The 143,601-nt window shown below is 60.5% G+C and overlaps 1 protein-coding gene across 2 annotated transcripts; it reads right to left on the bottom strand.

Annotated features, from left to right (window-relative positions):
• Nucleotides 1-31,320: 31,320 nt before the first annotated feature.
• ADGRB1 (adhesion G protein-coupled receptor B1) lies at nt 31,321-136,305 on the bottom strand. Of its 2 annotated transcripts, none has more exons than XM_064384663.1 (31): nt 135,855-136,305; nt 121,336-122,332; nt 110,173-110,334; nt 108,895-109,005; nt 108,313-108,477; nt 107,451-107,615; nt 106,025-106,189; nt 105,228-105,392; nt 104,907-105,008; nt 103,294-103,400; nt 102,943-103,137; nt 101,424-101,492; nt 100,704-100,812; nt 96,699-96,842; nt 96,104-96,179; nt 95,800-95,902; nt 94,433-94,476; nt 74,692-74,836; nt 65,942-66,045; nt 61,033-61,135; nt 59,862-60,012; nt 59,268-59,337; nt 57,692-57,758; nt 55,424-55,509; nt 42,939-43,110; nt 39,343-39,438; nt 37,156-37,195; nt 33,917-34,623; nt 32,828-32,863; nt 32,571-32,678; nt 31,321-32,100 (listed from the first exon to the last, which is right to left on the bottom strand). In XM_064384663.1, exons 2-31 carry the CDS (start codon nt 122,111-122,113, stop codon nt 31,903-31,905), a joined length of 4,743 nt encoding a protein of 1,580 aa, XP_064240733.1. In that variant the 5' UTR covers nt 122,114-122,332; nt 135,855-136,305; the 3' UTR covers nt 31,321-31,902. The 2 variants fall into 2 exon arrangements, with proteins under 2 accessions (XP_064240733.1, XP_064240732.1); XM_064384662.1 differs by lacking the exon at nt 135,855-136,305 and adding an exon at nt 36,328-36,462 and having other exon boundaries at nt 121,336-122,113.
• Between the last annotated feature and the right edge of the window lie 7,296 nt (nt 136,306-143,601).

Genomic DNA, 143,601 nt, shown 5'->3' with positions numbered 1-143,601 from the left:
CCTAACCCCGACCGCAGAACATCCCCTACGCTTTCTCACAAACATGTCGGCGAGGCTAGGAGAACCGGCTGAATGTGTCACAGTGGTTCTGACCCTGTCCCCTGTGGGCCTCTCCCAGTCCATATAAGCTCCCAACCGTGCCACCTCTGACTGGCAAGCCAGAGTCTCACCCTGTGTGCAGTCCACACCCACATCCAGCATGGGAAGTCACATCAGCCTGTGCCTGTGCCTGTGCCCGTTGGGAGCCCATTTCAGCCAGGCCGTTCATGCCAGGACCACGGGCTGTGCAAACAAGTCCAGAACCTTTTGTTTCTCCCAGCAAGCTGTAGACGCATCTCACACCCATGGTCAAGTCCAGGGTCCTGCAGACCTGCCTGAAGAGCTTCTATGTGCTTCCCCCGATGGAGGTGCCGAGGAGCAGCCCCCCTCTGCAGGAGCCGCACCAGGACTTCACGGTGATGCCCTGTTCCTGTGGCTGTCCTCCTGGTCTCTCCAGGTGGTAGGGTCTGGGGCTGGGCCGGTTGTCAAGGCTTTGCCTCCTGCAGGTGAGGGGCAGAGGAAGGGCTCTGGCACTGGGCGCGTCAACTGCAACTACCCAGCAGCTGTGCTGACTAGTCCCTGGCAGTGGCCCACCCCCTCTTGACCCCTCTTAGAGCTGGCAACAGCTGGGGGGCTGGTGCCAGACCTGAAGAGGGCCCAGTGGGGCACTGCACCCACCACCACCTGAGCCCTGGGAGCCAGAGGCAGACATCCCAGGGGTGTCAGAGATGGGCCACGAGGGCGTGACCCTGAGCAGGGGTCCCTTGGTTTACACAGATTTATTGAAGTATTGCTGACATACAAAACACTGCCCGTGTTCAACAGACACATTCATATGTTTCCAAGTGTGAGCATGAAACCATCATGAAGCGAAATCTATCACCCTCAAAGCTTCCCTGTGCCCCTTTGGCTCCCTCCTCTTTACCCTTCTCCCCTGAAGGATTCCTCCTCCTCACCCCCCTCCCCTGCAGGATTCCTCCTCCCCACCCCACTCCCCTGCAGTATTCCTCCTCCCCATCCCTCACCCCTGCAAGATCCCTCCTCCTCACCCCTCACTTCTGCAGGACTCCTCCTCCCCACCCCTCTCCTCTACAGGATTCCTCCTCCTCACCCCTCACCCCTGCAGGATTCCTCCTCCCCACCCCTCTCCCCTGCAGGATCCCTCCTCCTCACCCCTCACTTCTGTAGGATTCCTCCTCCCCACCCCCTCCCCTACAGGATCCCTCTCCTCACCCCTCTCCCCTACAGGATCCCTCCTCCTCACCCCTCACTTCTGCAGGATTCCTCCTCCTCACCCCTCTCCCATACAGGATCCCTCCTCCTCACCCCTCTCCCCTGCAGGATCCCTCCTCCTCACCTCTCACTTCTGCAGGATTCCTCCTCCTCACCCCTCTCCCATACAGGATTCCTCCTCCCCACCCCTCTTCCCTGCAGGATCCCTCCTCCCCACCCCTCACTTCTGCAGGATTCCTCCTCCTCACCCATCTCCCCTACAGGATCCCTCCTCCTCACCCCTCTCCCCTGCAGGATTCCTCCTCCTCACCCCTCTCCCCTGCAGGATCCCTCCTCCTCACCCCTCACTTCTGCAGGATTCCTCCTCCCCACCCCTCTTCCCTGCAGGATTCCTCCTCCCCACCCCTCTCCCCTACAGGATCCCTCTCCTCACCCCTCTCCCCTGCAGGATTCCTCCTCCTCACCCCTCTCCCCTGCAGGATTCCTCCTCCTCACCCCTCTCCCCTACAGGATTCCTCCTCCTCACCCCTCTCCCCTGCAGGATCTCTGCTCCTCACTCCTCACCCCTGCAGGATCTCTGCTCCTCACCCCTCACCCATGCAGGATCCCTCCTTCTCAGCCCTCATCCTCGTTACCCCCACTGTCATCTGTGGGGTTCCTTCTCACTTGTCTTCGCTGAAAACACTGTTGGGCGTCTACAGCTGTGGACTGCTCTGTGGTTCAGGGCTCCACGTGGATGGGCTCAGATGGGACACACTTATCTTTGTCTGGCTCTGCCTCACCGTGATGACTTTGGGGTCATCCCCGTAGCTTTCAGCGTTCCTTTTTATCGCTAAGTGGAATTTCATTTGTGGACATTCCACCATTTGTTCACAGCTCATTAGACGATGGCATTTGGATTGTTTCCAGCTTTGGGCCTTTATAAAGCTGTTGTGAACCTCTGTGTACAGGTCTTTCTTTAGACATGTTTTTTAACTTGGGGAGCATACCTAAGAGTGGGATAGCGGGTCCTGTGGCAGGTGTGTTAGGAAATCACCAAACCATTTCCAAAGAGGCTGTACCGAGCAGCACGTGGGCATTCTGGCTGCTCTGTGGCCTCGCGAAGGCCTGGCCTGGCTGGTCTTTGAAATGCTGGCGTCTAACACGCATGTCAGGACGGCTCACTGGGTTCAGCTTCCATTTCCCTCCCGGCTGATGGTGCTGAGTGCTGTCCCAGCACCTGTGTGTCAGCCTGGAGCGTCTCTGGTGAGGCATCTGCTCAAACCTCATGCCTAATTTTAAAATTGAGTTATTCACTTGATTATTACATAGTTTTTAGAGTTATGTTCTTGATGTGAGCCCTTTATCAGATGCATGATTTGAAAATATTTGCTTCCAGTTTGCAGCTTGCCTTTTTATTCTCTTAACTATGTCTTTGAAGAGCAGAAGTTCTTAATTTTAAGGAAACTCATCTATCTTTCTGTACGGGGTGTGTTTTTGGTGTTGCATCAAGGGAGTCTCTGTTTTACCCAGGGTCACAAAGATTTTCTCCTCTGTTCTCTTCTGGAGGTTTTACAGTCCTCAGCTTGACACCCAGGTCCATGCCTTAGTCAGTTTTGCCTACTATCATAACGTCCCACAGACTGGGCATTGTCAACGACAGACATAACGTCCCACAGACTGGGCATTGTCAACGACAGACATAACGTCCCACAGACTGGGCATTGTCAACGACAGACATAACGTCCCATAGACTGGGCATTATCAACGACAGACATAACGTCCCACAGACTGGGCATTGTCAACGACAGACATAACGTCCCACAGACTGGGCATTGTCAACGACAGACATAACGTCCCACAGGCTGGGCATTATCAACGACAGACATAACGTCCCACAGACTGGGCATTATCAACGACAGACATAACGTCCCACAGACTGGGCATTGTCAACGACAGACATAACGTCCCACAGACTGGGCATTGTCAACGACAGACATAACGTCCCACAGACTGGGCATTGTCAACGACAGACATAACGTCCCACAGACTGGGCATTGTCAACGACAGACATAACGTCCCACAGACTGGGCATTGTCAACGACAGACATAACGTCCCACAGACTGGGCATTGTCAACGACAGACATAACGTCCCACAGACTGGGCATTGTCAACGACAGACATAACGTCCCACAGACTGGGCATTGTCAACGACAGACATAACGTCCCACAGACTGGGCATTATCAACGACAGACATAACGTCCCACAGACTGGGCATTGTCAACGACAGACATAACGTCCCACAGACTGGGCATTATCAACGACAGACATAACGTCCCACAGACTGGGCATTATCAACGACAGACATAACGTCCCACAGACTGGGCATTGTCAACGACAGACATAACGTCCCACAGACTGGGCATTGTCAACGACAGACATAACGTCCCACAGACTGGGCATTATCAACGACAGACATAACGTCCCACAGACTGGGCATTGTCAACGACAGACATAACGTCCCACAGACTGGGCATTATCAACGACAGACATAACGTCCCACAGACTGGGCATTATCAACGACAGACATAACGTCCCACAGACTGGGCATTATCAACGACAGACATAACGTCCCACAGACTGGGCATTATCAACGACAGACATAACGTCCCACAGACTGGGCATTGTCAACGACAGACATAACGTCCCACAGACTGGGCATTGTCAACGACAGACATAACGTCCCACAGACTGGGCATTGTCAACGACAGACATAACGTCTCACAGACTGGGCATTGTCAACGACAGACATAACGTCCCACAGGCTGGGCATTATCAACGACAGACATAACGTCCCACAGACTGGGCATTGTCAACGACAGACATAACGTCCCACAGACTGGGCATTATCAACAACAGACATAACGTCCCACAGACTGGGCATTGTCAACGACAGACATAACGTCCTACAGACTGGGCATTATCAACAACAGACACGTATCTCTCACAGTTCTGGAGGCTGGAAGTCTGAGGTCAGGGCACCAGCATGGTCAGGTTTGGTGAGGATCCTTCTCCAAGCTGTGGTTGCCAACTTCTTGCATTCCCCCAAGGAAGGAAAAGGGCTACAGAGCTCCTTGGGGCCCCTTTCGTGAGGGCACCGATCCCACCAATGAGGGCCGCACTGTCATGGTCTCACCACCTCCCAGATCCCACTTCTGACACCATCATACTGCAGGTAGGAGTTCAGCATGGGAACCTGGGGGTGGACACAAAGACTCAGTCTATGATCCCCCCTGCTCTGTTGTGAATTATTCCGTAAGGAGTATTATATGGAGTACACATGGATACTCAGTTGTTCCAGAGCCACTTGTTGGAAAGATCATCCTTTCTTGGCTCAACTACCGTTGTAGCTTTGTCAAAAATCAACTGGGCGTGTATCCATGGTTCTAGTTCTAATCTCTTTATTCTGTCCCGCGGGTCTATTTGTCTGTCTTTATGCCAATATCACATTGTCTTGAGGACCAAGGTGTCTTAGTCTATTTTCTGTTGCTATAACAGAATACCTGAGACCGGGTAATTTATAAAGAAAAAGGGTCCATGTAGCACATGGCTCTGGAGGCTGACAGTCCACGTCAGGTGGCCTTGTCTGGCAGAGGCCTTGCACGCATCACAACGTGGCTGCGGACGTCCCACAGTGGGAACGGGTGTGAGAGTGGCAGGTGGCTGTGCGTGAACAAAACACAGGGTCGACCTTGCTCCGTAGTAGCCTGCTCTGGGGGTGGCTAACCAGCCGGGTGAGGGTGAGAACCCACGCCTTCTGGGAGATGGCATTAATCCCTGTATGACGGAGGGTCCCTCATGGCCCGAATGCCTCTTACAGGTCCAACTACCTCTCAACACCACGAGACTGGGGACTGAGCAGCAGCATGAGTCTTGGTGGGGACAGACCAGCTGTTGGCCTCTGGTATGGTTTCATCTGTGTCCACACCCAAACCTCATGTTGAAATGTCACCCCCATTGCTGGAGGTGGGGTCGGGTGGGAGGTGATCAGGTCATGGGGGCAGATTCTAATGTTTTAGCACCATCCCTCTAGAGCTGCTCTGGTGAGTGACTTCTCACAAGATCTGATTGTTTAAGAACAGCCAGGATAGCACCTCCCGCCTCTCTCTTCCTCCTGATGTGGGCCTGTAGGATGCTCTTGGTCCCTGCTTGCCTTCTGCCATGGCTGTGAGATTCCTGAAGCCTCCCCAGAAGCAGAAGCTGCCTCCTGTACAGCCTGCAGCACCGTGAGCCAATCAAATCCCTTAGCAGAATAAATTCCCAGTCTCGGTTATTTCTTTATAGTAATGTGAGAAATGACTAACTCTCTGTCCAGTGGAGGCTGAGAGAGGAGAGGGCAGGGGCCGAGTGCCTGCTGGAGCCTTGGCCACCGTTGGGTCTGGGGAAAGCGGCTCTCCACCACCTCTTTGATGACTCTCCTTTTCCGTGGCTCTTGGGTACATGGTCGACGCACACTCTCGAACTGGTTTAGATGCTGACTTTTGTTCCCAGATGATCACTTCTTGTTTTTGCCTCTCCAACTAGACTGGAATATTCTCATGGTGAGGACGCGGGCCTGGTTCCCACCACATACCAGCCTCGCGGCGGGGTGCACAGCATGTGCTAGGAAATATCCGTCCGGGGAGAGAGTGATTCATGGACTGTCCCTGAACAAGGCCACTGTACTCCCCGCACGGGCACCTCCTTGGCAAGCGCTGTCTCCACTGAACTTTGGGACGCTTTGGCCTTAGGTGGCAGTGGGGGAGACTGTGGCACTGTGACACACAGGAGCAGCCGCAGTTCATGCCTTTGCAGAGGATTGGAGGGAATGCTGTGGTCATTCCTACATTCCGCAAGGATTTTTGCAGTACCAAATGACATTCACTCTCTGTTAATTCATTCCACAATCTCTGAGCAATCCCCAGTGCTGAGTGGCACACGGGATTCCCACCCACCAGGCTGGCAAGCCCTGGGCAGCAGGCCTGCAGGGTCTGCAGGGGCTTTGGACCTATTGTGAATATCTGAGGAAATCAGCCAAAAAGTGTTCCCAGGGAGAATAAACAGGGTGAAAAGGAAAGAGAGTGTAGGCCACCCCAAGGGACAGTGGCATCAAAGGGACAGCAAAGGACAAAGGGCAGCACCAGCGGCGCGGAGGGTGGGAAGCAGGAGGAAAGTGAGGGGCAGGGTCTGAGAGCCGAGGCGGCGCACCACAGTGCTCGCCGGGCTGTCTCCGGCTGGCTGCTCTGCGGCCCCCACGGCTCCCCCGTGGTCTGCAGGCAGTTCCCACCACCCACCGTGGTTACCACCTGCAGAGAGCAGCAGCTGCGGGCACTGCCCATCCTCACACACTAGGGCTGCCCCACAGTAGACAAGGTGACTGGCCTGAGGGCCTGCGGTGTGGAGGGTCTGGCTCTCCTCCCGCTTTTGCAGGTGCCATGTGAGGGACAGATGAGCACATGAGCCGTGAGGGCCGTGGAGCTGGCAGGCTGACCTGCGGCTGTGCAACAGGCCGTGGCCATCTCCCCTGTTACCTGCTGCTTCAGAGCTTCATCTCAGAGGACAAGGCTTCCTTCCTCCTGGAGGTGAGAGCAGGGAGGGAAGGCAGAGGCAGGCGCACAGCGGGGGACCCCCATCCTCCCCGTGAACCCAGGGCTGGCCTGGGATCATCACTTAGGGAAGTGCTAGGAGGGCCAGGCTGTCAGGCTGACGCTCTACCACTGACCCTGCAAGTGCTGAGCTGGGTATTTCACCAGAGCCACGTACCCGGTGGAGGAGAGGAGTGACTCACCGCCCTCCCCTGCGGTGCTGCCCTGTGCGCTCTCACCCTTGCAGATGCTCGGAGCCCCATTCGGTGCAGGGTGTGGCACAGGTCGGCACTGGGACGCAGGGATCGCGATGCACAGTCCAGGGGGTGAGACAGACAACAGGGACTCCAGGCAAAAAGGTGCTCTGCTCTCCCAGACTGTGGGGTGGGGGCACGGTGTCCAGGAAGGCTTCCTGGAGGAGGGGACGATGGGCTGTGCCTGAAGAGTGGTTGTTATCAGCCAGGTGGGAGGGTGCCAGAGAAGGGATGTGTGCCTGTCCTAGAAGCAGAGAGAGCAGACAGTCTGTCTGCTCCGGAAACCATGAGGCCAGGTCGAGGATGGGGACGTCCGCTCTGTGTCCTGGCAGAGACCCCAGCTGGACAGCCGGCATGGCTGGATACCTTCCTGGCTCCTTTGCAGCCAGCTGCCATGCGATCCCATGTTCTACCACCTGACCTCCTGGCTGACGCCGAGGCGCCTTGCTGAGCTCGCCTTGTTCTAGGAGGGCTTGTTTGTACATTCTGTGGGCTTTGCTTTGCAGATAATTATGTCATCTATAAAAAAAGGTCTCTTCCTTTCTTTTTCTTTCTTTCTCTTTCTTTCTTTCTCTTTCTCTCTTTCTTCCTTTCTTTTCTTTCTTCTTTCATCTTTGTGTTTTTATTTATTTTCGGACCGTATTTCCCTGGTGGAACCGCCAGGACTGTCAGGAAGTGTGATGGGGGCAGCCGTCTTGCCTGGGCCCTGCTCTGGGAGGAAGGCTTCAGCTTTTCACCACTGGGTGTGATGTTAACAGCACTTTGGTGTTTTTTTTTCTGTTGTTGTTTGTAGATGCTCTTTGTAAAGTCAAAGTAATGTCCCTCTACTCCTAACTTGCTGAGAGTTTTAACCACGAATAGCTGTTGGGTTTTGTCAGAGGCTTTTTCCGCGTGGATGGATATGATCACGTGGCGTTTCTTTCTCGCGTGGGGCCGCTGGGTTGCGCTGGCTGGCTTTCAAATGTCAGGCCAGGCTTGCACCCCGGGAATGAATCCCATGTGTCAGTGTGCGTAATGCCTCTTAAACACTGTCGGATTTGCATCACTAACGTTCTGTGAGGAATTTGTGCATCTGAGTTCCTAGATATTCTGGTCTGTGGTTTTGTTTTCGTTTGTTGTGCCTTTTTTGGGGGTATTCTTTCTGGCTTTGCCCTCAGAGTCGTACTGGCCTCATAAAATGGATTAAGAAGTGGTCCCTCGTCTTCTATTCCCGGTAATAAATCATTTAAAATTGTCATTAATTCTTTAAATGGTGGAATTCTCCAGTGAAACCATCTGGCCTAGAGATTTCTTTTCGGGAAACTTAATTCATGCATTCAGTTTCCTCGGTGATTATAGGGATAGTCAGATGATCTCTTTAACCTTGGGTGAAGTGTTAGTCATTTGCAGTTTTCAGGGACTCGGTCCATTTCTTCTAAGCTGTTGAATTTGTGAGCAGGAAGTTGAACATCACGCTCCCTTATCATCCTGCCCGTAGCTGCGGAGTCTGCAGGGCTGTCTTTTATTTCGTTCTTGACACTGGTGATTTGCGTTTTCCGTCTTTTAATTTTTGTGAGTCTTTCTAGATGTTTATCAATTTTATTGATTTTTCTGAAGAGCTAGTGTTTCGTTTCACTGATTTTCTTGGTTGTTTTTCTGCTTTAAGCTTCACTGATTTTTGCTTTTATCTTTCTGTTTTTCCTTCTGCTCGTTCGGGGTTTATTTTGTTCTCCTCCATCCAGTTTATCGAAATAGAAACTTGGGTGATTGACCTGAGGTCTTTCCTCATGCCTCGCATAAGTCCCTTGTGCTGTCAACCGCCCCCCAGCATGGCTAGAGCTGTGTGATTTTTATTCAGTGTCGTGTATTTTACTTTTTTTAGGTTTTTAAATTTTTTGAGACCAACTTTCGCTCTTGTTACCCAGGCTGGAGTGCAATGGCGCGATCTTGGCTCACTGCAACCTCCACTTCCTGGGTTCAAGTGATTCTCCTGCGTCAGCCTCCCAAGTAGCTGGGATTACAGGTGCCCACCACCACACCCAGCTAATTTTTTTATTTTTGTATTTTTAGTAGTGACATGGTTTCACCATGTTGGCCAGGCTGATCTCGAATTCCAGACCTCAGATGATTCACCCGCCTCGGCCTCCCAAAGTGCTGGGATTACAGGCGTGAGCCACCGCGCCCGACCAGCGTTGTGTATTTTTAAACTGTTGAGGCTTCTTCTTTGACCCATGGGTGATTCAGAACCGTGTTGTTCAGTCCCCGTATATTTGGAGATTTTCCCGTTGTCATTCTGCTATTGATCTTTACGTTGGTTGCATTGTGGCCAGAGAATACTTCGTAAGATTTCAATTCCTTTAAATGTGTTGAGCTTCATGGCTCAGGATATGGTTTGTCTCAGTGAGTGACCCCCGCTGCCGGAAGTGATGTGTCTTCTGCTGCTGTGGGCGGGGCAGCCTACGTGCGCCACTGGGGTCCTCACGGCTGGCTGTCCAGAGCTTGCATGCACTTACCGGTCTACCGTTTCCTGCGGGGAGATGACGTCACCGCTGTCACGCTGGACTTGACTGTTCTTGTCCCAGCACTCCTGGTTCTGTTGTGTGTGTTTGGAGGCCCTGTCACTTGGGGCGTCTGAATCTAGGATGGCTGCGCCCCCCCCATTCGCACGTGATATCCCTCTTTTCTCTAGTAATTTACTCTCTCTGAATTCCACTTCATCAGGTGTAAATGAAGCCGTGTTTAAAAGGTAATGCTCGCTCGTACACCCTTTCCCATCCTTTCACTTTAACTCACTGTGTCATTGGATGCGAAGTGAGTTTCTGGTGAACCATCCATCAACAGTATTTTAATGGGTTGGTCTGTTTTCTTTCTTTTTTTTATTGAGATAGGGTCTTACTCTGTCACCCAGGCTAGAGTACAGTGGCACTGTCATGGCTCACTGTAGCCTCAGTCTCCCAGGGTCAATTGATCCTCCCACTTCAGCCTCCTCCTGAGTAGCTGGGACTATAGGCACGTGTCACCACAGCTGGCTAATTTTTGTACCTTTTGTAGAGATGGGGTCTTGCTATGTTGTCCAGGCTGGTCTCAAACTCCTGGGCTCAAGCAATCTGCCGGTCTTTGCCTCCCAAAGTGCTGGGATTGCTGGGATGAGGGGCGTGAGCCACTGCGCCTGGCCTGGTCTTCTTTTCTTTTTTAATTTCACTGCCAGTCTGTTCTGCATTTAGACCATTTGCACTTAATGTAATTATTGGTATGTTCGCACTCACAGCTGTCATTGAATTATTTGTTTCATGCCCTCTGGTTCTTGTTCCTCTCTTCCGTTTTTCTTACCTTCTTGCACATTACTTGCACTTTTTCTTAGGATTCTCTGTGGTTTATTTGCAGCATTTGCGACTATCTCTCTTCATGTACTCTGTCACAGTACTTGCTCTGGGCAAGTTTACACTCATTGCTCCAGGCGTTACACCCCCCACCCTCTCTCTGCCTATGTCCCAGACTTATCACAGCCTACTGGGAGCTGTGTCTCACACCAGTCCCGTGAACCGGCCCACTTTTAAATATCACTGTCTCAGGCATCACACAGTCCCTGCTCTCACCCGTTTCTGCCCTCACCCGCCCCTGCCCTCACCCGTTCCTTCCATCACCCGTCCCTGCCATCACCCGTCCCTGCCATCACCCGTTCCTGCTCTCACCCGTCTCTGCTCTCACCCATCCCTGCCCTCACCCGTCCCTGCCCTCGCCCGTCCCTGCCCTCGCCCGTCCCTGCCCTCACCCGCCCCTGCCCTCACCCGTCCCTGCCATCACCCGTCCCTGCCCTCACCCGTTCCTGCTCTCACCCGTCTCTGCTCTCACCCATCCCTGCCCTCACCCATCCCTGCTCTCACCCGTCCCTGCCCTCACTCGTTCCTGCTCTCACCCGTCTCTGCTCTCACCCGTCCCTGCTCTCACCCGTTCCTGCTCTCACCCATCCCTGCGCTCACCTGTCACTGCTCTCACCCGTCCCTGCCCTCACCTGTCCCTGCTCTTACCTGTCTCTGCTCTCACCCATCCCTGCCCTCACCCGTCCCTGCTCTCACCCGTCCCTGCCCTCACCCGTCCCTGCCCTCACCCGTTCCTGCTCTCACCTGTCTCTGCTCTCACCCATCCCTGCTCTCACCCGTCCTTGCCCTCACTCGTTCCTGCTCTCACCCATCCCTGCTCTCACCTGTCCCTGCCATCACCCATCCCTGCTCTCACCCATCTCTGCCCTCACCCATCCCTGCTTTCACCCGTCCCTGCCCTCACCCGTCCCTGCCCTCACCCATCCCTGCTCTCACCCGTCTCTGCCCTCACCCGTCCCTGCCATCACCCGCCCCTGCCCTCACCCATCCCTGCTCTTACCCATTCCTGCCATCACCTGTCCCTGCCCTTACCCGTCCCTGCCATCACCCATCCCTGCCATCACCCGCCCCTGCCCTCACCCGTCCCTGCCCTCACCTGTCCCTGCTGTCACCTGTGGCCACTCCTCAGCCTGCATGGGAGCCACAGCTCAGAATGCACCAAAGACCTTGCACCCATGGATCCCTCTCACAGCCCATGAGGCAGTGGGGCCACCCACCCCTGTCTCCCTAGACGGACCCTTCCCCTGTGGAAGGCCCTGGCTGCCAACCTCCAGCTGGCCCACAAGGTGGTCACCCTGCTCTACACGAAGCTGAAGCTGTGGCCCCCCCCAGGAACTCATCAGCCCCAATCCCCAGGCCCAGCTCATCTCCCTGCTGGTGTGTCGCACCCGTGCCCCTGTCACACCCACTTCACCCTGCATCCCCACCCCAGTCCCCCCTCTGCAATGGTATTGTCATTTGGGGCCTGCAGGATGCCAGGAAGACCCTCGCCAGTGCCACCGAGTGCCCACTGCCCCGGGTCCTCCTCGCAGCCTGTGGCTGCACCTGCGGGGGGCTGTTGTCACCTGTGGAGGTGGGCACCATGTTACTGCTCACCATGATGCCTGCCCCTGCCCCCTCACAGGGACATGCCAGGCACCTGGCATGTTGGCTGAGTCAGCTTTGGCCGCTGTCAGCAGCCCTCTGTCCCCATCCTGCCAGGAGGGAAGGTCAAGCCTCCAATGTCATAACAAGCAGCTCCCGGACCACACAGGGGTCAGCAGAGGCCCGGGCTGCCCTTGGGGACTCAGTCATGGGCAGTCACGCAGTGTGTGGCCCCGTGGTCATCAGAACAATGAGGTCCTGGGGCTGGGCTTTGTGGGAGGCCAGAGGGAGGCCTGGGGAGTGGCGAGGGCAGGCGCAGGGCAAGGGCGGGTGCAGGGCAAGGGTAGCAGTGGCCTGGTGGGCTCAAGGGGCAACTTGGGCCTGACTTCATGGAGCCCGGGGCCATGGCCAGCACCTAAGCCCCCTGCAAGAGGCGGAGGAAGGCTCCACTTAGGAGTCACTCCCTTAGCTCTGCCCTTTACTAAGAGGACTCTGGCTGGGCGTGGTGGCCCACGCCTGTCATCCCAGCACTTTGGGAGGCCAAGACGGGTGGATCACCTGAGGTCAGGAGTTTGAGACTAGCCTGGCCAACGTAGTGAAGCCCCATCTCTACTAAAAATACAAAAATTAGCCTGGTGTGGTGGTGCATGCTTGTAATCCCAGCTACTCAGGAGGCTGAGGCAGGGGAGTCACTTGAACCTGGGAGGCAGAAGTTGCGGTGAGCTGAGATCGCGCTCTGCACTCCAGCCTGGGCAACAGAGCGAGACTCTGTCTCAAAAAAAGACAAAATAAATTAAAATAAAGAGGACTTGGGGGTGAGGGGAGGGGCCGCGGGAGGGGCCATGGGAGGCTGCATGGCGTCCACGGACAGAAGAGGCAGGGCTCATTGGCCACTGGACTGAGGAGAGACCGTTCAGGGGAAGAGGAAGGGCAGGCTCAGTGGCCATTCTCAACCCGACCCTGCAGAAGGGCCTTGGGGGTCCATCCTGTCAGCTGCTACTGGACACCAGAAACCAGGGGCCGGGACAGGCCAGCAAGACTGGGGTGGTCTCCACCAAGAGCTGGTGGTCTAAGCAGAAGCCCCTAGCCACTGGGAAGGGCACCTGGAGAGCTGGGGTGAGGACCAGGCCAAAGGTCGCCAGCTGGAGAAGCTGAGCCAGGGCGAGGGAGGCTGGCAGTGTGTGGGCCAGGAGGGGCTTGGAGCTCAGGCAGAGCCAGAAGATGAGGGTCCCGCATGGGCACTCCTGGTCCTGCCTCTCACCACGGCCCGCCTCTCCCGACCCTGCTACAGGGCTACTGCAGGAACAGGAAGCAGGAGCTAGCCCAGGTCCAGCCAGAGGGCTCTTGACGCTGACGCCAGGCTGGGGCCAACCCTGAGCCATGGGGGCTGGGGGCACAGAGGCCATGTGCTGCCGCCCCAGCTCTTATTCTCACGGGTCCTCACCTGGGCCTTGTTCTGAATTACATCAGAGAGACTGATGTAATTCTTATACCTTACATAAAAGCTAGCTCAAACTAGATCTAAACGTAAAACGCAAACCTGTAACACTCTTAGAATAAGAGAAAAATCTTTGTGACCTGGCGAAGAGGTCTTACATAGCACCAAAAGCTCAATCAGTGGGAAAAACAACTTTGTTCTGCGAAAGACATTCTGGAAGGCATTAGAAGAAGAGCTACGGCAACAGCCAGCCAGGAATTCTCGAACCATTGTCGGTGAGAATGCGAACCGGCGTGGCTGCCCTGAGAAGTCGTGTGTCATTTTCTTAGAGTTAAACATACACTCGCCATATGCCCCAGCAGTTCCACTCCCGGGCATGTGTCCCAGACATGAAGATATGTCTATACAAACTCAAGCGTAAACGTTTATATCAGCTTTCTTCGTAGTGGTCAAAAGCTGGAAACAACGCAAGCGTCCTTCCGTGGGAGAACAGGTGACCTGGGGCACACCCACGCAGCAGAATTCTGCTCAAGAATCAGAAGGAAGTGGGCCGGCCACGGTGGCTCATGGCTGGAATCCCAGCGCTGTGGGAGGCCAAGGCAGGAGGACGCAAGCCCCGGGGTTCAAGACCAGCCTGGGCAACATAGCCAGACCAAGTCTCAAACAACAAACAAAACAAACCCCCCAAATACAGACTGGGCAGAGTGGCTCATCCCTATGATCCCAGCACTTTAGGAGGCTGAGGTGGGAGGACTGCTTGGGCCCAGGAGTTTGAGACCAGCCTGGGCAATACAGTGAGACCTTGCCTCTACAAAAACCTTAAAGAATTAGTTGGGCAGGGTGGTATGTGTCTATAGTCCCAGCTACTCAGGAGGCCCAAATGGGAGAACCACTTGTGCCTGGGAGACTGAGGCTTCAGTGAGCTGTGATTGCACCACTGCACTGCAGCCTGGGCAACAGAGCCAGACCCTGTCTCAAAAAAAAAAAAAAAAAAAAAAAGGGAGGATTGGTGCCTTTGAGGATGGGATGGATCTGAGCAGCGTTATTGCAAGGTGGGGGGGCGGTCCCAAGAAGCTGCATCCCGCGTGATTCCACAGACACGGCACTCTGGAAAAGGGAAAAGTTCGGTCGTGTGCCGCGTCTCTGCCTGTTAGCCGGTGATGGACCCCACGTACAACACTGGTCTCGTCAGACTGTGATGGAGCTGAACGTTTCTGCCACCTGCCGACACCCGAGCGGTCATTTCCCCCTGTGCGGCGACGCTGGGGTAACAGACCTACTGCGCTGCCAGCCTCATAGAAGCCGAGCTCATCCAGTTATATACATTGCACAATACTTAATCATCAGCGGCCGCGTTACCGGTTTCTGTGTTTACTGCACGATACTTTTGTGATTTCAGAGTGTACTCCTTCTACGCATAAAGAAAAAAGTGAACTGCAAAACAGCCCCAGGCAGGGCCTTCAGGAGGAGTCCAGACGAAGGTATTCCCGCACTAGGAGGGGACAGCTCCATGCACACGGCCGCCCCGAGGACCTTCTGGTGCGACAGGACATGAGGGCGGAAGGCAGTGAGGGGCGATTCCACCCTGTGTGGGCCTGGGCTGCTGTGTGTGTGTACGCTGGTTTTTAAGAAAAAAAGTTTAAAAAATAAAAAAGTAAAACTAAATTTTAAAATAGAATAAAGCTTATAGGATAAGGACATAAAGAAGGAAAATACTTTTGTACAGCTGTACCTGTTTGTGTTTTAAGCTAAATGTTATTAATCTAAAAGTCAAAGTTATAAAAATTAAAAAGTTTATAAAGTAAAAAAGTTACAGTAAGATATTGAAGAATGAAACTATTTTTAACACATTCAGCAAAGCCTACATGTACAGCGTTTGCAAAGGCTCCTGTAGTGCACAGGGACGTCCGAGGGCTTCCCATGCACTCGCAGGAGTAACTGCCCGTCCTGCCAGCTCCACGTAGGGCATCCAAGTGCCCTACACAGATGGACCGTTTCTAATCTTTTATACTGTATTTTCGCTGTACCTTTTCTATGTTTATATCTACAGATTCTGTGGGGTGTTTTTTGTTTTTATGAGATTGGGTCTCACTATGTTGCCCAAGCTGGTCTTGAACTCCTAGGCTCCAGTGATCCTCCCAAGTAGCTGAGACCACGGTGCAACCACGGCACCCAGTTTGGACACACAGATTCCTGCCATTGTGTACAGTTGCCCACAGTACTCAGTGCAGTCACAGGCGGACCAGGTTAGTAGCCCAGGGCAACAGGCTTTAGCATATGGCCAGGCATGTAGGCTCTGCCATCTAGACTGGTGTGGGTAGACTCTGTGATGTTCGTGTAAGGACACGTTTCTCAGAATGCATCCTCCTGAAGCGACTCATGACTGTACAAGGATGAAGAACAGAGCAGTGGTTGGCCCGGGCGGAGGAGGGACCTCCTGAGGGGATGTTGGGGCTGGCGGCAGCGCCCCACTCACGGTGACAGTTGCACGGGTCTGACAGAGCCGTGCACTGTCTGATTGTGGCAGTGGCTGACAATGTGTACATACAGCCAAACCCACCCAACACTTAAGTGGATGAATCTTAGTATATTTCAGTCATACCTCCAAGTTAAAGCAAAAACGAAGAATTCAAGTGCACACGCCAGTATCAGCCGCCAGGCATGGAGAATGCCATTACATATGGCTCCGTCTCAGCTGTGGTATATGTTTGGCTGTATTTTATATTAAAATAAACCATGTCAAGAAAAAAAGAACAGGCGAGATGCACACATAGCAACCCAGATGGATCTTTTTTAAAAAGTGCTTACGGAGAAAAGTCAAAAGCAGATTGAGATCTATAACAATATAGTTCAAATAAAAAGACACCCTGATAATTGTGCCATGGTTACGTAAGCTGTTAACGGCAGGGAAGCTTGTGGGGCAGAGCAATGCTTTCTATATAATCTTTGCGACTTTCTGTTGCCTAAAATTATTATCAAATAAAAGGAACACTTGCAAAAAAAAAAAAAAGAGAGAGAGACACGTTAACTAAATTAGAGTGGTTGCTTATCGGTTGGGGGCACATTATGGAGATTCAAGAGAATAAATAAGCAAGAACGGGCTTCCCATGGTCCGGCATGACGCCCGGCCGTGAGTGGGCTTAACTCAGCCTTCTCCACGTGGACCACGGAGATACGGTCAACAGGTGTTCGCCAGCAGGACTGAAAGCCAGTGCTCCAGGAAAAAGCAAAGCATGAAATCTGAAGGAATGGTGACAAAGAAACGGCTAAACAGCTGAGTCCATATAACCAGGGCAGTCTACTGCCGATGGTAACCATGTCTCATTCACAGGGTTATACGCACCGAGCTGAAACGATGGACAAAGCCACCATGGAAGCCCAGAAAGAATGGCTGGAGTCTTCTGAGGTCCTGGTACTGTTTGAAAGGGCGTTCACATCCCGATGCATTTTAGACCTGGTTAAATAATGGGCAAAATGTCAAAGGTAAGCTGAAAAGGAATAGAAGGAATCTGTGAGAGTTCCATATGCACAGAAGGTAAAACTGCGTTAAAAATAAATACTTTAGGCCAGGCACGGTGGCTCACGCCTGCAACCCCAGCACGCTGGGAGGCCGAGGAAGGAGGATCGCTTGAGCCCAGGAATTTGAGGCTGCAGTGAGCTATGATTGTGCCACTGCGTTCCAGCACTCCAGCTTGGGTAACAGAGTGACATACTGTCTCTAAAATAAAGAAAGAAAGAATTATTTTCAAAATGCAGTAACTGAAAAATCAAGAAAGGAGTTTTGTGGTTTTTTTTTTTTTCGAGAGAGACAGGATCTCACTTTGTTGATTTGTCTGGTCTCACACTTCCGGCCTCAAGTAACCCTCCCACCTCAGGCTCCCAAAGTGCTGAGACTACAGGTCTGAGCCGCCATGACCAGGTGAGAAAGGAGATTTTTTTCAAGCATAGTAAAAGTAGGGCGTTGACGGCCCTGAGACAGAGTACCAGATGCAAACACAGCAGCCACCACCCGAAGACGGGGAGCAAAAGGTTAAAAGCCACATTCTCCGACTGCATTTTAAAAGTCCAGTTGTACACTCTCACGTGAGACATACCTAGAATTTGAGAATATACCCACAAACAGGTTATGTAACAAAGGACGATGAGGGCATTTATATTAATAGCAAATGAGATAGACTTTAAGGAAAAAAAAATTATAGAAAGAGACGGTTACTTCAAAATGATAAAAATTCAAATCTCCAGGAACATACAATAATTCTGAACTCGTACTCCTCAAAACATACAAAGCAAAATTTGGTAGAATTACAAAGAAAAAAAGAAACAGTCTACTATCATAGTGGGAAATTTCAGTACTTTTTTCCAGTTCTTGACAGGTCAAGTAGATTCAAAATAATTGTTTTTTCCAGTTCTTGACAGGTCAAGTAGATTCAAAATAATTGAAAGTTATAAGCAACAGGAAATCCAGACTGAAGCTCTTTCTTACTCCCTACTCACATTCTCCATCCAGCACAGGACGCTTCTGTGGCCAGCCATGGGGGTGCTTGCCACACACCCAGTGACTCTGCAGTGGACACCTGTTGGGTGTCCTCAATTCAATTCCGACCCCGTCCACCTGGAGGTGGCATCAGATCCCGCAGGTCGAGGGCTCAGTCCCACGACATGGCCCCACTTCCGATGCCAATTGCAAGCCCGGGTGTGGCCTGTGCTTCTGACCCACCTGCCATGACTCTGGGTTCCCACGGCCCCCTCCCAGTTTTGATGACTTGCTGGAGCAACTCACAGGATGCAGGGACGCACCAAGCTGAGTTTACCCATTTCTGAACCAGGCTGTGACGAAGGTGCGGAGGCACAGCACGGGGAGGAGACCCACGGGGCAGGCACCCGGAGGGCGCGGAGCCCCCAGGTCCTCCCGGCGCTGCCTCCAGGCACCTGCGTGTGTTCAGCTATCTGGGAGCTCCCTGAACCCTGTCCTTTTGAGGTTTTATGGAAGCTTTATTAGATATGCATGATTGATTACATCATTGGCCACTGGTGATCAACACAACCTTCAGCCTCTCGCCCTGCCTGGAGGTGGGGGGTGGAGCTGCAAGTCCCAATCCTCTAATCCTTCTTGGTCTTTCCAGTGGCCAGCCCCACCTTGAAGCTACTTCAGGGCCACCAGTCATCTCATTAACATACAAAAGACACGCTTGTCACTCTGAAGATTGCAAGACACTCAGGAGCTGTATGTCAGGAAACGCGGATGAAGACTAAATATATATTTCACAATATCACAGTGAGGTGGGAGGCAGGCCTCAGATAGTGGACCAAATTGAGGACTAGCTAAAAGAGGGACAGGGAAGGAAGACCTTTCCAGAACCCACGCCCACCCGTGTGCCTGTCGGTTTACCATTGCCATGGCAACCCAGAACTCAGTGCCCCTTTCCCCGGCAGTGGCCCGCCCACCTGGAATTTACCACTCTTTTTCTTGAAATTTCTGCATAATCTGCCCCTTAATTATAACTACGACTGCGAAAGTGCCTTTGAGCTGCTTTTCTGGGCTCACTGCCTGTGGGGTAGCCCTGCTCTGCGAGGGGCCCTCTGCTGCTGCTGTACACGGCCAGTTCAGTCAAAGTTGCTTCTAATACCACCGGCTTGCCTTCAGATTATTGGCTGAACAAAGCCAAGATCCCGCCCAGGCTAAGCCGCACTTCTGGAGGCTCACCTGCCCTGCATCAGCAAGGATACAGAGGATTTGAGCAGTATAACCCACCAGCTTGGTTTAACTAACACACACATGACCACGCACTCAGCAATTGTAAGAGGTATGAAATATTTATAAAAATTGGTCACACACTATGCAACAAAGCAGTTCACATATAGATTATATTTTATGACAACACAATTACGTTAGAAATCACAAAAGTATAGAGCTCTTAAATCCCATGGTTTGGCACTTTAAAAACACAAATAAAACAACAGCCAAGAAAGCAATCATAACGGACATTTAAAAACCAGCGCAACTGACGGGTAATGGAAACAGTAACTAGGAACCTTTCAGAGAGTTGCTAAAGCCGCACGGTAGAGACCTGCAGCCTAAAGTGCTTCTATTAGACAGTAACAAAGGCCAAACGTTCACGTGCTCAGCATTCAGCATAAAACGTTATTTTCATTCCTAATAAACCCAAAGAAGAAAGGAGGAGGTAATAAAGGTCGGAGCAGGAATGAATGAACCAGGGGTGGGGGGATTACACGGGGGAGCCACAAAGGCAAACGTTTGTTCATTGAAGCGAACGATGACACAAGCAAGTTGAATAACATAAAAGAGAGAAGGCACAATTCACGCCGTGTTAGAGCTAACAAAAGGGTCCCCACTACAGACGCATCAGAAATCAGAGCGTGTTAGGAGCAGTGTGATTCCAACACGCTTGAAAACTTAGTTGAAACAGCTGGATTTCAGAAGAGCAGAATGCACTGGAAGTGACTCAAAAAGAAATAAAAAGGCTGAATAGCTCTGTAGTTAGTTGCTGATGAGAGGGACTCTTAAGGAGATACGCTGGAGAGTGTAGAGAGAGGGAGAGGCCTGCTGTAAAAGACCGCGTTAGGAGCTGATGGGGAGGGAGGCAGCTGGGGCTGGAGGTGCTGGACCCAGCGGAAACAGCACAGCCTCTCCACTGTGAGCTCGGGGAACATGAGAGGGCCGGGGCACATGGAGCCAGTGCGGCTTTGAGGAAGCTTTGGGTGCCTCCCACCTGAGATCCGTGTCAGGGCCCGGCCTGCACTCAAAATTCATTTGGCCAGCACTTAAAATAGGCCCAGACAATTAATACGTCAACATGAGGTCTTCCTTCTTGTTTGGTTTTTGGAAATGGAAATTGCTCTATTTTTTCCCTGAGAATACTCTAGCATTACAAATACCTACTGCACAGATGCCCAGTGTAGACCAAAAATAAAATTCTAAGCCCTTCAACCAACTGAGCGGACCCTCCTCTTAGCCAAGGGGATTCCAAAGAAACCTAGAAAAACGAGTTCGGGTTATGATGAGAAGGAGGGACCAGACATGCCTCATGATACTCTCCTCTCTTTGGAATTCAGGCACAGAACTCATCAGCATTCACATTAAACAGAAATCTTAAGACAGACCAAACAGACTCTTTGTAGAAATAAGACACCAAATTCCAACCTGACTGTAGTATAGCATCACATGACAATAGGTCCTGGAAGAAATCAAAGGATTTTACCCCAAAGTATATTTCCTCGACATATTTGAAATGGCCCTGCAAGGCTGTCTCTGGTGGGGTAAATTTACATTCCGTAGAGAATTCTCTTCCCTCTCCAGGTCTTTTTCTGACCTTGAAGACATTAGCTGAGAGTCTGGCCTGGCATCTTTTAAAGGTAAAATAGGAAACATTTGTCATCTACTGCCTCTGAGAGCGGCCACCTAAGAGACTTCATCTGCATAATAGCTTTGGTCTGCACAGCCCCTTGTCGTAACCTAAACACTCCTTTCTGTTGGTTCCAGGTCTGCAGATAATACCTCTTTCAACCAACTGTGAATCCGAAGATCTTTAAATCCACCTATGACCTGGAAGCTTCTGTTTCAGGGTGTCACACCTTTCCAGAACCAGTGCATAGGTCATGTGTATTGATTGACGTCTTAAGTCTCCCTAAAATGTATAAAATCAGGCCGTATGCCAGGACCTTGGGCACCTGTCCTCAGGACGTCCTGAGGCTGTGTCATGGGTCCTAACCCTTAACCTTGGCAAAATAAACCTCTGAGCTGTTGGAGACCTGTCTCAGAGACGTTTTGACCAGATGCCTAAGTGCACTGCCACCACAGCCTGGACGCCTGGGTTCGAATCTCACCACCGGCTTAGTTCTGTGACTCTGGGCAAGTCACCTACTCACTCTGTGCCTCAGTTTCCTCTTCTGTGCTGGGTGGTTGTTACCAAGGCGTGCATCACTGTCCCTCATCCCCTTCATCAGAGCCATGGGTAAGGGTACAAACCATTCTGTGCTTTATCTGGTCTACACTGGGGTCCCCTTCTCTGGGAACTTCCACTAGGAGTCCGTGAGCCTCCAGCATGGTCTCTGCAAGCTTGGCGCCTACGCGGGACGTGCTGCATCGAGACCCGTGGGCCATGGAGACCAATGGCACCCAGGAGATGCGAGCAGCCGCTGCTTCCACACGTGACTCCGCACGCGGCTGTCGGTCCCCAACCTGGCCCCGCGGCCCCTGCACGTGGTTGTCGGTCCCCAGCCTGGCCCCGCGGCCCCCGCACGTGGCTGTCGGTCCCCAGCCTGGCCCCGAGGCTGCTGCACGTGGCTGTCGTTCCTCAGCCTGGCCCCGCGGCCCCCGCATGTGGCTGTCGGTCCCCAGCCTGGCCCCGTGGCCTCTGCACGTGGCTGTCAGTCCCCAGCCTGGCCCCGCGGCCTGGCCTCCGCCTTGCCTCTCCTCACCAGGCCTGCTCATCTCAATCTGCCCCCCTCTCCCCCAACGGCTGCCTGTTCCTGGCGCATTGCAGACACGCACCCCGAGGCAGGGGCAGGTGTCTGTGGCTCCTTCCCAGGATACTCTGTGGCCTCTTTCCCAGGGGCCCTCCCAGACTTCTCAGCTGTCAGATGCTGACAAAAGCCTCCTTGGAGCACACCCCATGTACATGCCAGGTTCGGGGGACCCTTGTCCTGCAGGAAACTGCCTGGCCCCGCCAAAGCCTGCCACAAGGCACGTGGCTTTGGAGAGACTCAGCAGCAGGGAGGGGGCGAGGCCGGGACAGCAGAGGGAGGCAGCACCAAGCTTTGGGGTGGGGAGAGCTTCTGGCAGCCACAGGCGCAGACTGCCTGCAGGATGGCAAGAGTCGGGTGGGGGCAGGACCGGACTCTTCTAGGGTTGGCCAAGCAGTGGTCCAGGCCCCAGCTGTGTGACCCTGGCCACATGCTGTCGTAGTAACGTGTAAGTGACCTGGGGTGGGCCGAGAGACAAATCCCCCATGGCAGCCCTGGGATGGGGCCTGAGCACTGAGCCCTTTCCTCCATGCCAGCAGGAGGGGGTCTCTGGCTACGAGCCTGAATCTCTTGAACCTCCAAGGGGTACAAGCCCCGTCCCACGCTGCCCATGCCACCCATGCCACCAACGCTGCCCATGCCACCAGCCTTGGCTCAGCGACCACTGGTGCCATCAGTAGCCTCCAAGGCTGGCCCTACATGGGTGCCAACTACCACCCACCTCCACCACCTCCAGGCTCAGCCAGGTCCCCTCCTCCAGGAAGCCTTCAAGGGTGGGAGTTCCTGTCCCTGCTCTGTACCCCTCCCTGCCTACTCTCAAGGTCCTGTCACCAGACTATGCCCGCTCCTCGCTCCCTCCAGACCTGTCCCTCCCTCTTCTTCCCTGTCCTGGTGCCCAAGGCACACCCTTGTCCCTCTGGGAGGTTAAGCATGGCCTGGGAGAGGAACTGGGTGGAGTCCATGAGAAGCTTCCCCTCGGGTTCGGCAGGGGCAGGGAAAGATGAGGAAGGACATGGAGGAGAGGCAGAGGGTGGGCAGAGAAGGGGCACCCCACCCCTGTGCACACCACAAGGCAGGAGGGACGGGCTCCTGAAGGCCCCGCACCCGAGCAGCCCTGGAACCCGGGCCTGCAGGCCGCCCCCACCCCGGAACTCCTGGGAAGGGCCGAGGAGGTTGCTGATGGCGGTTCTGCCTGCTCTTCCCCCCCGCCTCTCCTTCCTGGGCGGGGTCCATATGGTGTTCCCAGAAAGCCATATTGAGCCCAGCGACACCTCCTCTGCCTTCCTGGGACAGCTGGGAGCCATCTCTCGTTCCCCCAGAGGCTGGCCTGGAGGGTTCCAGGCTGCCTCCTGGCCTCAGGTGGGGTCCCTGCTTCTCCTGGGGGCCGGGCAGGGGCACTCCCTTTCGTGTCAGTGTTCTCTGCGATTTGGGGAAGAGTCTGAATTTGATTATTCTAAGATTCTGTACCTTTAAATATAAGTTTCTAGGCTAGGAAATGCTTAGCTTTCATAATTATAAATTCCAGGGCCTCTCACGGGAAGGGCTGCCATCCCTCAGTGGCCTCCAGGGGTTTAGAATGAGCCCGGCTTCCCAGGCCTCCCATCCGGCCACTGGCCCTCTGGAGGAGACCCCTTGGCACTGGGGGGGAACGTTCTGGAACACCGCTGACGTGAGTGGTGGTGGTGCAGGCTTCCGGCTCTGCCAAGGCCTTATTTGGAGGAGTTTCCGCTGCGCGTGGGGCGGGTGGCTCTCACGTTCATCAGCTATTCGGAGATGTTCCTCCCTCCCGATTATTTTTAGGACCTGACAGGATACTCCCAAGCCCGCTGCTTCCGACACCTTGAGAAGCGAGGGCCAAGTCACAGACTGCTGGCCCTGGAAGGGCTCTCAGCTGGCACCAGTGGGGAAACTGAGGTCCAGAAAGGGAGGGTCTGAGGCAGGGCCAGGAGCGGGCCTCGGTGGCCAGGCACCCTGGGAGGAGCCTCCCCTGTCTTTGGGTCCCTCCAGGGGCTGCTCTGAGCTGACCCGGCCAGAGGCACAGGATGCCAGACGGGCTGTGGCGTGCCACTCGGGGTCTTCAGAGGGGCCCGCACCATCACTGCGGGGGTCTGAGAGCCCCCGGGCTGCAGGGAGCAGGCTGCAGAGCAGGGCTGTGGTGGAGGCCGCGGCCCCTCTCGCGTCTGCCCTCCCAGGTCTGGGCCTCCAGGCAGGTGCTCAGCCCTCCCCAGGGTCATGCCTCAGAGCCAAGAAGCCTGTGGGGCTCTAGCAGGGCTGGGGAGATGGCGCCGTTCACAAGAGGGCTGCCTGGTCCCTCTGCACCCTGCTCACCTCCCAGGGCAGTGAGCAGCTGGAGGGGTGGGACAGTGCCTGTGTGAGACACCAGCTGCACTGTCACCTCAGGACCCTCCAGGCGCTGTGCTCCGGACATAGCACCTCCAGGCCCAGGCCTCTCCATGCCCTGCACTCCCACTCAGATGCCTCCCCTGCCTCCTGTTTCAGGACAGATCTGGGAGCTGGGTGGGGGGTGGGGTGCAGTGCGGGCAGCAGGGCTGAAAAGGGAACTCCTGACTGATGGAAGGTTCCGGAACAAGTCCTGGAGTAGGACACACACTATGTCATTGCTCCTCTGGAGCCGAACCCCATCGGAAGCAGGGCCTGGGGAGGTGGGTGGGCCCAGCGGGAGGATCTGGCCTTCATCCTGAATGAGACCACGAGAGGGCAGGGGACAGCCCCACTAAATGTTCATGGCGCAGCCCAGACAGTGGGTGGGTGGTCAGGATGGAGGAAGGGGAAGAGGGAGAACGGAAGGGCAGAGTCTGCTGAAGGGAGCAGGGGCCCTCACATTGCAGCACAAGGAATGCAGGTCAGACTCGAGGAAGGACTTCCTGATGGCAAGGTCTAGTACGCTGGATCAGGGCCAGGGAAGTGGGGTGAGAGAGGTGGCTGTGAAGGGCCTTGCCAGAAAGAGCCCCGGCCTGCCTAGAGACAAAGACGCTTTGTGCAGGGGGTGGGGAAGCCTCTTAGGCCTCCTTCCTCTTCTGGCACTGTTTGTGTCGGTGACAGGAAGGGGAATGAGAAGATAGGAGTTAGGTGCGAAGGAGCTTCCTCCACATCCCAGGAGTGTGGGTGCTGACGAGACGCACAGCGCCTGGGTGGCTGCCACTCCTGTCTGCTCCACCTCCAGGTGACTCAGAGACTCTAGTCATTGTCCTTATGTATCCTTTCTTCTATGTACCCATCCATCCATCCCCCATCCGTCCACCCATCCATCCATCCCCCATCCATCCCCCATCCATCCCCCATCCATCCCCCATCCATCCCCATCCATCCCCCATCCATCCATCCCCCATCCATCCCCCATCCATCCACCCATCCATCCATCCCCCATCCATCCATCCCCCATCCATCCCCCATCCATCCCCCATCCATCCATCCCCCATCCATCCCCCATCCATCCACCCATCCATCCATCCCCCATCCATCCATCCCCCATCCATCCCCCATCCATCCATCCCCCATCCATCCCCCATCCATCCCCCATCCATCCGCCCATCCATCCATCCCCCATCCATCCATCCCCCATCCATCCCCCATCCATCCATCCCCCATCCATCCCCCATCCATCCCCCATCCATCCGCCCACCCATCCACCCACCCATCCATCCATCCATCCACCCATCCATCCATCCCCCATCCATCCCCCATCCATCCATCCCCCACCCATCCCCCATCCATTCATCCATCCATCCATCCAACCACCCAGCCATCTGCCCACTCATCCACCCATCCATCCACTCACCCATCCACCCATCCATTCATCTACCCATTCATCCATCCACACGTCCACCTATCCATTCATTCATCACCCATCCATCCATCCCCCATTTATCCATCCATTCATCAATCTATCCATCTATGCACCTACCCAACTTTTCACCCATCCATCCACCCATCCATCCTTCAGACACTTCCAGTTTATAGGGGTGAGGAACAGATTAAGCTGGTAAGATAATTTCCAAACCTATAAGCACCATCATCACAACGGAAATTGTGATGGCTGCTGTGTTGGACATCGATAGCACCCACAATCACTCTTCACCACCATCACCACCACCACCACCGTCATTACCTCTGTCACCACCACCATCACCATCACCACAACCACCACCATTACCTCTGTCACCATCACCACCACCATGATCATTACCTCTGTCACCATCACCATCACCATGATCATTACCTCTGTCACCATCACCATCACCACCACCATGATCATTACCTCTGTCACCATCACCACCATTACCTCTGTCACTATCACCATCACCACAACCACCACCATTACCTCTGTCACCATCATCACCACCACCATCATTACATCTGTCACCATCACCACCACCATTATTACCTCTGTCACCATCACCACCACCACCATTACCCCTGTCACCATCACCACCACCATTACCTCTGTCACCATCACCACCACCACCATTACCCCTGTCACTATCACCACCACCATCATTACCTCTGTCACCATCACCATCACCACCATTACCCCTGTCACCATCACCACCACCATTACCTCTGTCACCACCACCACCATCATTACCTCTGTCACCATCACCACCACCACCATTACCCCTGTCACCACCACCACTGCCATCATTACCTCTGTCACCATCACCACCATCATTACCTCTGTCACTATCACCATCACAACCACCACCATTACCTCTGTCACCATCATCACCACCACCATTACCCCTGTCACCATCACCACCATCATTACCTCTGTCACCATCACCACCACCACCATTACCCCTGTCACCATCACCACCACCATTACCTCTGTCACCACCACCACCATCATTACCTCTGTCACCATCACCATCACCACCATTACCCCTGTCACTATCACCACCACCATCATTACATCTGTCACCATCACCACCACCATTACCACTGTCACTATCACCACCACCATCATTACCTCTGTCACCATCACCATCACCACCATTACCCCTGTCACCATCACCACCACCATTACCCCTGTCACTATCACCACCACCATCATTACCTCTGTCACCATCACCATCACCACCATTACCCCTGTCACCATCACCACCACCACCATTACCCCATCACTATCACCATCACCATCATTACTTCTGTCACCATCACCATCACCACCATTACCCCTGTCACTATCACCACCACCATTACCCCTGTCACCATCACCACCACCATTACCTCTGTCACCACCACCACCATCATTACCTCTGTCACCATCACCACCACCACTATTACCCCTGTCACCACCACCACCGCCATCATTACCCCTGTCACCATCACCACCATCATTACCTCTGTCACTATCACCATCACAACCACCACCATTACCTCTGTCACCATCATCATCACCACCACCACCATTACCTCTGTCACCATCACCACCACCACCATTACCCCTGTCACCACCACCACCGCCATCATTACCTCTGTCACCATCACCACCATCATTACCTCTGTCACTATCACCATCACAACCACCACCATTACCTCTGTCACCATCATCATCACCACCACCACCATTACCTCTGTCACCACCACCACCACCATCATTACATCTGTCACCACCACCACCACCATTACCTCTGTCACCACCACCACCACCATCATTACATCTGTCACCATCACCACCACCATTACCTCTGTCACCATCACCATCACCACCATTACCTCTGTCACCATCATCACCACCACCACCATTACCTCTGTCACCACCACCACCACCATCATTACCTCTGTCACCATCACCACCACCACCATTACCCGTCACCATCACCACCACCATTACCTCTGTCACCACCACCACCACCACCATTACCCCTGTCACCATCACCACCACCATCATTACCTCTGTCACCACCACCACCATTACCCCTGTCACCATCACCACCACCATTACCCCTGTCACCACCACCACCACCATTACCTCTGTCACCATCATCACCACCACCATTACCCCTGTCACCATCACCATTACCCCTGTCACCATCACCACCACCACCATTACCTCTGTCACCATCACCACCACCACCACCATTACCTCTGTCACCACCACCACCATCATTACCTCTGTCACCATCACCACCACCACCATCTTAATCATTATCACCGTCACCATCACCATGATCATCCCAAGCATCATTGCCGTCAGCACTGCTACCACCATTACCATCATCATCGTTACAATCACCAATATTTCCAGCCCCACATCTGTCCACAAAACTGTCACCACCACCTTTGACCACCACAGTGCTCCGGCTAATCACAGTGACCTCCGCCAGTGGCAGCCCCACAGTTCTTCCTAGGGAACTGCCACCTGATGGTGGCAGGTGGAGTGTGGCAGAGAAGGTGTTCTCAGCCTCACCAGTGACAAGTTGCTGAGGAGGACGGCACTTGTACAAGGAGGCCAAGACAATAGAGTGAGCACAGGCCCAGGAAGACCTTTCTGGTGAAGTGGTCAGCCCTGGACTCCACAGGAAAGAAGTGGCTTTGGATGGAGGAAGTGGCAGATGGATGTGCCACTGCTGCCCTCCAGAAGACAACCCACTGTGGGGAGGGTCAGAGAATTTGAGGTGGGAGAGCTGGGTTCTAGGGGCAGCCTCGCTCTTGCTGCCTGTGGGACACTAGCCATCCTGAGTCTGGGTGTCCTCACCTGCAGACACAATCATGGTCCCTGCCTTGCTCAGTGTTGAGGGCACATCACTCTGAGCAGCTGGATGAAGCAGAGAGGGAAAGCAGCAGAAGTCTGGGAAGAGGCCCTTGTTCCAGCTTGGAGCATCTCCATGGCCTCTGGCCCAAAGCACTGCCCAGCACAGGGCTCCCCACAACAAGGTGCCTGGGGCAGACCCAAGAGAGCTGGAGGTTTGCTGACTCTCCTGGGATGCAGCTTCCTGCTCGGAAAAAGCAGTTGCTGTGACATGTTGCTGTGAGAGGTCATGGAGTACTGAGCAGCTGCGAACACTGGGGCTGGGCAGGACGTGGGATATGGCCTCTCCTGGCACAGACATGGCCTTCTGGGAGGGAAGGACCACAGTGAAGGTGAAACGAGACCTGTCTGAAGACTTAGTCTTGGCCATGGGGACACTGTGCTGAGCCCTGCCCCTGGCCACACTCTGAGCCCTGATTCTGGCTGCTGGCTAAACCCTTATTCCGGTCACAGGCTAATCCCTGCCCCTGGCCACACACTGAGCCGTTTCCCTGGTCACTGTGTGTGTCCGACCCCAGTGGCTCAGGCTGACCTGAGTTGCTCTCGCTCCTGATCACTGTGTGTGTCCAGCCCCAGCGGCTCAGGCTGACCTGAGTTGCTCTCGCTCCTGGTCACTCTGTGTGTCCGGCCCCAGTGGCTCAGGCTGACCTGAGTTGCTCTCGTTCCTGGTCACTGTGTGTGTCCGGCCCCAGTGGCTCAGGCTGACTGAGTTGCTCTCGCTCCTGGTCACTGTGTGTGTCCGACCCCAGCGGCTCACGCCGACCTGAGTTGCTCCCATTGGGTGCAGGGGTGTGTGACTTGGGTCCCTTCTTATTTGTTGTTTTGTTTTGCTGCAGCTTCTCCTGTCACTGGGTGTCAGCGTGGGGCCGGGAGGTCAGGGAGCTGGCCAAGAACCCGCTCTGGCCCCTCCACAAGGACGGGGTGACCTGAGTGGAAGCCCCACCTCCAGAGCCTGCCCCATGCTCTGTGCCGCCTTCTGCAGAGGGGAGCTGGGGGCTCAGCACTTTCTCCAGCTGCTCCCAGGGGCCTCCCAGCTTTCTTCCGTAACTCCAGATGAGGAAGGGACCACGGCCCGCAGCCTCTCATCTGAAACCTTGGTGCCGAGTGGGATCTGTCTGGGTTAAGAAGGATGGTGTGATGTGTCCTAGGAGAGGCATCATAAAACGCATTAGCATCCCTGCCGCAGAGCTAGGCGTGCGTGCACGCAGCGGTTCGAAGGAGCTTTACGTAGCTCGACGAGGTTCTCACCAGGTTGTGCTGCCCGGTCTCGCCAAAACGTTCTGGTCTTCCTGGGTGCTCAGATCTGCGGCCCAGGGACTGTGCTTCTCCACTGCTGGGACCCGGGGACTCCGGGCCACTGTGGACACACCGCCCCACTCCCGGTCATCCACGTGTCCACCCACTCGAAGCAGTCAGCCGTGGTCACGTGTGACCGTCTGTGATTACCACGGTCACAGAAGTCGCGGCACCCACCAAGCACCTTCTCCGCCCCACCCTCTCTGCTGGTGAGGACTCAAGGGTCAGGAGTGACAGCGCACAGTTGAGGCTGCGGGGGGCCGCGGGGGATGCCAGGCTGTCGCCCCCTCTGCAGCATGGCGAATCACTCCTGTCCAGGCCCAAGCTCTGTGCAGCGTTTTCTCCTGGCCTTGGGGCCCTCCAGGGTGGAGCGCACAGTCTGAGGGAGCCCTTCCTTCCCTTCTACCTTCCCGCCAGCCTGGCGGCTTCCCCCAGCCAGGCTCCCTGCAGGGGCTCAGGCTGCCCCCTGCTGGAGACACAGAGGGAGGCAGGACGCGCATCTCAAAGCTCCCAGGGAAGGAGGCGGGTGTGGGAAGGAGGGGTCCCCTTCTGGGCCAGCGGGGAGGGCCTAGGTGTGTTCGCAGGTTCTCCCCATGCTCCCCCCGACAGATGAAACCCAGGCCTGGGGACAGGAAGTGCCCCAGCAATGAAGAGGGGACCGAGAACTGTGCCTACCCCAGGGAAGAGGCAGGAACAGAGGAAGGCAGGTCCCCTGGTGGGCAGGAAGGAGGTGGGGGCACCGAGAGGGAGGCTTCCTCCATCCCTGGGAGTCCCGTCCCCCACAGGCATTTCCACCGTATCAGACTGTTTGAAAGAATCGGTGTGCTCATGCTGTCCCTCCTGAACATGACTCAAGGTACGAGGGGGAGTCCAGCATGCTTGCACCAAGGAGCCCAAGAGCAATATGAGGCTCACGTGCTGAGAAGCTTTGGGAGGGAGCCGGAGGCACCAGCATTTGGGGTTCCCTGAATGTCCCCAGAGCCCCAGGGAGAGGGGACGTCTTGGGAGCCACACCGCTGGCCTAGGAGGCCCAGGGCAAGTCAGGAGCTATAGGGCCCACCTGGCCTCCTGGCCCGGGAATGAGGGGACACCAGGGCCAGGCAGGGAATTTCACCCCAAAAGCCAGGGCTGGGCCAGGGCACCGGGCCACACAGGACTTCACTCCAACACCCAGGGCACCGGGTCCCACGGGAGACTTCAGCAGCCAGGGCTGGGCCAGGGCACGGGGCTGCACAGAAGGGCACACAGACAGGATGTGGGTTTTTAGTTCTTTTTATTGAAGAAAAGAAAAGGAGAGAAAAAATAGATTCCCCCCTGCTTCTTCCTGGAAGGGGCTCAGTCCTGCCCCTGGGGGCCTCGAGGGTGGGAGGGCTGTGCTCTCCACCTGGTCTAGGAGGGGCCTGGGGCCCTGGAAGGGGTTGGGGGCTGGCTGCTTCCCAAGGGATGGGGGTGTTTAAAAAACGGTGCCAGGCCGGCCGGGCCAAGCAGGCTGGTCCTCCGCAGCAGGAGCTCAGGCGGGCATCCTGGGACGCTGGCTGCACCGGGCCTGTCCACGGCCCACAGCTGCCCGCCCACCTGCCCGCCGGGCCTTGCCCGAGGAGGGCAGAGTCTGAGGCACCTTTCCGATGCCCTGTGCCCGCTGGCCGGGCCGCCTCCTGTCCTGCATCTGGCTCTGGTCCCAGCACTGCGGGCCCTGTGCCTGGCCGCTGTCCGAGCGCCCTGAGGCCGGGGTGCGGGCCTGGCCCGCCGCCCGCGAGCGTGTCTGTGCCCGTCTGCGGCAGGAGCGGGCGGAGCGGCGTCCCTCCTCCATGCCCAGTGTGTGGCCGCCGCCCACCCGCTCAGACCTCGGTCTGGAGGTCGATGATGTCCTGGCCCACCAGCGGGATCGTGGCGCCCGACCGCTCCCACTCCACGCTGCGAAGCTCCAGCGGTGACGGCTGCAGAGGCTCCAGCTCCTTCTTCACCCACGTGGGCGTCCCGTGGGCTTTCCGGAGGCTCTCCCAGGGCCGCTTGTTGGGTGTCTGCTGCTTTTCTGGCTGCTGGGTGGCCCGGTGGTGCAGGAGAGATGGGGCCCGGAGGGAGAGCCAGGAGCAGGCAGACACGAATCAGTGAGGAAGGGACGGGAGGTGGGGGACAGGGGACAGGGGAGGCTGGCAGGGGAAGGGCCCAGAACAGAGCGGGGCGGTGGCAGGGGCAGACTCTGCCCAGTCTTGGCAGAGGCTGCAACCCCCACGATCAGGTCAGGCTAAGGGGTCCCTGCAAAGAGGGCAGCCTGGAGGCACCACCCCAATCTGGACCCACGGGCTTAGGAGCAGGCTTGTGACTGCTCAGCTCCAGCATGGCCACGGCCGCCAGAGTCCGGCATGGCAGGGTCAGGCTGGCCGCCAAAGGAATGAATGAATGAATGAATGGCGACTGAGAGGATGAGTGGGCGGAGCCAGGGAAGAAGGGAGACAGTGGCCTGGCCTCAGGGCTCTCCCCGCCCTGCCCCCCTGGCCCTCCAGACCTTGCTCTCCGGGCCCAGCACCTCCTTGTCCTTCTCCACTGCATGCTGCAGCTTCCGGTTCAGGTCCTGGAACATGTCCTGGTGCCGCTTCCGGGTGTGCATGATCTTCTGCAGGGGCCTGGGCGGTGAGTCCTGGGCCAGGAGGAGGCCACAGGCCCCGCCACCCCCACCCCTGGCTCCCGGGGAGCCCCTGGCCGTGTGGGGGGCTCACAGCACGTCCAGCCCCAAGTGTTTGGGGAGGGGACACCAGGACTCACCTCAAAGTCCAGCTCCGCATAGCGTGACTTCCGCCGCTGCAGGGAGAAGGAGTTCGTGACCATTCGCTGAGGGTCCCTAAAATCTCCTGTCAAGTTCACGCCTCTCCCTGCCTGAGACTGAGGACACGAGGGACCCGCTCACCCCACGCCTGTCTTCAGGGACCAGGCCAGACCTGGGGGACATGCCTGGGGGTGCAGTGCCCGCTGCTTCCCATGTAGGCTGCCCCTTCCGTTGAGACACTGAGGACCCGGGTGGGAGGTCAGGACAGAGGGCGGGGCTGCCAGGGCCACAGAGCTAGTCTGTAGCCCCGGCCCCAATGACAGTGGTGGGCTAGAGAGCATGTCCCAGGCCACTCCCATCCTGCATCAGTCTGAGGTCTCTGAGAGCCAGGTGAACCTGCAGAAGCCCTGACCCTCCCACTCTCCCAGCTCAGATGGGCCTGCCTGCCCCCAGGACCGTCCCCCACCCGAGGCAGCTCCCTCAGCCATGCGCTTGGCGTCAGGGGGCAGCACCAGGGCTGGGCTGGGGTGTGCAGCTCTCCTGCCCGGGAGACACTCCCCAGGGTCAAGGAGACCAGAACTCGGGGCCACATGGCTGGATCCCGACAGAGAACTCAGGGAGTCAGGGCAGCATCGCCAGAGGCCAGGAGCCAGGTGGTGGGAGCGTATCCCGTGGGAGGGCTGCCTCTGACACCACATCCTGCGGGTCGAGGGAGCCCGGCTCAGCGGCAGGCTCCAGGCAGACCAAGGCAGGGGCATGCGGCCAGCCTGTCCGGGCTGGATTAGTGACTCTGCTAGGTGCAGGCCCCGCTCCGTAGTCCAGACTGTGGGTCCCCGAACCCCTCTCAAATGCGGTGAGACCACCCTGCCAGGCTTAGAGCGGGGGCCACATGACAGACATACACAGCACTTGCGCTGCAAGCTCACGGTCACAGGGGCCCAGCAGGGTTGGGGGTGGGGTGCCACTGGGAGGCGGAGCCTGGCACAGCCCAGCCCGCTGATGGCCTGGGGTCCCACCCAGCAGGGGCAACCTGGCTGCTGCAGCCCGTCCTCGCTGGCTGGCGTGCGGCCCACCCCTGCCCCCCTCACCTCCAGCGAGCTCACGGACAAGGTGGTGACATTCTCGTTCTTGGTGCTGGGACCTGCACTGGGTCCCGGATGGGCCGCGGGCTCCCCGGGCTCCCCCAGGCTGGGGGGTGCAGGTTCCAGACTGGGTGGCGGGGGCAAGGGCTGCTGCGGAGGCGGGGGTGGTGGGGGCGGGGGCGGTGGGGGCTGGGTAGTGGGTGCCTCGGGGGGCCCGCCGCTGGGGGGCTGGCGTGAGGGCGGGCTTCGGGCGGGGAGGCCAGCGTCGGGCGCCGTGCTGAGGTGGATGAGGCGCGTCTGCGGCATCTGGTCGATGTGGATGCTGTACTTGGCCTCCTCCTTGGGCTTGGGCCGCAGCGTGGCCGTGGCCGTGGGCAGGATCACGTAGCTCGTGTCCAGAGCCTTCTCCTGGGCCCGGCTCAGCTCCGAGTCCAGCTTCTTGAAGATGTCCCCGTCACCGACGAAGGAGGACTTCGGTGCCTTGTCCCTCTTGAGGGTCAGCGAGTGGTTGGGGAAGTCGGGCAGGGGCCCGCCAGGGTAGCGGGGCGAGCCGTGGAGGTGCAGCTTGGACACGTTGGCCGGTAGGCTGTTGAAGTTGGTGGGCGGCCCCTTGGCGTGGGCCAGCTTCAGCTTCTCCTCCTCTGGCAGGGACGGCCGCTTCAGTGTGCCCGTGATGGTGGCGGTGCGGCAGGCCGCGATGTCCTTGTTCAGCACTGCAGGGGCCGCGGGGAGACAGGTGTGGGGGACACAGGTGTGGGAGTGAGGATGGCGGGGGATGGTCCCGGCGGGAGAGGGGCCCCAGTCTGACCTGTGAGGCCACCACCTCCTGGGAGACCCTGGCCAGGTCCCACTGGGTCGCGATCTGAGGGCCGACTGCAGGTGCCACCTACCCGTGCCTGGCACTATGGTCCCCAGGGTTCCTATGTCCTCAGATGAGGCTGCCAGGCAGGGTGGCCCTCTCTGCCATCCCCCAAGAAGACAAATGGTTGTCACCCACACACTGCCCTCCTCAGCGCCAAAAAGAGCAGGCGAGGGCGGCCTCGAGCCCAGAAGCACAGGGACATGGCAGAACGGCCTGTTCTTGTGACACAGCCCAGCCAGTCCTGCAGTGCTCCCAACACCCACGGCCCTGGGCCTGGTGTGATCAGGGGCCGAGTGGGGGTCCCAGCGGTACCGAGTGCAGCTTCGAGGCCCTGGCCTCCCTCGCAGCCCTTCCTGCATCGCTGACCCAGGGCCACGGGCCTCTGCCTGCTCCCCACTCCGTCCTGGGGGCCTCCTGGTCCCTGGAGAGATCCCACACCCGGACACCTCTTGCTTCTGTCTGCTCAGCTGCAGCGGCCCAGCCACCCTGATCTCCAGTTTGCCCCCCGACCTCCTGCCAGTGAATCTAGCCCCCACTTGCTGGCGGAGAGCCCCAAGGTGACCCCGGCCCAGCCGCCTGCCCCCTACCAGAGGGGTGCCTGCCCTCCACACCCCTCCTCTCTCCAAGCCCCAGTCTCCAAACATCCAGACCCCGGGGCCCTTCCTGGGAAGCCTGGCCTGCCCCATGCCCTGCCCCGTGCAGGCTGGCAGATGGGTGCCCCCTGCCACTAGCAGCCCTAGGTGCCTATGTTCACCAGCTGCTCCCTTCAGCCACTTCACCAGTCACACGGGCCCTAGGGTCACCCACACCCCCTGAGCTGTCTAGCCAGGGGTCACTCACTCTGCTAAACACATCCCTCCCATTCCCCTCAGAGCCCATCAGGCCACGCTCCTGGGGCTGTCCTGTCCGCCACCTCCGACGGCAATGCCCTGTGCCCACCTTCAGTCCCACCCCTCCCCTCGTGTCCACCCAAGAGCGGCCCACCATCGTCCCCACCAGCTCCCATGCCCCACCCAGAGGGCCCTGGTGTTCTCAGGACACATGCTCCCAAGGCCGCCCCACCCCACACAGACCCTGAGGCTCCCAACCTCCCACACACCTCCCGCTTTGCCCCACAAGGCAGAACGGGCGCCCGGCACGTGAGGAGTCTGCGCGCCTCCCTCCCATGTGCCCAGCTTGGGGCAGAATAAAAGCCGAGCTCCCCCCAGGCCCAGGACCCGCACTGGCGCCCCGCCCACCTCCCCCTCCGAGGAAGCTCCTGGGCACTCAGCACCAGTTGCTCACGGTGCACCCACTAGCTGCATGCGATCCAGAAGGTGCCGCAGCCAGGGCACGAATGAGAAGGAATCAGAGGCCCAGAGAAGCCCACACACACCAAAGCCACTGAGGTCCCAAGCACTGGGGTCACCTCTAGGGGAGGTTGTGGGGCTGGATAGGGGAAACCTCAAGGGGGCAGAAGGCACTTTCTGTCCAGCTCCCGTTCAGCCCAGCCCTGATGTCACCTCCTCCGGGAAGCCCTCCAGGGGCCCAACTGGCAGCAGCACACACTCCCCACCTGGGGCTGTCCCAGCTCCTCTGCCAGGGCTGTCTCTAGAGAAGGTGCTCCTCAAATATCTAAATGACCAGAGGGAGCACGGTCCATTGGCCTCTCCACAGCCCAGAAAGCCACCGCCTGGCACTGCCTCAGGACCTGGTTCACAGAACAGTGACGGGGACAGAAACAGACCCTTGCAGTCTGATGCTTGGGGCTGGGTGGTGGAGCTTCCTTTATTGGGCAGTCATTCTCTTTTTGCACTTGGTTCCAGGAAGCTCAGCACTGGCCTCAGGCTCCATGGCGGGTCCTTCTCCCTGCCTTCCTCTTGCTGCCCATTGTCCCCCTAGCTTGAAAGCTCCACCCACTTCTGCCCCTGCTGGGACTGGCAATGAGGAAATGAGGGTGGCACAGAACACATGTGCTGGAGGGGGGCAGGCAGGAGGGGGCGGGCAGAATGTGGGTGGGGGAGGGGCAGTAAGGGTGGGGCTGTGCTTCTCGCTGGGGCCAGGACGGAGGGAGAGGAGATGCCAGGTGGGCAGGGGAGGCAGCCAGGGGCTTCACGGGCACCTGAGCAGGAGAGTCCTGGAAGCTTCTGATCGTGCCCCATGGACCCTCCTTTGGCCTCAGGGAGTAGGTGGGGTGAGAGGCACAGGGGCCAAGGCCGCTGCCCCAGCTAGATCCCCAGGGCGGTCCCCTGGGGCCCAGTGGGCCTGACCGTAAGGCTGGGTGTGGGTGGGGGTGGCAGGGGTGGACCGGATGGGTGATGTGGGTGATGCAGAAACAGAGGCATGGCGTGGGGACGTGCAGGGGGCCGGGCCGGCACTGTCCTCTCACCTGTCGGGCGCTCACCTGATCTACAGGCCAGGTCCACGTCCTTCTCAAAGTCGGTCTGCGGGACAGAGATGGCGGGACCCGGTGAGCGACTCCCCTGGAGTGGGGGCGTGTGCGCGTGCGCAGAGCACTCAGGAGGGCCCCCGCCCACACCCACAGCCCAGGGCCCGTGTGGCGACCGCGCCCCCCTACGCACTTGCCTGTGTCCGTGCGTTTGTATCTCTGGGTGGATGTGTGTGAGGGTCAGGAGGCGTACGTGTTTATGGATACATCTCTGTGTAAGTGGGTAAATGCATGTCCCTGTGTTTACGTGTGGATTCGTTTTGTGTTTGTAAACGTGACAGATGAGTCTGAGTGTTCTGTGTATGTGTTTCTGTGGTTGTGCCTGTTTGTGTGATACACACATGCTCTCTCCAAGGCATCCAGGGAGATGCTGACCTACTGCCTCCTCTGGCCTGGTCCCTTCCCCGAGGCCTCAGGAACGGCCTTGGGCCTGCGGCACCAGAACTCTCCCCGTTGGTCCCCGCATCCCTCAAAGGGGGCCCCATGCCAGGGCCTGCCGAGGGAGAGGCAGTCGGGGGTGACTAACATGGAATTCGGGGCCAAGGCTGGCAGCACCTACCACCCTCGAGCAGCCACATGAGGCTGGCAGCTGGGGAGGCAGCAGTGGGTGGCCCAGGCCTGGGGCTGTCCTTCTCCAGGGCCCTGGGGCTCCAGGGGACAGGCCAGCCCTTCACTGAAAACCTGGAGGTTCCTTCCCTGCACATGCAGGAGTCGGGTTGGCTGAAGACAACAAAATCTTCCCTCTGGGGTCAGAGGCCAGGCCAGGAGAAAACCGGGGGACGGGGAAGCCGTGTCCCAAAGTGACAAGGTAGCCGCTGGCGGTACCTGCTCCCTGCCCGATGGAGACGCTGTGGCACAGAGCAGTGAGGGGCCTGCCTGGATGTCACCCAAGAGCCAAGGTGGCCGTCTCTCACCGAAAGACCTCACCCTCACCTGGGGGCGGGACATGCCTTCTACCCAACCCCTGCCTGTGAGCCTCGAGAGTGCCGTAAGGTGGCCGGGCACCCCGAGGACCCAACTCTGTGCCAGCCGTGCAGAGTTCACCGGGGCTCGGCCTAGGCCCAAATGGGTGGCCCGATGGGGCAAGGGTCAGGGAGGACTCCCTGGAGGGGACGTGTGGGAGTGCACGGGGTGGAGGCATGTGTGAAGGACTCGGGCAGGAGCAGGTCCAGCTGAGGACCAGGCCAGGGCTTGGATATTGTCCCGAGGCCTGGAGGGTGGACGGGGGCCTGGCTCTACCCCCTGTGCCAGCCCCAGCTGCTGAGGCAGGTGGGGATGGGGGCAGAGCTGGAGACTAGAAGAAGCCCACCTTGGCCTGGCTGAGCCGCAGGGCACGGACTGCGGAGAAAGAACTGAGGCTGAGGAGCGGAGGTGGAGGTTCCATGAGGGGCTGTGGAGGGTCTTACATAGGAGCCCACCCCTTGGGCCGCCCTCCCAGAACCTGTGCATGTCCTGGGAGCTCTGTGCTGTAGAGGACTGGCCATAGGCACAGGTGGCAGGGCGGGGGGCGGGGGCGGGGAGGCGGTGTGTGCAGAGCACAGGGCTGAAGACACCAGGATGGGCAGGAGGAGGGCAGAGAGCCCAGAGAGAGGGTAGGGAGGACGGCCAGTGGCCACAAGGAAGGGAAGGCTCACCACCCCTGCAGGGGCTGACACCTGGGCAGCACCTGAGAGCGCCAGGGAGGCAGCGGGTGGGACACGCAGGGTGCGAGCAGGGGATGGGCAGGCTGAGTAGGACCTGCAGGTGGCAGCTGAGCAGGACAGTCCTGGGTGGAGGACAGACGGCAATGAGGGTGGGCCTGGGACGTGTAAGGATGAGGCACCTTGAGATGAGGACTGGGATGCTCCGAGGGTGGTGTCCCACCAGACAGGCGCTGCTGCCAGCAGGGTTGAGTGTGGGGTGGACGCCAGCCTCCACTGAGACCCCTAAACTCATCAGCTCAGCTCTTCCCACCTGGAAACCCTAGACCAGGGGTTCCACTCGGCGAGCCTCAGTTTCCCCAACTGCACACTGGGTTCAGAGCTCCTTCCAACAGGGCTGCTGGGGCCTAGGGGAGCTTGGGGCACAGTAAGGTTCTGGAGGCATGGGGTGGGGGGTACAAGGTGGGTGGGGCAGCCTGAGTCCCCAGGCCCCAAGTCCTACCATGAGCTGGGCGTGGCCGTTCTGGAAGGAGCCCCCCGAGTCCCCGTTGCCCTCCTCCTGCCGGTCAACCACACGGCATTTCACAGCGTCCTGGACCTGGGGAGGGAGAGCCGAGCATCTCAGTGGCAGCCACGCCCCACCCTGCACGCCCCAACCCTGCGCCAGGGCCAGATCAGATGAGCAGCATATGGAGGAGGAATGGGCGTCTTGGAAAGGGCAGGGGCCCCTCGGCGGTGGTCTACAGGGTCATGACCCTCTGGGTGGAGAAGGGGAAACGAGACCCCGGAGCGGGGAAGAGCCTACCCCTCTCCTGTCTGGGATTCTCTCTACAGAGCTCAGCCCCTGAGAGCAACTGCAGGTCCTGGGTCAGTCCGCCAGCAAGCACCTGCCCAGACCTGCAAGGCCGAAGATGTCCCAGGCCTGGCCGCGTCTCCGGCAGCCTCAACGTCGCTGCCTCCTCCGAGCAGGTGGAAAGCCTGGCCCTCACTGCCCTGCCCTGGGAGTGTCCACCGGGGGTGTGGGGTGCTGTGCCAGGGACCGAGATCTGCCTCTCCCCACAGCCACCCCACTGGGAGCGACACACTGTCAAGGGGGGTTTCGCCCTTCACGGCCACCCACTCTTCGGGGGGACACTGGTGACGATGGCAGTGGGCTCCATAGGAGGGGCTGTATGGGAAGACCTACTCAGCGGCCAGCACACGGCTTATGGACAGGGAGCTTCAAGGAGGTAAGACCGGTTATCCGGGGACGTCATCCCAGAATGTCCACTGTCTCTCCCGAGGCTGGCAGCCACCTGCTGGCTGCTCTGGGCAGTGCACTGACACTCCACTGGTAACAGCATATAAAGGGAATCCTTGGTTGGGGGTGGGGGTGAAAGCACAAAGGCTTCCTGGAGGAGGTGTCCAAACAGAAGTTGGCAGAGGTGGAAAGAAGATAAGCTGGGGCTCCTGGCTTCCAGGCACCCACCTACCCACCCACTCACCCACGGACCTGCAGCCCCATTCCCTCACCCAGTGCTCTGCTTCATGCTGCTGGGGGCTGAGCACATCCAGCCCAGCACTCCTCTTATCAGGCAGATGGAGACCACGGACCAGAAACAGCAAGAGAACTGTCTATGGCCACACAGCCAGTCAGAGGCAAGGCCAGTCCTGGGAGCCAAGGTCTCGGTGGCCTCTGACCCACGGACACAAGCTAAGGACTACAGGCCGCCACGGCAGGTGTGCCTTCCTGCCATCCTCTCCTCACGGGCCTGCCCCACAAACGCCTGCTGAGCCCCTACTGTGTGCCTGGTCCCGCAGGCGGGTAGGGAAGTGCTCCGTGGGTGTGCAGAGGAGCTGGGGCTCCCCAAGGCCTTCCGGGACCCTCTCCAGGAACGCCCAAGCCAGCCTCAGCCCAGGAGGCCCTGGCTTCATGGCCAGACGAGGGACTGACCTGCCCACCTGCAGGAGTGTCCCAGGTCACTGGGCCGGCCAGGCTGCCTGGCATGGCCTCCACCTGGCCCCGCCTCCTCAGCATGCCATGCAGCCCTGGCCACCACCCCTGAGGCTGAGGGCCTGGGTAGGGCTGGATGCCCCTTGCTACCAGGCCCAGGTGAGAGCCCTCTCTGGGCAAGAACCTGAGGGCCCTGCAGCCCGGAGCCCACACGCAGGGGCTGGGAGCTTGAGGGGGGCTTTGGGCAAGACTGGCCCTGGTGTCCGCTGTGCCCACCTGCCATGGGAGCACACCGGTCCCCTTCTACCCACACCCCATGTGCCGACCATGAGGCTTCTTGCGCATCTGAGGCCCCCAGTGCCAGCCTCTGCTCCAGGCGGCCCTGGCTCTGCCTCCCTAGAGCTCCTCCTCTCCGCTGCCTCCTTTGCAGCTCCCATCGCTGGCCAGTTGGCTGCTGGGGATTCTCCTGATTTTTAGAAATCTCTTCAGTTTCCATCTTTCCTATTTTGTGAGACGTTGCCTCTGTTTTCTTCCTACTGAGCTTGGAGCTGCTCTGGTTTTCATTTCCATGAAGCTCTTTGTTTTGCGGATGTTCCTTTCTCATAGGCTGCTGTTCTTCTTTCATGGAAGCCGGGCGCTGGGGGCCGAGTGTGGCCTTAGACAACCGCCTGGGCTTAAATCCCAGCCATGGTGAGGAGCTCCCATGATGAGCTCCCTGGAGCTGCCCTGTCTGTGGAACGGAGCGGATGGCACCTGCTTTAGGGGCTGCTGTGAGAATCACTAACACTAGTCCATTGCTGGACACGGCCCGGCCCACGTGGTGCTCACCAGGGTGAGCAACCTCTCCCAGGTGAGGATAAGGAGGGGCTGCCTCGGTCCCCACGCTGCCTGGGGTTGGGCTGTTTTCCTCCCTGTGTGGTTGGGTTGAAGCTCCAGCGGGAGCCCTGCTCTCCTCCTCAGGAGCTGCTGGGAGTGTGGGGCACTGCCTGACTGGTGGATGGCAGGTGTGGGAGCTGTTTCACTGGTAGACGTGGGAACTCCGGCTCTTCCTCCTCCTGTCTTTCCTTGCAGTCAGATTGCCTCCAGGGGGGTGTTCGCCCCTCCCCGCAGAGCTGTGGGCCTGGGAGGCCTGGGCTGACACGTGACCCAGCTCAGCACACCTACTGCTCCCACCTGTTTCCAGGCAGCTTCTCCATCTTAAGCTGCACCAGCTGCCCCGGTCCAGAGCCCCTCTGATCACTCTGCCCAGAGAGTGAGGCCCAGGCTGGGGAGGCCAAGCAGGGCAGCCTCATCAGTCCAGAATGCGATGGAAATCGTCACGTAGGGCCTGGGAAACCAGGCCTCCCGTGCCTGAGCCTCCTGTGCCAGCCGGAGATCCCGGGGAGGGGTGGGTCCCACTCCTGCCACCCTCTGCCTGGCTCCCTGCCTCTGGCCGAGGCCTGTCTCCAGTCGGCTGGGGCTGCCCGCCTTGTCCTGCTTCCCAGCCTGCCAGCCTCCCTGCCGTCAGCTTCTCCCGTGTTCTTCGTCCTTGGGAACCTTGTGGTTTTCAACAGTCCCTCTGCCGTCTCTCCAGGAGTATCAGGGAGAGGGAGGTGGCTGCCTGCTCCTGGGCCTCCGCCTTCCTGGCGCTGATGTGGAAGCAGGCGTCCCAGTCCACCGAGGTCACTGTGCATACTTCCCCCATCCCAGCCTTCACAAGATCATCCCCATCGGGCCACCAGCCAGGTGGTAGCTGGGATGTGGTTTGGTGAAAACCTTTTAGTGACACCTTCTGGAAAGGTCCAGAAAATGCCGGAAGCAGGAGTCTCCACTGCCCTGGAAGCTGTCTTCTTCAGCTGCCAGCTCCCTCGATCCTGTAGGCCCCTTGAGGATGGGAGCCCCTCATGCCTGCATCCCCCACGCCGCCAGGACTGAGTGGGTGCAGGGCATCCTTGGGAAGGTGCTGCACTGCCGGGCCGCTCCCAGCGAGAGTGGGATGGACACGCTCACCTGCAGGCCCCGCTCTGTGACCGTGGCGGCCGGCAGATGTGTTGGGGCCATGGATGCTGCGCCTCCCCACAATCTCCCTGCCGAGGTCCTTGGGGAAGGAGGCGGCCCCTCCACAGCCCCAGGACCCAGCAGGAGGGCCCGGCAGGAGCCCGGCCCACGGAGGCCGCCCCACCCACCTCTCTGCGGAGGATGCAGTGCACCATGACGATGACGAAGCCCTCCAGCGAGTCGAAGACGGCGAAGAGGATCTGGAAGAGGGCGGAGCGGCGGTCGGTGACGGCGAGCACGGCCGACATCCAGGTCAGCGCCAGCAGCGGCAGCACCACGCAGGAACTCCACAGGGAGGCCCTGGGGACGGAGGGCGTCAGCGCTGCCGCCCTGCCCTGCCCCGAACCTGCATCTCCAGGCCTTGGTGGGGAACTCCCAGCCCCAAGTCCCCATCTCTGTCTCTGGGGGCCAGGGCCAAGCAGCACATCCTCTCTGGGGTGAATCCCCCACCGCCCAGGCTGCATCTGCGCCCTCTCTCCTCCCCAGGGCTCCCCCTCCTGTCCCACCCTCTGCCCCTCCTCTCTCTGGAGCCCCTCCCCCAGGCTGAAGAGCAGTGCAGTCAACACTGAGGTCCCAGCACCCCTCCCCAAGCCCAAGGGCTCTCAGGGGACCCAGGGGGAAGGTCCTGAGAAGCTGGACAAGGAGGAAGAGATCTTTGGGGAAGACCCAGGTTCCTGACAGTCTAGGAGGTGATGGGGGAGGGGAGGTAGGCTGGAGGGGGCGGGCTGTCTGGTGTGGGGTGGGGCAAGGATGCCGCCCTGGTCCAAGACCCTCAGATAGCCCCAGGCAAGGGGTCCAGGCCCTGAAGGGCAGAGCAAGATGGCCATGGTGGGGAGGGGAAGGTGGAGCCCAGAACTCAGAAACCTGAAGGGAGAGAGAAGCTTGGGGGAATGAGATAGAGGACAGACGGATGGACAAGGCCAGCAGGGGAGGATCAGAGAGACAGAGACAGATGGCGACAGACAGGCCGACGGGTGCTTCCTCCTCTTCCAGGGCCAGCTCTGCCCCGCCTCCTGGGCCCCAGCAGGCACCTGCCTGAGGACCAGTCCTGCTGCCTCTGCCCCAGTGCCACCCTCTTTCCCAGGGGGTCCTCCAGGAGCCCCACCGCAGGCCTCACCCTGCCCCTGGGAGCAGTGAAGGCCTGGGCCTCTCCCCATACCCCCACACTGGGCTCCACGTGTGGCCTCTGAGCCTGTGCTCTCGTCCTCACAGCGGGGACACAGACAGAGCCAGCAGGGCCCCGGCAGTGGTGAGGGCTTGGGAGGTAAGTCCTGTGCCCGCCCGCAGGGACCCCACAGCCTGCAGGACTCTCATCACCACCGGTGGGGGCTGGCGCCAGCTTCCCTCCTGCCCCCATCCTGCACAGGGTCACCATGCAGGCAGGGCAGCTGGGGCTGGAGGACTGAATAGGGAGCAGGGGGCCCAGGCGTGGGGTTGGAGTGCCAGGCAGGAGCTGGTGTGCCAGGGATGGCAGGAGAGATGCTAGAAGAACCTGAAGTCTGCCAGGACAAGGACCCCAAAGCCACACGCCGTGTTCCCCTCCAGCATGGCTCAGCCACCAATGCTGCTCCCAGCCCGAGCTCGGGGCACCTGTGCAGGGCCCAACCCCCAAGGGACACCTCTGTCCCCATCTCCCGGGACCTCTCAGCGGGCACAGTCAGCCACGCCCACCTCTTGGACTCTCCTCCTCTCCCCTACCCGGCCCTCACCCCAGGCCTGGGCCTGCTTTTCTCCAGCAATGCCATCCAGGGTGATCTGCCTGGCCCCAGCCTCAGGCGTTACCACCCAGCCATGGCTGAGACACGGGCAGGCCCAGAGCCTGGAACAGCACCGGACGGCGGCTCCTGGTTCCGCATAGCCAGTGCTCCCCCGCTCACAGGGCACAGTGGCCCTGGCCACACACTGCTCCTCCTGCTCTTGCATATAGGATGGGCGCTAACAGCGTCACGGGACCCCTCTTCCTGTACAACTCGAATCTGCTAGAGGCCCCCAACCTCCCTCGCCCTCCCTGGCCCTGGAGAGCCTGCCCCTGCTCCCCACCCCACCGCGCCTGGGAACTTAGGCGGCCGAGAGGCCTCCCTTGCCCACGAAGGTGCCGCTCCCTCCCTGTCCAGGCTGCAGCAGCAGGCAGGGCCCCCGGCTGTCGCTCACTGCTGTGTCCCTGCACCTGGCACAGAGCCTGTGACCACCATCAATGTTGACATGGCCAAGGAATGACTGACACAGAGCAGGAGCCCTCGGCTTGGGCCTCAGTTTCCCCCATGGCGGTAAGCTGGAGGGTCTCTCCTCCCTTCCAAAGCAGGTTTTCTTTGAGCTGGGACCCTGGATTCCTCACCCGAGTTCTGAGGGCAGAGGTGCAGGCCCGGCCCTCCCTCCCCGTGGAGACGCACTGCCTGCCTCAGTCACCACCGCTGCTGCCCGAAAGGGTGCTGGGTCTCCAGGCCTGACATCTACAGCCCGATCTGCTGCAGCTGGCAGGTGGCCCAGGGCCTGGGGACCAGTCGATGACCCCACAGTGCGGCTCAGCCTCTGCGGCTGGGAAATACTGATGCAGGGAGTGGTGGGAAGGAACCAGAACACCCGGGAGCCGCTGAGGGGAGGCCCAGGAGCGCCCAGCTGCACCGCGCCTGCTCCCGCCTGGGAAATACTGATGCAGGGAGTGGTGGGAAGGAACCAGAACACCCGGGAGCCGCTGAGGGGAGGCCCAGGAGCGCCCAGCTGCACCGCGCCTGCTCCCGCCTGGAGAGGTAGATGCCCGGGGGTGGGGGGAGAGGCTGAGTGACTCCCCAGACAACATTCTCTGGCCCCCACTTCTCTCTGATGGAACGAGATGGGGCGTATCCCACAGCCCCCATCCCATGCCTCGGGTGGCACTCCCCATCCCTGCTGAGATAAAGGGCAACGCTAGCACCAAGGAACTGGCACTTCCGGGGGCCTGGCAGGCCAGTGTGGATGCTGCCCCCGCTCCGGGCTCACCCCTCCCACCCAGGCTAGCCTCGCCCCACCCGCATCTCACAGCGCCAGGGTACAAAGCCCTTTCTCCCACTGCTCCTAAAACTCTGGGCCCCTAGTTCCTGGCTCAGGGAACAAAGCAAGAGGGGATGGGGTATGAGTCTGGGGATCCAGCCCTCACCTTGGGCTGAGAGCAGCAGGGTATGGACAAGATGACCCCTCAGGCTGGGAATGCTAGGCCAACAGGCCCCACCCACCTGAGCCCACAGCGCCCTGCCCTATACACAGGCCCTGAGGCTGCCCAAGGTCAGCAGGGCAGCCCCTGACCCTGAACCTGTCCTTCGCTGTTCCCTTGGCCCTGGCTGCCTCTTGCTCTCAGGCACACATGCACACACAGACACACACACTCACGTACAAACACTCCCATATACACAATGTTCACATGTTCACACACACGCTTGCACACGCCTGGTCATATATACACTCATACATATACACACACGTTCACACACAATAGCATATTGCACTCACACACACATGTACATACAACAGGCTCCACTCATGCATGCATACACGCACACACACCAGGGTGCACTCACACACACATGTACACTCATGTACACACCAAATTCACACACACACCAGGGTGCACTCACACACATGTACACTTATGTACACACACCAAATTCACAAACACACACCAGGGTGCACTCACACACATGTACACTCATGTACACATACCAAATTCACACACACACCAGGGTGCACTCACACACGTACACTCATGTACACACACCAAATTCACACACACACACCAGGGTGCACACACACATGTACACTCATGTACACACACCAAATTCACACACACACCAGGGTGCACTCACACACATGTACACTCATGTACACATACCAAATTCACACACCAGGGTGCACTCACACACACATGTACACTCGTACACATACCAAATTCACACACACACCAGGGTGCACTCACACACATGTACACTCGTACACATACCAAATTCACACACACACCAGTGTGCACTCACACACATGTACACTCATGTACACACACCAAATTCACACACACCATGGTGCACTCACACACACATGTACACTCATGTACACACACCAAATTCACACACACACCAGGGTGCACTCACACACATGTACACTCATGTAAACACACCAAATTCACACACACCACGGTGCACTAACACATGTACACTCGTACACACACCAAATTCACACACACACCAGGGTGCACTCACACACATGTACACTCATGTACACACACCAAATTCACACACACCAGGGTGCACTCACACATGTACACTCATGTACACATACCAAATTCACACACAAACACCAGGGTGCACTCACACACATGTACACTCATGTACACACACCAAATTCACACACACCATGGTGTACTCACACACATGTACACTCATGCACACACACCAAATTCACACACACACACCAGGGTGCACTCACACACATGTACACTCATGTACACACACCAAATTCACACACACACCAGTGTGCACTCACACACATGTACACTCATGTACACACACCAAATTCACACACACTAGGGTGCACTCACACACAAGTACACTCATGTACACACACCAAATTCACACACACACCAGGGTGCACACACACATATACACTCATACACACACCAAATTCACACACACAAGAGGGTGCACTCACATGTACACACATCAAATTCACACACACGTACTCATGTACACACACCAAATTCACACACACCAGGGTGCACACACACTCATGTACACACACCAAATTCACACACACCAGGGTGCACTCACAAACATGTACACTCATGTACACACACCAAATTCACACACACACCAGGGTGCACTCACACACACATGTACCCTCATGTACACACACCGAATTCAGACACACCAGGGTGCACTCACACACATGTACACTCATGTACACATACCAAATTCACACACACACCAGGGTGCACTCACACACGTACACTCATGTACACACACCAAATTCACACACCAGGGTGCACTCACACACATGTACACTCATGTACACACACCAAATTCACACACACACACCAGCGTGCACGCACACACATGTATTCATGTACACACCAAATTCACACACACACCAGGGTGCACTCACACACATGTACACTCATGTACACACACCAAATTCACACACACACCAGGGTGCACTCACACACATGTACACTCATACACATACCAAATCCACACACACACCAGGGTGCACTCACACATGTACACTCATGTACACACACCAAATTCACACACACCAGGGTGCACTCACGCACATGTACACTCATACACATACCAAATTCACAAACACCAGGGTGCACTCACACACATGTACACTCATGTACACACACCAAATTCACACACACACCAGGGTGTACTCACACATGTACACTCATGTACACATACCAAATTCACACATACACCAGGGTGCACACACACATGTACACTCATGTACACACACCAAATTCACACACACACACGGGTGCACACACATGTACTCATGTACACACACCAAATTCACACACACATCAGGGTGCACTCACACACATGTACACTCATGTACACACCAAATTCACACACACACCAAGGTGCACTCACGCACATGTACACTCACATACCAAATACACACACACCAGGGTGCACTTACACATGTACACTCATGTACACACACCAAATTCACACACACACCAGGGTGAACACACACGTACACTCATGTACACACACCAAATTCACACACACACCAGGGTGCACTCACACACATACACATGTACACATACCAAATTCACACACACACCAGGGTGCACTCACACACACACTCTCATGTACACACACCAAATTCACACACACCAGGGTGCACTCACACATGTACTCATGTACACATACCAAATTCACACACACACCAGGGTGCACTCACACATGTACACTCATGTACACCAAATTCACACACACCAGGGTGCACTCACACACATGTACACTCATGTACACCAAATTCACACACCAGGGTGCACTCACACATGTACTCATGTACACACACCAAATTCACACACACACGTACACTGATGTACACACACCAAATTCAAACACACACCAGGGTGCACTCACACATACGTACACTCATGTACACACACCAAATTCACACACACCAGGGTGCACTCACACATGTACACTCATGTACACATACCAAATTCACACACACCAGGGTGCACTCACACACACGTACACTCATGTACACACCAAATTCACACACACACACCAGGGTGCACTCACATGTACACATGTACACCAAATTCACACACACCAGGGTGCACTCACGTACTCATGTACACACACCAAATTCACACACACACCAGGGTGCACTCACACATGTACAGTCATATACATACCAAATTCACACACACACCAGGGTGCACTCACACACATACACTCATGTACACACACCAAATTCACACACACACACCAGGGTGCACTCACACACATACACGTACACATACCAAATTCACACACACCAGGGTACACTCACCCACACATGTACACTCATGTACACACACCAAATTCACACACACCAGGGTGCACTCACACACATGTACACTCATGTACACACACCAAATTCACACACACACCAGGGTGCACTCACACACATGTACTCATGTACACATACCAAATTCACACACACCAGGGTGCACTCACACACACATGTATACTCATGTACACACACCAAATTCACACACACCAGGGTGCACTCACGCACATGTACACTCATACACATACCAAATTCACACACACCAGGCTGCACTCACACATGTACACTCATGTACACACACCAAATTCACACACACACCAGGGTGCACTCATGTACACTCATGTACACACCAAATACACACACCAGGGTGCACTCACACACATGTACTCATGTACACACACCAAATTCACACACACCAGGGTGCACTCACACACATGTACACTCATGTACACACACCAAATTCACACACACTAGGGTTTACTCACACACATGTACACTCATGTACACATACCAAATTCACACACACACCAGGGTGCACTCACACACGTACACTCATACACACACCAAATTCACACACACACACACCAGGGTGCACTCACACATGTACACTCATGTACACATACCAAATACACACACCAGGGTGCACTCACGTACACTCATGTACACACACCAAATTCACACACACACCAGGGTGCACTCACGCACATGTACAGTCATATACATACCAAATTCACACACACCAGGGTGCACTCACACATGTACACTCATGTACACACACCAAATTCACACACACCACGGTGCACTAACACATGTACACTCATGTACACACACCAAATTCACACACACACCAGGGTGCAGACATGTACACTCATGTACACATACCAAATTCACACACACCAGGGTGCACTCACACACATGTACACTCATGTACACATAAATTCACACACCAGTGTGCACTCACACACATGTACACTCATGTACACACACCAAATTCACACACACACCAGGGTGCACTCACACACATGTACACTCGTACACACACCAAATTCACACACCAGGGTGCACTCACACATGTACACTCGTACACATACCAAATTCACACACACACACCAGGGTGCACTCACACATGTACACTCTACACCAAATTCACACACACCAGGGTGCACTCACACATGTACACTCATGTACACCAAATTCACACACACCAGGGTGCACTCACACACGTACTCATGTACACACACCAAATTCACACACACATGTACACTGATGTACACACACCAAATTCACACACACCAGGGTGCACTCACACATGTACACTCATGTACACATACCAAATTCACACACCAGGGTGCACTCACACACACGTACACTCATGTACACACCAAATTCACACACACACCAGGGTGCACTCACATGTACACATGTACACACACCAAATTCACACACACCAGGGTGCACTCACGTACTCATGTACACACACCAAATTCACACACACACCAGGGTGCACTCACACATGTACAGTCATACATACCAAATTCACACACACACCAGTGTGCACTCACACATGTACACTCATGTACACACACCAAATTCACACACACACCAGGGTGCACTCACAGACATACACTCATGTACACACACCAAATTCACACACACCAGGGTGCACTCACACACATACACATGTACACATACCAAATTCACACACACCAGGGTGCACTCACCCACACATGTACACTCATGTACACACACCAAATTCACACACCAGGGTGCACTCACACACATGTACACTCATGTACACACACCAAATTCACACACACACCAGGGTGCACTCACACACATGTACTCATGTATACATACCAAATTCACACACACCAGGGTGCACTCACACACACATGTATACTCATGTACACACACCAAATTCACACACACACCAGGGTGCACTCACACACATGTACACTCATACACAAACCAAATTCACACACACCAGGCTGCACTCACACATGTACACTCATGTACACATACCAAATTCACACACACACCAGGGTGCACTCACATGTACACTCATGTACACACCAAATACACACCAGGGTGCACTCACATGTACTCATGTACACACACCAAATTCACACACACACCAGGGTGCACTCACACACATGTACACTCATGTACACACACCAAATTCACACACACTAGGGTTTACTCACACACATGTACTCATGTACACATACCAAATTCACACACACACCAGGGTGCACTCACACACGTACACTCACACACCAAATTCAAACACACACACACGAGGGTGCACTCACACATGTACACATGTACACACACCAAATTCACACACACCAGGGTGCACTCACACATGTACACTCATGTACACATACCAAATTCACACACACACCAGGGTGCACTCACACATGTACACTCATGTACACACACCAAATACACACACCACGGTGCACTCACACACATGTACACCCATGTACACACACCAAATTCTCACACACCAGGGTGCACTCACACACATGTACACTCATGTACACATACCAAATTCACACACACACACCAGGGTGCACTCACACACACATGTACACTCATGTACAAACACCAAATTCACACACCAGGGTGCACTCACACACATGTACACTCATGTACACACACCAAATTCTCACACACACCAGGGTGCACTCACACACACATGTACACTCATGTACACACCAAATTCACACACACACACACCAGGGTGCACTCACACGTACACTCATGTACATATAAATTCACACACACACCAGGGTGCACTCACACACACATGTACACTCATGTACACATACAAAATCTACACACATACACCAGGGTGCACATGCACACACATGCACACACACACCAGGTTCTGCTCACACACAAACAGCAGGGAGCACTCATACACATGCACACACTTGCACACATACCAGGCTGCACTCACACATGCGTACACAGACGCTGCACTCACACACAAGCACGCTTGCACACAGGCACATCCAGGCACTTTCTCACACATGCACACACACTTGCACACTTCTGGCATCAGAAGTGCAGCAGCAGAGGACTCCACACTTGGCGCACTTCAGGGCACGCCCAAGGGGGTGCTGGGTAGCTGGATGCAAGTGACACTAAAAGGCTGAAATGAAAGCAAGTGCTCTCACATGGGCACACACATGTACACTCTTGGCCATGCTCCCACACGAATGCACACTCAGACACACACACTCATAGGCACACACCTGGTTATACATGTGCATATGTGCACACACACCTGGTGGCACACATGCATAATCATGCTTTCACACTCCTGTTCATGCTCTCTCCGACACGGATGCACATTCATGCACTCACATATGGACACACACACCTGGTTACACTAGCATGCATACATGCACACACACCCAGTGGCACACATGCACACACACATGCTTGCACACCCCGATCCTGCTCTTTCCCACATGGATGCACACTCATGGACACACATATGGACACACACACACCTGGTTACACTCGTGCAAATGCACACAGTGAGTGGCATGCATGCACACACACATCCGGCCATGCTTTCCCATGCATGCTCACATGCACTCACAGGCTCATGCACACTCACAGGTAGGGAGGCTTCCCATCAGGCAGGCCAGGCCCAGTCTCCTCACCCCACCACAGAGTTGCGGGGGTGCCTGGGGCACAGACCCCTGCCCAGGCATCGGCAGTCTGGGGCTCCATGCCAGCAGCACCAGGGGTGGTGGGGGGGTTCTGCTCCAGGACCAACAAACTGCAGCTTGCATCCCACCACACACACGGGCCCTGGAGGGATGGGACTGACCACCGCTCCTTCCCAACTGTGGCCCGGCCACAGCTGCACTCTGCCCGCGCCCAGGCCCGGCCCCACGCCCTGCACCTGCCGTGCCTTGTGCCGCCAGGCCTAGAGCGGGCCTGCGGGGAGGACAGAAGGAGGAGCTGGGGGCAGTGGGTGGGACAGGAGTGGCCTAGAAACCCAGAGTGGACGGCAGAAAAGGAAGAAATGAAAGAGAAACATAAAACAATCAGAAGGGGACTGAGCGCAGAGTCCCACGGGTGGGCCCAGGAGGGAGGTGGCAGCAGAGGCACTAACATGGCGTTACGGGTGGCGTCAGAGGTGGCATCGGCGGCAGAGAGGACTCCACACTCGGCACACTTGAGGGCGCGCCCGAGGGGGTGCCGGGGTGGCTGACTGCAAGTGAAGTTAAGACACTGAAACAAAAGCAAGCGTTCTGCGCCGGGAGCCCAGGCGGGAGGGGCGGGGCCGCAGAGCGAAGCCAGCCACTCTGGAGCCCAGCCTGGGCCCGACGGGGATGGTCCTGGGGCTCTCAGCCGCCTCGCAAACTCAGGCCTGGGGTGTGGGCACTGTGGCGGGCGTGGGGGCAGGCAGCACCGGGTCCCTGTGCAGTGCCCAGCTGAGGGTGGACTCTGCCTCCATCTGCACAAAGCAGGAAACTTCCCAGAGGAAAGCCACTGTGCCTTCCTCCGCCTTCCTCATGGCATGCGTGTGCCCACACGTGTGCCCATGTGTGTGGGCACGTGCACACAGACCAGTGTACTTGGTGCCCTGCCACCCCCACCCCAGCCCCTCCCTGTCTGTGTGGGCAGCGAAACCTACACGGCCACATGGGCAAGCCCAGGAGTGCTCCTGGGCGTGTGTACCTAACGCAGCAGGCCCGCAGCACACACAGGCAATGGGGACAGAGCGCGGGCCGCCTGGGCTTGGCTGTAGCGTGTACCCAAGCCCAGCTCCACCAGCGACTCACCCTCCCTAAACCTCCATTTGCTCAGCGGTAAGAAGTGAACGTAACCACAGAATCTGCCACGGTGCTTATTCCAAGAAGCACACAAAACATCTGCACCCAGTAAGCACCGAGATCGAGGCTGCATCGTAAAAATGGTCAGGTCGAGGCAGGCGGTCTGCCATGCTTACACCCCGAATATAGCCCTGGGGACCTCTTCTGAGTGTGACCGCTGTCTCAGGAGCAGTGTGGGACAGGTGGGGCAAGGCTGTAGAGAAGGCTGCTCCAGCCTCCACTTCCCAGGCCCGGAGACGAAGCATAAGGACTCCCACACCGAATGACAGACCCCAGGGCCACTGCATGCACTCAGCATTGAAGGCCAGCTCGGCTGGTTCCTAACCAGGACCAGAACCCACAGGCACCCAAGGGGAAGGCTTCCTGAAGCTTCTTTCACTGAGGACAGCAGGAGGAGCCAGGAAGAGACAGGAACAGAGAGAGAGAGACAGAGAGATCAAGCATCCAAGCGAGACTGGCACAGAGGGGAGGGGCCCACGCAGACACCAGCTGGGGCTGGACAACACAGAGCAGCAGGCAGAGGTGAGGAGTGGGGGCCGGAGGGGGCGGGAGGACAGAGGGGCTTGTCCACCCTAGTCAGCTCCCCACGCTCTGCAGCTTCCCCTCTGTGCCCAGGGCCCTGACCCTGAAAGGTGGGCACAGCCACACATCCCCAGCGCCTCCGCCCTCCTCCCATGCCCTGCCCAGCGGCTGTGCTGAGAGCAGTCTCTGGGCTTGGACTCCCCGGAGGGAGGAGCATCCGCTCCACCTTTTGCCTGAACGGTCCTCCCCACGATGGAGGTCCCACAAGGACAGGGAGTCTCTGCACAGAGAGGCGACATCCTCCCCCCGGCCGCACAGCAAGGCTCGTGGAGGGGGAGTGGGATGCCAGAGACCCCAGCGCCAGCCTTGGGGGTATCCTCCCGACACCCTGCAAGCCCAGCAGAGGCGGTGTCCCTGCACAATCAGTTTCACAGCTTCTGAGGACTTTACGGGGCCCAGCCTGCCCCAGGTCAGATGGAGGCACTGTGGCAGTGAGATGCAGGGGCTGGCTGAGCCTGAGGGGCCTCTGCACTCGGCACCTCCGTTTCACCACCAGCTCTGGGATCCCTGGCCCTGCAGTCTCGGATTGGGTGTGGCGCGTCCTCCGTCCCCTGGGAGCCCGGGGCTGAGTGGACTCTGGGTCTTGCGCTCCGGGGGGGGGGCGGCGAGGAGCCACATGGCCCCGGTCCTACCCTGCCCGCTCCTTCAGCTTCTTGTCTGTGATGCCGTCTTTGGACACCAGCTTGTTGAACACCAGGATCCCAATGACCATGTTCACCTGCCGGGCAGAGAAAGGTAGGATGTGGGGCGGGGCCGCTGCAGGCCCACAGGCTGACCTTGGCTGGACCGACACTGGCTATGCTGACCACGACCCCCTACCCCACCCGGCGTCACCTCCCGTGCCTCCATGTAGGAACCCCAGTGCCCAATGGGCGCCAGGTGACCTCCAGTCCAGCTGCCCACCGTGCAGAGCCCTCCCGTGTGTCACCGCACCGTCGGCACCTCCGCTGTGGTCCTTGCATCCTTCCACCAGGGAGCTCCCCACCCACAGGGACTGGAGGCCCTTGCCAGCCTGCAGCTGGAACTAAGGAACACCCCGAATCCCGGCTCTCCCAGGGCCACACGACTCCTGCCTCTCTGCTCTGGGCAGGCCGCCTCCTCTCCCTAGACTTCCTTCCTGATCTCCACCTCCTATTCCCATCAGACTAACTGCCCGCCCCGTAAGGGCCCTGGCCGGGCTCCTGCACCCAGGGGGCTCTTCCTGGGCTCTAGCATAAGTCTCCCATGCCTGCCGCTGTCCAGGTCCAGGCTGCCACTCAAGACAACAGCTGCTCCCGGAGCGCCTCCGGTAAGCCACCGGCCCTGAGCATCCTGGGGTCTCCCCGTCTCCTGGACCCCTCTGCTGGGGGGAAGGAGGGGTCTCAGCTCATACTCCCCCACTGCCAGAGGGTCCCTGACCCTCCTCCTGCATTCCCGCTCTGCAGACAGGATCCCAAGGGTCAAGGCCTGACTTCCTCAGGCCGAGGTTCCAGCAGCTGAAGGCTGGAGACCCCAGGACCCCTAGACCAGGCATCCCACGTGCAGAGGACCAGGGTGGTGGACAGTGTCACCCCCAGCCCAGGGCTCCCGACTGCACACCCGGCCTGCCTTCCACAATGGATGCAGAGTGCACGGATGCCCACAGCCCTGGCCAGCCTGATGGGCGGCGGCCTCTTTCCCGGGCAGCCTAGTTTTCTGATGTGGCTGGAGCAGAGAAGAGAGGACGGGCGCCGGCAACAGGACACTGCCTGCGGCAGGCTCTGCCTAGACTGCACCACGTGGCCCCAAGTACAGGAGGGGCCACTGGGGTGCAGGTCCCACAGCCCTCAGAGTCAGCTGCCTTCTCAACACATCCTGGGGAGAGAGGTACGGGGGTGGGGCTCCTGTCTCTGTCCCCTTTCCCCCAACCTCCATCCCCAGGTCCCTGGGGCACCTCCCTGCTGGCACTGAGGCCAGCCCTGGATAGGTACCGCACGCCCGCCCCTCATGCCTCCCACCTGGAGGAAGGAGTAAAGGAGGTGGCATTCCACAGCCCCGATTGTGGGGAGGGGTCTGGGGCTGCCCAGGGATGGCGCCCCACTGCACCTCCAGCCCTCACTAGGCTCCCCAACTGCTCTCTGCAGGGTTAGCTCTCCCTGCCACCAGCCTGTGCCCAAGTCCCACTAGGAGGCGTGTGGTCCTGTGGAGACAGCAGTCAAGCGGCAGGAGTGACCGGACATGGACGGCCCTTCCTGGGGCGAGACAGGAGGGCAGGGAGGGTGGGTGTGAGCCCTGGAGCTCTGCCTGAGAAGAGGGGCAGGGGCTGGCTGAGCAGGCTCAGAGCTGGACCCAGTAGAAACCAGTGACCCCAGACAGGTCCGTCAGGCTGCTGCAGCTCACCTGTGACCTGGGGACGGTGACCCTGCCTGCCACTTGCCACAGTCTTGCCTTCCTCCACATGAAAGTGGGAGGAGAGCGGGAAGGAAAGTCCCAGGACCCACACAGGGAAGGTCCTCACTGCACTCCCAAGGCAGGCAAGAAGCCCCAGCCTCATGTCTGGCGCTCTGGGGCCGGACACCCACAACCCAGGTCCAGCCTGCAGCTGCCGGCTACCTGCATCCTCTGTCTGTCCATCCGTCCCCAGCTTCCTCCCATGCCACTCACTCACCACACCTGCGTGGACCTCCTGGCAGGTACACAGCTGGTGCTCAATCATCAGGCTAGCTGAGACTCACAGGTGTGAAAGCTCACTATCCTGGTCCAGGCCTGCACTGCACGCCGAGGGCAGCTCAGTGGGGCTGTGGGCACCCCACCCCCTGGTGATCAGGGCTCCCTAAGGGACAGCGGGTGCACAGTCCAGGGCAGGAGAGAGCACTGAGGCTCAGGAGGCGGGTGGGGGGCCCAGCTGGGGTCACGGGAGGGGGGCCCGGGCAGGTCGGTACCAGCACGACGGCGGCGGCCGGTCCCACGAAGGCATAGAGCAGTCCCCCCTCCAGGGAGAGCCAGCAGCTGGGGAGGAGACAGGCCATCAGCGCCGCCCGCGTGCAGAGGGTGTGCAGAGGGGCGCTGCCGGCCTCTCAGGAGTAGGGGAGGTGAGCTGGGAAGTGTCAGAAGGAGACTAGCACTCATTAAGTGCCTTCTGCAGGGGCACATCACACCCGCTCGTTAGCCTTAGAAGCCTCAGGAGTCCCCAGGCAGCCGTTGTCACCCCCATTTTACAGATGGGGACCAGAGTGGGGGACCCACCTGCTTAGAGCCTCACAGCAGGAGGACCAGGCTGGCAGGACAAAGGTCACCTGACTGTCCCTCCTTACCCTTCTCTTGGGGTCTCTGGCCGACTCTCCTTCCTGACGTGACGCTCAAATGCTGGACTGGGTCCCAGGCCCACAGGCTCAGAGCCTGCAGCCTCACCTGGTCCTGTGCTCACACATCTGCCCTGGGCCCTCCCCGCCACCCACCCAGGCAGCAGCCCCGCCTTCCCCAGCTCTCTGGACACCACCCATGGCGCCCACAGAAATCGCAAACCCAGTAAGGACAGTTCCCTCTACCCTGAGCAGCTACCCGATGTCGTCTGTCAAACAAACTCCTCTTCATCCTTCAGAACCCCACTTCTATGTCCCCATTCCCTCCTAATCACTCCCTGACTCCAGCAGGCCAGGTATCTGCCCCTGTCGCCTCTGGAGACACTGTTTGGATTTCCCTCTCAGCACTCACCCCTGGGCCCTCAGCCCTGTGCACTCCTTACCGCCACTCTGACGGGGTAGTGCTCCAGGGCCCCGCCACATCCTGTCCCGGGGGCTCCACAGTGAGCCATGAAGGCTCTGACCCTCCCACTCAGTCGGCATCCATCACCTCCTCCTGCCTCGCGCTCACCCCTCCCCCGCTTCCCTGCAGCCACTCCCTCCTCCCAAGTCTCGGTTCCCCTCCCCGACCCCAGTTCTTCTGCCCATCCCGAGCCCCAGACCCTCTCTCCCTACCTTGGCAACCACACTGCCTCTAGGATGACCCCAAACTTTCTGGCTTGGCACTTAAGGCCCCAAGGACCTGGCCCAATTGAACCTTCAGGGCCTTGTGACTGCATCTGTGACATGAGCCCCCGACCCCTGCCCTGCTGGCCACAAGCCTGCTGTGGGGGTGTGCCCAGAGCTCTTGCATCTAAACAGCCCTCCCCTCCACCAGCACTGTGTAGAGGTGGGCTCCCCACTGAGCAGATGGGGAAACTGAGGCTCAGAGTGGCTAATGGACCTGTCCAACCGACAGAGGAGGAGGTCCTGATGGCCCGATTTCTTTCAATGCTGCTGCCCACTGCTCGCTGCCAGGGAGAAGCTGGCTGACCAACGGGGAGGGGCTGCCCAAAGGGGCTCAGCCTCCAGCCCCTGGGGCCCCACCCTCCCTGAGCCTCTGTGAGATGGTCAGCACCACACAGGGGGAGGACACAGCCAGCCCCTGCCTTCCAGGGAGGCGGAAGGCTCTGGGGGTCCCTGTGGCCATTCACCACACCCCCAACCCCCAACTCACTAGTTCATGGTGCTGTACCCTTTGGCCTTGGTGAATCCCACGGAAATGGCCACGACCAGCGCGGGGAGCCCTGGAGAAGGAGCAGAGAAACGGCGTTGACCCCACCCAAGCCTCGGCCAGACTCCATCTTCTCCCAGCCCTGCCTTGGAGGCTGCGGGCCAGGCGGGAACTTCTGAAGCCAACAGAGGACGGGGCTGAGCATGAGATGTGGCAGACGGTGAACAAGGAGAGGGCCCTCGGAGCTGGGTGCAGGGCAGACCAATGAGCAGAGAACACACGGGGTGCCAGGCACATGTGACTCGCAGAAAAACCAGGAATCGTCTTTCTGTGAACGTATATCCCTAACAGTGTACTGGAAATACCTGTGCTAGGAACGTTTTCATTATCTAGACATGAAAGGGAACTGAGTGCCCCAGGCTTTATCTGGCAACTCCATGGATAAATGAGGGCCCAGAGGGAGAAGCCCACCCAAGCGGCCCCCGAGGCCCCAGGGGTCCACAGGCGACGGGGAGAGGAGGGGCTGCCAGGGCAGAACAAGCAGCAGGGCCAGGAGGCAGGATGCCGTCCGGGAGGGTCAGGGAGGCCGCCGCTCACCCCAGCCCAGACAGAGGAAGCGCTTGCGGATGAGGCGGTTCCGGAGGTGGCCCGTCACGGCCATGTAGGACTGCCAGGCCTCGGTGAGCACCCAGCAGAAGGAGGACAGGAAGAAGAAGTGCAGGAAGGCGGCCACCAGCGTGCACACCACCTGCGAGGGGCCAAGGGCGGGGCAGGCTGGGCAGGTGCTCCCTGGCTCCACGCCCTCCCCCACTGAGTGCCCATCTGCAGCTGGAGGCCCAGCACCCAGCACCCGAGCCAGGACCCAACCAGATCCCCACGCAGAAGGCAACGCAGAGGTCCCGGCCCTGGTCCCTGCCCTGAGATGGGCTGTTGACCGTCTAAGCCCCCCTGGGACAAACAGACCCTCCCTCCCTGTCTTCCTCAGCACCATTCGCAGCCACGCCAAATGCCAAGCCAGGGGCCATCTCAAAAGGTCCAGGTGCCTGCCCATGCGTTCAGGAGGGGGTGAGCCCAAGGCCCAGGGAGGGCATGTCACACCCCAAGGACACCCAGCAAGTCACAGACAACCTCACCCACCCCGCAGTCCCCAAGCTTTGCTGCAGCACAGGCAGGCCCTGGGGCCAGGCCTCCTCTGTCTCACTGCAGGCCTTCTGGCTTTATCCTCTCCCCTATGTTTTCAGGGCGGCCCCTTGAGGAAGCAGAGGCCCCCACCCAAAGGCCGCACCTGCCACATTTAGTGGAATGGAGAGTCCGGGGAGGGTAGGCAGGAGCCCACCATGAGCTATCAGCTTTAAGGCTGGCAAGGGTGGGGGTAAGAGGGTGGACCGTGGGAGCCTCTGTCACCACAGTGTCACGTGTCTTTGGTGCCACTCCCCAGTCCTGAGGCAGCATGAGCTGAGGCCGAGTCCACTGCCCACAAGGGCCTGGGTGGGTCTTGAGCAGGCTTATCCTGAAGGGCCAGTTCAACAGAGATGCTGGGACACAGGTTGCCCTTCTCCGCCAGCTGACCAGCCTCCGACAGGCTCCTGCAGCCACAGCAGAGGGCAGGGCACTCCCTGCAGCTGGGGCAGCCTCCTCCTGCAACCCCCACACGCCATCTGCCTGCCTGAGTTTTCCAGGGATCCTACAGCCCAGGCCCCTCCTAGGGTCCGTCCTCACTCCACCCGAGCGTCCTGGGAGGTGCACGGCAGGACGCCAGGCTCCCTACCTTGTTGCGGGTCTGGGTCTGCCCAATGAGGATGAGGGCATTGGAGGAGATGATGGACAGGCAGAAATTGATGAGGATGACAGACCGTTCCGAGCGGATGTACCTGTAGGAGAGTGTGGGGGCCCAGAGTCACCACCCAACAGAACCCCATCTGCACACGGACTGTGGTCCTGTGGCCTGCACCAAGGCCAGGGTCCCACCCCGCTTCCTGCAGTCATTGTCACCAACAGCACCACCACCACCACCACCATCACCACCATCATCATACAATCATTGCCACCATCACCATCATGAATGCAACTGTCACCACTCTCACAATCACTGCCACCACCATCACCACCATCACACAATCATTACCACATCACCATTACCAACACAACCATCACCACCATCACTATCACTACCGCCACCACCAGCACCACACCATCACCATCACCACACCACCATCATCACACAATCATGACCACTATCACCACTACCAATACAACCATCACCATCACAGTCACAATCACTACTACCACACCATCACCACCATCACCATGACACAATCATTACCATCACCATTAACACAACCACCACCACCATCACCATCACCATCACCATCACCACCACACCATCACCACCATCACAAGCACCACACCATCACCATCACACAAACACTACCATCACCAACACAACCATCACCACCATCACAATCACTACCATTACCACCACACCATCACCACCACCAACACCATCCCCACAATCAGCAGCACCAGCACCACCACCATCACTCCCATCATCACCAACATCAGCATCACTATCAACACCACAATCACCAGCACCAGCACCACCATGACCACCATCATCACCACAAACACCACCACCACCAGCACCCTCATCAACACTATCACAACCACCACCACCACCTCCACGACCACAGTCACCATCACCATCACTATCAACACAACCACCAGCACCATCACCATTACCACCATCCTCACCAAACACCACCACCACCATCATCACCACAGTCACCATCACCACCACCATCACCATCACTATCAACACAACCACCAGCACCATCACCATTACCACCATCCTCACCACAAACACCACCACCACCATCACCACCAGTCACCATCACTATCAACACAACCACCAGCACCATCACCATTACCACCATCACCACAAACACCATCACCATCATCACCACCACCATCACTATCAACACAATCACCAGCACCATCACCATTACGACCACCATCACCACAAACACCACCACCACCACCATCACCATTGTTATCAACACAACCACCAGCACCATCACCATTACCACCACCATCTCCACAAACACCACCACCACCAGTACCATCACTATCAACACAATCACCAGCACCATCACCATTACGACCACCATCACCACAAACACCACCACCACCACCATCACCATTGTTATCAACACAACCACCAGCACCATCACCATTACCACCACCATCACCACAAACACCACCACCACCAGTACCATCACTATCAACACAACCACCAGCACCATCACCATTACAACCACCATCACCACAACCACCACCACCATCACCATCGTTATCAACACAACCACCAGCACCATCACCATTACCACCATCACCACAAACACCACCACCATCACCACCACCATCGCCATCACCACCATCACTATCAACACAATCACCAGCACCATCACTATTACCACCACCATCACCACAAACACCACCACCACCACCACCGTCACTATCAACACAATCACCAGCACCATCACCATTACGACCACCATCACCACAAACACCACCACCACCATCACCATCGTTATCAACACAACCACCGGCACCATCACCATTACCACCATCACCACAAACACCATCACCATCACCACCACCATCGCCATCACCACCATCACTATCAACACAATCACCAGCACCATCACTATTACCACCATCATCACCACAAACACCACCAACACTATCACCACCACCACCACCATTACCATCACCATCACCATCGTTATCAACACAACCACCAGCACCATCACCATTACCACCAACACCACAAACACCACCACCACTATCACCACCATCACCACCACTATCAACACAACCACCAGCACCATCACCATACCATCATCACCACAAACACCACCACCATCACCATCACCACCACCATAATCACCACAAACACCACCAACACTATCACCACCACCATCACCATCACTATCAATACAACCACCAGAACCATCACAATTACCACCATCACCACAAACACCACCACCATCACCACCACCACCATCACTATCAACACAATCACCAGCACCATCACCATTACCACCACCATCACCACAAACACCACCACCATCACCATCACTATCAATACAACCACCAGAACCATCACAATTACCACCATCACCACAAACACCACCACCATCACCACCACCACCATCACTATCAACACAATCACCAGCACCATCACCATTACCACCACCATCACCACAAACACCACCACCATCACCATCACTATCAACACAACCACCAGAACCATCACAATTACCACCATCACCACCACCATCACTATCAATATAATCATCAGCACCATCACCATTACCACCACTATCACCACAAACACCACCACCACCGCCATCACTATCAACACAACCACCAGAACCATCACAATTACCATCATCACCACAAACACTACCACCATCACCATCACCACCACCATAATCACCACAAACACCACCAACACTACCACCATCACCATCACTATCAACACAATCACCAGCACCATTACCAACATCACCACAAACACCACCAACACTATCACCACCACCACCATCACCACCACCATCACCATCACTATCAACACAACCACCAGAACCATCACAATTACCACCATCACCACAAACACCACCACCATCACCACCACCACCATCACTATCAACACAATCAGCACCATCACCATTACCACCATCACCACCACCATAATCACCACAAACACCACCACTATCACCACCACCATCACCATCACTATCAACACAACCACCAGCACCATTACCACCATCACCACAAACACCACCAACACTATCACCACCACCACCATCACCACCACCATCACCATCACTATCAACACAACCACCAGAACCATCACAATTACCACCATCACCACAAACACCACCACCATCACTATCAACACAATCACCAGCACCATCACCATTACCACCACCATCACCACAAACACCACCACCACCATCACCATCACTATCAACACAACCACCAGAACCATCACAATTACCACCATCACCACAAACACCACCACCATCACCATCACCACCATCACTATCAACACAATCACCAGTACCATCACCATTACCACCACCATCACCACAAACACCACCACCATCACCATCACTATCAACACAACCACCAGAACCATCACAATTACCACCATCACCACAACCACCACCACCATCACCATCACCACCATCACTATCAACACAATCATCAGCACCATCACCATTACCACCATCACCATCACTATCAACACAACCACCATCACCATCACCATACCATCACCATCACCACCACCACCACCACCACAATTACCATCAGCATCATTATCAACACAATCACCAGCACCATGAGCAGCCCTTAGGGACTGAGGTCCACCCAGGTGGAGAGCAGAGGGCACAGGGCTGAGCCTCAGGGGCTCTGACATGGCCTTGATGGGCTGCATGACCTTGGGCAGGTCACATTCTCTCTCTGGGCTCCCACTTCCTCACGGGGGACTGTAGAACTCTCCCTGTTGGCAGCTCCCGGGGCACAAGGATGGCCAGGAGAGCTCACCGAGGGAGATGCTTTGAAAATTGTAGGCAGAAAACCTCCTCAGAACTCAGCACATCAGAGCTGAGTTCAGAGCCCCTGAACCCCAATCCCCAGATGTTTTGTGAAATTGAGGCCCCGGGGAAAGGCAGGCCCAGGAGAGAGGAAACACCATGGTTCCCCTAGAGCCCAGTGGATGCTGTGCCCTCGGGCAAGACCACGACCCAGTCACTGTCTGCGGGGAAGCTCGGCCACCCTCCCCACCAGCCACATCGACCTCTCGGTGCCCGACCTTGGGCAGCAGCCAAGCAGTCAGTTCCGATTATCGGCTGACATCGTGCTGCCTGGGGAGCTGGACTGTGTGTCCTCTGGACACGTTGGGAGTCCCCGCTCGGCCCCATGGGCAGTGACCTTGAGTTCTTGCTCCCTGTCCCACACTTGTACTCAGTGAGACAGGAGCAGGAATCAGCGAGATGGGACCAAGTGCCTGGAGGCGCATCCACACACTCACAGGCATCAGCGGCCTCTGGGCCTGTGCCTGTCACCTGCCCAGGCTTGTTACTGCTCAAACGCAAGCTCTCCTCCACATCTCTCCACACCTGCCCAGGCCACAGTGTGGCCCCAAACACCCACCCAGCACACTCGGAAGAGATAGCAGCTGAGCTCTGTGGCCTTGGGAAAGGGAGTTTAGGTGGGGAGTGAGCAGAGGCTTTGGGCCCTGAGGCCTGGCTGGGGCTCCGGGGAAGGCTGTGGCCTGGCCTGCTGGTCTGAGGACAGACAGGGCAGTGAGGAAGTGCAGGCAGACGGGGAGGGAACGCAGGCTGGCGCCACTTGGGAACATGTTCAGGGAGGACAGCAGCACCCGGACCCGCCCCTGCATTTGTGCAGCATGGACATGGCTGAGTGTGTGGGGCACCCTTGGAGGGGCCACAGCCCAGCTGGGTCGGTGGCAAAGGCGGAGGTGACTGGGTTGGTGAGAACGAAAGGAGGGAAGGGCACCCAGACCCCTCTCATGACCTCAAGGGGAAGAGGTGTGGGATACAGGTGCCAAGGCCACCCGTGCCCAGCACCTGGGGGGCACCCACCTCCACACAGACACGTAGATGATGACCAGCATGAGCAGGGTGAGTGAGGACACGCCACAGCCCACGATGAGCGTCACGGACGGCAGGGTCGCCTTTTCCATGTTCTGTGAAAACCGGGGAGAGACCTCGGGGAGTGATGCGCCCCGCATGCCCACTCTGCCGACCCGAAGACTGAGGCCCGAGAGGCCTCAGCCCCCGGTCACACCCCCAGCGTCCAGCCCAGCCCCTCCTCCACCTCCCCCGCCCACCTCTGAGAGGAGGGGTTTCCTCTAACAGCCTAGCGGCCCCCACCTCCTGGCCCGCTCCCTGCAGAGGCCCCCAGCCCAGCCCCTCCAGAACTCCCTTTTGGGGCTGCGCCCTGGGAGGATGGGCCCTTCGCCCGTGCCCCAGTCACACGCCAAGCCTGACGGCAGATGAGACTTTGCTGCCATCATGCCACAAACCCCCACCAATTCCAGGCAGGCGCCACCCCTACACTGCAGATGGGGCCAGGGAGGTCCAGGCCCACCGGCTCGCACTGTCCTCTCGTGCCCAGGCTTTGAGACACCCCGGGGGGAGCAGCAGCTTTGGCTCCGGCCCACCCCCATCCGAGATGCCATCCAGCCAGGCGGACACCCCACGCCCACCAGTCCTCCACAGCTCCAACACATCCCCGCCAGCTTCCTTGCATCAAAGCCCGGCTCCTTCTCGGCACTGCAGGTGCCTCTGTGTCATCTTCACAGCCCCTCAGTCCCCTGCAGCCTCTACGCCCAGCCGCCAGCCTGGCACCAGTCACCCACCCCACCTCTAGCCCTGCCCCCTGCAAGCGCCTCTGCAGGTGCGGGGGAGGGGCAGGGAGAGGTTTACCAGTGCACAGGAGGGCGCCTCCGCCTGCTGGGAGGCCGAGTGTGGTAGCTGGGTGTCATCTGGATGCTGGGGTGTCCTGAATAAAGTGGGGCCTTCCTCCTCACCACCTGGGAGGTACTTAGTGGAGGTGGCCACCCCTCCCTAGGGAGGGCCCCCACTCCTCCCTAAATCTTCTACCCTGGGCATCGTCCAAATGCCACACCTGGCTCTCTGCAAAGGCCACCGGGCTGGCCCTGCCCCTGGCCAGCCTCCCTCTCCCGACAAGACTGCCTCTAGCCCCCGAGGCCTCCTCGTTCCCTCAGGACTCTTCCCTAGCGGTGCCCCCAGAAGACCCTTCCCACTTCACATGGCTGCGCCTCTCACCACTGCACTCGGCTCATCCCCTCCTCTAAAGGACCTGGTCCAGCAACAGACCCCACCCTTCCTGATCCCATGCCCCACACAGCCCCTGCACGCCAGGCCGGAGGACAGACCGGAGGTCAGGTGGCTGAAGGGGCGTGCATGGCTGCGGAGGGGACTCAGGCTGGCATCACTTCTCTATGGATGAGTTCACCCTGAGCCACGGCACAGCCCATCATCCAGGTCGTGAGCCAGGCTGAACTGCCGTCCCGGGCCTCACGGGCACACAGCAGGTGGGTGTACGCGTGTAGGGGCGTGAACAAAGGCCCCTGCACATAGAGCTTTAAGATGGCTGGAGGAATTCAGGAGAACGAGCCTGCAGTCCCTCTACAGGCCCTCGAAAGGAGGCAGAGGTGATCAGCCAGTCAGGAAGGTGAGGCCTGGGGAGGAGGGGATGCTTAGGGCACCCCCAACCCTGAAGCTGACGCCTTCCTGGACCCTGCCCCAAGTCTGCTGACCCTGGCATACTACCCTGTCGCCTAAAGCCCCGGGCAGCCCTTCTTGCCCCCGTCACAGGGTGCTCGGCATCCCCTGAGCCTACCCAGTTGCCCTGCAGCCCCACCCACCCCAGCCTGGGCCCCTTTCCCCTCAGCCATGCCTGACAGCGGTCTTCTATGCTCTCCACCAGCAACATACTGCTCCTGCGCCTTGACTGCTCTTCCCTGCACCGCCTCCTCCAGGCAGCCTCCCCTGCCTCCCAGGTCCTGCTGGTGTCCCCCTGATCCAGTTCGGAGCCTCTGCTGTGTGTGGCTGCTATCCCCACGGCTGAGTGTCTTCCATGTCCCTGAGCCCCAGAGGGCCCCGCCCAGCAGGGATGCTCAGTCAACATCATGAGCCAGTTGAATGAAGGTGGGGGAGGCAGAATCCAGAAAAGCAAAGGAGCTGGTTCAAGGTTACCAGATGGCACAGCAGAGGGTCCCGCTCCAACACAAACCGAGGTTTCCGGAGGTTCAGCGTCGTCGCCAGGACTCCTGGCCTCTGCCCTGGCTGGGTAACCTCAGGGCCCCACCTGTCCCGGTCCTGTTCAGTGTGGGCTGCCTCGCTGCCACCTCCCGGGGCCACCCCCATCCTCCCACCCTCCTGGGCCTGCCCGGCTCGCAGCAGTCTGCACTTCGGCCTCCATGAAGCCGGCAGTGGCACCCGAATCAGAGTGTGCCAGTGGAGCCCTGGGGAGTGCCATCCGAAGCCCCGGCCCAGTGAGGGCCTTGGCCATCGAGGATCCCCCACCCCCCACACCCCCTTGCTCCTGCCGCCTCAGCTCCTCCCAACTCCACTCCAGGCCCAAATGAGGCCTGAAGTCACACACTTGAAGCTCTGTCCTAGGGGTGATGCAGGCCACAACCCTGACGTGCACAGACACACACCCCTTGGGCCCACACACGCAGGCACCTGGAGCCACACAGACACACTTGGGGCCCACACAGACACACACACCCAGGGCCACACACACATGGGGCCCACACAGACACATGCACCCAGGGATCACACACACACCCGGGCCCTCCCCCTACACACATGCACACACCCAGGGCCCACACAGACACACACACCCGGGGCCCACACAGACACACACACCCGGGGCCCACACAGACACACGCACCCGGGGCCCACACACGCAGACACCCAGGGCCACACACACACACCTGGGCCCTCCCCCTACACACATGCACACACCCAGGGCCCACACAGACATACACATGCACACACCTGGGGCCCACACAGACACACGCACCCAGGGCCCACACACGCAGGCACCCAGGGGTCTCACACACACACCTGGGCCCTCCCCCCACACACATGCACGCACCCAGGGCCCACACAGACACACGCACCTGGGGCCCACACGGACACATGCACCCAGGACCACACAGACACACACACCTGGGTCCCACACATGCAGGCACCTGGGGCCACACAGACACACTTGGGGCCCACACAGACACACACACACCTGGGGCCCACACACGCAGGCACCTGGGGCCACAAAGACACACCCAGGGCCCACACAGATGCACACACCCGGGGCCACACAGTCACACACACCCGAGGTCACACAAACACACACACCCGGGGCCCTCCCCCTCACACACACACCCAGGGCCCACACAGACACACATACCCAGGGCCCACACACGCAGGCACCCGGGGCCACACACACACCCAGGGCCACACAGACACACACCCCTAGGGCCACACAGATACGACTGGGGCCCACACACACACGCCCGGGGCCCATACACACATGCCCGGGGCCCACACACACAGGCACCCAGGGGCCACACACACACACCCAGGCCGTCCCCCTACACACATGCACACACCCAGGGCCCACACAGACACACACATGGACACACCGGGGGCCAACACGGACACACGCACCTGGGGCCCACACACACAGGCACCTGGGGCCACAAAGACGCACACACCCGGGGCCCACACGGACACACACACCTGGGGCCCACACACACAGGCACCCGGGGCCCACACAGATGCACACACCCGGGACCCACACAGACGCACACACCCGGGGCCCACATGGACACACACACCCACGGCACAGATGCACACATGCGGGTCCGGCACAGACACACGACTGACACCCCCACACCTGGCACTCGCCTCCCAGGCCAGGCTGTTCTGCCTAAGCACACCAGGTGCCACAGCTCCAGCTGTGCCTCCCTGGAACGAGGCTCGCCTTCCCTTCGTGCACAGAAGCCCTGCCCGCCACCAGGGTTTCAAAAGTCGCTGCCTGCACGCACGCAGGCCCCTCGAGCCACCCCAGGTAGCCTTGCTCACCTCCACTGCCCACACTACGCTCTGGGAGGGCAAGCTAGGAACAGCAACGCTGAGCCCCGCAGGAAAGCCTGCTCACACCTCTCCTGCCTGCCACAGCCTGGAGCTCAGGCCTCCCACCGGTGGTCCTCTGGGATTGAAGTCCTATCGCATGCACCTGCCAGCTCTCCCACCGGCCCGCCTGATCCCTCTCCTCCCGCCAGGCTCATCAGCCCCCGGTTAATTCACCAGTGCAGTGCTGAGGCCCAGGGCCAGGAGGCCAGCTGGATAGGGACAGGTGGGAGACAGGGTGACCCCAGTAATATTTCCAAGACACTGGGCTGGCCCAAGACCGGCCTGCCACGAAGGTCACGGGCGGCCGAGTAAGTGGCTCACGCCAGGCCTCTGTGGCCATCTGCTTCCGCCTGCCCTCCTTAGGCCTGGCAGCCGAGAGCCCGCCAGCTCTCCCGCCACCCGCCTGAACCCTCTTCTGCCCGCCTGGCTTCTCAGCCGCTCCCCACGGCCCTTGCTCAGCAGATTGTGTTCCAGGCGACAGAGAAGGGCCGGGCAGTGGCCTGGGCGGGCGCAGGGGTCCCAGAACTGCAGACTCCACTAGGAGGGCTAGGCCGAGACCAGCCTCAACTCACGCCGAGGAGAGGCAGAGCCAGGCAGGACCCCTGCCGGAGACTGGTTCAAGTCAGGCGCAGCCGCCCAGGCCCCCGCACATGCCAGGCCCCTGCCCTGCAGGCGTTCCCTGACCTTCAGGCGCCTGGCTCTCCTCTCAGCGCAGAAGTTGCCACCTCACAGAGGCCCTCCCTGCACACTCGGTCTGAACCAGCCCTTGGCTCTCTGCCCCATCACCTTCACTTAACCCTCTCCAGGGTACCGGTCGCTGCCCCCACCAGTGGCTTTTCCTGGTTGGTGACAGAGTGACTGCCAATTTCCACCCCACAAACTCCTGACTCCCAATCTTCTCCTGAACACTGTATCCACCCTATGCCCCCTAAGGACTAATTTCTACCCACAGCACCTTCGTCCTGTCACCACCCCAACACCATCTATGGCTCCCACATGCCCACAAAACTAATTCCTGACTCTAACCATAGACTAAGCCCTGAACCCATCATACACCGAAGCCTGACCTGGATCATACCCCGAGCCCCAATTTCCATCACACCTTGGTCCCTGAATCCAGCCACAGACTAAACGCTGATCCAAGTATATTCTGACCCTGGATCTCAGTCAGCCCTGATGCTGGTCACATCCTGAGCCCTGAGCCCAATCACACCCTGAGCCTTGATTCCAGTCAGGCTGTGAGTGTTGCCCTTGTGCACACACTGAGCCCTGATTCCGGTCACGTACTGAACCCTGACCCTGGTCACACACTGAGCCCTGATCCTGGTTGCAAATGAACTCTGACCCTGGTCACAACCTTCTAATACAGTCTGAGGCACATCACAGCAACAATACCACCACCAACTGGCTTTTCAGACCGTTTACTACACGCCAGGCTGTGTCAAGTGCCATAAATACATCACCTAGTTCAGTCTCCACCACGCTGAGGCAGGTGGCATCATCCGCCTGACAGGTGTGACTCAGAGCGGTTACTCAACCTTCTGGCCGTCACAGGCCTGCAGCGGCAGAGCTGGCATCTGCACCGACACCCTGGCTCTCACCTCCCCTCGCTCCACCATCCTGCCCGGATCTCATCCCGCCCTGGCTCCCGGGATGCCCACAGACCAGCCTCTACCAGCACCTCAGGCCCTGTCTGGTCAGCAGCCCCTGCAGCCATTCTGAACCCTCAATGCCACAGCCTCTGCCCACTCAGACCAGAGTCCCCACGCCCAAAGTGTCCATCCCACCCCAGCCAGGCCAAGCTGGGCAGCACCCCTCTCTCTCCCTGTTCAGCCCAGCTCGTTGGGGATGCCTCCGCACTGGCCCGCTGGGCTCACGCTCCTCACTCTCACTGGGACCCCTGGGCACCCAGGCCCCACTGCTCTCCCCTCACCTCCCAGCCTCCCACCAGTCCATTCTCGCCGCTGGGCTCTCTGCCTCTCCTGCCGCCTGTGCCCACTTCCCCACAGCTTCGTACCTTCCTCACTCTGTGGTGGCTGCGACTCACCCCACAATTCTTGGCTGGGACCCCACTCCAAACCTAGGCCCCATGCACATCTCCCCACGCCACACTCAGGAGGTGGGGTGGCTGTGGCCACGCACCCAGAGCCCACCCACACCCCTCCTCATTTCCCTCGGGCGGCTGCAGACCTGTGTATGCACACAGCTGCTTCCCACATCAGCCCCCGCACCCCAGCCCAAGGCCCTCAGAGGGACGGGCATGGTGGGCAAAGGAACATGCCAGTGGCAGGCTGCACAACAGCAGTCTCCCTTCCCTCTCGGGCCCTTCCCCCAGCATCCCTCGCCAAGGAGGGAGAGGAAGACCCCAACGGGCTCTGGGGCCAGTGAGCGCCTGCTAAAGGCTGCACCCACCCTGGCTTCTTCCTGGCACTCTGGCTCTCAGCTCACACCCCTGCTGGTGCCCAGAGCCCAAACTGAGCCACAGGTGGTCTGACCTTGTAAGGGAGCCAACCACCCTCCCATCTCACGGATGAGGACACTGAGGCCCCCAGGGTCCAGGCAGCCTGCCCTCGGTGCCGTGGCTCTGAGGACTCTGGCAGCCCATGCCCCAGCCTCAATGCCCTGTTTGGGAGAGGAGGACAGGGCACCCACCATGCCTGCTGGCATCCTGCCCTGTCAACACCAGTGTGGGTGGGCTGGGCTAACTCTAGAAGCCCCAACGACAACAGCAATGGAACCCTCCCCCGACAAAAAAGGTCCAGGAGTGTGCATCTAGCTGCCTCCACCCCTGCCTGCCACCCCGCAGAGCAGCCGCTTCCCCCCACTTGTGCACTGCGGATGTAGGTGGGGGGCTCCTCCTGGAACAGCCCCTCAGCATCAAGCTCCCCCCCGCCCCTCTCTGAACAAGTTCCCTCAGCCAGGCCCACTCCGGAGTTCAGTCTGGTGACCGATTGGGACACTACCCAGCGGGACTGCCCCATTCCTGGGCTCTTTCCGAGCCATCCGTTTCCCTCCTCACAGCCTCCCCTGGGTGGTACACGTCCCCTCCCTTTCCCAGGTGGGGAAATTGAGGCTCAGAGGAGCTTAAGGCAGGGCCGGTCCAGGGTCACAGTGTGTCAGACACAAGCCTGTGTTTCAGCACCCCAACACTGAACTGCTGCAGGCCTGACACTGGGCCGGGAGGAGGGGCAGACGGGGCACACCCCACCCACCGGTTCTCTCCTGCCCACGTCCTCCTCGAGCACCCACAGGAAGAGCGGCACCCAGAGACCAGAGGCTGGGCCCTGTCCTGCCTGGTCCAGCCTCAAAGGGGCCCAGAAAGGCTGCGCATCGAAAGCCACAATGTCCATGGCCTTCTACACAGAGGCCACCTCTTCCAGGGAGCCACTGGAATGGCCCTGCCGACTGCTGCCTGCAGGGCTCTGTCCGCAGAACCAGCAACATCCAGAACCTCGCCTGAGGGGACAGCCCAAGCAGGGGTGCACTGGGGTTGGGGGCCAGACACAGACCCCTGCCCAGCCCACTCACCCAAGACCTTGAGCAAGGCTCTCTCTCTCTGGGCCTCAGTTTCCCTGCCTGTCAACAGAGGATTTTACTGGCAATGGCCTGGAAGGTTCCACCTGGCTCTGGCACTGTGGGAGACCCCATCTGACAATATCACCTGCTCCCCCACTCTCCAGACAACACAGCTGGGAGGCCGGAGTGTCCTCTGAGAGGCCGGACTACCTCCCACATGGAACCCGGGGTCCCACGAGGGCCAGGAATGCCACCTCCAACACACAGGAAGGCCAGGCCCCTCCAACTGCACCCTCCACCCGCCGCTGACCCCCAGGCTTCCACTCGAGGTCTGGGCAGAGGCACGGGGTGAGCACACGGCTCAGGCCCTTTCCTGCTCGGACCGTTGTGGCCTGGTCCTGGGACCCGGCAAAGGGCTGTGGCCCACCTCAGGCCAGGGTGTAGGATGTGCAGCTTGGCCGGCCGGAAGCAAGAGGGCCCACCTGCCCCAGCGGGCTGTGCCCAGCACCCAGGTACCCTGCCAGCAGCTGGCCCTAGGTGCTGTAGCCATAGAAACCGGCAGCCCCCACAAGAATCACAGAACAAAAAGGAGGCCCCGAGGTGCTGAGGCTTGTTGGAGGGGGGTGGATCTGGGCCAGGGCCCCTGCCTGGGGCCACCGCCACCTCCACGGACCAGGCTCTACTTGGGGTGGGTCGAAGGGTTCTGCCAAGGCGGCGGCTCCTCCTCTTCCCTCTCCCTGGCAGGCGGGAGGACCAGGGGAAAGGGTAGCCCCTCCACCGGCGACGCCTCCCAGCCCCCAGCTCAAGACTCAGTCTCTCCTCAGGCCCAGGCTCCTTCCAAGCTCCCTGAGCTCCCGGGCCTCCAAGGCCAGGGGAGATGGGACCCACCCATCAGTCACTTTTCGGGGGTCCCGGCTCCTCCCAGGCCCGTCCCCAACTCCACGCTGCCACCCACTCGGCGCCCACCCACCCTCTCCAGAGGCTTAGGGACCCCGCCGGCCGGGCCAGGCCACGGCGGCTGCGGGGCGCAGCGACCCCTCCGGGACAGGACGGGTGCGGCGCCCCCCCCGCAGGCCCCGGCAGCCCCGCCCGCGCCCCCGCCCCCGCCCGCGCCCCTCCCGCCGGCCCGGCCGGGGTCTCACCGCGTCGGCGCTGAGCTGGGCTAAGATGGCGAAGGTGGAGAGCCGGTCACAGAGGCAGCGCGTCCGGAGGGCGTCGAGGGGCACCGTGCGGCAGCCGCGCCACGACCAGGGCCCGAGCTGCGGGGGGGCGGAGGAGGAGGAGGGTCTGGGGGCGGGCGGGACACGGGAGGGAGACAGGCGGAGCGTCAGCGGCAGCGGGGACGCGGGCGCTCCGGCCCCCGAGTGGCGGCTCTGCGCCCCGGACCTGCACCCGCGGCCGCGCGCCCGCCCGTGCGCCTGCCGCCGCCAGGCCCCGCGGCCCGGGCGCCCATGCCGCGCTCTGCGCCCGCCGCCGCCGCCGAGAGCCGCGGAGCGCAGCCCGAGGGAGAGCCGGGCGGGGGCGCCGAGCGAGCGGGGGCGGGGCGGGGGGCGAGAGCTGGCCCGGGGCCCGGCAGCCGCCCGCCTGCGCCCCCGCCGCCCCCAGCGCCTCCCGGGCCCGCGCCCCCGGCCCGCGCGGGAGGGAGGGGCAGGCCCGCAGGGGCGCGTGGGCGCACGTGGAGCGGGGAGGGCTGGTGCGAGCCGGGTGTGGCCGGGGGGCGCGGGGCGGGCTCGGAGCGCGGCGAGGGGCCGCTCCGGAGCTGTCCGCCCCGCGGCCCAGGGCGCCGGCTGAGAGCTGGTGACCTTGGGCCCGCTCCATCCCCCACCCCCACCTCCCCCGGGCCTCGTCACCCCGGCTGCCTGCGGCTCATCTCCTGGGACAGACACAGCCTTCCCCGCGGGGAGGCCTGCCGCTGGAAACTTCCCTCTGCGGTCTGACCCAGCCGCCCGCTGTCTGCCCCGGTTTCCATCTAAGCACGCATTTAAGCACAGGACTTGTAACTCTGTGCACCGGGACTGACCTGCTCTGCAAACCCCTCCTCCTCCTCTCCACCCCAGCCTCCTCCTGTTCTTCCTCCTCCACCTCCTCCTCCTCTTCCTCCTCCTCCTGCTGCTTTGGAGCCGAATTCCCCCACCTTTCAAGGCAGCCCTCCTGTCCGGAAGCCACCGTCTCCCTCCTTCACAGACCTGGCCCTGGAGCCAGGCCTGCCTTCCTGCCTGCTGGGGCTTGGCTGGCGGAAAGTGCCCAGGGGGTCCTCTCAGGGCTGAGTCCCCAGCCCCACCCAGGGTCCTGGGCCTGCCTGGTGGAGGAGGGGCTCCAGGCCTCCTGAAGAGATGAGCCCCAAGAGCTTGCTGTGCAGCTCTGCAGCTGCGGAGCCCCAGCTGCTGGTCTCCCTCCTACTGTCAGCTGAAAAGCCCTCACCCCTCCCTAAGTAGCTGGGATCCAGCCCCTAACCCCGGACTTCGGGAGAAAAGCCCAAGTGGAGGGTCTGCCTATGGTCTACCCTAGAGCCTTCAAGCTGCTGTTTTACCCTATTCCCACCCAGGGATCAGGGCGGCCAGGCGCCTTGCAGTTTTCAGCTCACCTCTTCCACTCCGCCCCCACTGTACCCACCGGGCTGAGGCTGGGAGCCAGAAGGGACCTGCCCCCTTGCCCTTTGGCGAGGAGCTCTCTCCAGCCTGCGGTCCCCAGAGGAGCCTGGAGATCCGCCCACACGCAGCCCTGACCCTGCTCAAAAAGCCTGGGCGAGCAGCCTCTGATCAGACATCTGGCTTTGAACTGTGCCTCGGCTGTGCCCTAGCTCTGTGACCTTGGAAAGCTACCTACACCACCTCTTGCTTCAGTCTCTTCATCTTTAAAATGGGGGTGGGGCGCCCAGAGGGAAGCACTCAGTCCACTCCCGACAGCGCTAAGCTGCACAACGCCGGGCTCGGAGCACGCATGGGTGGGTCACCAGTACCCACGTCTGAGAGCCCAGAGCAGTCTCTACTGAACTGGGGATGTTGCTCAGGCTCCTTCAGCAGCAGCATATCCTGAAATTCGGGCCCAGTGGAGAAGGGACACGCTGTGAGCGGCCGGGGAGACCCCTGAGCATGCCCTTAGCGTCTACTATTATCTCTTGGGTCTTCTCTGCCTCCTAGGGGAGGACCTGCTCTTGTTTTACAGAGAAGGAAACTGCGGCAGAGATCACAGACAAGGCAAAGCTGGGAGGAGGCCGGGGAGCCGGCGTCGGGGAGCCAGGGTTTAGAAGCCCGAGGCTCACCTATCTCTGGGACCCTCAGAAAAAGGAGGCTGCAGAGGCATGTGGGAGCCCTGGAAGGGACTTGCACCATCAGGCTCCAGAGGACGCCTCTGCCTGAGCCTGCTGCCTCTGCCCGTGTGAACCTCACAGGCTCCAAAGCGCAGCCACCCACCACACGTACCCAGCCACTGGGATGACCGCCGGGGACCCAAGCTGCCCTGCGATGGCCCAGAAGTCGCAGACCTTGGGTAGGGACCCCTTCAGCCTCTCCCTGAGCCAAGTGTAGATCCTGGTAACCACAGATGGAATCCAGGGCCCAGGCAGGCTCTGGGGCTATAGAGGGAACAGGAAAGGGGGTGTGGGGTCCCTGGAAAGTCCTGGAGCTCCAAGTGACACCCTAGATCCTATATGCTGGCCAGAGGGTTTTCCAAGGCCTTACTCAGGTGCACCAGGCACACCCCACTCACCACCCGCCTCCATCCCCCACACTCTCCAGGGCAGAAGCCACTGTCCCCACACTGCAGAGGAACAGGTGGGACAGAAGCCTGAGACCCACCCCGGACACAGAGCCACTAAGCCCTAGCTGGCGGCCGTGCAGCAAGGGAGGCTCAGGTAACTCCCAGGAAACCTGCATTAACTGAGCTTATTTCCTGGCTTAGGATAGGTCTCAGGTTATCCCTGACGGTCCCTTGCAGACCTGCAGTTGAAGTAAAGGTTCAGATGTAGGCCCTGGGTGGGAGAGGAGCAAGCAGCCAGGCACGTAAAAACTGCAGTTCAGGCCTACTGCTGTCTTGCTGTGTGACCTTGGATAATCGCTGCCTCCCTGAGCCTCACATCTCCCACCGAGAGGGCCCATCCGCGTGCCCGGGGTGGGTGTGCAGCTGTGGTCTACGCCTGCCAGCCTCTGACCAGACACCAAGACGGCCACCCCGAAGAGTTCTGCAGATGGCTTCTCTCTGCGCAGCTGGCACTGGGTTCCAGTCCCAGCTCTGCTTCTCATGGTCCAGGCACAGCACTACCTCAGCCCTGTTCTGAGCAAAGGGGCCAGGAACCCAGCTGCCCACCTGCCTGAGGGTTGCTGGGAGGACTTGGAGGGTTCAGGGAGCTTGGCTGGCTAGGGCCAGCAGCCTGGCAGGTTCCCAGCTGCACTGGCCGGTCTGCAGGACACCAGGCCTACAGCTGCCGGCCACTGCCTGGGAGAAGGCTAGCCTGGAAGCCGGTGCCCGGGCCCCAGGGCTCCCACCATGGGTGCTGATTTGCTTATCAGCCTCTGGGGGCAGGAAGAGAGAGGGGCTGCTGCCCACCCACTCTCTGAGAGTCAGGCCAGGGCCTGTCCCTACTGCCTTAGGCCATGGAGAGCCCAAGGAGGCACCTGGCTGTGGTCCAGAGACCCGACTGGTCAGGCTGGCAGCTCTGGAAGGAGGCAGCTCCTGGCCATTCCTTAAGGGCCTGGATCCTGGGGTGGGGCTCACTGGGACCTGCAGGCCTGCAATGCAGATGCCGGGGCCTCAGCCTCTCTACCTCCTCCAACGTCCTCCTGTCTCCAGCGGCCTTGGCAATGTGCGTTGGGGAACAGCCTCCCAACGTGCAGCCCAGGGACAGGGACTCTCTCCTCTCCCTTCCTGCACTTCCACGGTAATGGCTTCTACGCTGTGCTAAGAGCTTTCTGCCAGTTTATCATTTGATTTCTGCAGGAACCCTTAGGTCAGCTTTGTAGATAAAGAAACCAAGGCTCAGAGAGGCAGCGATTGTCCAAAGCCTCACAGCAAGACAGCAGCAGGCCTAGAACCTGGTTTTATCTGCCTGGCTGCATGCCCCTCCCACCCATGGCCTACCCTGACAGAACTGCAGGTCTGCAAGGGACAACCTGAGACCCATCGCAAGCTGGGAAATAAACTCAGTCAATGCACGTTTCCTTGGAGTGACCCGAGCCTCTCCTGCTGTGCTAGACCTCAGCCGAGGACTGGCCTTTAGCAGGACAGATGGGGTGGGCCCTGACCTGAGACCTTCGTGGGCAGCTTAGATACATGTCGCCTTGCGAAAGGTAGCAAAGCCTCAGACCTCCCTCTTTCAACAAAATCTCTAGGAAGCATTCTCTTGTACCAGATCCTGACTTACAACATCGGGAAGTTCCCCAAGATGTCTGACTGAAATCCTTCCTGCTGCAGGGGGCACTGTTCCCATCTCTGCAGACAGGCAAGTCTTCCCCTTCCCTGGCACACAGCAACTTCCCTGCACGTGGGGTACCTTTTGCCACCTCTCGTCTTAAGCTATAGAAACTTGGAATATCTGGGTCACAGAGCGAGGTCCCCTCCTGTGCCCAGGCCTGAGGAATCTGGGTCAGTCACACCTGCTCCCCACCCCCATGGGTCCAGGGTGAGAGCAGGAGCTGGGGCAGTGACACCACCCAGGACCAGCCAAGCAGGGGCCTGGCTAGAGCAGGTCCCCTTCCTGCCCAAAAGGAGTGGGGACCTAGAGGGACCTGGGACCTTCAGATGGGAATCCCAGGGCAGGGCTGTGCCTCCCCGCTAGACAGGGCCCACGACAAGTCCAGCCACTGCCCATCCCTCTGCAGACCACGAGTGACCACCATCATCGGGACTCTTCCCACTCGGCTCCTGCCCAGGTCGCCAAGGACCTCCATGTCCAGAAACCCAAGGGCCAAGTTCCTGTTCTGTTTACTCCACCTCGGGGTGGCCAGGTGCTCAGTCAGCACCCTGTTTGCACATGTGGCCCCGGGGGCACATTCTGGTGCATGACAGTCCTGCAGGCGCCCACGGCTGCACACCAGGGCAGGGCGCACAGCCAGGACACCCGTGCATCAATGAATGGGGAGGGCACGGCCAGCCCACCATTGCTCACCTGGAACCTTGGGTCCCCTCTTCACCTTCCCCACCTCCTCCCGCTAGCTGCCCACCAACAAGTCACACCAGCCCCACAGTGCCCACCCTCCATGGCCACCACTCGTGCCCCTGGCTACTGTGGCCACCGCCCCTTGCCCTGCTCCACTGGCCTCCCAGGGCATCAGTCACTTGAAATATGTCAGGCCACATGGCCCAGCTTAGCACCCTGCAGCAGTTCCCTCTTCACTCACAGCAAAGGCCACAGTGCTCCCAGGGCGCGCAGGGACTGGCCCCAACCTCCCTGACCCAACCTCCCAACTCACCCCTTTGCCACAGTCCTGTCAGGAACCCCGGCTCCCAGCAGCCCCCTCCAAACCAGTGATGGCTGCAGCGCCCCGGCAGTCCCCAGCCCAGGGTGGATCCCCACCTCATGTCGCCCTCAGCACGAGTGCAGGGCCACAACCTTGTCCCCATGTCCCAGGGGAGGGTAGCTCAGAGAAGGTCCCTAGCTGGCTAGCGGGGAAGGGCCTGGGCCCAGCCCTGCTCGGAAAGCCCCCACAGACGCCTCTGCTGGGCCGGGGGCAGGTGGGAGGCCTTGGGAGAGCCCACCGTGGCTCTTCTGCTCTTGGGGCCCCTGCCCTGTCCCCCTCCCAGCAAGTGCCCGGACGATGCTTGTCCAGTCCAGCCCGGCGGGGGATCCAGCAGCCAGGCCGATTCCCACCCTCGGAGCTCAGCTGCCTCTCCTGTGAGGCGCGCCCAGATCCTCACCCCGCACCTGTCCATGGGACGGCAGAGGCACGGTGCCTGGACAGGGCCTACAGGCTCATGGGACACCAGGGGACAGTGATGGGGAGGGCGCACAAGATCCCACCCACCCACCCACCCACCAAGCCAGAGCCTTCACTGCATTCACGATGCCTCCGGCCGGCCCACGAAGCAGGTGCTATTATGGGACTGTGCACCGTCGGGGTCCCCTCGGATTTGATGGGCTAATTCACACTCTAGTGTGAATGACTCACAGGGCGTCCTCCCACATAACAGAAAGAAGCCAGGAGTGGGCACAGCACACTGCAGTGGGGGAGCTCAGGCTCGGGGCAGGGAGTGGAAATGCCGTCTCTGCAGGCAGGGGCTTCGGCTTCCAGGCCTGGCCCTCAAGACCCTGAACCGGCTGGCCTCCCCAGCGCCACTTAAACCAACATGCAGCTCTGCCACACCTGGGTACAAGCCTCTCAGTCACGCTTCGTCCATCAGGAGTGCCTGCCTCCCGCCTCTGCCTACTGACTTCTTGGCCATAGACGAAGACTGGCATTGTGTCCTCCCCCAGGAAGTCTACCTGGATAACCAGACTTCCCCCCTGCCCTTCCACGAGCTCCTGGGCATTGCTCCTGACCCTCAGCCAGACCCTTCTCCTCTGCTGTTCTGGGCTCCCCTCCCTGTGTTCTGCCTTGCCGAGCAGCCAGAGCTCCCCGCGACCTTTATCTGAAAATGGAGAGCCCCACAGTGCCCACATTCCACGGCCACCGCCTGTGCCCCTGGCTGCTGCAGCCGCCTCCCTTGCCTGGTGGCATAGGCCAGCCTGGTGGGAAATCCAGCAAGCACATGCCCTCTGCTGCCTCCAGGCCCCAGTTCTGGTTGGTCCCCTGGCCACAGGTCCTGAGTCCTCTGTGACTCAGTGCCTCCCTCCAGGGTTCCCTGAGCCACTGCCTCCCCCAAGAAGCCTCCTTGACGCCCGCTCTGTGCCTGGGCCCTGTCTGGCTGCTGGTTTGTAAGTATCTCCAGGGCAGGCCTGGGTCAGCTCTGGCCCCTCCCAGCTCAGGGCCTGGGGCAATGCCTGGGATCCTGAGGGGACTCTGGTCACTGTGACCCACCGACCCTGGTGTTTGAACACCTGCTTGACCTGGGTCTCGCTGAACCCAGCTGCCAGATGATGCTGGAGCCTGCTCAGGCCTGGCGCCCTGCCTATGGGGCTGGCTCCTGGGCTTCTCCCGGAGATGCTCAGTCTGAGCCTCCCTCAGCACCAACAGGTCTGTAACCAGGGCCTCCAGGGCTTCTCGTGTTCCTTATGATGCAAGATGCCAGTCTCCTGGCTCCTACCGGGCGCCGCCACACTGAGGCAGGGCTCCTGGCCACGGGCCAGCCCTCCCCAGGATCCAGCAGCTCTTCTCCTGAACTATTTACCCACCTGGGCAGAGGCAGAGAGTCCCCAGGCTGTCTGCCAGGTAGAATGGGGCTCCTGAAGAGGGCAGGGTGCAAGCTGCCCAACCTGGCAGAGAAGTGACCTGGCCCAGGAGGGCTGGGGTCCTGCGGGGCTGCTCAGCCTGCTGCCCCTCCCCAGTACGAGGCTGGCACTCAGAAGCCTGCCCTGAGCCCTCTCCCCTTGTGCAGACCCACCCCTGCTGTACCTGCAGCCCTGCTCTGCCTGGCCTGTCACCCACCCTTGCCAGTGGGGGCTGCTGCCCAGAACCCACACCCTCTTACGCTCCCGCCATTGGCGCCCAGTGAGCAGGTCAAAGGCCAGCACAGTCCCTCACTCTCTCAGCAAGTGCCTCCCTGGTCTGGCCTGTGCCAGGCCCTGTGCTGGGCACTGGGCACCCCCACGAGCACTGCCTGGTTCTAGCAGATCCCAGACCTTCCCCTGACTACAGCCGGCCCAGCCTCGTCTCCTCCCAGACCGCCATGACCTCAGAAGCGACGCCTTGCCTCTCCTGTCCATTTCCCCGCCCACCGGGGCGGCTGTCTGCATGGCTGTTGGGCTCTGGTTCCTTAACTGTGTCACGGGTGGGTCTCGCTTCCCTTGGGGGCCTTGGGCTGCAAATTCACCTAAGAGCTGGGCCTACCACCACCACCACCACCACTTGTCACCACAGCCTCCACCCTCAGAGCTACCAGAGGCCAGTCACTATCACCACCATCTACGATACAACCAGAACCACCATGGTCGCTATCCCCACCATCACCCCATTGTGCTATCAACACCATCATTACCACTGGCCCACCACCAGTACCAACAATACCATCAGCCATCATCACACCATAGTCATTACCTCCAGACACGATCACCGGCATCCCGCCATCAGCAACACCGTCACTACCGCCAACAGCAGCAACACCCGCTCCATCGTCATCAGTGACACAACCATTGCTGCCACGCCTTCACCATCGATGACACCAGCACCATAAATACCACTCTTTGTGCCACCACATCACAACCACCACCACTAGCATCCCCACCATCAGCACCAACACCATATGCTACCAACAATGCCATCCTCACCACCACCAGCCCCAGCATCACCATCTCACTATCACCACCACCCCCACCCCATCATCACCATCACCACCATCATCATCATCACCACCCCATCATCACCATTACCACCCCATCATCACCACCACCCCGTCATCACCACCACCACCCCGTCATCACCACCCCACCACCCCATCATCACCACCACCCTGTCATCACCATCACCACCCCGTCATCACCATCACCACCCCATCATCACCATCACCACCCCATCATCACCATCACCACCCCATCATCACCATCACCACCCCATCATCACCATCACCACCCCATCATCACCATCACCACCCCATCATCACCATCACCACCCCGTCATCACCATCACCACCCCGTCATCACCATCACCACCCCATCATCACCATCACCACCCCATCATCACCATCACCACCCCGTCATCACCACCCCACCACCCCATCATCACCATCACCACCCCATCATCACTACCACCACCATCCCGTCATCAAAACCACACAACCATCACCACCACCAGTCATCATCAAAACCAGTGATGGCTGCATCACTACCACCACCACCACATTAATAGCACAGTCATTACCATCACTGTCTCCACAACCGTCGCCATTACTGTCCCTTTGCAGTCATCACAGTTAGCACTGGTCACCCACGGTCACCAGCATCACCTCCACTGTGAGCACATCACCATGCTCTCATCACCCACACTGCCATTCGCCTCATCAGAACCAGCCCCGTGACTGTCCCTGGGACTGGTAACAACAGTCACCAGCATTCGACAGCAAGCGCTTATCCTGTGCTCACCACGTCCAAGGCACAGCGCGAGCAAATCAGGCTAGCGGGAGAGATGGCCGCCACCACCATTGCTGGCAACAGGTGAAGTCTGAACTCAGGCAGCCACACCATCGCCACTGCCTGTCACACCCGACAGCCCTGCCCTCCAGGAATCTCCCTGCTGACCCAGCTCCCAAAGCTACAGTCACCTCTGGTGACCTCCAGGTCGTTCCACCATCCCTGCTTCCGGGTACCTCTGCACCAAGGCCAAGAGAATGGACACTGACGGCCACTGTGCCATCCCCGCTAACAGGGAAGCTCTTCCTTTTGTCTGCTCCTGTCCTGCCTTCCCACATCCATGGGAACAGTCAAGTCGCCACCTCCCTTCCTGACCTCAGGGTAACACTGAGTGGCCTGGGAAGGGGGGCTTTGATGAAGCCTTTTCTGCTGCCCTAAATGAGCCACTGTGCTCCTGGGTGAGGGACGGAGGGACACAGGCGCTGAGGGGAGGAGGCTCACAGCCTCCCAGGCCCATCCCCATGGCCCGGACCCCTGCAACCGTTCCTCTACCTGCCCTCACCCCCATGAGGCATGGCTGAGAGGGGCTCCCACGGTGGAGGAGTGGCACAGGGGGGCGGAATACAAATGTCCAGCCTGCCTGTCCCAAATCCGAGCAGCGCCAGGCAGAGGCCATGAGACTGGCATCTTGCATCGTGAGGAACATGAGAAGCCCTGGGGGCCTTGGTGGCAGGCCTGTCAGTGCTGAGGAGGCTCAGACCTGGCAGCACAGTGAGAGGCACAGAACCCAGCCCCACAGGCAGGGCATCAGACCTAGGGCCTACCGAGATGGCTGCTGGGAGCCATCTGGGTGCCAAGGAGCCGGGTGGGCATTGAGGGGTCGCTCCACGTGGGCCTGAACCCATAAGCCTGCTGCGACCCCATTCTGAGTGCCAGCTTCTGGTCAAGGTCTGGGCCCATCTGGCTTGTCCAAGCTCCTGGCAGAAGGCCTGGCACCAAGCAGGCACCCAGGAGGTGGCAGCCCTCTCCTTGCACACCCCCGCCACCCCCACAATTCCACCTCTGTCACCTCCAGGGCCAGAGAGCTCACCCTGTCTGCTGCTTGGCAAGGGGCCCCGGAGCCCCGAGCAGCCCCATCTACCCCAGCCGCTCCCAACTCCACTTTCGCCGACACTGAGGCTGCCTCTGGGCCTCTGAGGCTCTTGGGACCTGGCTCCAGCTCCCTCTTAAAAGCCAACGCAAGTTCTCTTCCTCTAGGAAGCCCACTCCCAGAGTTGGCCCCAGATCCCAGCACACAGGGTGGCTGCACCCCAAGTCTCCAGCCCCCAAGGATGGCACTCTGTTCAGTGCCTGCTTGCAGTCCTCTGGGAAGCCATCCTGGACTTCTGGGGTAGGACTGTGCCCACCTGCTGCACAGCCCCGCTCCCATTCCTTAACTCACAGTGGGCCCACCTCACAGACACAGAGGCCAAGACTGGACGAGGTGAACCTCCCCACGGCCACCCCGCCAGTGAGGAGCATGCCAGCGCTGCAGCCCTGCCCCTCCCAACTGCCAATCTACCCTGTGTGCGTGCTGGCCTGCCTGGAGTGGGCACTACCAGCCCACTTGGCACAGCCGGGGTGGGTGGGAGACGGATGGCACTGCCCAGCAGGAATGGGCTGAGCAAAGGTCTGGCGGCCTGTGGCTGGGGCAGGCCCGGGAGCCACATCCAAGCTCCAAGAGAGGGAGAAGGAGATGGCCCCCGAGGAGACAGTGGCACCAGGGGCCTGGCAGGCAGACTGGAGGTTCTGTTATGCCCACCGGTCCCCTCCTCCACTGCAGAAACCCATCCCAGCCATGCCTCATGGGGGCTGCCACAGGCCATGCATCCGGCAGACTTTCTCTAGAAGAAAAAGAACGGAGGCAGGAGGGGCAGTGTAGGCAGGAAAGGCGCAGGCAGGGGCGGTGCAGCTACCCTGGGTCCTCGCTGGTGGCTGGTGGCCTCCAGTTCCCTAGGAAGCTCCCTGGACCAGGAGGAGGGCAGAGACTCTCACTGTAGCGGCCCTGCATCTCCTGTCCCATTGCACAGTTCAGGAAGCTGAGGCCTGGGTGAGTACAACCAGTGTGGCCAGATCCAAGAATTCTGTGCTTGAGGGAGGGGCCGCCCTGGCTGCCAACTCCCACTGTAAGACCTGCAGATCCCCAGCCCTCAGGACACAGGGGCCGAAGCAGGCACCCAGGGCAACTCACAGCCATGTCCTGGGTAGCCCAGCTCCAAACCTCCCTCTTCAGAGGGCCCCCTTCCCACATCTCATGGAGTCGGGAGCAGTGGACTTCCCAGGGCTAGGCATCCCTGGCAGAGGTCCAGTTGGGTATGCGGCACCTTGACAGTGAGCCCTTGCTGCCGGGGTCAGATGTGTTCAAGGAATGAGCACGTGAGCCAATGAAGGCGGACAGGGAGTGACCCATTAAGATGGCGCACACTCGGACTCCCCGAACAAACACCTCCTGAGGGCTGCTGTGGGCCCAGAGCCATGGCAGAGACCCAGGCCTGCCCTCGGCAGACAGAACACAAACACAGATCCCGGGACTCACTGCAGATGGGGGCCGCTGCCAGGAAGAAAGAGACAGGGTGGGGTCACAAGGCAGTGGGTGGAGGGGCCTGGAGCAGGTAAAGAGGGCACCGGGCAGGAACAGATGGGACTCCCAGAGTTCCAGAGCAGACCCTGTGGGAGTAAGAGCGCCCGGGGAAGCTCAGTTGAGAGGCCCCTGGGCCAGGCAGAAGATCTGGGTCCACCCCCAGCTGCGGAGACCTTGGGTGGGCCCAAGGGTCTGTCCTGGACTGGGAGGAGGCTGGCCCACTCCAAGTTCAGGCCATGGGGGTTTGCCCACAGCTGTGATCTCAAGACCAGGTCCATTCCCTCCAGCTCTGAAAACTGCCACGAGCCCCTGCACTGGCGAGGACCCTGAGCCCAGAAAGAACAGGCCCATGCAGGCCTCCACCAGTCCCTGCTGCCTCCACCCAAGGACCAAGCAAGAGGACATTTAGAAAAGGGGCACTCGGGAAAGGACTGGTGCAGGGCCCAGGGCTGCTGCAGGGGTAGAAGCTAAGCAGGGTGGGCTCACCTCTGAGAGTGGCAGTCCACCCCTCCCCCATCCCCAGGCCCCCACCCAAGTCGGGGGAGGCACATCCTCCCTCCTCCCTTCTCCATCATGGTGCAGATACTGAGGCTCTTCCCAGGCCACCAAAGAGGCCTCTGTGTTGGGCGCGTCCCCTCCCCCTGCACCCCTCCCCCAGCCTCCTCTGCCCCCATCGGGAACCGGCCGGCGGCGTGGGAGAGACTGAGCTGGGAATCGGCTGCTGAGAGCGACCCGGGGACCCTGCCAAGTCTTCCTTCCGCTTCCCCCCCCCCCCCCGGCCTGCCCCCTCACTGCCCTCTCCAAGGAAACCAGGAAAGGGGTGGGCGAGGGAGAGGCTCTTAAAGGGACCAGGATGCTCACTTGGGCAGGGGCCCCAGGGAGGACCCAGGGTCTGGGTCCCCAGCCAGGACAGCCAAGCCTGGCAGGGGCCCCACAGGAGGTGGGGCTGGAGGTCCACCCAGGCCAGATGGGAACAACCCACGAGGTGGCCTGGGCCTGCCAGTGAGCACCCTGGGCCTCAGTCTCCTCAGTGGGAAAATCAGTGAATAACAACGTGCAAGCCAAGAAAGCCTGTGTGCCACGGAGTGAGGCAGCTCTCATGGTGCCTGGCCTGGGCTAAGCTTCAGGAAAGGAGCCCAGCAAATGTCCCTCTCACATGTCCGTCCTCCTTCCCCACACGCCTGCCAGGAGGGGACCATGTCCGGCAGAATAAGGGTTCTAGGAGCCCGCAAAGTAGGGACATTCCCAACCCAGTTGAACAGGAGCCTCCTGCAGGACTTCTCAGGACCTTTCTGGTCAATACGGAACTGGGAGCACATGGAACTCTGCCCTTCCTAGAGCTGTGAGGATGGGCTGACTTCTGGCAGAACCTCCAAAAATGCCAGGGGAATGTGGTAAGGGCTTGGCCTGATACTAATGTTCCCGCTCCGGGACTCCACTGAACCACTTTTCAAGTGAAGATGGTGCGTATCACCTCTCAGCATCCTGCTAACTCTGACGTTCATGCTCGGTGAAACTCTAGGTTATTTACTTGTTTTAAAGGAGTTTTAAAAGACTGCAAGATATTTGTAACTTCTCATGTGTGAAACACCCAGGGAGCTGTCCTTTCAGGACCACAGAACCTAACTCCCAATATGTGCTACCAGCCTCCATCAACTTCCTGTCACCCACCAGCCCAGCCTTTCTCCACCCATCATTCACTCATCCACTCATGTATCCAGCCACCCACCCATCCATCCATCCATACCTCCATCCACACAGTCACACATCCACCCACCCATCCATACATTCACCTATTCACCCATCTATTCATCTACAATTTACACATCCAGACAGCCACCCATCTATCCATACCTCCATCCACACATCCAGTCACCCATCCATGCACCCACCCACCTATTCACCCATCCATCCATCTACCATCTATACATCCAACCAGCCGCCCACCCACCCATCCACATCCACACATCCAATCATTCACACACCCACCCACCCACCCATCTGCCCATTCACATATTCACTTATCCATCCATCTACACATCCAGCCAGCAACCCACCCACCCACCTATCCATCCATCCACTCACCCGCCCATCCATCCATCCCATCCGCCCATCCATCCATCCATCCACTCACCCACCCATCCACCTACCCACCTATCCATCCATCCACCCACCCACCTATCCATCCCATCCACCTATCCATCCATCCATCCACCCACCCACTCATGCATTCATCCGCCCACCCATCTACTCATCCATTCATCCATCACCCACTTCTCCCCAATATATATCCAAGTCCTATACCCCAGAACCTATGAATGTGATTGTATTTGGAAATATGGTTTTTGAAGATGTAACTGAGTTAGAGATCTTGACTGATACCACACTGGGTTTAGGGTGGGCTGCAGATCCATGATTGGTGTCCTTATAAGAAGAGGAAAGGACAGAGATACACAAAGTAGAAGGCCAGGAAAAGGCGGCAGCAGAGACTGGAGTGACGTCACCACAAGCCAAAGGACACCAAGGACTGCCTGCAGCCACCAGAAGCTGGAGAGGCACGGAAGACATCTTTCCAGAGTCTTCAGAAGGAGCATGGCCCTACTAACACTTGGATTTCAAAACACTGGCTTCCAGACCTGGGAGAGAATAGACTTCTGTTGTTTTAAACTACCCGGTTTGTGCTGATCTTGGCAGTTTGTTAGGGCAGCTCTGGGAAACGGATTCTCGATCCCTCCAGCCACCTCCCATCTTTTTTCTTCTCTCAGTTACCCATCCTTCCACCCCTGTCTCTGGCCTTCCACGCATGCTGTCATCCACAGTCCAGCCACCCACCCTCTCACTCACCATCCGACACTGATCACTCGCCTAGCCATACGACTGTTCTTCCGCTGCCTCCCATCACCCAGCAACCCACAGCTGCACTCCTGGTGCATGTCTCTGGGAAACAGCCGGCTCCCACAGATTACCCACACCCCCGCTTGTCCACACTGCCTATCAAGAGCCCCCTCGCACATCCATTTCTGCATCCAGCCACGTAATCACTGCTTTGCTCATGAGCCACTGTTGATCAGCACTGGGTCAGCACTCGATTCTAGGGGTACAGACATGGCTTTGACATAGCTGCCACTGTCCCCCCCCCCCCACTCCAGCAGAAACACATGTAGGGGAGGAATATATGGGGGTAGACTACGGTAGGGGCAGTGTCTAAGGCTTGGAACATTTGAAAACTCTGCAAGCCCCCCACCCTGTTCCCCATTTTCCTCCCTAGGATCTCCAGGCCCCAGGCCCTCACCGCCACAAGCCAGGCTGGTGCGGGGGTGTCAGGGAGCAGGAGCCCTTGAGCCATGCTGCCAGGCCACTGTCCAGGATGGGACGAGCCAGGGTGTCTGGGCCTGGGAGGGTGGGGTTTGGTTACAGATCTGGTTGCTGGGGTGCAGGGACACCAGGTGCTCCTAGGGCTCAGGGTTTACAGAGCAGGAGCAGACGTCATGGGTGTGGGTGTTGAGCTATGGGTGCAAGTGTGTGCACACAACCGGGGCCAGGCAGGCAGGTGATCTGTGCTGCAGTGGAAGCCTGTATATCTTTCTAGGTTGAGCGGGTCACATGGCCAATTGCTGTATGTGGCTGGAAGAGGAGGCGGCCCTACAAGCATGTGACACACACCAAGTCATTCCAGCTAAGACAACAGAGCAGGACTCAGCCTGTGACCAGGATCAGGGCTCAGTGTATGACTATAGTCAGGACTATGTGTGACTAGGATCTGGGTTCAATATATGAACTGGACCAAGGCTCACGCTGTGACCAGGATCAGGGCTTAGTATGTGACTAGGATCAGGGCTCAGCCTGTGACCAGGATCAGGGCTCAGTGAGTGAGTAGGATTAGAACTCAGTGTGTGACCAGAGTAAAAACTAGGTTTGAGTTTGAGATCTGGGCTCTCTATGTGACTAGAATCACAGTTCAGTTACGAATAATCGCTATGGCTCTAAGAGTTCACTGCTTTTCAGCTGATGGTGACTGATAGCTGTCACTCCCCTCCCCCTACAAACCACTGCACTCCCCACACACAGAACCCCTCCCCAGATGCATAGGACTCTTTCTTATCCAAGTACACACGGACACAGGTCCATACCAGCCTGGAGCCGGTCCCCTGGTGCCCTGGTGGGAAGAGATCCGGGCCCCCGCCCATGGTCTCCACTTCAAGTCAGTTGGAAAACTCGGCTCCTCTGAAACAGTTCACAGGGCAAGGAGTCAAGGGAGGTGCCATCCAACTCAGAGTGGAGGGGAAGTGAGGGGCAGGAGGAAGGGGACCGAGGTCAGCTCCAATCCCTCCCTGCCAGCCATGGACCACCCACTAGGGCTCCACGCTGCCCAGTTCCAGAGCGGACGGCCTCGATCACTGCGCTGTGCTTTCGGCGGGGACTGCAGGCGTCTCAGGGCCTCAGCTCCGCACAGGCCGCAGGTCCTGGGGCAGGGTCTGGGTAGGGTCAAGGACCCAAGAGGCAACTCGGCACGATGCTGCCAGGCACTGCTTGGGCCACACTGGCGCCACCTCCCATCCTGTCCCAAAGCCCTGGCCCCAAGCACCAAGACTTTAGCACTCAGCACATGCAGCCGGCGACGGGGTGAGTGGAGCGCCTGGCGTGACTGGCGGGTCCTGGGCATTCCCCACACCTGTGACTTTTAGGGCCGACGGAGACCATGCAGACAAGCACCCTGAGGACTTGACCACCATCCTGCCGCCCCTGCCTAAAAGCAGGCGGACGCTGGCCACAGGGTCAGGGAGCCAAGGCTCCCAGGGCAAGGTCTGCCCAAAGCCACACAGCATGTCCTCTTTAGCCACAGCCTGGGTCCCCAGGGCAGTGTCCATGTCCCGGCTCCCTGGTCAGTCCCCTCACAGCCTGCTGCCCTGAAGGACAAAGGAGATGCTTTCCTCACCGCATGTTCTCACTCATAGGCTGGCGCTGAACAATGAGAGCACATGGGCACAGGGAGGGGAGCATCACACACTGGGGTCTGTAGGCAGGTGGAGGGCTAGGGGAGGCACAGCGGATGGTGGGGAGGTTGGGGAGGGATAACATTGGGAGAAATGCCTGATGTAGGTGATGGGGGGATGGAGACAGCAAACCACATGGCATGTGTGTACCTATGCAACAATCCTGCAAGATCTGCACATGCATCCCAGAACTTAAAGCACAATAAAAAAACAGAAAAGCAACTGACTATGCAGGCTTCAGACAGCCTGGGGACTAAGTGTGGGTGGAGCCGTCCACAAGAGGACGCTGGCATTTATGTTGGTAGAGAGGGAAGGCCCCCGAAGCCCACCAGCAGTGGCTGGCTGAGTGGACCAGGGCGCTGCCCCTCCCCACGACCCGCGACAGAGCTGCAGCTCAAAGGGAGGGTTTCTGCACTGTGGGAGGGGCCCGTGCTGGTGGTAGGGCTGGTGCTTTGCGGGGTGAGATGGAACCACCTGCAGCCCCTGCAATTCCAACCCCTGAAAATGCAAAGCCAAGGGGGGCTTTTTTCTTGCATTTTCTTTTTCCACCCTTACAAGAGCTAGAGAGCTGGGTTCCCAGGGCTGCAGGCCACTCAGCTCTCTCCAGCCCAGCTGCCAACCCCAGACCCAGGCAGGAAAAACAGCAGAGTCCCCCATGTGGGGCGCAGAGAAGGCGGGAGGCCCGGCGTGACCCTGCCATCCCACCTTGAGGCCTGTGCACTGCTGCTCCTTCCCCTGCGACGCTCATCTCTAGACATTCACGTGCAGAGCCCAGCTGGCCAGGCCCCTGCCAGAAGCTCCCTTCCCTTGGGAGGCGTGCGAAAGCCCCTCTTCGCCTGCCTCCAGCCCCGGCCGATCTCCCTTCCCAGCCCATGCATGGCCCGCCGTCACAACATTGCTCCATCTGTCCCTGTTCCCCGTCCCTCCTCACTGGGGAGAGGAGGCTGAGGGCTGGGACCTGCCAGAATGGTGCCTGTCAGAGGGCAGTGACCGCTGGAGGAAGGGGTGGGCAGTGGGCAGTGGCGGATAAAGAACAGGCAAACAGAGGAGTGGGAGGATGAGTGTGGGTGATGGGTGGTGAGTGGAGTGTGTGGATGGGTGATGGGTGGTGGGTCGACGGTGATAGGTGGTGGGTGAGGGTGGTGGGCAGTGGGTATAAAGAACAGGTATGGGGAGGAGTGGGAGGATGGGTGGTGGGGGGAGGGTCATGGGTAGGTGGAGAGTCATGACACCCAGCCCCCACTAACTGTCCTCCCCCTGCCTCGGTCTCCCCTGCACCCCTGTCTGCCTCTGCCCGCTGCTTCTGGACAGCTCCCTACTCCTCGTGCCCTCAGCCTCCCTGCCCTTGCTCCAGCTGCCTCCCCCTGAGCCGTCTGCCTCCCTCTCCCTGCCAGACAGCCTTGTTCTCCAATGCCATTCCCTGGCAGAGCCTTCCCTTGCTCCCAGAACACACACTTGTCACTGCACTACCCACCACACAAGGGACCGTGGCCCATGCCACTGGCACCCTGGTGGCCACGCTGACCACACACACTCAGCCAGGAAGGTGGTGCAGGGAGGCCTGGGGCTGGTGATGTCAGAGCAGCCAGAGGGACTGGGGCTGAGGGAGCCAGAGGAGCACCCTTGAAGGAGATGGGGGTGGATCCCACACAGGTCCCACACACCCAGCTCCCTGACCACACCCTCCCCAACGCACTGCAGTCCTTCAGGTTGGAGTCGCATGTCGGGACCTGGCTGCCATTGCTCCATCCATCTCCCACGTTCTGGCCTAGCTCAGCCCTGGGCGCCAGCACTTCCAAGCCTTTACATAGACTCTTCCTCTGACTGGGTGGGATTCTCATCGCTGCCTCTGCCTCGCGGTTTGGGAGGATAGCTCCACTCTGACACATCCGCCAGGGCTCTGAGATGGCACCTCATGGCCCGACTGCTCCATGTAGAACCTTACGTGAGGCATGGAACTTGCTTCATCTGCCCGCAACTCCTTGGTCAGCCGGCACCTGACAAGTGCTTGGCTGGGAACTGGCACAGAACACGTGGCCGCTGAAGACCCCAGGGTCACGCACCCCATCCCATGAGCCTGAAAACCCCAGGGCCACACCCCCATCCCATGAGCCTGAAGACCCCAGGCCACGCCCCCATCCCATGAGCCTGAAAACCCCAGGCCACGCCCCCACCCCATGAGCCTGAAAACCCCAGGGCCACACCCCCACCCCATGAGCCTGAAGACCCCAGGGCCACGCCCCCATCCCATGAGCCTGAAGACCCCAGGGCCACGCCCCCATCCCATGAGCCTGAAGACCCCAGGGCCACGCCCCCATCCCATGAGCCTGAAGACCCCAGGACCACGCCCCCATCCCATGAGCCTGAAAACCCAGGCCACACCCTCACCCCATGAGCCTGAAAACCCCAGGCCACGCCCCCATCCCATGAGCCTGAAGACCCCAGGGCCACGCCCCCATCCCATGAGCCTGAAGACCCCAGGGCCACACCCCCATCCCATGAGCCTGAAGACCCCAGGGCCACACCCCCATCCCATGAGCCTGAAGACCCCAGGGCCACGCCCCCATCCCATGAGCCTGAAGACCCCAGGGCCACGCCCCCATCCCATGAGCCTGAAAACCCCAGGTCACGCCCCCACCCCATGAGCCTGAAGACCCCAGGCCACGCCCCCACTCCATGAGCCTGAAGACCTCAGGCCACGCCCCCATCCCATGAGCCTGAAGTTCCAGCTCCACCCCAGGCCGCCCTGGTCTGCCATGGCGGTTCCTGCAGCCCCTCAGCGCTTGGCACCCACCTGCAGACCCAAATACCAGGATTTCCCCCTGCGGTGGGCATGGGGCTGGGGTGGGGTCAGGCCAGGATGCCTGCCCGTCACCGGGCCTGGGGTTGGACCTCCATGCCCGCTCCTCCTTGAACTGTGGACATCCCTGGGAGGGGGTGGGAGGTGGCCTGGTGCGCTCCAGAGCCAGACAGTGAGTGACAGGTGGTGACAGGGAGTCCCATGCGGATACACAGACAGCTAGGGGCTTGGCAGCCGCAACCTAAAACTTGCACCCCTCCCCCACTGGGTCAGCCTCCCACAAGCCCCACCCCAGACCCCCAAGTGAACTTACACATCCGTCTCATCCCACAGGATGCAGGTCTGGTTGGTGGTGCCCTGGGAGAGGCGGGAGAGGAGTCAGGGCCCTGACCGCCCAAACCAGCCCCGACCCTCGGGTCACCGTGGACCCAGACACAGGTATGCTGCCAGGTGTGCTGCCTGTGAGCGTCCCTTAACAGACTGCATTTTGCAAGGGGAAACTGAGTCAAGAGTGGAGATGGCAGTGGCCTAAGGTCACCTGGGCTTGGCTCAAGCCCCCATCACCTATGTGGCCTTGGGCAGCTCCTGGCCCCTCCCAGAGCCCAGGTCCAGTGGCCGGGCTGGGCAGAGTGGCTGAAGTCTGTCTCCTGGTATGAAGCAGGATGACGGGAAGACCCTTTCCCCAGGGCCTAGTGAGCAGGGGTCAGCCGGGCACCAGTGGCCTCTGTAAGCAGCCTGCGCTGCTCTGGCATTCTGCTAGCGTTCCTGGGACACAGCCTTGCCAGGCATGCCAGGCGCCGGCACTGCCAAGATGGGTCTGTGACAGCAGCGGGGGGGGCCAGTGCTCCTGAGAGTGGTTCTCAGCGGCGGCCTGCTCCGAGCAGCTGTGAGACACAGTCCTCACCCAGCCCTACTGTTCCCACTTGATAAGGGAGGGAACCATGGCCCAGAGAGGTTGAACAACTCTCCCAAGGCCACACAGCTGGAAAGGATGGGGCTGGGTTCCCCCATGGCTTCCTACAGCCCTGGCCTGAAGACCTGGCACTGCCTGGTCCTGGTGTGGTAACCCAGGCAACACATGCCCTAGGGGCCCTGGCTCTCAGCCCCTCCAAAGGGCATCTCGGCCCCTCCTCCCCTGAGGCCCAAAGAAGAGGTCTGGAGAGCTCCAAGGAGCAGATCTGGGACCTGGCTGGGGCCACACAGCAGCCGTGACCTGAAGGCCTGGGCTCCCTGCTGGGGAGTTTAGGGAGGATGCTCTCCTGCTGAAATCCCGGGCCCCTGCAGGCGAGGTCTGGCATCCACCCTGGCGGTGCCGGCAGCGGGCATACTTGCACCCCCAGCTTCTCGGTGGCCAGGTGTTAGGGGGCCAGGCGGCATGGGACAGGCTCCGTTTCTCAGAAGGGGAACAACCAGACCAGTGGGGCTGGAGGGTGGAGCGGCTGTAGCTCAGGTGGGGACTCAGGCACGGATGGAGTTTTAGCACCAGGTCAACCTGCTATGTGACCCTGGGCAACTCACGCACCTCTGAGCCTGTTTCCCACCTATAATTCAGGGGTAAAAGCAGTTCTCGCAGGTTAGAGCTGTTCTGAGGAGGCCCCGAGGCTCAGTGGCTGAGTGCTGGGACAGGACCTGTGCACACGCATTTCTACAGGCACCAGAGCGCACGCGGACGGCACTCACATTGTACATGTGGGCAAACTCGATCTCCAAGGGTGTGCGCAGGGAGCGAGGCGGGGGCTTCACAGTCACGGAGATCACTTTGGAGTTCAGGACGGTGGTGTTCCTGCAAAAGCCGGAGCAGCAGGCGTCGGGGGAGGCCTCCCAGCCCAGGCTCCTCCTGGCCCTTCCCTAGGTGCCCCGGAGGGTCCCTGCATGCCTCGCCACCCTCCCCACCCAGCCCGTCATCCACACTCCCCCAGGCCCCTGACCTCCCCCTTCGCCTCCTGGGTGGTCTTGCCTACCCCACCTGCCCTGCGCTGCCCACCTCTGCAGGGCCAGGAAGCTGCCCAGGTTCCGGTACAGCACGGTGCCTACCACAAACACGGACGCTTCATCGGCCTCTGGAAGAAAGTGCACTGTCACCCCCGGCCTGCTGTCCCCACAGCCAGGGCGAGACTTGGCAGCCTGGCCTGGCTCCGCCGTCGCTGGCCTCTGCCATCCATCCTCGAGGTCATGTCCAGGGGGATGGTGAGGCCCACCCCACCCAAGAACACAGCGCTGCAGCCAGGGAGCTGGGGGGACAGCTTGAATCCCAGGTGGGAAGAGGGAGACCAAGCCGTTCCCTGGGGCTTGTGGGTAGGCAGGACATGGCTCTCTTCCCGGGAACAGGGTCCTGGACCTGTGACTCCCTGTCCCTCCCTGAATCGAGGTAGGTCATGTTGACGCCTCTGCCTGGGCCTCAGGGTTGATCTGAAGGCCCTGGCCTCAAAGAGGGCAAGGAGGGCTTCCTGGAAAAGAGACCCCCCTGGAGAACCGCCTGACTCTGAGGCAGCAGCTAGACTCCAGAAGGGTGGCGACCATCTGACTCTGGGACCCACATCTCCCATGAAGGCCCCTACCCCGCTTCCACGGCCCCTCACCTGCCAGCCCCGTGGAGAAGACACTCTTGGACACAGTGACCCTGTCCTCTGGCACCTTGGCCCAGTCGCCTGTGGCCCGCCAGCCCTTCATGGGGAAGCTGATGTCAGTGGCTCCGCTGGCTGGGAGCTTATGGATGCTGAGGACTGCGGGTAGAGGGGCAAAGGGGCGAAAGAGAGAGAGAGGAGGGAAAGTCACCGATGCGGCGGGGCCTCAGCTGCAGGAGTGGGGTGCAGGCTGGCAGTGCAGGGTGATGCCACAGGGTGCCCATGGCTCAGAGGGAGGCATGTGGGGGCCATCTGCCCCAGCCCCCAGGGTACAGACCCCAATTCCTTGCACCCCGGGCCCTGTGCAGGCTCCACACTCCTGGGGTGAGCCTTGTCCCCAGACCCCGGTGAGGTCCAGGAGCAGGGACAGCAAGGAGCACCAGGCAGGGGCTGGGCTGGGCCTGGTCCTGCTGAGCTGGAGCCTCGGGGATGGGCAGGGGGCCTGCCCCTCTCACACTTCATGGCCCACAAGGTGATCAAGGCAGAGTCTGGGGTCTGTCCTATGTCCATGGAGGAATCCGCAGAGACCAGGCACTGCCTCTGCACCCCCCACTCCCTCCCAGGACAGGGGAGCCCAGCTGCCCTCCGGTTCTGTGAGCTGATCCCACCTCCCCTCCCTCTGTAGAAGGCAGGCGGGTGCGGCCCTGCCTCAGGGCTCAGACAGCAAAGGGCAGCACAGGCTGCCGTGGAAGAGGAGACCCAGTGTTCCCTCCCACTCTGGGAAGGAAGGCGTTGGGGGTGCGGAAGGGCTCTGAGCTCAGGGTGGAGGGTTGTGGGGATGAGGCAGCAGGTTTGGGGGCAACTGGACAGACAGTTTGAGGAAGTGCCACTGGGGTGGAAGCCACTGTTGGCAGGGACCCACCACTCTGGTGGGAACGTGGCCCTGGGGCCATGGCCTCAGCCCTCGCAGGGCCCAGTGGCGCCTCAAGAAGGCAGCCCAAGATGGGGCAGGGACAGGCAGCGGCAGGAGCATCAGTAGCGTCCAATGCAGTGGGGACATGGAGGGCCGAGCACAGGGTTTTGTGCTGTGGATGTCACCGGCAGCCCCAATGGAGGGCAGAGGGCATATGGACTGGGTAGGCACTCGGTGAGGGGGACGCAGGAGGGACCAGCAGAGAACCAGGAGTGAGGACAAAGGAAATGGGCCGGCCACCCATCCATGCTCGAGCGTCTGTCTGCCCCCATCCGCTACCACAGCTTCCAGCAGACAGACGCTGGGGCACGTGAAGGGGTGGGAGGCCGGACACACGGTCACTGAGGGGCGGTGGAGGGCTGGCCACCAGCGCCAGCATGGGCTGTGGCAGGTGTGCCCAGGTAAGGGGCAAGTTTCGAAGTCTTTCATTGGAACAGGATGAAAAGTGGCAGAATTACTGAAATAATCGCGATAAGTCATGTTGATGCTTCTAGTTGAGGCATTTCACTGTGGAAAAATCAGAACTGTCTTTTTTTTCTTGTTAAAGAGGCAGCCTATCACACAGGCTGGAGTGCAGTGCTGTGACGACTCACTGCAGCCTCGACCTCCTGGGCTGAAGCAATCCTTCCGCCTCAGCTTCCCTAGTAGCAGGGGCTACAGGCACACCACCATGGCTGGCTAATTAAAAAAAAAAAATTGCAGAGGCAGGGGCTCACTGTGCTGCCCAGGCTGGTCTCAAACTCCTGGGCTCAAGTGATCCTCCTGCCTCGGCCTCCTAAATTGCTGGGACTACAGGCAGGAGCCACCACGCCTGATTTCAGTCTTTAACGTAAAAGGCTAGTGCTAGTTAGCCCCCAGTGACGTCACCACAGGAATGTCGATCTGTATTGGACGTGGTGCAGTGGGACTTGCTCAAGCACAACAGGCAGGAAGCTATGGTTTCCACCAGCCACGTCTGAATGCTGCCCGCGGCACAGGCCTGGTCGCAGGGAAGTGAGGGCTGCTTCGTTTAAACGTCCTCGGACCGTGTCTGTTTTAGGCCTGGGGATGGGGCACCTCAGGAGTGCCAAGCGGCTTCTGATGAGATTAATACTGAAACGGGTATTTCTGCTGGTGAAGCCACTGGGTCACCAGCCCTGGCCACGGCAGTTCTCTGGGTTTTAGGCTGGCTGGAGGGATGGGAGTTCAGGCCTTCGTAGTCTGTCCACACGCAGCCTCGGTGTCACTGTGGCCTACAGCTCGCCGGTCGGGAGGGTTTATTTATTTCATCTGGTACATACAAGGAGGCGCAATGGGAAGGCACTCTGGCTGGCTTCTAGTTCCTGACTCTCAGTGAGGAAGGGGTGTAGGGGTGGGGTCGGCAGAGCAGCAGGGTCCTGGGAGTGAGTGAGGCTGAGCGCAGGGGAGTGGGCTGCACGGATGCACAGGGCGTCTGGGGCGTGCTACGGCTGGAATGTGTCCTGTGAAAGTTCATGTGCTGGAAACTGAATCCCTAATTCATCTGTTAATGGTACTTGGGGGTGGGGCCTTTGGGAGGTCATGAGCATGGGCCCCCAGGATGGCTTTTGTGGCTTTATGGGCAGAGCTGTGTCTCATGCGCTGCCTCCACCATGCTGAGATGCAGGAGGGCGTGCACTCGGAGCTGGAGCTGTGATCTTGGACTTCCTGGCCTCCAGACCTCACGTCTTTATAGATTACCCCTCAGTGACAGCACCAGGAAATGCAATGAGACAGGGTTATGGAGCGTGGAGGGTCACCGCGGTGCTCAGGGTTTGAAGCGTGTGTGGGCCACTCTGAGGCCCCAGGCCGTGCCGAGCGCTGTGGGAACTGGCCACCAATTATGTCGTGGGCCAGCAGGGCTGAGAGCCCCATCCTACACCCACTCCCCATGCGGCCACACAGACACCCTCCCTCTCTGGGCCACTTGTATCTCACCCAGAATATGAGGTCAGGGAAGGAAGGGGAGCACCCCAGAGCGGGGGTGCTGGGCCAGGACCCAAGGCTAGCCAGCCTGGAGCCATGCAGACGCCACTCACTGTGACCTCCCACAGCACCTGGGCCTGAGTTTTCCCACCTTTAAGAGAAGGGCGGGCCCCACCAGCCTCAGAGGTGCACCCAGCTCTGACCTCTGGAATCCTGAGCTCTGAGAGCAGAAGGCCATGCCAGGACTGAGGACCCCCAGCTTAGGAAACATGGGGATGTTTATCCAGCCCAGGGCAGCTCTGTGCCTGCTGCCACAAGCGCATGAGTGTACGCACCGGACAAGGCCCCAGGGTGTGTGTGCTGCCACAGCTCAGCTGATCCTGGTCATATCACTAGAGGTTAAGCATCCCCACAGGGGAGGTGACACTCTCCCTCCTTGGTGCTCTGTGGATCACAGCTGGGGCCAGCACCCACTCCTGGGTCCTCTACTTCAAGGGAGTCTCTGATCCAGGCAGGGTAAGTTTGGGAAATGTGGCTTCTGAGAGGTGTTTGAGGGCACTGTGGTGACAGTCATTAAATAGAATTCCTGTGCATATTGGTAATGACAGCCACCTTTTACCCGAGGTTCAAGTGCTCACTCGGCCCATCAGTCTCTACCTCTCCATGAGGTGGGCACTGTTACCATCTCATTCTAGAAATGAGGAAACTGACGCGACTGACACCATGGAGCTGGGTGGAGACTAGGCCCCTCTGCCAGGGCACTGTTGAGGCTGAGAAGCAGGGAAGGTGTGGGCTGCACAGCCCGACCTCTAACGCTCCACAGGGAGGGCACCGGGGTGACAGGCAGGGTGAGTCCGGCCCGCAGTGGGTGCACGTGAGGCACTGGCTGGGGAACGGAGCTCCCAGGTCCGTGGCTCCTGGGCTGTGTCCGGTCCCCACCCAGGTCACGTCATCAACCCTCAGGAGACTGAAAACAGAACCCATCTGAGAAGTCGGCTGGGAGGGCCCACACCCACAGAGGCTATCTGGTCACTCCCTCTCTACAGATGAGGACGATGAGGCGGAAGGCCTGGCCAGGGCTGCAGAGCCAGGCCTGGGGGATGGCAGAAGGTGGGCAGGCTTACCCAGGTTGTCTGTCACCTGGTACGCATCTCTCAAGTCCTTCATGCGGAAGCCAATGACGTCCACAAAGTCCTCCACCAGCCGGAACAGCTCCTTAGCGTTGGGGCCCGCCTGGGGGGCAGGGGGTGAGCAGCCCAGGGAGGAAGCCGCAAGCCAGAGCTCGGTGAGCTGAGACCAGCTGCGCCGCCCCTCAGCCCCTGCCTCCTTCTCTTCCCCGTCCCTCCTTTTCTTATCGGCCATTTCCTAACATTTTGAGGAACCGGGGCTGGGATGAGAACACAGATGCCCAGAGGGGCTGCTGCGCCCTGCCCATGGGGGGCCCAGGCTGGGGAAGAGCCTCTGGATACCCACAGCCCCCATGCTGGGTCCCGTCCGGGGGCAGGAGTGGCGGCTGGCTGGAGGTCAGCCTGGGGCAGTGAGCACTGCCCGCTCCCCGCCATGAGGAAGGCTCCATGTCCCAGCCGCCTCGGCATGCCCATGTGCTCAGTTTTTTCCAGAACCTCCTCGCTGAGCCCCATGAAATGAACGACTGTCCTTAGACAAACGAGGAAGCAGACTGGGAACGCTGACTTCCTCAGCACCGCCAACACCAGCAAGAGGCCATCCTGGGATGTGAACCCAGAGCACCCAGCGGGGCCCCACCCAGGCTGGCTGGAGACCAGGAGCCACCAGCTGCCTGCACCCCTCCTGAGGCTGCTGACCGTGGGGGCCCCAGGTCCTACCAGCTGGGCCTCCTCCCACTTTTCCCGGTTCTCCTCCGCCAGCAGGTTGCTAAGGATCTGGACAAAGTTCTGGAAAGAAGAGGAAGAAGGGCCTGTGACAGAGAACAGGGCACACAATCACGGCTCAGTGACCAGGGGCAGGGCTCAGTGTGTGACCAGGATCAGGGCTTAGTGTGACCAGGATCAGGTCTCAGTGTGTGACCAGGATCAGGGCTCAGTGTGACCAGGGTCAGGGCTCAGTGTGTGACCAGGATCAGGTCTCAGTGTGTGACCAGGATCAGGGCTCAGTGTGACCAGGGTCAGGGCTCAGTGTGTGACCAGGATCAGGTCTCAGTGTGTGACCAGGATCAGGGTCTGTGTGACCAGGGTCAGGGCTCAGTGTGTGAGCAGGATCAGGGCTTAGTATGACCAGGATCAGGTCTCAGTATGTGACCAGAATCAGGGCTCAGTATGACCAGGGTCAGGGCTCAGTGTGTGACCAGGATCAGGGCTCAGTGTGTGACCAGAATCAGGGCTCAGTGTGACCAGGGTCAGGGCTCAGTGTGACCAGGATCAGGGCTCAGTGTGTGACCAGGATCAGGGCTCAGTGTGTGACCAGGATCAGGGCTCAGTGTGTGACCAGGGTCAGGGCTCTGTGTGACCAGGATCAGGTCTCAGTGTGTGACCAGGATCAGGGCTCAGTGTGTGACCAGGATCAGGGCTCAGTGTGACCAGGGTCAGGGCTCAGTGTGTGAGCAGGATCAGGTCTCAGTGTGTGACCAGGATCAGGGCTCAGTGTGACCAGGGTCAGGGCTCAGTGTGTGACCAGGGCCAGGGCTCTGTCTGTGACCAGGATCAGGGCTCAGTGTGTGACCAGGATCAGGGCTCAGTGTGTGACCAGGATCAGGGCTCAGTGTGTGACCAGGGTCAGGGCTCTGTGTGACCAGGATCAGGTCTCAGTGTGTGACCAGGATCAGGGCTCAGTGTGTGACCAGGATCAGGGCTCAGTGTGACCAGGGTCAGGGCTCAGTGTGTGAGCAGGATCAGGTCTCAGTGTGTGACCAGGATCAGGGCTCAGTGTGCCCAGGATCAGGGCTCAGTGTGTGACCAGGGCCAGGGCTCTGTCTGTGACCAGGGTCAGGGCTCAGAGTGTGACCAGGATCAGGGCTCAGTGTGACCAGGATCTGGCTCAGTGTGTGACCAGGGTCAGGGCTCAGTGTGACCAGGATCAGGGCTCAGCGTGTGACCAGGGTCAGGGCTCAGCATGTGACCAGGATCAGGGCTCAGCGTGTGACCAGGGTCAGGGCTCAGCATGTGTCAAGGGTCAGGCCTCAGTGTGACCAGGTTCAGGACTCAGCGTGTGACCATTGAGCCCTGACCCTGGTCACTGTGTGATGTGAGATGAAGGTCAGGGTTCAGCCTATGGCACAGGTTAGGGCCTGGGCTGTGGCCAGGGTTGGGGACCCGACTCTGGGGTCCAGGAGGGCTCCCCAGACACCTTCCTGACACCCTCTTCCAGGACCACCCTCGGGGAGCCAACCTGTACGTCCCCAGGGGTGGGGCTGTAGTATGCCCTCCGGAAAATCTCTGTCATGTTCCTCAGGACGTCGATGGTAGACAGCAGGTCCCCACTGTAGCTGGTCCCATCCTGGGAGATCTCCACCAGCGTCTGGATGACCTCCGAAACCCCTTCCCCCGGCAGCCCCCGCTGGGCCTTGGCCAGGTGCTCCCGGGTCTGTGGAAGACGCAGTGGGCGTGTGCCTTCGTCTCTGTGGGACACGTCCAGGCAGCCACCCAGGACCTCCCACACCTAGGGCCCTCTGCAGGGTCCCAGCCCGTGTGCCCAAGGTGGCTGGAGAGGGACTGGGGGACCCCTGGCACTGGGCCTCACCATCATCTGGATGTTTCTGTAGTCAATGGAAACGCAGCGGATGTAGGTAGGGGGCTCCCAATAGGCGATGCCTTCTTCGTCCAGCTCACAGCGTCGCAGGATGAGTCCTGGGGAGACCTCCCCCTTCTCAGGTGGACACCCACTGACTGGCCCAGGAATCCCACCCTCGGCCCTGGCAGCAGACCCTCTGGATGAACCCTCTGGCCCCCAGAAGCAGGGACTCGCCTCTGGCCTTACGCCGAGAGCAGAGCCCATGCAGGGACCTCGTTCTCGTCACACATTTTGAGCCGATAACTGCCCCAGGGACTCAGGACCTGGCGGGAGCTAAGCCTTCAGGGACCCCACTGCATGGGGGTGGAGCTCTAGGCCAAGTGGGGCCTTCAGAGTTCAGCCATGGACTCCTTCAGAGCCCCTTCTAACCAACCCAGAGTCCCGGAGAGAGCAGGAACCCCGGCCCCCGCCTGGCTGCATGCACAGGGCTGCAGGGGCCATGGCCTGGCCCGGAGACATGGGGGCAGGCTTGGGGTGCCACGGGCATTAAGGGAACAACAGCCTTAAACACGGCACGCCCTGTGACGCAGAGCTCACTCCCAGGACATCAGAGAAACGGGGAAAGCTGAGTGTCCACAGGGTGTCAACAGCCACCGGGAACTGTCGAGGCCCCGACACCTGATGAGAGCCGTGGGCCTGGAGGCAGAACCCGGTTCAGAGGAGGCCAAAACCGAGCAGCACCAGGAGACCCAGCCACACACGCAGGACAAAGGCCAGGGGGGCGCGCCACCGTGCCACGTGCACACGGGGCATTCTGTCTCTCAGCATTTGCAATCTGCTACCAAGAACACTCCCTGTTCTGTCATCGGGAAAGTGAGGGAGGAGCGGCAGCCTCAGCTGGCAACACGTGGTCCCCGTCACCGACCCCACACCTCCCCACAGCAGCTCTGAGCAGAGGAACCCCGGCTGCCCTCATCCTGCAGATGAGAACGCTGAGGCTCAGGGAGGTTGAGTCCATTTCTGAATGTCACACAGCAAACAAGGGCAGAGCCAGAGTTTGAGCCTGGGCTCCCAACCTCCCTGCCTGCGGCCTGTCGGACATAAAACACCTGCACTCCTATAAATAGGAGGAGGGGTGAAGGAGGCCGCCCCAGGACAGCCAGCCCCTTCCCCACGAGCCTGCCCTTAGTACAGGAGCCCCTTCCTCAGGAGCCCGCCTGCTTTCCCCATGCCTCCCAGGCACTCCCTGCTTAGGGCTGGCATTCGACAGAGACCTCCTCTTCCTGTCCCTGCAGGCCCAGGGCACATGCATTAACTTCCCTGTGCCTCAGTTTCCCAGCTGTAAGTGGTGGCGACTTCTTGGGCTGCTGAGGCTCCATGGATGTCTTGTGTTAGGGCTGAGCACGGGGCCAGCCCCTAGTGAGTGCGTGCTCAGAACCGCGGCTGCCGCAGAGTTCCTACCCGGTGCCCTGGGCTTGCCGCCCCACTGCCCCGCGCCAGCACATGCAGGCCGTCTGGGCTCCGTGTCTGGGCCGCCTCCCTGTGCCGACAGTGCCTCAGCATTGGCATCATCATGAGGACAGGATGGGAGCCCCACACATCACGTGCTTCCCAGCCCTCACCTGTGGCGTTGCGGGGACACCGGACGGCAGCCACCTCTCCCGCTGGGGTCTCCTTCCAGATCACGGCACCAAAGTTGTCCTCATCACAGATCTCATGGGGCTCTGCCAAGGGGCGCAGCACAGGGGTTCAGGAAGGGGCACTGAGAGCCAGCAGCTGGCTCCGGAAGGCCCAGACCCGCAGGGTGCCTGGAGTGGGCATCACTGTGAGGACAGGATAGGAGCCCCCCCATATGCCATGTGGGTGACAACCGAGACCAAGCCCGCCTGACCACTGCCAGCCCTCCCCAGAGCCCAGTCCAGCCCAGGCGGAAGGGGCCTCACCGGGACACCGCTGGGTGCCGCACTGCCGGTACTCATCATGGGGGCCCTGGCAGGCTGTTCCCCCGAAGAAGGGCCCGGAGCAGACACGCTCCCGTCGCTGACTGCCAGCCCCACATGTGACACTGCAGCTGCCCCACGATGCCCAGGCCTGCCACTTGCCGTCCACTGCAGGGCACGGGTGACCAGGAGGGCGGGGTCCAGGAGCCACAGTGACACGGGGACACAGAGACAGGGACCCACACGGAGCCGTGCGGCAGTGAGACGGAGGGACCCGGGGTGTGAGGCAGGAAGTCAGGAAAGGGAAATTCAGACCAGGAGGAGAGAAACTCGTCATCAGCTGGATACAAAATAAAGCAAACACCCCACATGCAGCCGACCCCACCATCCCCCATGCCCCATTGTGCACCCCACAACCTCATGGCCACCCCACATCCCACTTCCCCCACAGACACCCCAATTCCCACTGTGCACCCCACACTCCACTTCCCCCATGGGCACCGCAATTCTACTATGCACCCCGCTACCCCACAGCCACCCACACTCCACTTCCCCCAAGGACACCCCAAGTCCCTCTGTGCACCCCACTACCCCACGGCCACCCCACACTCCACTTTCTTCCATGGACACCCCACACTCCACTTCCCCCACGGACACCCAGGCCCCACTGTGCACCCCACTCCCTTCTCAGTCACATGTCAGGGCCCACGGTCGCTCCCACCCCACTGTGGGGCCTGTCTACTCCCTAGAGGTTCCTGCTTGTTAGGTGCCCCCCGACCCCCGCCCGGCGCACCCCTGACCTGGGCACTGCTGCAGGAAGCAGTCTCGGGTCTCCACCCAGTGGCCCTGGCACTCAGCGCCCCCGTAGGAAGGCCCGTTGCACTCACGCGTGCGCTGCTGTCGGCCCTGGGAGCAGCTAGCGGAGCAGGCGCTCCAGCTCGACCACTCATTCCAGTTTCCATCCACTGCCCGGCCCGGGGGAGGAAGGGGACACGAAGTGGGCGTGAACACCCAGAACCCCAGTGCCTGGCTTGGGATGTGGGTATGAGCACCCGGGGGGCTACTGCCTCACACCCAGCCTGGGACATCGGTGTGAACACGCTGAGGACCACCACCCACACCCAGCCTGTGACATGGGTGGGAACACCCCGGGGGACACCAGGACCCCACACTCAGCCGGGGACATGGGTGGGAACACCCCAGTGGCCACCACGACCTCACACCCAGCCTGTGACATGGGTGGGAACACCCCGGGGGCCACCAGGACCCCACACCCAGCCTGTGACATGGGTGGGAACACCCCGGGGGCCACCAGGACCCCACACCCAGCCTGTGACATGGGTGGGAACACACTGGAGGCCACCACAACCTCACACCCAGCCTGTGACATGGGTGGGAACACCCCGGGGGCCACCACGACCCCACACCCAGCCTGTGACATGGGTGGGAACACCCCGGGGGCCACCATGACCTCACACCCAGCCTGTGACATGGGTGGGAACACCCTGGGGGCCACCACCCACACCCAGCCTGTGACATGGGTGGGAACACCCCAGGGGTCACCAGGACCCCACACCCAGTCTGTGACATGGGTGGGAACACCCCGGGGGCCACCAGGACCCCACACCCAGCCTGTGACATGGGTGGGAACACCCTGGAGGCCACCACGACCTCACACCCAGCCTGTGACATGGGTGGGAACACCCCGGGGGCCACCACGACCCCACACCCAGCCTTTGACATGGGTGGGAACACCCTGGGGGCCACCATGACCTCACACCCAGCCTGTGACATGGGTGGGAACACCCCAGGGGCCACCAGAACCCCACACCCAGCCTGTGACATGGGTGGGAACACCCTGGGGGCCACCACCCACACCCAGCCTGTGACATGGGTGGGAACACCCCAGGGGCCACCAGGACCCCACACCCAGCCTGTGACATGGGTGGGAACACCCCGGGGGCCACCACGACCTCACACCCAGCCTATGACATGGGTGGGAACACCCCGGGGGCCACCACCCACACCCAGCCTGGAACGTGGCTGGGAATGCCCCAAGATCACACCTCAGCCTCCTTCCTGTACCCGGTCTGAAATTCCAACCTCTGAGCACCCTGAGGTGGGTCTGGAGTGGGCAAAGCTGGGCTCCTGGGTCTGGCCAGCGACCCGCTGTGACCTCCCCTTTCTTCCCTTCCTCCCTGGCCCCGCGCCCTCCCTCTCACCTACCAGGGCACAGGGCGATGTTGCAGAACTTGGTTTGCTTCTCTGGGCCCTCACAGGGGTTGCCCCCAAACTGGGGGGGCCTGCAGGTGCGTGTGCGATCCCGAAAGCCACGGCCACAGGTGCTGGAGCAGAGGCTCCAGGGTGACCATTCATCCCAGGCACCATGCACTGCAGAGAGATGGAAAGCACTGCTGCCCTCTGCTGCCCTCTGCTGCCACCGCCCCTGCTGCCCTGGCCGCCCACTGCCCTGGCCCCCCACTGCCCCGGCCCCCTGCTGCCCCGGCCACCCACTGCCCTGGGCCCCCACTGCCCTGGCCCCCCACTGCCCTGGCCACCCACTGCCCTGGCCACCCACTGCCCTGGCCACCCACTGCCCTGGCCCCACACTGTCCTGGACCCCTGCTGCCCCGGCCGCCCACTGCCCTGGCCCCCCACTGCCCCGGCCCCACACTGCCCCGGCCCCCTGCTGCCCTGGCCACCCACTGCCCTGGCCCCACACTGTCCTGGACCCCCGCTGCCCCGGCCGCCCACTGCCCCGGCCCCCCACTGCCCCGGCCCCACACTGCCCCGGGCCCCCCGCTGCCCTGGCCACCCCGCTGCCCTGGGCCCCCACTGCCCTGGCCCCCCACTGCCCTGGCCCCCCACTGCCCTGGCCCCACACTGTCCTGGCCCCCGCTGCCCCGGCCACCCACTGCCCCGGCCGCCCACTGTCCCGGCCCCCCGCTGTCCCGGCCCCCCGCTGCCCCGGCCCCCCGCTGCCCCGGCCGCCCGCTGCCCCGGCCCCACACTGCCCTGGCCCCCGCCACTGCCCCGGCCCCCCCCGCTGCCCTGGCCCCCCGCTGCCCCAGCCCAAGGCCCCACCCACCTGGGCACACCGCAGAGTTGTTGCACAGCCGCTGCTCGCGCAGGGGCCCGCTGCACTGCGTGCTGTAGGAGGAGGACACGCAGAAGCGCGTGCGGGTCTGCCAGCCCTCGCCGCAGGTGCTGGAGCACACGCTCCACGGGGACCACTCCTCAGCTGCTGGGTCACCTGCAGGCCCCACTATAGTGTCACAGGCCTGCCGCCTATTGGGCTGCAGTCAGACCTCGGCGGAACCCCACAGCGGGAGGGCCGCCCTGCTGGGGAGCAGGCAGAGGGGCTGGGCAGAGTCCCCGGGCCTTCGAAGCAGCCTGATCTCAAGAACTGGCCGTTTCCCCTATAAGGCTGGGAGCTCTGAGGGCCAGCCTGTGCCATCCCTGGTCCTCTGGGGTCTGGCCAGGGACAGGCCTCTTCACCTCACACCAGTTCCCCTAATGCCAGGCAGCCAGGAAACAAGAGTCCTGCACCCAAGGGGTTAGTCCAGTTATGGCACATTATTCAACTTACTATTCATAACTAGCGGTGATTGTTAACTTACAGTATTTTCCCAAAGCCCTAGTCCTGCCCAACCCCCTCCCTGCAGCTCACCGGTCTGGGGGGCCGGGAACCCAAAGTGCTGCAGCTCGTCCCCCAGCTCCTCACGCCGTCGGGCATCTGTGGACCTCAGGGACTGGCTCCGGGAGCTGGTGCGCCCAGCGGCTGCAGGACGGGCTCAGGTCAGCGCAAGAGCAATGCTTTGCCCCTGTCATCTCTCTGTGGCCACAGTGCTCTGAGCCCTCCAGCACTGGGCCACCTGGCCTCACTGGGCAGCTGGGAAGCCAGGGACCAGAGCGTCCAGCATGGCACCAGTCCTCGTCTGGCCACCAGGGGTCCCTTCCTGTGGGTCCTGTCTCCCACGCCCCGTGACCCCTTTCTCACTGCCTCCATCGCCCACAGGCCGGCAGTCACCTGCAGAGCGGCTGCTCTCCCCTGCCTGGCACCCCAACAGCGCCCCTGCCTCCCTCCCACAGCCCAGCCGATGCCCTGGGACCCTCCCCAGGCTCCTAAGAGGAGCTCTTCTCCCCAGAAAAGTTCACCAAGGAAAAAGCAACCCAAATAATGACAGTCGCATTACAACGTGATTTAACTTTATGAAAACAGCTAAAAAATACATGGGGCCATTAGAGAGCCTTATTAGACAAACACATTCTGGAAGCAGCACCCGGCTGGGGCAGGCAAACTGGCTTGACCAGGGCTCCCACAGCCAGCCTTCCGCATGCCCTCCCAAAACCCCAATCCACAGACAGGAAGAAAACCCCATCTAGTCCCACGCAGCCCCAAACACCACCTTCTTCGGGGTCCTAATCACTGCTCCTCTGTCTAAACCCCACCCCAACGGGCCAGTCCCGAGTTTTGGTACCGCTTCTCAGAGCCCAGATCCACTCTATTACCTTTTCCTGCAGGCCCCGCCCGTCCATGGTTCCGCCCCAAGCCCCGCCCAGACCTTGCACCGCCCCTAGGCCCCTCCCTTCGCCGACCCCCTTCTGCTCAAGGCCCCTCCCTAGTGGCCCCGCCCCTACTGACCCCGCCTCTCCAGGGCCCCGCCCCCGCTCCTCCCTCAAAGACACCTCCACGCCAGGGTCCCACCCTCGCACCTCCCTCATAGGCCCTGACTCTACAGAGCTCCGCCCTCGCTCCTCCCTCATAGGTCCCGCCTCTCCAGGGCTCCGTCCCCACCCCGCCCTCACAGGCCCCGCCCCCGCCCCCTCCCTCACAGGCCCCGCCTCTCCAGGGCTCTGGCCCGCCCCGCCCTCACAGGCCCCGCCCCCGCCCCCACAGGCCCCGCCTCTCCAGGGCTCCAGCCCCGCCCTCCCCACCCGCACTCACGGCCGCAGGCTTCGCTGTTGCACTGGCGGCCCTCCTCCAGCACTCCTTCGCAGCTGCCGCCCTCCACGCCCTGCGCTGGCAGGCAGGTGCGCGTCCGCGTCTGCAGGCCTCCCCCGCAGTCTCGCGTGCATTCGCCCCACAGGGACCACAGCTTCCAGCCGCCTGCTGGGAAACCAGATGGCAGGGATCAGGGCAGGGCAGGGGCTCGTGGCCTGGACAGGGTAAGTGGTGGGGTGTGAAGCCAGCCGAGGCCTGCCCGGGGAGGGGCCGCAGTGGCATAGAAGGCCTGGCCGGGGAGGACCTGGGGGTCCGGAGTCTCCCCAGCTCCTGGGTTCCCTCTGGAGAGCTCAGGTCATGCCTGAGCTGGAAGGGTCCCCGTGTGCCAGCTGCAGCCAGGCAGGTTTGCTGCCTGCATGAAGAAGGGGTGACCTCGCCCACCCGGGGCTGTCTCACAGCACAGCATCCTGCTGATGGGCAGACGGTAGAGGGGCCTGGCCACCAAGGCTCTCATTCCCCATGTGCCTGGAAGCCCTCCCCAGGCCCCATCCAGTTTCTGGCCAGGCCCCACTCATCAGAGCCTGTTTCCACACGGGTTCAGTGGAGGGTCACCATCCTCATCACCAGGGCCAAGAACACTCTGGGCCGCCTGGAGGGCCTGTGGTCCTGGAGCACTGGGTAGCCACGGAGGGGTGGCCTCTGTGCGCGAAGCAGGAGAGGGCCACTGCCGTCTGTGGGCCAGAAGGGCGGCAGCACTAGGGGGCCGGGAAGGAGCTGCCGCGTCCAGGCCTCCTGTCCAGCACTGTGGCCTCCACCTTCCATCGGCGGATGCCTGGGCTCACGCACACCCAGTGCACCAGGGTCGGGTGACTTGGAAAGGGCATGCAGCTCCCACCAAGTGCCTGCTCCTGGCCTGGCCAAGGTGGCGAGGAGACAGCTGACACCCCCACGAAGGGACCCACCATGGAGCCAGGGCCACTGCTCCCTGGTGACACTGGGGAGCACTGAGGATCCAGCCGCTCCACCCCGGGTACAGCAAGGAAAGCCCCAGGGGCAGCAATCAGGCCAAGAGCAGGCCACCCCCACCCACCAGAGGGCCCCAGGGCCTCTCGGAGCCTCAGGGAAGGGGCCCCACCTCCCTTGGTGGGAGTGTGGACTGCAGGAGACCCCAGGGGAGCGCCAGCCGCCAGGTTTCCGCGGTGCCCCCACACACACGATGGTCCAGGCTGTGACCTCCCTGGATTCACTCCCATCATTTACAACACGAGGATAATAGCTGACCTCCCAGGACTGACCAGTGGGAAGGCAAACAGCAAAAAAGGATTTGGAGAGGACCGTGCGTGGGCATTGTCCTTTGGGTCAGAGTTGACTCCCGGGGCCCTGCTTTGATTTTCAGCAAACTCAGTGTCCAGGTAACTCGTCTGGCCAGTCCATCCCCCCCATCCTCCTCTTCACAAGCTTCCCCGCGCCTATGCCAGGAATGGCCAGCAGAGGGTGCCAGGGGCAAGGGGATGGGACGAAGGGGACGGGCTTGACTCGCCACAGCTGTGAGCAGAGTGGGCACCTCCTTCTCCCTGCTGGGGTCCAGAGGGTGAGGGGGAGTCTTCCAGGCCCCCACACCTGCTGCAGAACCCTCTCCCTTCACTCACAGCCACCCTCCCGCAGGTACCAGAGAGGAGAGCACCTGGTTGAGAGCGCACAGCAGCTGAGCTGCCTCCTCCTCCACACAGTGCCTGGCCGTGCAGCGCAGGGGGTGTGGGGGACCAAGCACAGCCTCCAGGGCCCGGGGGGGGGTGCGGGGGGGGACCAAGCACAGCCCCCGGGGCGCAGGGGCGGGGCAGGGGGGTGTGGGGGACCAAGCACAGCTCCCGGGGCGCAGGGGCGGGGCAGGGGGTTGTGGGGGACCAAGCACAGCCCCCGGGGCGCAGGGGCGGGGCAGGGGGGTGTGGGGGACCAAGCACAGCCCCCGGGGCGCAGGGGCGGGGCAGGGGGTGTGGGGGACCAAGCACAGCCTCCAGGGCACGGGGGGGGCGGGCAGGGGGGTGTGGGGAACCAAGCACAGCCCCCAGGGCGCAGGGACGGGACAGGGCGGCACCTGCCCACAGCACAGGAACAGGTGGTGGCCCCTTAGTGGCTGCCAAGTCACATGCCCTAACTCAGGACAAGGAGAAGAACCGGGACTTGAAATGGTGGTCAGATTCCAAACTCCCCCCACTGCCAGCCAGGACTGACTGACCGGGGCCCAGGCGCTCCGGGCCTCAGTGGTCTCACCTGCTGAAGGCATCCCACCCCCGACACTGAGGCAACGGTGCAGATGGTCCCTGAGAGGCGGGCCTGGCAACGGGTCAAGGTGGCGTGTCCCGAGGTACCCCTCGCTGTCCCAGCCCAGCCCCCACGCGGAAGCCTGAGTGACGTGGAAACGCGGTGGGTGGGAGAGAGGGTGTCCAAGCCAGGCTCATCGGAGGATGCCACTTGGTTCCCATGGCAACCACTGCAGCGAGCAGCCTTTCAGGATAGACCCAGGTTAGGCCTCAGCTGCCAAAACACCCACTCATTTCAGGGCTGGTTACCTTGGTGACCCAGGTGGTGAGGATGTGGTAGGGGGAGAAGGGGTGGGGGCACATCAGGAGAGGCTGTGGAGGGGGAACAGTGGCCCAAAGGATGGACCACCCTGCCTCTGCAAGCCAAGCCCTGAACCTGCTCACATACTGAGCCCTGACTTTGGACCCGTGCTGAGCCCTGATGCAGGTCACAAGCTGACCCTGGTCGCATACTGAGTCTTGATCTTAGTCAACACACTGATTCCTGACTCTGGTCACATACTGAGCCTTGATCCTCAACACAGACTAACCTCTGATCCTGGGCAGAGGATTCCGTCATATACGGAGCCCTGATCCCAGCCACAGACTGATCCCCCGTCTCGGTCATACTCTTGCTACTAATGAATACTAAGAAAATGGTAGCTGCTATTTTTATTCTTGTTTTGTTTTTGATGTGTGTCCCTTCACGTAGCTGACACTCAGTAACTGTTTGTCCAGTGAATGCATCAATGCCAGAGAGGGAATTAGCCAGGATGGAGCCCGGGGGTCTGCAGTGCAGGGCACAGAGGTGTTGAAGCCACCCTTTGCTGGGTGGCAACAGTGTGTCTGAGCTGGGTGGGCTGTGAGGGGCAGCAGAGGAGCAGTGAGCTGGGTGGGGGGGCGGTGGGCTGCCCCTCCAAGTCCGGAAAGAAGCCGCCTTTCTTCCCCCACTCAATGCAGGCTCTGTCTGGAAGCCTCATTTCCATCTCATTAAGGGGATGAATAGAGCCAATTAACGGCCCCAGGCAGCCTGGCCACCCAGGGAAGAGGGTGCTTGATGAGGGGCCTCCTGATGTCCTTCCCACCCTGGCACCCCAGACTGAAGGCTGTGAGCTCCCCAGATTCCGCACCCCAAGTTGGCTGGGATGGGGGCTCAGGCGGTGTCCCTCCCTCCAGCTGGGCCTCCCCAGCTTCCGGGCTCTCCTCTGGAGGGGAGCTGTGCACTTCCATCCGCCGCCAGCAGAGGTCTCCCGAGTCCAGCAGGTCGGGCAGCACTGGGCTGGAGGGTCAGTTCTGCCATTCCCGCCCTGCTCTGCCAGGGCATCCCAGGCACCCACAGCATGCTCCAGGGACGACCCCACCCCAGCCCAGGCTCCAAGTTAGGGTCTGTCCTGGGGCACCCAGACTCCTCCTCTGAGACCTGGACCAGGCCCCCCTGCAGGGATGTGGAAGGGAGGGCCCTGGAGGGAGGCTGGGGCTCCCTGTGGCCCAACTTAGCCTACCCGCTGCCAGCAGCTCTACAGGAGGGGCCCAAGTGGCCGTCCCCCTTCCTCCAGCCACAGAGGCGGGCACCAGTGGATCTCAGGATGGGGCTAAGAAGCCGAGCCCACCACCTGGCAGGCCATTTCCCAGGTGAGCCCAGAAGAGCGAGGAGCCTCCCCTAAACCTGTCAAGGCGCCATCTCCTTAACGCTCAGCGCACAGGCCCTGCAAGCTGGTACTGTCCTGGCTCCAACTCTCAGGAGGGACTGAGGCTCCCGAGTCCTGTTGCTTCCTTTTTCAGTCAGGCAGGTGCTCCCTGGTCTGAGAACGGTGCCCTGTTTATGAGCCTGAAGGCTCAGGGCCTGTCCGGCTGCCTGGCCGGACCCCGGCTGTGTGCTGCAGCTCCACATCCCTTCTCCATCTTTCTGAGAAGCGGAACCCGACACAGACCCTGACTCTCAGCCTCTCCTGCAGCCAGGCAGGTGTGGGATGGTCCTGGCACAGAGCAGAGGAGGTGCCAGGCTGAGGGCATGGCGGGCCCAGCACATCATTCCTGTGGGGCCCATCCTGCCATCCCCATCTGGAATGGGTGTTGTCTACGATGGGGACTGAGGCCTTCTTGTTTTCTAGATTTTTCTAAATTGGCCCTTGTGCAAAAAGAGTGGCTCCCCTGTTCAAGCCAAAACACCCTGACAGTGGCGGCCTTGGCACCTTCCCAAGCCCCTCGGTGCTCCCCATCACCCTGAGACTACCTGGAGTCCCAACCTCCACTCCAGTCCCAATTCCCCTGCAAATGCCAGCCCAGCCACTGCCTCTCCCTCTGCCATGCTCACCCCAGAGAGGTCTCCAGATGCCTCTTCCCAGGACTCCCAGGGCTCCCGGGGTTCCCGGGGTTGGGGCTGAGCCTGACTCTGTCTCCAAGAGCCTGAGGAGTGAGTGTGGGGTCACTGCACAGGTGGGCCTGTGCTGAGCCTGACTCACCCAGGAGGCAGGGCAGGGACAGGGAGGTCACCCAGTTCCGTGGCCAGTCACAGCCCCTTGGCCAGAAGCACAGCCTCCCACACCCCACACCCCTGCGGGACCCAGGAGCCCAATGGAATGTGTGAGTTCACACTCCACAATCAGCTCCGGCCCAGCCTTCCATACCCGCTCCCTGAAGGCACACGGAGGACACACACAGGGACACACACACACACAGGGACACACAGGCACACACACAGACACACACAGGGACACAAGGACACACACAGAGACACACACATGGATACACACACACAGGGACACAGACACACACGTAGGGACACACAGGGACACACAGACACACACATAGTGACACACAGGAACACAAGGACACATAGGGACACACACAGGGACATAGGGACACACAGGGACACAGATGCAGGGACACGTGGGACACACACAAGGACATGGACACACAGGGACACACAGGGAAACATAGGGATACACACAGATGCACACACAGGGACACAGGAACACACACAGTGACACATAGGGACACACGGACACACAGGGACACATAGGGACACACAGGGACACGGAGACACAGGGACATACATGCAGGGACACGCAGGGGCACATACAAGGATGCAGGGACACATACAAGGACGCAGGGACACATACAAGGACACAGGGACACACACAGGGATACACACAGGGACACACACACAAGGACACACAGGGACACAGAAGGATACACACAGACACACACAGGGACATGCAGGGACACACAGTGACACAGGGACACATGCAGGGACACACAGGGACAGGCAGGGACATGCAGGGACACACAGGGACACATAAGGACACACACACAGGGACACACACAGCGACATGCAAGGACACACACAGGGACACACACACTTGCTCCCAACCCCCAGGACGCTGCTTTTTCATTATCTTCTATGTCATTTCTGCAATAAAATTCTTTAATTAAAACATGAATATTTAAAACAACCCTTGAGAGAAACGGCCCCATGTCACCCAAGGCGGAAAAATGCAGAGGGAGGCAGTGGTGAGGCAGAGATGATGGCCAGAGAGAGCCAGGAGAGCAGGGCCTGGCAGCCTGAGGGGCGGTGGGACGTGCGGTGTCGTGGGGTGGAGGGGAACAGTTGCTTGGCCTGAGGAGTGTTTGCAGAGTCTGACGCGTGACGTGGCCATGTGGCATTTGGACAGGCCGCATGGGGGGCAGGGCTGAAAATGGGCCACAGGCTGGCCTGGGCCGCCTGCTTCTTCCCGCACTTGGCCATGCACTGCCTGCTAGGGACAGGGATGGATGGACAAGCCCGTCCCAGTGTCCCTGGGCCCACAGTGAGGGCACGAAGCTCCCTGGGCACATGGCTCAGCCGGCAGGATCTGGGGGTCGGGCCTGCCTCTGCTCAGCTGTGTATCTTCTGAATGGTCACCTGCCTCTCTGGACCTCATGCCACCCCATCCTTCCCACATGCATGCACACATTCACACATGCACTCACACATTCTCACACATGCACACACTCATTCACACACATACATACACGCACACACACATGCACATGTGCACACATTCACACATAAGCGTGCATGAACACATGCACATTCACACTCACATTCACACTCATGCACACATTCACATATGCACGTGTGCACAATCACATACACGTGCACACATTCACATGTGCATGCACACGTGCAGTCACATTCAAGCACGAGCATATACATTCACACATGCACACACTCATTCACACATACACGTGCACACATACATGCACTTACATTCACCCACATGCACATGCACACACATTCACTCATGCACATGTGCATACATTCACTCATGTACACATGCACACACTCATACACGCACAAGTACACTAACATTCACACACCTGCACACATGCACTCATTCACACATGCACTCACATGCACATTCACACATGCACACCCAGTCACACATACACCCACTCACATTCACACATGTGCACTCATGCACACGTGCATTCACACATGCACATGCATGCACATGTACACACATTTACACACATTCACACATGCACTCTGCACAGGTGTACACATTCACACATGAACACAGGCATTTGTATTCACACATGCACACACACGCAGCTGTGCACACATTCATACACGCACACACGCACTCACATATGCACACATACATTCACACACATGCACTCATTCACACACATTCACACACATTCACACATGCACTCATTCACACATGCATATTCACACATGCACGTGTGCACACATGTGCTCACATTCACACACATGCACGCGTGCACACGCATGTGCTCACACTCACACATGCACACACACGTGCTCACATTCACACACATACACACGTGCACACACATGTGCTCACATTCACACATGCACACACACGTGCTCACATTCACACATGCGCGCACACACACATGCGCCCATATTCACACACATGCATGCATGCGTGCACACACGCACAGCTCTGAGCAGATTGCTGCAGAAGCTCCAGTGGCACCACCCGGTGGTAGCGTTAAGTGGCTCTGCCGTCAGCCTGCCACTTACAAGCTGTGACCCTGGCCGCTGCCTTAGCACATCTGTGCCTGGCTTTCTCCAGCAAGCATTGACTGAGTGCCTGCTGTGCCCCGGTGCTGTCCCACATGCTGGGGGCATGTCAGGGAACCGGCAATGCCCGCTTTGTGCTGCTGACATCCTGGCGTGAACAATCAGAAATGGACACAACGAATGAGGGGAATTATGCAGTGTTGACAGGTGAACACGCGTGCAGACACAGAGGCAGGATAAAGGGTCAGGGAGCGGGGCCGGAGCTGCTGCCATTTTAAACAGGACGCTCGGGGTAGCCTGCACAGAAAGGTCACATCTGCGTGAGGATCAGACGGCGGGAACCCCTTGGGTCTCTGGGGAAGACTGTTCCTGGCAGGGGGATCAGCTGTGCGGAGGAGGCAGAGGGGGCCTCCACAGGAGCTACCTCAAGGGCTGTTGAAACGCGGCTGCTGCCGGCACAAAGTAAACACTCAATAAATGGCGAGTTCTCCTACTGAGCTTGCTTTTGCTCCTGTGGTCCTGGAAGCGTCAGGGCCTTCTGGGCACAGGGCATGGGCACTAGAGACTGAACTCTCTCTGGGCCCAGGTGACCACGTTCCATCCCATCCTGTGCAAGATGACAAGCTCCCTGCTTCACGTTGCTGGCAGCCGAGTCGAGGTGCCCTCCACAGCTGTCCTCCCACAAGGCCAGCGGCCCTGCCCCACAGCCTTTACCTCTGTTCCGTCAGAGTCGCCGCACGGAGCCCAGCCTCGATATGCATGTGGCGCTCACAGCACATGCATAATTACTGCACATCTGCGCACACACACGTACCAGGCACCCACACTTACATGGGGGCACACACACCACACATATGCATGAGCACATATGCAACACACATATGCCATGCAAACACATACACATGCATGAACACACGCACACACAACATACTTGCCTGAATGCATGTGTGAACATACATCTTCCCACTTCCTTCCAAGCGCCGCTTCCAAACATGCCCTTTCTCAGAATCGCCGGCACCCCCTGAGCTGCTGGAACATCCCTGCCTCTCTCTCTGCTCCCTGAGCCCTCTAGAGTCCCCCTGCCTAAGAATACGCTAGGATATCGATATTTCATCGTCAACAGCGCTTCTACTTAGAAACACTTCACCCCAGTTCTCATTCCTCAGGGCAATCTAGGAAAGAAGGTATTTTTACTCTTCCTGTTTTAAAGATGAGGGGCCTGAGGGGATGAGAGAGCTGATAGAATTGGCGCAGGGACACACGGCGAGCCGGGTCAGGCTGGGATTTGAACCCAGGCCCCGGGGCTCTGCATATGTGGCTCACAAGCTATTTTCAAGCATCCGTTGCCCCATGCTGGCCCCGTGCTGGTGCTCCAGGTATCAGAGCTGCCCATTCACATGGCACTGCCAGCTGGCTGCCTCACAGGCAGCTCACGCTCAGATCTGCAGCTCTTCTCCCGTGCAACCCCCAGCCCCACTTCCCCAACTCAGCTGCCATTCTAATTCCTGGTGGGGCACCTGGGAGGGGTTCCCTGCCCATGTACACATCGTTCCATCGGTAAGTCGATCGTCAGCGGCACCCCAGGCCCTCTTCTTCCCTCCTGCTGCTGCTGCATCCTGACCAGGCCAGCGGCAGCCCCTTCCTGAATCCTGCACCAGCGCCAGCCAGTCCCAGGCTTCCCTCGGAGCTGACATCTGCTCCGCACTCACACCTCAATCATCTGGCCCTTCTGCCTAAAGCCCTGCTAAGACCTTTGGGTTCCCAAGATAACACGAGATCTTCCACGGGAGACCCAACCACCTTACACCACAGAGTGCCCGCGCTCAGTAGGTACCCAGCGAGGAGTGGAGCGTGGCGCTCCCTCCAACACCCGCGTCACACGGTGCCCCAGCCTCCCCATGCGTCACATGCGTCTGTCCCGCCAGCTCTTTCCAGCAGGCTCCACGCTGCTCCCAGCACTATTGGGACTGGCAGGGCCGCTGCCCCCGACGCTGCTAACGAGCAGCTCTTCGGTGTTGGGAGTGATCTTGGGCTGGGCCTGATTCCCATCGTATCCGATCGGACGGGAACACCCTGCGAGGGAGTTGGTATTCTGCCGAGGAAGGAACCACGGCTCAGGGAGTGAAGTGACCAGGAGTGGCAGCGCGACACGCGCCGCGGGGTGTGGCAGTGGCCGCTGGGCAAGTCCTGCAGCCTCCCACCTCCAAACCGCCAGCTGCCCCATCTCTGCTCCCTGAAACGGCCCTCTAGACTCTGCTTGCTTCTCTCCCAGTCCCCCTCAGACGCTCGTCCCTGCCAAACCATGGAAGCCATCCTTGCCAAGGCCAGTGACCTCCACCTTGCCCGGTGGGAGGTTGGTCCTCAGCCCCTCCCACGCAGTCGCTGGTGGCACCTGGCGCAGCCGATGTGCCCACCTGTCCCGACACAGGACGACCACTTGTGTTCCCGGGCTCCCCACTGCCCAGGGGTGCTGCCTGCCTCCTCCTCAGGCCACTGGAGGAGTGGGCCAAGCCTCACCCCTGTCCCTCCTGTCCCCTGGCCTCTCTAGCCCCACTCCTGGCCTCACGAGGCTTCTCATCTGCGGTCTGTGGCCCCGGGTTGTGGGTAGAACCAGGCAGCAGCATAACTGGCTTCCTTCGTAGCTCTGCGTGGCCTATTTTATGGCTTTAAACGCAAAATTCTGAGGAGTCCATAGGTCTCACTGGCCCCAGAGTTCAAGGCCCCTGGACACCCCTGAGGGTCCCACTGCCCCAAACACCTGATGTGTGCTGGCGCTGCAAACTCAAACCCTCCAATCCCCCATCCTCCCAGATGCTCCGACCAAAATCCTGGGCCTCCTCCTTTTTCTCACACGTCACCCGTCAGCAGGGGGTCTCCATGTCCCAGGTGTATACGGGACCCAGCTTCTGCACTGAGGCCCACTGTACCCCACGAGGTTCGACCCTGAGGACCCTGTTCCCAGGGAGGATTCCTGTCTCATCAGTAGGAAAAGCCAGTGTCCCAGAAGGCCGGCAGCTCCGCAGGACCGGCCCCTGCCCCTCGGTGCTCGCCAGGCACAAAGCCACTTCCCGCTTCCTGGCATGAGGTTCCCCACATCTCCCAGAGCTTTAAACAAGGTCCCTGGTCCCAGCAGCCTCCCTGACCTGCAGTTACAGTGGCCGTCCTGTGGTGAGGGTTGGCCTGCCCGGTTCTCGTACGAGGCTATCCTCGCTGCCCGCTGCGTGGCTGCTCGTCCTCCTCCCTGTCTCCCCGGAGCCTTCCTCCCTCCCTTAGGCCGCTCCCTGAGAGCAGGGGTCTCCCAGGTTTTCGCTGCTGTGACCCCAGCACCTGCAGCGCGCTGCAGACGCAATCCATCCACCCAGACCATACTCAGCCTGAAGCCTCATCTCCTGACCACACATCTAAAGAGCTCATCTGCCCACCTGTCCACACAGCCCCAGAGACTCCTGCAGCCCCCAGCCCCGGCCCCTGCAGCCTCTGGCCCATTAAAGTCCTGCCAGAGAGAAAGGGCGGGTGCTCTCCGAGCCAGGAGAATGACCCTTTCCCATCCTGGAGGAAATTAGGCCTCACTGTCCATTCCATCCTTCAAAGCTCAGCAAGCACCCACTGTGCCCGGGCTGGTCCTGCACACCTGCAGGGATCCTCTCTTATTCTGTGAACAGGTGGATGGAGCAGGTGCCTAGGAGGGTGCCAGGTGCACACTCCCCAGACAGCGGTGCTGGCCAGGGCAGCCCTGCCAGAGAAGACCCTCACCCACCTCCCCTGTCCACCCACCTCCCCCATCCGCCCACCCCTCGCCCCCATCCGCAGGTGTCCCCACCAGTCACTCACCTGTGGTGCCATGCCCACCGCGGTCCTGGGTCAGGCTGGTCAGGCAGTTTTCAGGGCCACCGGCCAGCGCATCTCTCAAGCAGACATCCCCGTTGGGGGCCAGGGGACCCGCGGCAGGGCCGCCCGCCTCGCCGCCCAGGCAGGCGCAGGGGGTCTGCATGATGCCGCAGGGGTGCGAGCTGCGGCTTCCGGCCAGACACGCATCCAGCCAGCGGCACAGCATCTGGCAGGCGGCATGGCTGGGGCTGCGGTTCCCCACCACCAGGTACTCCACGGAGAAGTCGTCGCCGGGGCCCGCCGGCACGGCCCGGGGCCCGAGGTCGCCGTCCTGGGGCGGCTGCTGGCGCCGCATCTGCAGGAACTGCTTGCTGGCCTGCAGGAAGGCCAGAGGCGCCGAGGAATCGCAGAGCCTCAGCACGTCGTCGAAGCTCTCCACGCCCAGGTAGGTGCGCGTGGACTCGAGGAAGGAGTCGAACTGGTAGGTGCGGACGCGGCCGGGGCCGGCGCAGGGCACGGGCGCCTTGGCCACCTTCATGTAGAGCGTGTAGCGCCGCGGGTCCGGGTTGCGCAGCGTCCAGGAGCAGCGCGAGGCGTTGGCCGGGAACACCGCGGCCGCCGAGAAGTAGCCGAAGAACTTTCCCTGCACTAGCGTGGCGCACGGCTCGGGCACCAGCCCCGTGTCAGCTCCAGCGGCCGCCCGCGCACGGCGCCCCAGCAGCAGCAGCAGCAGCGGGGCGAGGATCCACACGGGGCCGGGGGCGGCGGCCTGGCCCCTCATCCTAGCTCGCGGGGCCGCCGGGGTTCCGCGGGCTGGGCAGGCAGGCGCGGGCCAGGCCTTGACATGCCAGGGTCCGGCGGTGGGCAGGGCCGGCCCGGAGGGGGCAGGGGCGTGGGGCAAGGGTGGGATGGGAGAGGGCCCCGCTTCCGGTGACAGAGAGGGCAGCAACGGCTTCTAAAGTCCAGGGCCCTGGTGCCCGCCTGTGGCCACCAGCAGCAGCTGGAAGAGAAAGAGCAGACGGTCAGAGTGAGCCCCTGGGGACACAAGGCTCTGCGCATGGGGGTGCGCTCCCTCAGAGGAGGCAGCTCAGCCTGCTCCCAGCGAGGGCAGGAGGACTTTGGGCCACAGACACAGGCCCTGGCACCATCCCAGGCACCTGCTCCGTCCACCTGTCTGTCCGCCACCCACCAGCATGATCACCTGCAGGGCAGCGGCCTAGCTAGGGGAACTAGTGCCTCCACTTCCACCCAACCCAGGCCTGAACTGGGAGGGGCGGACACTCCACCTGGGCCTCTCGGGGGTGCCCTTTGGCCAGACAGCCTGGCGTGGCTCCCCAGGGGCCCTGGCCGCTCACCGCGCTCTGCGGGGCTGCCCCTCTGAGAGCGGAGGCTGCGGCTCTCTCAGGCTCTCTCCTGCTGACCTTGGTCCCTCCTCTCTAACCTTCCTCTTCACAGGAAAATTCTGCAAACCCTGAGGTGGGGAAGCAGCCCTGGAGAGCACAGGAGAAAGTTTACTCCGCCATTCCCCAGCCTCCTATCTGGCCCTCAGCCTCTTTTAAAGGCTTGGGGTGCGGGAAGGAAGTGCAGAGCCTCAACAGCAGCTGGAACTTTGGGGTGAGGTGGGGTTCAGATTTGGTGACCCCCAGGACTGCCCTCTGCAGCCTCCAGTGGCATGTGCCCAGCTGGCGCTCCTGGCAGGAAGCTCCCTTCCGGCCCTCCCGTGTGCCCCTCATGCCCTAAAGCCCCAGGTAGAGGGTCTGGGGAGGGACAGAGGGACGGAGCCACCAGGAGCCACGTCACTTCCGCCCTACCTCTGCAAGGCTAGCATTACCTCCCATCACGAATGATGGAAAAACAGATGCAGAGAGATCAGTAATTTACCCCCGTCAGTGAGTGGGTGGGAGAACCCGTACACGAACCCCAGGTTGACCCCAAATTTGTGACACCAGGAGACACCTCCCAGTGCCAGGGGAAGGCCCAGCTTGAGTGACTGTCTACTCACACCGGCACAGGTGGGCAGAGGCGCAGGGAAGGCCCCGGATCGGGAGCTGCCCTGGGCCCAGCGGGCACCCACCTCGCTGTGGACCTTGGCAAGCTCCTCCTACCCACAGACCTCTCTCTCCCCACCACCCCCAAGGCCTCTGGCCGGGCTGCCCATCCCACCCAGCAGCCGAGCCAGTGGGGGAGGGAGGGGAGCGGCAGGCAGTCCCCCTCCCCCAGGCCACCCGGCCTCCCGGTGCGGGTGCCTCCGCTCTGCTGACCGCGCAAGTGCCGGTCGCCCGCCCACGGGACTCGCTGCTTCCTGCTGCCCAGGCCCAGCTGGCCGGCGACACTAGGTCTGTCACTGCTCTGCAGTCCCCTCCTGGCGTCCTTCCTGCACAGCCTTGTAGGCAGAGCAGGGAGCTAGGCCCAGGCAGCCTCGAGGCCTGGCCCTGGCCTGGGCAGAGGCTCTGAGCCCACAGGAACCAGGAGGCTGAGGCTGGACTCAGGTTGTGCCCCGGACTGCAGCGTGGGCCGGGAAAGTCTTGTACCACAGAGCCTCAGTTTCCCCATCTGTAAAGTGGGGTGGGGAATCGTAGCTGGGGGGTGCAGGAAGTGCTCCCCAAAGGAAGCTGGCTGGGGCTTCCGGATCTGGGGACGGACATGGCCCAGCCCAGCCCTCTGTGGTGTCCTTCCTGACAAACATTCCGGGCTCCCAGGAGGGAAGTGTTTTTAAAAAGGGCAAACCTACAATGCCATCTTCCCATCCTGGCACCTCTGCAGCAGACCTGGGAAGACGCTGCCATGCCCCCTGCCTCCTGGAAGCCCTCCTCCAGTCCCGCCCCCAGACACGCTTGGCTGGGTGGGCTTGGACAAGGCATAGAAGAGCCAGGCTGTCCTGGGTGCCCCGCCCATCTCATGGAGCGGGAGCGGTGTGGGCAGGTCCCACAGCCAGGCCTCCCTGGCTGTGACACTACAGTCTCAGGGTGAGCACAGCCCTGGGTGAGTATCGGCATAGTGTAGCAGAGCCTGGCAGAGTGCCAGGCCCATCTGGTGCTGACCCCATGTGGCCTTGACCCCTCCGCAGGCCAGCCAGCTTCACTGCTCCATATGCCCCTGGAAGTGCCAAGGAGGCCCCAGGCAATCCTGTTAGCCCTGACCCTGGGGTTGGTGTCCTCCCCAAAATCACCACCTTCCCCCAGAGGAACCCTCACAGCTCAAGATGCCAGGGCACGCCTCTCCCCTCCTCATCTCAGGCCCTGGCAGCTCCAGCCCACAGCCTTCCCAGGGCGGGGCAGGTTCTGGGGGCCTGCAGTGCCAGGAGTGGGCCTAGAAGCCTGGGTGCACAGCACCGGCCGCCAGGCACAGGGTCATCCCATCTGGAAACGGGCACAGCCTGGCACCTGGAAGGGAAGCACAGCCTCATAAGCCCAGCTGGCCATGACAGGGCTGGTGTCCACAGTGCTGTGTAGACGGTGCAGGCCAGGAGGGGTGTCCGAGGACAGGCTCCAGCTCGTGAGAAAACACAGAGCAGCCCATCCCACGCTCACAGGGAGATGGGACATGTGCCAGGCGCGCTGTTGCTGAGGCACCCTGTTACAGATCCATTTTACAGATGGGCATGCTGAGGTCCACAGAGGGGCCACGGCCGGTACCGGGCACCTGAGCCTGGATTCTAGCCCAGGCCTGCAGGTTGCCACCTGTGCTCTCTGCACAGCATGGCCCGGCACGGCCCCAGAGCAGGTGGACCAGGCCCTACCCACTGTCCCCAGGCCCTTGAGAGCTGAGCCGAGTGGAGGCCTCCTGGCGTCCCCCAGGGCCCTGGCATCACTGGTCACCCTCACTGTCACCAGCTCACTCCACGCCTTGCATCCTCTTATGGGTGTGAGGTCCATCTGTAGGCAAGAGGTGGCAGTGGGGGTCAGAAGCAGGCTGGTGTCCCCATCAGAACGGCCACTTGGAAGGCCTACCCTGGCAGTGCTGGGGGCACCCTGGGGGTGAGGGTGAAGGAGGGGCATGAGGGCCGGAGTGGCCATGGGGAAGGAGGGTGGTCAGGAGGGGGAAGGGGGAGGCCCCAGCCCCGGCCGGGCATGGAGGCTGTGCAGGCCCAGATAGCGAGGAGTGGCAGGTGCCTGCAGGGAGGAAGGGGTAAGGGCCGGGGGCAGGGCAATGCCCAGTGCCCTGGCAGGGACCTGGGGCCTCGGCAGACTGTCTCGGGGCCAGCAGATGGCCCGGAAGTGTCCGTCCCTGGGATTCTTAAGCCTTGAAGCCCTGGGGCTCCACAGGAGGGACCGCAGCGCCATCAGCAAGGTGGTGTGGGGCAGGGGCTCAGGTCACCTCCCGGCTCCCCAGCATCCCCCAGAACATCTGTACTGAGCCACCCCCGCCCAGGCCTTGGGAGAGGCCCTGTTAGCTGGAAGGCCGGCCCAGCTAACATGAATTTGAGACCCACAGAGCTGGCCTGACCCTGCCTTTTCTGGCTGGGCCACTGAGCAATGCAGGGGAGGACCCAGGCTGTTGTCTTGGCTGATGGCCTGAGCCAGCCAGTGGGCACGGGCGCCCCACCTGCCACACTCACCCTGCCCCCAGCAGACCCACCCATCCCTCAGCCAGCTGAGGTCTTCTGCACCCCACCTGCCCACCACCCTTCAACGGGGCTGCTCGGGAGCTTTCTCACACCAAGGCAGGCCCAGGCAGGCAGAGAGCTGGCCAAGGCTGGGGGGCAACCAGGGACTCCCTCCTCAGGCTACTGTCCCCCTATGCCAAGCCCGAGCCGGGAACTGCAGCCCAGGTAACAGCGCTGCAGTGTTGGCCGACAGTCTAGCTGAGACAGGGTGGGGTGTGCAGAGGAGGCTACTGATCCTGCCTGGCCACCAGGGTGGCATCCTGGAGGGGGCAGCACCTGAATGGCCCCCTGAGGATAAGTGAGTCCCTCTGCCTGCCGGGGGCAGGGGCTGGCTGGTGTGGTGTCTGGGCCAGGAGGAAAGTCAATTCGGACAGAGGGTCACAGGAGACTTCCAGTGGGCATGTGGGGACGGCCAGTGGCCCCTGCTGAGACAGGAAGGGAGAAGTAGATGTGCATGTGCGCGTGTGTGCACATGTGTCTGCGTGTGCCCAAGTGCATGTGTGTGTGCACACGTGTGCCTGCATGCATGTGACTGTGCATATGTGAGCATGGACACACACTCACATGTGGCACATTTATACAAGGCCACATGGCAGTGAGAGAGCCTGAGCTCAGAGCTGTGCTTGCTGGGATGTGAGGGCAGGCAGAGCGGGGGCTGGGAGAGGGGGGCATGCCCCAGAGGGTGCGTCTAGCGGAAACCACAGTCACAGCCTCGGACAAAGAGGTCCAGCCCAAGGCTAACAATGGCTCTGCCCTGGGGCAGCTGCCGTGGCACCTGCAGAGCACACCTGTGACCTTGGCTCCCCTGGGCTGGTTCACCCTTCTTCCCTCAGCCATACCAGCTCCCAGGTCCCCTCGGTGAGGAGGATGCCCGGGGGCCCCAGGGGGTGCACTAGACAAGCTCCTAGCCCCTCAAAATCTATGCCCTGTGCTTCTCTGGCAGGTGCCTTGATTTCCCCAGCAGCCTCTGCAGCCTCATCCTCCACAGGCCTGCTCCACGCGGTGGTCAGGGACCCTGAAGGTTGAGGCCTGATGACCCCTGAGCCCACCCCACGCCAGGCCTCCACTATGATGACAGAAACCTCCCGGCCTCCAGGCCACAGCTGACAGAGCAGGAGGGGCTCAGGGGCTGGCCCCCAGTGCTGGCACTGGTTACTCCTGTCTTTGTGTTCACAATTTAATGGCAAATCTGTCATTAACTCTCTTGCAGAGAAGTGGACAACCGTCTTGGTCCTCAAACGACAGGCCACTTCTCCGCTCACTGGTTTCCACATCCGGCCCGGGTGCCGCAGCTCCCACGACCCACTGCCCCCAGTTTCGCAAGAGCAGTGACCAGTTAGCGGCAAAGCCCTCACGGGTTCCTGCCTTTCCCGTCACCTTCTCCAGGGTCAAACTGCCCTTGTCACCAGGAAGAAGTTCCTGGTGTCCAGCCCCCATCCTTCCTGCCACAGAGGAGGCTGGCCAGCTTCTGTGAGGTGGCCTTAGGGCGAGGTGGGGAGTGCTGCCGGTCTCCGGGCAGAGGTGACAGGGTGAGGGCCCCGTCTGCCAGCTGGGGGACCCAGAGAGGTAGGGCAGCAGAAGCCAGCCTCGCTGGGCTGGGGATGAAAAGCTGGGAGCCACAGTGAGGGACAGAGGGCGCCGATGTTCACTACGCACTGACCGCAGGCCAGCAACAGGCCTGAGATGATACACGAGCCCCTCCTTCAATCTCAGGCTTCTGCATGGGGTGGCCGAGGCAGTGACCCCCATCGAAGACACTCAGGTGAGAGGCACGGTGCCCGCCCCCCACCACCATCCCTCACCCGTGCAGACTGCACACACACAGCCCACCCTGCCACCAGGCCTGGGTTCCCATCACACCCTGCACCTCAGTTTCCCCACCATCCAACCCGGGGCGGCGGAGGCTGTCCAAAGCCCTTCTCTCAGGGGCACTGGCGCTTCTCCACGAGGCTCGGCACCCCACGCCCGCTCCGGGGCCAGTCCACACCGGACAGACCCGACCCCGGGCTCAGGCCTCCAGCGTCCCTTCCCCGCCCACCCCAGGCCACCAATGGCATCCCCAGACACCAGCCACAAAAGGCACTCTGTCGTCTTGCCGGCCCTCTGAACAGTGCCTGCCTGTGTGTCCTGAGAAAAGGCTGCACGGGGGAGGGGCGGGGCGGGGTGGGCGCCCTCGGCACCGACTGCCCAGGGGGCTGGGAGGCAGACGGCTGGCCTTCTCCGCTCGGTGCCTAAGGCCCCCACTCAGGCGGCCTGGTCATCGGAAGCAGAGGCAGCACCATCCCCTGCCTGTGAGGTCCTGGCAGGGCCCCTGACATGGGCCCAGGACAACTTATCTGCATGTCTCAGGGGTTCAGAGCCATGAGGATGGGGCCAGAGTGTCAGGAACTAGCCAAGCCAAGGAGGGGGTGCCGAGACAGCCTGCCCCCCGAGGGTGACCCCTGGCTGCCACCTGCCCCACTGCAGCTTGTGCCAACCACATCCCCACGGGCCAACCTGCAGGGTAGCTAGGCCTGCCCTCGGGGAGACCATGTCATACGCTGCCCACAGTGGATGTGGGCCCGTAATTTCCTCCTAAGGGTGGGCAAGGCTGCCAGCAGGGTCGGGTCCTCTGGGGCTGGACCCCCAAGGGCGTGGGAGCCCACCATGTTCACAGGGCTTGCCAGGCCCAGCCCCACCCACCTGCCTGGGCACAGGGGGCCCCAAAGAATCTGCTGGTGGGGAGAGAAAGGCTCTTCTTACAGATATCACTGCTGGGGCTGAGGCAGAAGGGGCCCTGTCCTGTGCCAAGCTCTGCTCAGGCTGGACCCACGCTCTGCCCTGGCACAGACCTTCATTCGACACCCCCGCCACTGGCAGAGGGCAGGGTGATCACAGCCTGCAGCTGCCCAGACCTGGATACAGGTCCAGAGGCACTGACCGACCGCTGGCGACTCAAGGGAAGGCAGGAGCTGTTAGCTCTCGTCCCAGTGCACCATCCCAGAACACCCTGAGCCAGCGTTGGTGGCCAGCTTTCCAGCAGCCCTTGGGCTCCAGGCCCCACTGCACCTGCCCTAGTCTAGGGATCGGCACCCCAAGCCACCTGCGGACCCTAAAGACGCTCCCTGTCCTGAAGCTCCTGGGCCTCTGTCCCTGCCCTGCTGCACTGAGCTCCAGGGCACATCCCGGGGCAGGTCAAGGCCAGAGTGAGGAGGGCTGCTTTGCACAGGAGGGGCCCCCGAGGGCAGGGCTGCCCAGCTAGGCGGTCTCCAGGTGCCCTCTGGGGCTAGGCACGAACATGCATGGGCAGCAGCGGGAGCTCCCAGCAGCAGCATGGGGACCCGAGGAGGAGGCTGCACGCAGCCTCCACACCGGCTGGTCTCCTGGCTTGAGGACCCCTGAGGGGAGGCCGTACCCCGGGAGCAGGCCCCAACCCAGGCCTCCACCTCGCCATGGTGAGCAGGCAGTTGTGTGGCAGTGGAGAGGAACGGCTGCAGCCAGGGCCAGCTTCTAGGAGGAACGAGACAGGGGAGAGAGTAGTGTGTCCCGCAGGCGAGCAGCCGCAGCTCGAGGACGGGCTGGAGGACGCATGGGTGGCAGCACACGCCATACATATGTATGCGTGTGTGCCCGTGGTGAGTGCGAGTGGAAGGTGTGCAGGTGTGTGAGTGTGGGAACAGTGTGTGCTCCATCTGTGAGCACATGTGGCATGTGTGCTGGCAGGCGTGTGTGTAAGGAAGTGTGTGCACGTGAAGGGTATGTGCATGTTCCTTTTGTGAGCGACAAGTGTGTGTGTGCACGCACTGTTCCAGGGCTGTGTGCACATGCATGTGTGCAGGCGTGTGTGAGCAACTGTGTGCAGAGTGAGCTGCCAGCACGCGGGTCTGCACAGATCTTGCAGCTTTGCGAGAGGCGAGGCGGGTCTGTGTGTGCATCTGGGTCTGTGTGTGCATCTGGGTGCGCCGTGGTGGAGAGGAAGACTTCCTGGAGGAGCTGCCTGTGAGGTCTGGGCGGGGCACAGGGACAGGTCCTCTGGGCGGGGGAACAGGGATGGGGCACAGACTGCAGGGGCTCTTCTTCCTCCCTGAATCCTGTTCCTTTTCCCTGGGGCTCTGAAATCCCATTTAAATGCATTCCTCTGGGGCAGCCATCACCCCATGCTGGAAACGGGGCCTCGCCAAGACTTGCCTGGATGGCCCTACCGCTCCCTGGCACTTCACAGGCGCCACCCTGGATGCTCTGGCACTCTCCAGGACAGGCAGGTAGGGCCCCCACCCTCCTGTCACGGAGATGCCAGCGTAGCCTCAGAGAGGTGCTGGCCCAGAGTTGGCCTGCCAGCAGGCAGGAGTGCAATTCCAATCGTGTGCCGCCAGGGACCGGGAGGCTGGGCCAGGATTCATGGTGTCGGCAGTGGGGTGTGGGCTTTGCGAGGCTCCCTCTCCGCCTGGCACCCAGGCCAGTGCCCGGCCTGTGCTATGTTCTCAGCCTCCTGGCCACTCCTCTGCGTTTCTCACTTCAAGGACCTCTCAACCCCGAATCTCAGTCAAGAATCGGCACCCCAAAAATTGGCCCAGGAATGAGTGAGGAGTGGGGGACAGGCACTAGGACACAGGGACTGTCTCATCTCAAGGTCCACCCGTCTCAGCTCCCAGTAATCCCTGGGTCCTCCTGACCTCAGCTGCACTGGGCCCACAGCTCAGTGGACTGGCGGGCTGCGGGGACCGACCTGCTGTATGCTCTTCTCCCAGGAACGCGAGTGGCTGGGGCCCTGACAGGAAGCTGCACACAGGACTTCCCCCATGTCCCTCCGGACCAAGCCCAAGAGGGACGCCTGAGACAGAGCAGAACGCCAGGAGCAGGACCGCCGTGGGGGCCAGTGAAGGACTCAGGAGCCTAAGGTGGGGGCCGAGGTGACAGTGATCGTGCGGAGGGAGGTGCCTGTGAGGGGTGCCGAGGTGCTGCTGAGGAGGGTGGGGTGACGGGGGGAGGGTGTTGGTGCTGGGGATGGAGGTGGGGTCAGACATGAGCGACGGGCAGTGTAGTGCTGGTGGCAGGGTGCAGCTGAGGGGGCCTGGGAGGCAATGGTGGTGGGGGTGACGGGGTGTGGTGAGATGGTCGGGGGCAGTCGGGGTGCTGCCGTCAAAGTGAGGGAGCTGCAGCTGCGAATGAGCAGACTAGGCCCAGGAGAGCTGGGTATGTGCATGTTTGTGAAACCCCTGCAGGGAAGGAGGGGGGAGGGGCAGAGGTCCCCACGGCTCCATCCAGGCACGGCAGCCCTGGACGACAGAGCCAGTAACGGGGGTGCAGGAGGCAAGGGGCCAGGGCTCTGTGGAGGAAGGATAGTCCTTTGGCACTGATCCTAATTTTTGTTGCTTCTGCAATTAAGAGACATGAGTTAATATGGAAAAAGAAAAGAGAGGGAGGGTGGGGCAGGACTGGAGATGTCCAGAGCCCCTCTTCAGCGGCGTGTGCTCTGTCTGCAGGGCAGGGGAGATCCTCGCCTTAACCCCGTGGGGCTCAGATGAGGAAGGAGGCTGGGGCCTGATGAAGGTCACAGAGTGGAATGCAGGGCCAGCACCCCCTGGGTCCTCCTGCCAGTCCCTGTCTGCGGGGGGCCTCCTGCCCATCCCTGGACATGAACATCCAGGCTGTGTCCCCCGGATCATGCAGCCTGTAGATCTAAGCCTCCCCTCCTTCTCCTCTGCACGTGTGGACAGGTACACATCACAGGGCAGGTGCCATGTGCACCATGGTGCAGCTCCCGGTGTGCTTGTGCTGACCCGCATCCTCGCGAGCCCTCAACTGGGCACAGGTTTTCAGGCGGTGGCACCCCAGCGTTCCACGTTTCTTGCCTTTGTGGGGACACGCGTGCCAGCTCTGGGTGTCTGCCGGCGCCTCACAGCGGGGTGTGTGCTGGTCTTGGGTGGTGTCAGGGCTGGCTGCCGCCTGCTGTGATGGATGTGGTGTGTGTCTTGTGCAATGCAGCGGTGGGCATGGCAGCGGCACTCAGCAGGCTGTGCACTCAGCCTCCTGAAGGCCTGTGACTTGTGGCCCACAAGGGCACCTCATCTCTTTGGCATCCCCATCAGGCCAAGCCATCAACCCTGCTCAAGACCCTCCTGTAGCTCCTGAAAGCAGCTCCCAAGACGTGGGCCAGCTCAGGTCTGTCCCCGACCCCTCTGCAGCCCCTGTCCTGCCTCCACCCTCCTCTCCAACTCTGGTCTATTTCTCACATCTGCACTAGGCCCTGCCCCAGGGCCTTTGCACAGCCGGCACTTCCTTCTGCCCGGACCTCTGACCCCTTCATCACCCACCCACCTGCCGTTCCGTGGGACACCTCCGGGGTGATCCCCCCTTCTGGGCATCTGCAGGCTGCCTTCTTGCACTCCCCAGAGCCTCCCTGGCAGAGCTTGTCAGGGGTTCTTTCCTGCATGTTCCCGCCTTAACACTTGAGAGGGGATTGCCCGGGATCACGCCCTCCCTCTTGCCCACTGTCCTGCTCCCAGTGCGAGGGTGTGCACGTGGGCTATCTAGTGAGCGCCACTTCCTGTGTGCACTTGGGCTGTCACAGGGGGATCCCGGGCCTGTGCGTGTTTACCCAGAAGTCACAGCTCTGCCGATGGCGCAGCTGCAGCCAAGGAGGTCAGAGGCTTCCAGAGGACAAAGGGAGGGCGTGGGCTGGCGGCCCGGACGGGTTACAATACCCGCCAGGTTCGGGGTCTTTGCTGGGGGTCGGGTGTCGGGGCTTTCCTCCCAGGGGTCCATCCCTGGCACACAGCGCGGACCCGGGGGCAGCCCCAAGCCAGAGCCGACGGTAATACGGAGTTCGAGGGAATCCTGCCACCCGGGGCCACGCACACACATGTGCGATCTGCATGCCTGCGCACACGTGCCCCAGCCTCCCGGACGGGCGCGCACGTGCATGCGCGGCGCACAGGGAACATGCACGCATACGCGCGCTCGCGCCAGCGCACCGCGCGCGGGGACGGGCCAGGCCGGCGAGCGGGGCTCTGGACGAGACGCGAGGCGCGTCACGGGACCCGGCGGCGGGAGCGGACGGCGCGCGGGCAGGCGCGCGGGCAGGCGGGCGGGGGCGGCCGGGGCGGCCCAAGATGGGGCCGGAGCCGCGGGCCGGGCGCCGAGGAGACGGAAGGGGCGGGCAGGGCCGCGCGAGCGCGAGGCGGGCGCCCTCTCCCGGTAGCCAGCGGCAGCGCGCCGGCCCTCCGCCCTCCGCCCTCCGCCACTGCGGCCCCGCGCCGGCCGCCTGGGCCTGGAGCCCCGCGGCGCCCCGAGAGGACGGGCTCCGGACCCCACGACCCACTCCCGGAGGCGGAGCCGGGCAGGCCAGGGGTAGAGGGTGCGGCGGGAGAATGCCCGGACCCCGGGCGCTGGCTCGGCCCTACCCGGGCCCTTCTCGCCCGGCCCCGCGGCTGTGTCCGCAGGCTCGGAAGGTTCGGGACCCGGGCCGCCCGTACGCCGCAGATCCAGCACGCTGCGGACCCGGCACGCTGGATCTCGGGACGGGAGCGGAGGGTTGGGGCTGGAAAGGATCCGAGAGTAGAGCCCGCGCCCCTATTTCACGGACGCAGCCGCCGAGGTCCGAGAGGGGCCGGAGCTTGTCGGCAAGGGAAGGGCCTTGGAGGGCGCCAGAACTTGGCTGCGCCTCCTCCTTAGCCCGGGATCCGGAGAAGCGTGCCTGGCGCCGAGGCGACGGATCGCCCCCTCTCCGCCCCCGCGCGGGACCCCGGCAGGATCAAGCGCCCTTCCGTGGGATAGGAGGCGGCAAACTCCCGGCTGGATTCCCCCAGCGCAGCGCTCGCCCGCGGAGCCGCGCGCCTCTCTGGCGCATCCCTGGGCTTCGGGGCCGGACCCCAGCCGCCCGGGCTCCCGGGCCAGCCTTCTGCCCCCCAGATCCAGGTGCAACAAGTCTGAAAGCAGCGCCGCGGAGCTGCTAGCGGGCCGAGAGGGCGGGCGTGGGGCGCCGGGCGCGCGAGATTGACTCGGCGGGCTGCCCACACCCCCTTCCAAGGCCCCGACCGTGCGCGGACGGGGGCGCGCCCAGGAACCCCCGCCCCCTGCTTCGCCTGCTTGACCTTGCTGGGTACTCAAAGCCGGACCCGGTGGCACCCCGGCGTGCGGGCGCGGAGTTTCGCTGCCGCCCACGGGAGGCAGCGGCTCGACCTCCCGCGTTGCCTCCGCGGCAGCTGGGGTCGCAGAGAAATGGAAGGCATGAGGGCTCTCGGAGACGTGATAGTCGCCTCTCCCCAGACCCCCCACACCGTACACCACCTCCCTCCCAGATACGAAAAGGGACCCAGCTACCGGTTCTCCCGCCTCCGCCTGAGCGGCCTCTGCTGTTCCCCGCCGCGGCTCTCGCTCCGAGGGGGCGTGTGTTTGTGTCTGGGGAGAGGGGAGAGCACTGAGGGTCTCCTTGGGTTCCCAAGGTGGAGCGGGAGAGCCGACCTCCCAGCCCCTCGCAACACAAAGGCCAAGCGGTCCCCCAGGGCGGGAGGGCAGGCCCCCTCCCCACCCACACGCCTTCCTGCCTTTCAACTATTCCGGAGTAGCAGCCGGGAATCTGCGCCCCAGACCCGGAGGAAGAATGGGGAGGTCGCGGCGCGGACGGGTGCTGAATGAGGGCTGGCTTAGGGCTCTCCGAGCCCCAGCCTGGGTGCCTGCGCTCCAAGAAACTTAGAAGCCCAAAATAAAAGTGGAAAGGGGTAAGGTGCCCCGCGGCCTGGGGCTGGGGTGCCAGGCTAGGCGCTCTCTCCAGGCTGCCGGGGAGTGGCTAAGCCGGAGCCGCCGCGGCCAGGAGGAGGGACCCGGGCTCGGAGCCGCAGCCTCCGACAAGCCCTCCCGGCCGCATCACTTCGCTGCGATTCTCAGCTCCGCCGCCCCCTCCCGAAGCCGGAGGCTCTCTCTTCCCTGCCCAGGGGGCCGCGTGGACCTGGGGAGAGGGCGCCTGGCCGGGTCCAGAGCACCCCGGCCTCCCCAGGAGGGGGCGGGGGCCGTGCTGGTTCCTCGAGGCAGCTCTGCGCGGCTCCCAGCTAGTGCGGCGACGGCGGAGAGCGGGCGGCCTCTGCTCACCGGGGACGCGGACCCGGGAGTGCTCGGCGCCCTGGAGTGCTCGGCGCTGGGAGCGGAGAGGGCAAAGGGCCGGCCCAAAGTTCAAAGCGGCTTATCCGCGCGGCCTGTCCGACCCAGTGAAAAGGTACACACGGAGGGAACAGCGAGGGCGTTCGCGTGGGGGTGGGGGGGCGCAAAAATAGCCCTCCGCCCGAAGTGGGGGAGAGAGAACCTCCGGGAGTCTCCAGCAGCAGTGCCAGGTCTCCCGGCGAGGGCTTCCAGAAGGAGTCTGGGGGTTTCTCCTGCCTGCCCCGGGCTCTGTGCGTGGGGGGAGGACGTCTCGGGCCCCTACAATGTCTGTAGCGGGGCTCTGGACGTGATTAGGAGGAGAGGGACACGCTCGGGGGGCTCTCCCGAGCTTGCTGGGTCTGTGTGCGGCTGTTGGGGGCCACGGGGGGCTCCCTTAGACCCCCGCCAGCGTCTGTGTGTGCGGGGGTACAGCGGGAACGCCCTCCCCAGCCTGCCCTATGCATGTGATGAGGAGGGGTGCCAGGCCGTGTTGTGTGGATGGGGAGGAGGCGAGCAGCGCCGAGGAGCCTCTCCTGCGTCCAGGGTCGCCCCCTCCTCAGCCTGCCCAATGCGGGCGCGCGGGGACCTGCCACATCCCATCCCCGCAGCTGGAGGAGGCAGGGGCTGAGCAGGTAGGGGGTGGGGGTCCAAACTCCCGAGCTCTGAGCACAGAACCTCGGAGCTGCGAAGCCCCAGACGGCGAAGTTAGGAAGTCGGGGCGCCCGCCCCTCCCCGGCCCCCTTCCACCCTCGCTGCGCCCCCACCCGCCGCGCCCCCAGCCCCCCGCCGGAGCCTTCCTTACCTTCCCCAGCAGCAGCGGCCCCGCCGGCGAGGACTCGATCCGGCGAGTTGCAAATCCCCGCGAGCGCCTCGCGTCGCCCGCGGCCGAGCCGGGCGCCCGACCGGAGGGGGGGCTCCTCCAGCCGCCGCCGCCGCCGCCCCCGGCCGGCTCCGGGCCTCGCCGGGACGCCCCCTGGAGCGCACCCGCCGGTGCGCGCAGGCCGCCTCCCCTTCCTCCCTGCCGCAGGAGCCCCCCGGGCGCCCGGAGGGTCCGGATGTCGACGCTGCGGACGACGCTGGGCGCGCGGGCCCGGGCCGGGCCAGGACGCGGCGCGGCCGCCTGTGCTCCGGGCTCAGCGGCTCCGCGCTCGCTCCGCCGGGGCCGCCGCCAACGCCGCGCCCGCCGCCGCCGCCGCTCCCTCTCCGGCCGCCGCCGCCGCCGCTCCGCTCCTCTCGCCTGCCCGGCTCTTCTCGCCTTTTTTCCCCTTCCTGAGGGGGGGGCGAGCCGAGCCGAGCCGGGGGCGGGGCGGCGCGGGGAGGAGGAGGAGGAGGCCGAGGACGAGGAGAAGGAGGAGGAGAGAGGCGAGAGCTGCTTCCCCCCACCCGGCTGCCGGCGCTCCCCAATCTCTCGCTCTCTGAAACTGGATCCCGAATCGGGAGCCAGAGACTGCATTACGGATTACATCAGGCTTTATAGAGCTTCCAGATCACACATTAGAGGGGGAGCGCGAGCGGGGGGCGGGGGCGCGGGGGGAGGGGAGCGAGATAAGGGGGGGCGGATAAATGCACACACGCGCGCACACCTAGGGGAGCCCGGCGCCTGCCCCGTGCAGCAGACAAGCCAGGAGTTGGGTCCCTGCTCTCGGCCTCCTCCAGGAGCAGGGGAGTGGCCCCACTGGCTGGCTGGATGACGGAGGGTGGACGGCAGGACGGACACAGATGAATGGAGAGAAGGAAGTTAGGGGCTGTGCCTAGACAATGCAGGTGCGTGGGTGGATGGACGGTGGACGGATGAGGTAGGTGGGTGTAGATGGAAGTGGGGTGTAAGGATGGATGGACAGATGACTGGGGAGACTGGCTGAGGACGGGTGGAGTGGAAGGATGGAGGGAAGAGCCCCGCGAGGATGCACAGGATAGGTGGGTAAGTGGATGGGCGGCTCCTTGTGGAGGGCTGCTTGGCTAGGGGCTGTGCAGGTGCAAGGACCATGCATGGGTGGAGGTGAGAGTGGACTGGGTGGGGGATGGGCAGGAGAGAGCATGGAGGCATACACTCCTGACCCCATCCAAGAAGGTCAGAGGGTGGGCGCCGGGCAGGGCCAATGCACTGCTCAGGGGGGCTTGTCCAGTTCTTCCTCATGGGGACCCTGTGCTGAGACGCTGAGGGAGTGGCTGGGGAAAGAGCCAGGGGATGGATTTGAAGGTGAGGTCTAACCCACCGCTGACCCTGGGTGGCTGTCCCCAGGCACTTCCTCCCAACGTCACCATCCATTCTCCTTTGACGTGGAGAACCTCCAGCCCCGTATTGGGTTTTGTTCTTCATCGGCTGAGGGCGATGGCCCCTTCGGCTGCCTTGAATCATCCACCGCCCCTCTTCTGCTTCTAGGACCTCTGGCCAGGTACCCAGAGGAAGCCTTCCCAGGAGGAAACCAGGACGTTGGAGGGTTGACCGCGGGGCCATTCTCCACCCAGACGCTTCTGCCTCCGCCCCTTGCTCCCAGCTCACAACTCGTGGTCCAGCCTGAGTGCAAGCCCCCGGTGTGGATGTCACGCACTCTGCACATGGAACCACCTCAGCAGGTCATGCTGCCGATGCTGCCCAGGACCACCGTCTGGCCTGGCTGCTTCTCTCAGCCCGTCAGACAGTCTCCACTGGGTACCACCACTGCCACCACCCCTACTGAATGTCAGCACACACCCCACCCTGGCCTCCCATGGCCCTCAGCAGCACAGTCACCACCATCACAACACAGGTCACCAGAGGAGGAGGGAACTCAAGCCCCCTGAACCCTTGAGCATGGCACACAGCTCGCCGGACACAGTGTCCATATCAGCCCCCTCCACAAGGCCAATCCGTGGCCACGGCTCCTAGAGGTGTCCAGAGGGATTGCCCAGAAGGGGCCCAAAGACCCAGGCCACAGGACGGTCGGAAGGGTGGGGCGGTCCGTTTCCAGGTCCAGCTTCTTGGGCAGCATCACACCTCCTTCTTCCTGGGGAAAAGGCCTTCTTCTCCAAGGCTTTGACAGTATTGTTGGCCAAAGGGCAGGGTGCCTGGGCTGCCTCTGAGGATCCCCTGCCAGGCGGCACCCCCTCCTCCGGGCAGCACCCCCTCCTCCGGGTCCTGGTGCCACTGCTCTGCCTCCTCTCCTTGCTGCACCAGCAGTCATGGCCACCAGGGGGCGGCTGATGTCAGGCCAGGAGGCCAGCAGCTCTGAGTCAGGACTCAGCCTCCCTCCTTGGAGCCAGGAGGGTGGCAGCGATCCCGGTGCCTCCACTGGGGAATCCAGCCCAGGTTCTCAGGGCGATGCTGGGGCCCTCTCCGACGCAGCCTTCGAGGGCAAGGCGGGCTCTCCTCTAGGCCCAGCTTCTCTGCAGGGCCCTTCCTCTCCCTGCATGGGGCCTTCTCTGCTTCCCTCCCTGATTCTCCTCTTAAAAAGTCATCCTCTCAGCCCAGCTCCTGATCCAAGACCCAGAAGGTTCCACCTCCCACCCGCACCCTGGCCCAGCCCTCAGTGCCTCCTGAAGGAGGGAGAAGGTCAGCCGTAAGTCCTGCCCACGGGGACCCAGCTCCCAGCTGGGGCCCTGAAGCAGCCCCACTCACCCTGCTGCAGCCCCACTCACTCTGCTGCAGCCCCATCACCCTGTTGGCACGCGGTGTCTGAACAGCTTTGAAGGTGTCTTCCAGCCCAGACACTCTGAGATTCTAGAACTCTAAACTGGCCACTGGCTTTCGGGAGCCTTGCCTCAGTGTACAGCCTGAACTCGTTCCCCTCACCTGCTCACCCGACCCTCCCACAGCACCGTCTCGCGCCCAGATCAGCTTCCTTTTGGGGGCCTGTCCACAGCCTGAAGAATCCAGGGTGAGCCCAGCACCAGGAGGCTGGAATTGACAGTCCCTGCTGGGGACCACACCCAGCTGGACGCCAGGCCCTAGAACCTCCTCATGCAGCCCAGAGGGACTGTGACCCATGGCACGTGTTCTCCACAGCCACAAACTAATCCCTCAGATGTTCAGCCGTGCCCTGACCCTGACATTGGGCTCACTGACCACTGACCTTGATCAGCTGAACCCAGATCCTGGTCACACACTGACCTTGGTCACACACTGAGCTCAGTCACACACTGAGCCCTGATCCTGTCACACACTGAGCCCTGATCCTGTCACACACTGAGCTCGGTCACACACTGAGCCCTGATCCTGTCACACACTGAGCTCGGTCACACACTGAGCCCTGATCCTGTCACACACTGAGCTCGGTCACACACTGACCTCAGTCACACACTGAGCCCTGATCCTGTCACACACTGACCTCGGTCACACACTGAGCCCTGATCCTGTCACACACTGACTTCAGTCCCACACTGAGCCCTGATCCTGTCACACACTGACCTCGGTCACACACTGAGCCCTGATCCTGTCACACACTGAGCTCGGTCACACACTGAGCCCTGATCCTATCACACACTGACCTCGGTCACACACTGAGCCCTGATCCTGTCACACACTGAGCTCGGTCACACACTGAGCCCTGATCCTGTCACACACTGACCTCAGTCCCACACTGAGCCCTGATCCTGTCACACACTGACCTCGGTCACACACTGAGCCCTGATCCTATCACACACTGACCTTGGTCACACACTGAGCCCTGATCCTGGTCACACACTGAGATCGGTCACACACTGAGCCCTGATCCTGTCACACACTGAGATCGGTCACACACTGACCTTGGTCACACACTGAGCCCTGATTCTGTCACACACTGAGATCGGTCACACACTGACCTTGGTCACACACTGAGCCCTGATCCTGTCACACACTGAGATCGGTCACACACTGACCTTGGTCACACACTGAGCCCTGATTCTTTCACACACTGACCTTGGTCATACACTGAGCCCTGAACCTGTCACACACTGAGCCCTGATCCTGGTCACACACTGAGCCCTGATCCTGTCACACACTGACCTTGGTCACACACTGAGCACTGATCCTGTCACACACTGACCTTGGTCACACACTGAGCCCTGATCCTGTCACACACTGACCTTGGTCACACACTGAGCCCTGAACCTGTCACACACTGAGCCCTGAACCTGTCACACACTGAGTCCTGATCCTGGTCACACACTGAGCCCTGATCCTGTCACACACTGACTTTGGTCACACACTGAGCCCTGATCCTGTCACACACTGACCTTGGTCACACACTGAGCCCTGATCCTGTCACACACCGACCTTGGTCACACACTGAGCCCTGATCCTGTCACACACTGACCTTGGTCACACACTGAGCCCTGATCCTGTCACACACTGACCTTGGTCACACACTGAGCCCTGATTTTGTCACACACTGAGCCCTGATCCTGTCACACACTGACCTTGGTCACACACTGAGCCCTGATCCTGTCACACACTGACCTTGGTCACACACTGAGCCCTGATCCTGTCACACACTGACCTTGGTCACACACTGAGCCCTGATCCTGTCACACACCGACCTTGGTCACACACTGAGCCCTGATTCTGTCACACACTGACCTTGGTCACACACTGAGCCCTGAACCTGTCACACACTGAGCCCTGATCCTGGTCACACACTGAGCCCTGATCCTGTCACACACTGACTTTGGTCACACACTGAGCCCTGATCCTGTCACACACTGACCTTGGTCACACACTGAGCCCTGATCCTGTCACACACTGACCTTGGTCACACACTGAGCCCTGATCCTGTCACACACTGACCTTGGTCACACACTGAGCCCTGATCCTGTCACACACTGAGCCCTGATCCTGGTCACACACTGAGCCCTGATCCTGTCACACACAGCTCGGTCACACATGAGCTTCCATCCTGGTACAGACTGAGCCCTGATCCCATGGCCACTTTTCTCATCTAGAGTTTTGGTCCCAAGGTAAGTGTAGATGCTGAGGTGACCCTGATCAATGGGAGACAGAAACGAGGGTAAGAGGCCTTGGAGTGGGGCAGCAGGAAGTATGCCTCAAAGTCCTGTATTTCCAGTCACTTCACATAGGCCACAGGGGAGCCAGGGCAGTCTAGAATGCAGCTCCCTGACTCCCATCCTGTGGTCCCCTTGAGCTGCCTGCAGGGACCCCCAGGGCAGAATAAGGGCTCTTCGTATCAGTCAGTGCTTCCCACAACTGAGGTTGCATGGGGGTGCAGGAGGAAAGGGACCCCTGGTCCACTCCAGGTACTCAGTGAACTTTGCCAGCCAAAGGCTGAAGGGCCTCTGTGTGAGGGTGACCAGCATGGTGAGTCACTAGCTGATTCATGTTCAGGGGAGTTAACTGTGGGTGCAGCAGGTCTCAGCCTCCCAGTCAGGCCCCTCGGAGCCCCTGCCTGCCACCATGCAGGCCCCCTGAGGCCCTGCCCTCACCCAGCCTGTTCTGGTGCACTCCAGCCCCTCCCTGCCCCCAGCTCAGCCTGAAGGTGTCCCAAACTGTGCAGATGTTAAAGAAGGGTGGGAGAGAGAGAGACTGTTGGAGAGCAAGTGATAGTGAGGGCAGAGGCTCCTGTTAACAAGGTTCTAATGGTGTGGTGCAGCTGACCTCCTCCAGGAAGCCTCCCCAGTCTTCTGGCTGGCAGACACGGCCCCTTCCTGTATCCCAGGGATACCCATCAGTCAGCAAAGGCAAACATGGCCAGGGCCCTCCGTGGTTCCCCTGCCCAGAGGCCCCAGCTCCTGCCCAGGCTTAGAGGAAGACAGCAGCCAGTCCCTCCACCCAGGGCTCTGCACCCGAAAAGGGGGATGGAGGCAAGGTACAAGCTGGCTCCTGGGCAGATCCACAGCCAGCTTAGGTTCTGTGGCGTTCTGTAGTCCGTCTCTGGCCTCAGCTTGCACCCAGGCCAGGCAGAGTGGGAACCATGGAGGTGATTTGAGGGGTGGTCTGCTCTCCAGCCATCCCAGTTCAGGGCCTGAGTCAGGGGGAAGAGCCACGAGGAGGTGGCCCCTGGCTGCCACCAGCCCAGGCTTCCAGAAAGACAAAGAAGACCCAGGGAGCCTGCCTTTCCATTTACCCATCCCTCGTCCCCTTCCTTTCTTCACCACCTCCCCTGGCCTCTGTCCTAGGGCCAGCAAAGGCCCAACCCTTGTGCCTAGGCATCCGAGTCCAGAGCCAATCTCTGGATGCCTCTGTCCATGGAACTGCCTGTGATGGTGGCAGCATGTCTGTGCTGTCCAGCACGACCACCACTGGCCATAGTGGCTACCAAGGGCATGAAATGTGACTTGCAGCCTGGGGAACTGAATTTTTCATTTGATTGACTTTAATCAATTTCCAGTTAGGTAGCTACACGTGGCTGCTGGCTACTGTACTGGAGGGTGGTCAGCCCAGCCAGGTCCAGCGGCCTCCACCCACGTCCTGAGGCTTCCTCCAAGGTGGGGTTCCCGGCCAGGGGGTGCCTGACACTCGTCACTGCCTGGACTCCAGCGAGTGCCCTCCCATGGCTCTAGGTCCTGCCACCCAGCGCTCCTCCCCGCACCAGGGACCCCGGGAACGCCTTGTGGGGGATGGCTGGGTCCTGACCCCTCCCTGCTCCAGCTGTGAGCTTCAGATCCATGGCTCACTTTGCCGGGCCTTCCCTGTTTTGCTTGGAAAGAGGCAGCACGACAGGACCTACCCAGGCGGCCTTTCTCACTACTGAATGTGCGTCGTGGGCCAGGCCTGGATCGGGCTCTCCTCGGCAGCCAGGCGCCCGCTCTCCCTGTGTGCTTCCCCGCCCAGGCCCACCCCCAGCTCTGCCTCTCCTCCTCCACTCACTCAGCCAGGCCTGCTGCTCTCCCTCTGGGTTGGCAGGCGTGCTGGGCACAGGTGGAGGCTTGACCTCATACACCTGGTCCCTCTTCTGCTCTGCACCTTGAGCTCCACACCCCCACCTGCCTCCAGTACCACAGAACTGCCATTTCCCAAGGACTCACTGTACACCCCCTTGTCCTAACCCCCCTGCGGCCCTATGGGCCCACCTGGCACAAACCGCCCCCAAGGGAAGCCTGTGCAAGCCCGCCGAGGGATGCCCCAGCCTCTGCTCCCCTGGAAGGGCAGGGAGCCAGCAGCCCCTCCAGATGCCAACCCATTCCAGTCCTTGCCCCAGCACTCCTCCCTTCCTGCACCTGCCCTCTGCCCTCCTGCTTCAGCCTCAGCCCAGGCACATCTGGAGTAAGGCTCCTCCAGGGCCCTACTCAGAGGAGGTGGGAACTGATGGGACATTGTTGCCCCAAATCTCAGGAGAGCTGTCTCCTCTCAGATTGAGGAAGTCGTTTTAGGGACACAGGCCTGGAAAAGCTGGGGTTCCTGCAGCCCATGCAGGTGTCTGCTTCCCGTGGGGGCCCCGGGGGGATGGATGCCAGGGCCTGGCTTGCCTCTTGAGGGTTCCTGCAGGCTGGGACGGGGGCAGAGGCAAGGCGGAGGGTGGAGGGCGGGTTGGGGTTAGTGGGAGCCGGCATCCAGGCCTGCTTTGTACTCTGCCAAGCCCCGCCTGGGACCATGGCTGCCCTACTGATGCTGGGCAGGGGCATTTCCCTATGCT

The sequence above is a fragment of the Aotus nancymaae genome, unplaced genomic scaffold (genome assembly GCF_030222135.1).
Source record: "Aotus nancymaae isolate 86718 unplaced genomic scaffold, 86718_ANA_hifiasm-v0.15.2.pri h1tg000036l, whole genome shotgun sequence".
In the NCBI taxonomy this organism is placed as follows: domain Eukaryota; kingdom Metazoa; phylum Chordata; class Mammalia; order Primates; family Aotidae; genus Aotus; species Aotus nancymaae.
The sequence above is the reverse complement of the archived record's forward strand: the minus strand, read 5'-3'. Positions and strand labels throughout refer to the sequence as shown.

What these genes read in the sequence shown, in the direction of transcription:
- ADGRB1 (XM_064384662.1), bottom strand. Translation starts at nt 122,113, where the DNA reads ATGAGGGGCCAGGCCGCCGCCCCCGGCCCCGTGTGGATCCTCGCCCCG. An exon ending in AGTTTGCCCACATGTACAAT is followed by an intron (nt 94,477 to 95,799) that starts GTGAGTGCCGTC and finishes CGCCTCTCCCAG; the next exon opens with GGCACCACCAACCAGACCTG. An exon ending in ATGCGGAGCTGGACTTTGAG is followed by an intron (nt 32,679 to 32,827) that starts GTGAGTCCTGGT and finishes AGGCCCCTGCAG; the next exon opens with AAGATCATGCACACCCGGAA.